Genomic DNA, 121,896 nt, shown 5'->3' on the forward strand with positions numbered 1-121,896 from the left:
TGCAATGTCCTCGACATTTTCTACTCGGTTTCCAAAAACTATAACTCATGCGATTGGGTATTTTATTGGTATCCCAATAACAGTTTCGTTTTTGGAAATAAATTTTCTTCTTTTTATAAAAATAAAGAATAGAGCGTTATCATTGAGAAAGGCCATTGAAACATTTGAAGAAAGTTTTCAAAATAAAACGATAAGCAGGGTGTTTCTCTTACCACCCTTCATTTCTGAGATATAGACCTTTAAAGTTGCTTAATCAGGATTTTTAGATCGTGTTTCATGCCAAGGTAACCGTTCGCCACATTCATTTTCAATAAACAATTACAATTTGTGATAATTTTCTTCAGAATATCTCTTTATGGCGTACGATTTCCATGGCACGTAACACGGTCTAAAAATCCACTTATCGAGTTCTGATTTCGCAACTTCAAAGGACTATAACTCAAAAAGGAGGGGATATATGAGATATTGGTAATTATACACTTTCACGGTCACCTGGTTTTTTGGCTCTAGAAAATCGAAAAATGGATGGATTTTAATGATCTTGATCTCAAAAAAAATTAGTAGAAATAGCTGGAATGAAAATTTCTCATAGTTTTAGTGTTTTAAATCGTAATAAAACGGTTTTGCAAAATAATCCTTTACGAAAAATTATGGTAATTATACACTTTCGCGGTCACCTGGTTTTTTGGTTAGGTTAGGTTAGGTTAGGTTAGGTTAGATTAGGTTGGCTCTAGAAAATCGAAAAATGGATGGATTTTAATGATCTTGGTCTCAAAATGTTCCATTTTACGGCGGATTTATAAAAAAAATTAGTAGAAATAGCTGGAATGAAAATTTCTCATAGTTTTAGTGTTTTAAATCGTAATAAAACGGTTTTGCAAAATAATCCTTTACGAAAAATTATGGTAATTATACACTTTCGCGCTCACCTGGTTTTTTGGTTAAGTTAGGTTAGGTTAGGTTAGGTTGGCTCTAGAAAATCGAAAAATGGATGGATTTTAATGATCTTGGTCTCAAAATGTTCCATTTTACGGCGGATTTATAAAAAAAATTAGTAGAAATAGCTGGAATGGAAATTTCTCATAGTTTTAGTGTTTTAAATCGTAATAAAACGGTTTTGCAAAATAATCCTTTACAAAAAATTATGGTAATTATGCACTTTCGCGCTCACCTGGTTTTTTGGTTAGGTTAGGTTAGGTTAGGTTAGGTTAGGTTAGGTTGGCTCTAGAAAATCGAAAAATGGATGGATTTTAATGATCTTGGTCTCAAAATGTTCCATTTTACGGCGGATTTATAAAAAAAATTAGTAGAAATAGCTGGAATGGAAATTTCTCATAGTTTTACTGTTTTAAATCGTAAAAAAACGGTTTCGCAAAATAATCCTTTACAAAAAATTATGGTAATTATACACTTTCGCGCTCACCTGGTTTTTTGGTTAAGTTAGGTTAGGTTAGGTTAGGTTGGCTCTAGAAAATCGAAAAATGGATGGATTTTAATGATCTTGGTCTCAAAATGTTCCATTTTACGGCGGATTTATAAAAAAAATTAGTAGAAATAGCTGGAATGGAAATTTCTCATAGTTTTAGTGTTTTAAATCGTAATAAAACGGTTTTGCAAAATAATCCTTTACAAAAAATTATGGTAATTATGCACTTTCGCGCTCACCTGGTTTTTTGGTTAGGTTAGGTTAGGTTAGGTTAGGTTAGGTTAGGTTGGCTCTAGAAAATCGAAAAATGGATGGATTTTAATGATCTTGGTCTCAAAATGTTCCATTTTACGGCGGATTTATAAAAAAAATTAGTAGAAATAGCTGGAATGGAAATTTCTCATAGTTTTACTGTTTTAAATCGTAAAAAAACGGTTTCGCAAAATAATCCTTTACAAAAAATTATGGTAATTATACACTTTCGCGCTCACCTGGTTTTTTGGTTAAGTTAGGTTAGGTTAGGTTAGGTTGGCTCTAGAAAATCGAAAAATGGATGGATTTTAATGATCTTGGTCTCAAAATGTTCCATTTTACGGCGGATTTATAAAAAAAATTAGTAGAAATAGCTGGAATGGAAATTTCTCATAGTTTTAGTGTTTTAAATCGTAATAAAACGGTTTTGCAAAATAATCCTTTACAAAAAATTATGGTAATTATGCACTTTCGCGCTCACCTGGTTTTTTGGTTAGGTTAGGTTAGGTTAGGTTAGGTTAGGTTAGGTTGGCTCTAGAAAATCGAAAAATGGATGGATTTTAATGATCTTGGTCTCAAAATGTTCCATTTTACGGCGGATTTATAAAAAAAATTAGTAGAAATAGCTGGAATGGAAATTTCTCATAGTTTTACTGTTTTAAATCGTAAAAAAAACGGTTTCGCAAAATAATCCTTTACAAAAAATTATGGTAATTATACACTTTCGCGCTCACCTGGTTTTTTGGTTAAGTTAGGTTAGGTTAGGTTAGGTTGGCTCTAGAAAATCGAAAAATGGATGGATTTTAATGATCTTGGTCTCAAAATGTTCCATTTTACGGCGGATTTATAAAAAAAAAGTTTTTCTACTATTTAAGGTTTAAAACTATTAAAAACAGCAAATTCAGCCACTACCCCGTGTTTTTCATAAATTCGTCGTAAAATGGAACATTTTGAGACCAAAATTATAAAATTTATCTATTTTTCGATTTTTAATGGTCCAAAAACTATTAACATTGAAGAATATAGTACGAAACTATTCACGAAAATTGATTGTTTTTCATCGATTTCATTTTAAGCTATAAAAACTGAAAAAATCATTCTTTTTGGATTTTTTTTTAAATTGCTTATTAATTTATGTAGAATACAATAAAAAATATAAGAACTCTATCTGATAATGAGATAATTTTTTGTAAAGGATTATTTTGCAAAACCGTTTTTTTTTAACGATTTAAAACAGTAAAATTATGAGAAATTTTCATTCCAGCTATTTCTACTAATTTTTTTTATAAATCCGCCGTAAAATGGAACATTTTGAGACCAAGATCATTAAAATCCACCCATTTTTCGATTTTGTAGAGCCAAAAAACCAGGTGACCGTGAAAGAGAAATTTTCATTCCCATTATTTTCACTCCCGAATTTTGTTCATCAAGTTCCGTAACACCACGTAGATTTGACAGTCTTGAAAGGTTTCGTTTTCTGTGGGTTCCAAATTTTGTTAAATTGGTTCATGTATAAAAAATAGAGTTTCAACTCTTCTATAATTACATTGTTTTACTATTTCTAACCTTTTTTCCATATCGTTTTCTTCATATTGCTTCATTTGTTTGTTCGTGATTGAATCGAGATACAATTCTGAATCGAATTATTTCGAAGCACCTCAAATCCTTCAATTTAACTTAGTATAATTTTCTACTAAATTTAATTGTCAAATATTCAGTCTTTAGTCTTTATTGCAAGAAAATATATTTAAACATCCATCTTTATATGATATATGGACATATAACCTCATTTTTACACATTTTCTCGATTTCCAGACAACGCTGAGGCTCTGGCAACGTTGTTAATGCATATTTAGACGTAAATCAATTCTTATTACATAAAATATACAAACGAAACATATGAAAACGTTTTACTGTAAGATATTTGAATTTATATGTACACAAACAAACATATATTTCAAATATATTAGTATATTAACGGACATTTTAAATTTTATACTTTCCTCTTGTTGCTCTTCCAATAATGACCGTTAAACAAAACCTTATCGTTTTTGATAGCTTTACTTTATTTATACAGGAAAGTTAAAACTCAAGGTGACACTAACTAATGCTCTTACACCTAACACCTTGACACAGGTAAAGCAAGCATCAAGTCCAACAGGTACTTGAAACCGATATAGAATCGGTCGAATTATAGTAGACGGTCTGGCTCTTTTCGACGCCAAGGGGCGTTGTTTTTAAAACCGCATTCGTTATTTATTAACATTATAATAATAAAAAAGTCAGGATATGCATAGAAAGTTGCAACGATGCAAAATGATCAGGTGTCGAAATATATAATTCGAGACCAAAACGCTACTTAACGTAAAGAAGAAACCAGATTCACGTCTTCTTCTTTCTCATATTGAAATCTTGTGTATTCGTCAGTTTTTTTTAGGATATCAAAGTCTAAGACTCTATTCATATTTTGAGCTTTTTTAATTAACGTTTGGTGGTGTATTTATCACCAAAAAAGTACTCCCTTGGCAATTCTATTCATTCTACAGATGACATTTGACATCTAATGATGTCTTCTTACCTTATGTGCGTATTTCTTCTTCTTTTTCACAAATTATATCCTGGAAAGATTGATAGAAGGAAGTTTTTCGTTCTTTTGTTGTTTCTATAAGAAATTTTGAACATTTATACTCATTTTGGTATTATTTCAGGTGATAAACTAACTTGGAGTGATTCGAATAGTCAAACGACATAAGTTGTTATTTAATTTTGTTATCCAGAACAAGTTTACGTCTCACTGGTTCCTTACAAACCACGTAATTTCTAGTTTTTGTTGTACTCAAGTCAGCGATCAAATTTTGGTGTTTAGACCACTTTCATTAGGAAATGAAGGATGTGTTTTGAAAAAGAAAACTATGAAATTTATACTTAAAAAAAGCTAAAAATGAAAAAATAGAAAGGGAAGAAAATATAGAATGAAAAGGAGTTTAACATTAAAGTATATGAAGAGGATAAAGCAGAAATCAATAAGGATCAAATACATAAAGAAATTGACGCTAAAAAAAGGATTAAAATACGATTATAACGACAGGAAGAAGAAAATGAAACTAACAACGATGTAATAAAAACTGACGGCTGTCAAATTTGAATAAAAAATAATGTAAATATCAAGGATAAAAGCTGTGGCGACCTTGATTTAAAAATACTTGATACAGGTAGACATTTCTCCGAACAAATTTCTTCGATAAAACGATGATCCGTCCACATCTGACTTGCAGACACCTGAATCAGCGAAGCTGCTAGCTCCAAGTAATCGATTCCTTCGATACGTGAGAGGGTGTCGGCCACAACGGTGTCTTTATCGATTATGTGGCGTATATCCTTACCGAATTGGCCGATGAAATCGAGGTGGCACGTTTACCGAGGTAGAACCCTTTTTAGTACGGTCATACGCCACAAGTATCAAGTTTTTTTAAACGCGAAGACACATGGTGCAGTCGCCACAAAACTATTCAATGCGTGTAACGAATAACTAACTTTGTAATTTTCACAAATGATCTGATATAAACAGAATAATGTCTGATGAAAAAAGTGAATACAGTCCTGTACGAAACCGATCTACAGACATCTAGAGGACGAACCTCGATGAGGTAAATAAATATTTCGTTTTTCGACTTAGAACTGTTGAACTTTTACTCGTTGTGGAAGTCTGTTTTCAACTCGATGATTCGAATGGATTGTAAAATAAATTGATAGATTCTGTCAATGATTTAATTAGTAAGTTTTTTAACAAACAAAAAAGATAACAATGATCATTAACTTGTTTGAAACTAATTAAGAAGAAATATAAAAAAATTCGATTAAGGCGATTTATAGATATAAAATATCCAAATTATTACGTAGACTTTAAACATTTTCAAACGCGTAAAACTGTCTAATGTTGCAACATGGATTTTTCTGATTTAATTAAAGCCGAGCGCACACGATGATCCACTCGAACAACCAATCCGAGTTTACCTTCAAAATTAATTTTTGAAAAGTTGGAAAAAATGTGCGGTAATGAAACAATAATTTTTTTTCTACGTACGTTATATTATTCACGTTTTTTTTTTCAATCATTTGCATTCATAAAGAATGTAATTTCTGAATCGGTTGAAAAGTTTGACAAAAAGCAATTTTTTCACGTTGAAAAAGTGCCCAAACTTTTATTTCTTGATATTCGTTTCGTGTCTAATTAAAAGAAGTGTAGTATTATTATTAGTGATGGAGAGTAATAGTGAAGTGAAAGTGTAAACTGCACACCAGAAGATGTTGTTGGATCGGCAACTGCAGCGACTATGAATCCTCTTCCTGAGAAATCCAGGGAACAGTATTTAAAGGAATATAATTCTTTTATGGCGTACTAAAAAAGGCATAAAGAGCTTTACAGAAAGAGTGTTACTAGCTTAGTTTCAAACTAAATCCAAAATGTGGAAGTCCTCAACACTTTGGTCGAGTTTTTCAAAACTGAAAGCCTAACCAATCCGAGTTTACCTTCAAAATTAATTTTTGAAAAGTTGGAAAAAATGTGCGGTAATGAAACAATAATTTTTTTTCTACGTACGTTATATTATTCACGTTTTTTTTTTCAATCATTTGCATTCATAAAGAATGTAATTTCTGAATCGGTTGAAAAGTTTGACAAAAAGCAATTTTTTCACGTTGAAAAAGTGCCCCAACTTTTATTTCTTGATATTCGTTTCGTGTCTAATTAAAAGAAGTGTAGTATTATTATTAGTGATGGAGAGTAATAGTGAAGTGAAAGTGTAAACTGCACACCAGAAGATGTTGTTGGATCGGCAACTGCAGCGACTATGAATCCTCTTCCTGAGAAATCCAGGGAACAGTATTTAAAGGAATATAATTCTTTTATGGCGTACTAAAAAAGGCATAAACAGCTTAACAACAAGAGTTTTAGCTGCTTACTTTGAAACTAAATCCAAAATGTGGAAGTCCCCAACACTTTGGTCGAGTTTTTCAAATCTGAAAGGCACCCTAATGGTAAATAACGACGTAGACATCAGTAAATACTCGAAACTCGTTACATATTCGAAAAATAAATCATTTGGCTATAGATCCAAAAAATCTTAAGCATTTGGCCGTGAAGAAATTGGTTTTTGTTGCCAGCTCTAGACCGTTATCTCATGCATAAGGTATAAGAGGGGTTCTGCGGAGGAAGGAATTATATAAAATGAAGTGTAACCATATTAATAATACCGGAAATGTTTTAATAATCACAGTCCCTGATACCAAAACTGATGTTCAACGTCGATTTACTCATATTGGTGAATATCAATACCTTTTCAAAAATTCCCTCGCTTATCGCAAAATGTTTGAATTTGCCCAATTCAAAAAAAAACCACACTAGGCATACATTTCGACGCTCTTCGGCGTCTCTATTAGTGGATTCCGGTGGTGATATAATTCAAGTAAAGAAATACGGTGGGTGGAAATCCAACACAGCTGCGGAGGGTTTCGTAGACGACTCAATAAAAAACAAAATGCAGTAGTAAGAATTTCAACAACTAGTTCAACTTAAAGCAACGTTGTAAATGTTCACGATCCTACCAACAATCCAATAACTACTAATACAACTATAGACGGTGTTATTTTTTTGTCGACGGCCGTAGACAATTTTTGGATGAAACTCGAGAGTAAAGTAACTTTTTTTTCACTCGTCAAACCTTCCTACTCGTGATAAAAGTATTACTTTACTCACTTGTTGCATAAATAATTATTTAAAGATAGATTTATCGAAGAGGTTAGCATCTAGATGTAATACGACTACCGCCAAGATTTCCGCATGAATGGTTCTTTCAATTTTGCCTTAATCTTAGCACAAAGTCGAATTTTTCAACAGAGAGACGGAAAAATTCGGAAAATTTTATGCTATCTTCACACATCTCCATTTTTGAGCTCAGATTTGGCTCTACTTAACTTCAAACACATTCTATCCAATCTTTTCTAGAATGATGTGCCTGCTTAAAATATATGGCCAGTGAAAAATTAAAGAATCACACCACGACTACCACGATTATCGTTAAACAATCTTTGTGACAGTCGCATCGAGCAATCGCAAGATCTATTGAGAAACTGAACTGGTTGACATTGTCCAAGACACTTTGATCCAGAATTATATTGACTGTTCCTCGTAATTTGGCAGTTTAGTTCCAAGTATGAAAAATCCAAAAAGAAACGAACGTTTTATGAAAAGAATCAAGAACTGAAGAGACCATTTACGTGGTTGGCGATAACTTTTCGTGGTCGTTCTTTTGGAAACTCCGTAACCGCCAAAATTTATGAAAAAAGGTGTGTCAGATCTAGTTTAAAGCAGATCATAAAGAAAAAGCGATATTTCTTGTTTTGGCCAGATACTTCCTGCAGGTTTGATTATTCCGTCTAGGAATGTGCCTCAAACGAGGTCAATTAAATGTTTTTGGCGAAATTTGAAATGAAACGTATATTCTGAAGGTCGGGAACAAACTACACATGAAAAATTAGAGAATTTTGAGCAAACACCGGCAAATACCAAATGCTGATTTTCATGGAGTACCTAAAGTCCAAATAATTAAATTAAAACAAACATTTAGTACAAATTTTTTGTCTCCACACTCTTGTTCACATCTTCTCCAGCTAGTTCTCCGGAAATTTTCAGCAAGATTTCTCATTTTGAGAAGAGTTAGCTCAGGTGTTTGTACACCTTTGTCGTCGCAGGAAGGTGTGTGCGATTATTCTGCTTAAGGTAGAAGGCTCTAATTTGAATGGTACTTCGTCTTCTTTAGTATCTCAAGGGAGTTATTACCAATTTGGGATAGTTTAGGTGAATGAGAAGTGGATAATAGAAAGAAACAACGATAAGGGATGTTGTAGTGGAGTTTTCGTAATTTACTGTAGATGTACATTTAGTGCGTACTACTTCTAGCTGCCCAAAAACGATTTTTTGTGTATTTTGTGACGGTTATGTACCATAAATCTCTAAAACTGGTAACTGGTAAGTCAATTAATTGCTTTATTGCAAGATCTGTAAGGACTTTGAATAACGTTTTGAAGAAAATTGCTAATCATACTTTTCTTTTCGATACGGTGTGAGTTAATTCTACGCAGGCCTTTTAGTCCCATAGCTTGGAAGTGCTTCCCTTCCACTCTTTTCTATTTTCTGTTTTCCATCACCTCTGCATACGATTTTTCCTTGGTCTTCCTTTTTTCTTGTTCTTCCTTGTTCTACGTCCATCATTTTTGCTTCAAAATCTAGAGGATTTTCTCATTATTGTTTTATACAGATGTAGATTAGCTTTTTTGAACTTATCATAGCATTAGTAGCTCTGAATTGTTTACGTCCCTTCGTCTTCCTTGCCATCGTCAATTTCCCTACAAAATTCATAACTATGAACCTGTTTTCTTCATTCAGTTGTGTTTAAAAACTTCCTTCTATCTTCGAGGATTCCCTGTCTTTGCTGTCCTCTTCAAATTTCCTTCAGTTCTTTTTCTGATTGAAAGGGTTGAAAGGACCAATATACACATCGTCTGCGTAGGCCGGTAGAGGCGTTGTTGCTCTTTTTTTTTAGTTGAAACCGATTTTACAAAGCTATCTATTCTGATACTATATTGAACAGAGTATGTATGAGGTTTTATCGTAGCGATAATCAAGTTTAGTTACAATGCTAAACCACATACTGCGAAAGTTACGTGGAATAAGATGAAAAAGTTTATATCCAGCCTTTAGTCCAGATTTTGCACCGTCAGAATACTATTTATTCAGATCCATGGCGAAATTGCGTGGGAAAAATTTGTATCTATGTCCAAAAAATGGTTCTCGAAGAGCTTTTTGGAAATAGGGTTGAAACCATAGAATACGATGGGCTATACTTCGAATATATATTAAGGTATTCTTTTTCGTATAATTATTCATAAGACACCCTCTTTAATATGAAAAATTCATTGAATTTCAAATTTACCTTTTGAAAATTCGGATTCACGTGATTTTAACGAAGTATCCGATGTTTTTTCCGCGTCGCTGGTTCGGGTATTTCCATTCAGATGGCGATAGCTACCGAGTACCGAAAGGTAAGGCGTTACCCTTGAGGTGTGTCCCCTAATAAGACTACCTACCCGTCGCGCATAGCAACCAAACCCACTCCAGTAGACTTTCTTGATTTTGTCACGAGAGGCGTGCGCAATTTCAATGTAATTTTATAAAAATAAACAAATAAAAAAAAAGTAGTAAATGGAAAGCGGTTATTTTGTTGTGCAATAGCCTTCGGCATCGAAGCATGGGCGGCGACTATTCAATTAATGAAAGGCGCGATGATTATATATATTTCTCGTGTTGTTTGAGGTTTTTTTTTTGGGAAAAATGGAAACCACGAACGGATTATATAAATATCTATTCGAAGTGATTCGAAAAAGGGTTACCGGCGACGTTTCTTAACTAAGAAACGGCTCGGGTGAAGCATATCAAGCTGTCTGTGGTCTTCTTGCAAAAGCGAGGTCCTTAAGAATACCCCACATGACCGTACTGGCCACTGAACGAAACCTCGTCTACCTATCCAATCTCCAGGACATTAAGGTACCTCCTGCACAAAATGTCTGATATTCGCATGTTTTAGATCGTTGTTCATTTGCCCACGTGAATCTTCCAGTGTTTCCAGATAACTTTGGCCCGTCACGTGATCCTCAACAAAGTACGGATCCGTACCGACTCACTAGACCCCGGGGAATTCACCTTCAATGACGCCGTGGGGATTATGGTCGATGCAGTTCACGCAGTTATGCCGATATGTTCAGAATGAAGGCTGCTTCAACCGACAACAAAATTGAATGCTGGAAATGCGGATCAATTTCCAATTTGTGATCGAAATGATCCTCGTGGGATCATCCCCCAGGTCGTATCGATTCATGGTTCCAGAGTTTCCTTAATATTATTACCTCGATCTTCTATACAAAACTTTCTTCTATCCATTTATGTCTTGATCAATCTCTCCTTTACTTTGTCGCCCATAGCATCTACATTTCAGGAAATTTCGACGAATTTTGACCGACCTCCATTATTAAAAATTACACGGAGCGATTCTATGCATCGTTCTTGACTGAGACCTTTTGTGAAATCATAAAAAATCATCCAACGTATGTCCAAATGATCTATTGTGCTTCGTTTTTGAGTTTCGTAGTGTTTCACACTTCGAGAGAATGTGAATTTCTTCCTCTAGCATCTTCAGGTGTTTGTTGAGGAGACAGTGCCCCGGATAAAACTTCTGCTTCACCAGATATAGCAAACGTCGATGTCCACTTTTTAATTACGTGAAATGATTCAGACTGTTAAGAGCTTGGCTTGCGTATTATAGAGCAGAAATCCAAATTTTCCTTCATTTCCTTGTTTGGAATTTGTTTCATACGGTTTATTATAGTCGTTAATTCTTTCAATAACTTTGTTGTTAAACGTGGGCTTAACTTTTCACAAAAAAAAATTAATATAACAAAAGCTTCTCCGCATCGAAGCACGACACGACTCCATTATCAATTTCATTATTCATTTTGTTAATATTTCAATAGGATCCCAACATTAATTACAAATTACTTAATTACAGTTATCTATATTCATAGTATTTTGTTTTGGTAACGATGATTTAGCGAATGACTTCTAATTTTCACCGCCCCAGGCATGACAGAAATTAATTGTAGGTTTGTTTTTGAGACAGGTGTTTGCTTACCACTTAACTTTACATTTACGAGGGTTGTACCCATTCTTTATGTTTTCGAATCACCCGAAGTCGCAGACGCCAACTCTTGGAGCTTTTGCTACCCAAGTATTCCTGGGGATGATTCGGACATAGCAATCCACCCAAATTTCATCAAAAACTCCCTCGGTCAGTCGCTCTTTTCGGCGATTCTGGACCATTCGCGGAGTTTGGTATCTTCTGTGAAAATAGAGTCAAATCAAGCTCCTTGTGAGCGTCAGACATCATCTAAGGAATCCCACGAACACTACCTTTGCGATAGCTCGACTTTTTAATTAAATTTTAGCGTTAAAAAAGTTTACAGACACTTTTTGAGCATCTCACTGTTGATCTTATGGACAATCGCATTCGAACCCGGCGGTTTCAACTACATTCTTCATCAAGAACTTCCATGCTACACTAAGTAAAAGCCCTGCAGCATTTGCGGACGTGCTGAATAGACTTGCACTCTTCACCATAAACCTTAGTAAGTTACAGATGGATCTCCACGGCCGATAACTTACTTGCATGGAGAAACTAGCCTAGCACCGGCCGTAGAAGTTGTAACTCGTTAAAAACTTTACTTTTGGTACAACTTTAGTACATTTCGCATTCGTTATTAGCAGTATAAAGACAACCAGTGGTTGCTTGGTAATTGCTTTCCATTCTACAAGAAACCCACAGGCTCGACGATCATGAGTTGGGGTCATACAAGAATAAATTGGAGCAAACTTTGATAGTATCATTTAATAGTATCTGTTGCCGAAATACGTGAATTGTTTTTTTTTTGAGCCTCCGATGGTCTTTAAATAGAAGACGGATGATTATAAAATGTTGGAAGTGAGTTGTAACGGTTTCTTTGAGCTCCACGTCATTTTAGAAGCGCCGCCACAGAGAAGTCTTTAGCTAATTTGCTCTTTCTTCTAGATTTCGTTCCTTACGTTCACCAATCGATGCTGGTTGAATGGAGGTTAAGCATGACTAATTAGGCTCTTTTTCCTCTTCTATTTCGTCGTTTTTTTTCATACCAGATCGTCCTGTCGTCTTCTCTTAACATCATCTAGTTATCCTCTCGATACCTACGTTCCTCCACATCGGGTGAGGAAGACTGAGCACGAGGCTACATTCTCCTGCGCCAGTTTAAGGAGCTTGGGGCTAACATAGCGCTGTGTGTCAGTTGTGACAAGTCCTATTTCGCTCTTCACTTCGCAAGTCCTGGAGAACATTTCTGGCGAAGGTTGTCGTTGCATTCCATTTGTCTTCAAAGCTAAGCATTGCGTCAACCAAAGAATAGGGTAGAACCAAGACATTTACCTGGTGTTTGAGGGGAAAGAGATATGTTTGACCCACAGATTTCAAAAACGACAATTTGAAACAAGCATTGGGTATACGTATGATCGAATTGGCAATGTTCTAGAGTCTTCTGGCGTTGTTGTGTTAGATGGAGCTTCAAGACAACTTTGACTTTACAATTTTTTGAGAATCATTGAGCAAAGTTCTAATGTTTTAGCTCTTTTATATGGTATTATTTTATATGTTTGTATAAAACAATTTTAACTTAGAGGCATATGTTTCCCGAATATTATTAACATTCTGATCTGGCGCTTTCATCAAATTAAAAGACCAGAAGATAACAGATAATTATGTGAAGAATTGTGTATATTAATGAATTTTTTTTATTGTTATTACAAACGGGAATTGGTAGATAGATAAAATAGGGATAAATTTCTGTCGAACAGTTGTAGGAATTATATAATGTAACCATCATTTGTCAACAAATCAAAACAAAACTAATCAAAATTATGTTTGCTATACTAATCGTGTCAATATGGGCTTCTAGGTATATTAATTATTCAAATATACGAGGATGGTTTCAAAAATTTCCGATCTACCAAAGTATGCTAGCTCGATATGGTCCATTTTCAAAAAAATCTTCATAACGACTCACTTACGAGATATCAAACCAAAACTAAGAATCCACTATAGCTAAAACCTAATTTGATAAGTAATGACAATGACATGTTCAGTGTAAAGTAGTAGAGTTGCATATTTCAGAGCTGATTCGCGGTCATTTGATTGTAAGGCAACGATCTAGCCACGCAACTCAAGTTAATCAATTGTTCCAAAAAATAAGGCAACTTTTAAATAAACAGAGACAAGCAGATAAACCAACACAGTAAGTTAAATAAAGAGAGAGAAGCAGATAAACTAACACAGTAAGTTAAATAAAGAAAGACAAGCAGATAAACCAACACAGTAAGTTAAATAAAGAAAGAAAAGCAGATAAACTAACGCAGTAAGTTAAATGAAGAAAAACAAGCAGATAAACTAACACAGTAAGTTAAATAAAGAAAGACAAGCATAGAAACTAACACAGTAAGTTAAATAAAGAGAGACAAGCAGATAAACCAACACGGTAAGTTAAATAAAGAGAGACAAGCATAGAAACTAACACAGTAAGTTAAATAAAGAGAGACAAGCAGATAAACCAACACGGTAAGTTAAATAAAGAGAGACAAGCATAGAAACTAACACAGTAAGTTAAATAAAGAGAGAGAAGCAGATAAACTAACACAGTAAGTTAAATAAAGAAAGACAAGCAGATAAACCAACACAGTAAGTTAAATAAAGAAAGACAAGCAGATAAACCAACACGGTAAGTTAAATAAAGGAAGACAAGCATAGAAACTAACACAGTAAGTTAAATAAAGAGAGACAAGCAGATAAACTAACACAGTAAGTTAAATAAAGAAAGACAAGCAGATAAACTAGCACGGTGAGTTAAATAAAGAAAGACAAGCAGATAAACTAGCACGGTAAGTAGTTAAATAAAGAAAGACAAGCAGATAAACTAACACAGTAAGTTAAATAAAGTATGGTGGAAATATTAAATTGTGTCATAATTCAGAGCTGGAATTGCAAACTTCTCGGTTAGTTCATTTCTACGTTGATATCAAATTCTTAAACTACATCGCGTACACTAGTGCGTTGGTCTTCCAAAATGAGTTTTGACACAGCTCTGACGTTCTCATTGGTAATGCAACTTTCTAAAATGAATTTTTTCATGAATTGCTTATATATTGCTTATATATATTGACATTATATTGAAAACTAAGATTTACTCACTTTATATTATATAAATTTTTAACATCTGGGGCTTCTCCAATAAATTGCTATATTTCGTTTGTGAAAAACTTTTCAGGTTTTTTAGGTTTATATCCTTCCTTCAGATTTTCTTTTAAGTAAGGCATGTAACAATAACTCATCAAAATAAACAATTAACTGGTTTTGTGAGAAGCGCTAGCCTCATTTTTGTCCTCCCAATCCATAAATTGAGAGTACACTCACAATTACACTGTCGACGCGCGTTTCGATAACCAAATTTTCGTCTTCAGAGACTGAAGGTAAACTCAGTTAACTTGGTTATCGAAACGCGCGTCAGACAGTGTAATTGTGAGTGTTAGTGTAGTGGTAGTGTAAATAGTGTGTTCAGTATGAATATCGCCATCGCCATCCGGCTATACGGTGTTGCCAAAAGTACTTTGTATTGTAGTATGACGAAATAAAAATATAGTGGGATTACCCCGTATACAACGACATATTATATCATTTATTTACTTAGAAACAATAACCGTCCAAGTGTTCGGCACCTTTGACTCGACGAGCAAACAAAATAAAATTGTACTTTTCCTCTATTATACTTTTTTTAGGGTTGTCGAAACAGAAACACGCGGTGCTGAGTAAACTAAGTTCGCAAAAGGTGTGATCCACATTATCTGAGGCTACCATATAAACTGTATCGTGTTAAGATAGCGGTTTTTTTAATGATTCTTTGATCTATACCGACATATACGGAATTAGACGGGGACGCGACCATTTTATGGAAGATGAGTGATCAATGACTTTGGATAATTTAATGGTTCTTGGTAATGACAGGTATTGCGTTTATTGTTTGCATACTATGATAAAGATTAACTTTGTACCGTAAAGAACGATTTTGTGTCACTAATTATTGTATTATGTTATAATACAGGGTGTGTTCAATATATTGTTAGTTTGTTATTTCTATAAATGGAACATAATAAAACGAAAATAAACATACAACATTATGGAAATAGAAAATGTTATACTTTAAAACTGAACCTATTAGATAGACAACCATTCACACATTTATCATTATAATCAATCAAATTTTTACTTTACAAGTTTATCATCAGTTACTTTCATTGTCCCGCATTATATTTTCGAAACTTTCTTCTTTTTAAGTCCTATCGATACAGTAACTCCCATGGATGGTTACGAGCCCCGACGACGAAATCGTAGACGGTGGTGTATCTCTATGAGAGCTGCTACTCAATTTTTGACATATGTCAACATTGATGTGAATATGTCAAATATGACATTGCCCCAGTTTGACATTGACATACGAGTGCAATTTGACTTGTGTACAAGTGCTGGAAGCATTCATTTTGGTCCAAAAATTTAATCGTTTGCGATGATTTTCGAAAATCAAATCGCTTCGAATTCAATCGTGGTCGAACTTCGCTGCAAGAATTGCAGATAATGCAAGACATATCGTGAGATTGAGGCATACTTGGACATTCAATATTACATGGATATTTGGCTGTCGAAAAGATCTGTTCGAGTTGGATACCGCATAATTTGACAATCGCTGAAAAAAAGCTCCGTGTCGATTTTATATATCATCACTATTCCATTGGAGCAACTTGGAACGGTCAATTCTGAATGGTAAACCGGAATTTGTTTGCTAGGATTGCTAAAAAAAATCAGGAAAACCAATCGCACGTTTTTGAACATTAATTGATGGATCATCCACCGTACAGTCCTCATTTGACACCCAAAGATTTCTTCTTCCAACGTTTTTCTTCACCTGAAGAAGCGGTTGATGCGTTCCAATCACATGCTTTGGAGGTACCTCCAAATGCTTCGGCAATTGGTTCAAAGGCATGCAAAAGATCTCAATGGAGAATATTTCGAAAAACATATCCATGTATAAATGTTTGTTTTGTTATTTGTCTACATCAAAATATAGGTCTTTTATTGGACTTTTATAGCTGTACAATACAAGGTTTGGACAGGCCAAAACCCATTTTAAATCCAACAAATTTCACCCAGTTGTGTATTCTCGACAGTTTTAGTTGCAACTTGCAAGGTGTAGCGTGCAGTCTATTGTAATTTCAAGTATAGACGCGGTTTAAAGGGGGGGTGATCAATATATAAATTTTAGAGATGCGCCAAAGCTTCGGAACAGTTTGAGCGATTCGCCAAAATTGGAGGAAAAAAACCAAACAGTCGCCCAGGGCGTCATAGAGCAGAAAGTGCATTATAGAATAAAATATGGCGTAAAAAGGCACGCAAAGGTGATAGCACACAAAAAAACTGAGTTTTCTTTATTCTAATTTCATCAATTTGTAAATAAGTAAATAGAACGCGCTCAAAAAATCCCTTGGTAGCTGATTCCACAGGCTTGCACTTCTCCGAACAACAAGTCCCGATAAATTATTGTTCTGGGTACTGGTATTCGTCTAGTCCAGCTCCAATTTTGTTTCTTTTATGCTCTAAGCCGTCCAAATTTCTGGAAAACTCCGGATCGTGTTAGTGTTTTGTAAGTTTTCATATGTAAGTTTGTTAATATAGTCAGATTTTGTAAGTGTTGATGGTGAAAGTGAAATTTAACTCAATAAAAACGTCCAGCTACAGAAGGGAAAGTATTCAAAGGGAAAACTGGAATTTTTATTATAATATCGAACAAATCTATTTAATAAATGATTCGTGTAAATAGTATCTTACATTTTTTTTATTTCTTTATATGGTTTTGCTGATTTTCAGTCAGGAAAATTTACCTTTACAAACTTCTGATCACTAAGAAAGGCCACGTATTGCTGGAAAATAATTCTTCTCTGGAGAAGAATTTTCGACAGTAGACAAAGTTCTTGACAAGTTTTTTAGAGCAATAGGTTTTTTTCAATAGAAGAAAGCGATGTAGAAGGCTTTATATATCTGTCTTTTCTCGCATTACTTCCGAGAATCCCCCCTCGATCACCTTTGCGTCTGGGAATCGACCTCCATCGCCTTGATGTATTATACCGTATACCACGTAATCATTGATCTTAATTCAGTTAGATAATGCAGTTTTCCGGAAACTTGGATGACCTTCTGATGAGTGGCGCCGCTTTCCCGTCATCTCCAGTTTCCGGCTCTTCTGACCTGGTATCTATACAAGCTGGATTTTGGAGCCAGCACTTATCTTACTCCTATAGGAGCCAACAGACTTGAACGACGGGACACGTTGGTCTTGGGCCAACGCTGGGACACCCAGCCTTGACAAATCAATAATGGTCCAAACCTGGTTGAAGTCTGAGTAACTTTATCCTATAGTTAGACAGGCTTGGGTTTATCTAGGCAACCAGGCCTGGTCCAGGCTTGCAAACCAAGCAAAGGACATTGTTATCATCCCACCAAGTCTGGGCCGATAACGACTTCCAAGCTGGGTCCATCGTAAATCATATATGGATACTTTAGTTCATGATATTATTACAAAAATTTTGATTATCAAACAATCTAAATCTTAAATGTTTTGTTTTATAATAAATGATGATGGTTCAAAATTGAAAATTTTGAAATGATTATAATTTTATACGAGCAATCTTCTTCTGAATTTATGGAACAAATAAAAACAAAAACTTCGTCTTTAACTGTATATATATAAATTAGATGTATCCAACTTAACCTGAGAGGTATCAATCACCAACCGAAATAACAGGTGTTTCGAATCCCCCAACCACATCCACTCCCTCGTACATGAATAATTCAGTAAGAATGCAAGGTGCTTTTTCGAAATTTCGCCAGTGGTTATCTTTTATACCAACCCAGGAGTCTACTAATTTTCAAACAACAACTACCACTGCTGAATATGCCTTGAAACTATAGGTAGGTAGGTATATAAATATTTCGATGCCTGTAAATTGAACACCTGCTTTACATTTAAGAAATAAATCTATTTGTAAATTAATCTTTGTACGAAGTCGATTTTCAAATTAGTAATCGATGAAATATATATTTTAGACATATCAGAAATAACAACGAGAAGGTGTCCTTGGTATTGGTACAAACTATTCAAAAATTATATATCGAGGATATATTATGGAAAATCATAATATTCGAGGGTCTTTTGAGAACGTAATCGATCTGAATTGTTGCATCATGGTATCATAGTCATCTCCAGTAACAACTTTTGCAATTAAATCTTGATGAATACGAAGAGAATCTTTCGATTCGATAAGAATTGAGTCCCACGCCGGTTCCAACGGACCGCTGATTGACTTAGTTGTAGAGCCACGGAGATCCGTCGCAACCGCCCCATCGCGGAAATCAATATCTCAATGATTATTGCCTGTGAAACGCTTAGTTTTCGGATTAATCTACTTTAGAAGGACTTCTTGGCCCCCCAGAGTATATCATACCAAACGAATTTTGGTCTCAATGTTGGATTTCATCGTTAACATATATCTACGTAACCTAAACATAAAGTGTTTCCACTTTTTTCACTTCATTTTTTGACAAATTTTCTTTCCTCTTCTCTGCCACTTGAAACTTGGATCCGATGGCGATCCAATCAGGTCCAATACTTGTTTTGGAAATGCTGGTCCGTGCTGCAATTTCTTTTGTTTGTAGGCGCCGCTCTCTTAGAACAATTTCTTCAACTTATTTAATTTTTTATGGAGTAGTCATCTTCACAGGCCCTCCAGCACGTGGGTCATCTTCTAATGATTCTTTAATATATGTACCACAGCTTCTGAAGATTCATATTTTTTATGTCGATATTAAGACTTCGGCGGAATCCCATATAGGATTTTAGGATGGGCCCTGTATATGTCCAAACTTGGGCCAAGTATTTACAACTTTGGCTCTAGCTTGGAAGCCGTTATTGGTCCAGACTTGGTGGGATTCTGGAATGATAACAATGTCCCCTGCTTGGTTTGCAAGCTTTGATCAAGCCTGATAAACCTAATCCTGGCTGACGATATATTGGCCGGGGCTAAGTTACCCAGACTTCAACCAGGATGGGGCCATTATTGTTGTGTCAAGATCGGGTTTCCCAACGTTGGCCCAAGCTAAGCCCCGTCGTTAAAGTCTGGGGGCTCCTACATGGGAAGCGCCAGCTCGGAACGGGGATATTTCAGGTAAACGAAAAGGTAGTTCGAGTACATAATATAACTCGTGACGGATTTATCACCTAGAATGTAGTACCTAATCCACTTAGTGAATTTGGAAAATTCAAAAATTAATACCTAGTATTTCTAGATTCTTTAAATTGGATCTTAGCATTAGATAATTTGTAAAACTTTAAGTTAGGTTAGGTTAGATTAATTTAGGTTAGGTTAGTTCAATAATCTGCATAATCTTCCATCACTAGTTGTCTAATCTTCATGACAACGACGATCACGAGTTGGCATGCTGTATAACAGAAGTTAAAATATTATGGCGGGTATTGAAATCGCGCACACTAGGTCTATAAAATGGGCGAGTATGGTGAAGAAGTAGAACAATGAAAAAAGTTTTGATAACTACTTAAACTTACTATATAATTACATCAACAAAACAATATACAGAACGTAAAACTGAACCAAGTGGCGCGTGCCGAAACTCTAGGAGCTGCGTAACTCCTATAAGATCTTGGCGTTCGAAATGAAGACAACCACGATCAAGAGATGGTACAGAAGTTAAAATATTATGGCGGGTATTAAAACCGCGGCACACGCCTCTTCGGCGAAACTACTTATAAATCTTAAATATACTATTTTGAGAATTCTAAATACAGTCCTGGAATTTGTTAATGAACGTTTGAATATTTCATTCAATTCAATCAAAAGTTTTCAAAAAATTCGATTATTATCAGGAGCTTATTTATATAAGTACATCTTGGTTTTGATCTTTCCCACATTATCACGTGACATGGATCCAGATTATTATTCACTTGGACGTATTGCTGTTTAATAAAAGTTATTATGAGTTAATAGCTTCTTATAGACGAGATAGGATCTTAATAGTATTATATTCCAAATCGCCCACTTTTTAAAGTGGCAACGTCGCATTTCACAGCTGCACGTATAAGTCATATTTTATTTTAATCAAAGATTGCTTTGCTAAGAAATTTCGTTTTTGTTTATAACAATTTTGCGGCGTTTCCATTTTTGAGGATATAATTCAAAATGTTGCAGACAGCTGCAAAAGTATTAGTACATGCCAGGAATACTCCTCGGCGGATATTATTTTTTTTTTCGTATTTTACCAAAAAAAGGTTTTATATTTAGGTCAAATTTCTACAGATGATATCAAAAATATATCAACCTCTTGAAAGCCACCGTCTTATTTAAAGCCATAACTAAAGTTTTTAATGAATGAGAGAGTAATAAAATGATGAAACATCCGTAATCCATAGGCGTATCAATAGTTTTTTAAATATTTTTTTACGAAAAAACCGTCATATAAATATAATGACAATAAATTTCTTTAATTTATTAGATCTCCTGCTTTGCAAAGAACTGAACTAATCCACCTCCTTAACAGTTTATTAAGCCCTTATTGAGTCGCATCTCCGATATGCCCTTACCTTCTGGGGAAGAGAGCTGTTAGATATTTACTCGGACTAAACAGCAGACCTCACTGCAGGGACTTAAGCTGCATACTCCACGTTCGAAATTAGTTAAAGGCTCGATATTGTACAATGCAAAAAAATGCACAATCACTCGCCAATTGAAATCTTTTCCCGCACGCCGCAATAATTTGAGGGCATATTTACTGGATTTCGTTATTTTTATGTTTGTTTTTTTTTATTTTTAACAATTTTTTGACAATATAGCATTTCTCTCTCTCTCTCTCACACACCTTTTGATATGTTTGTTTCTTAATTTTAGGTCTCTTCGGGTTTAAAATTAGTTTCTTTTGAAAAAAAATAATAAAAGAACTAATTTCAAATCCAAAAAGATCTAAAATCAAAAACATTCAAAGTCACCTGGTTTTTTGGCTCTAGAAAATCGAAAATGGATGGATTTTAATGATCTTGGTCTCAAAATGTTCCATTTAACGGTGGATTTATAAAAAAAATTAGTAGAAATAGCTGGAATGAAAATTTCTCATAGTTTTCGTAAAAAAAATGGTTTTGCAAAATAATCGTTTACAAAAAATTATGTAATTATACACTTTCGCGGTCACCTGGTTTTTTGGTTAGGTTAGGTTAGGTTAGGTTAGGTTAGATTAGGTTGGCTCTAGAAAATCGAAAAATGGATGGATTTTAATGATCTTGGTCTCAAAATGTTCCATTTTACGGCGGATTTATAAAAAAAATTAGTAGAAATAGCTGGAATGAAAATTTCTCATAGTTTTACTGTTTTAAATCGTAAAAAAACGGTTTTGCAAAATAATCCTTTACAAAAAATTATGGTAATTATACACTTTCGCGGTCACCTGGTTTTTTGGTTAGGTTAGGTTAGGTTAGGTTAGGTTGGCTCTAGAAAATCGAAAAATGCATGGATTTTAATGATTTTGGTCTCAAAATGTTCCATTTTACGGCGGATTTATAAAAAAAAGGTTTTCTACTATTTAAGGTTTAAAACTATTAAAAACCGCAAATTCAGCCACTACCCCCGTGTTTTTCATAAATTCGTCGTAAAATGCAACATTTTGAGACCAAAATTATAAAATTTATCTATTTTTCGATTTTTAATGGTCCAAAAACTATTAACATTGAAGAATATAGTACGAAACTATTCACGAAAATTGATTGTTTTTCATCGATTTCATTTTAAGCTATAAAAACTGAAAAAATCATTCTTTTTGGATTTTTTTTTTTAAATTGTTTATTAATTTATGTAGAATACAATAAAAAATATAAGAACTCTATCTGATAATGAGATAATTTTTTGTAAAGGATTATTTTGCAAAACCGTTTTTTTTTTAACGATTTAAAACAGTAAATTTTCATTCCAGCTATTTCTACTAATTTTTTTTCTAAATCCGCCGTAAAATGGAACATTTTGAAACCAAGATCATTAAAATCCATCCATTTTTCGATTTTCTAGAGCCAAAAAAGCAGGTGACCGTGAAAATGTATAATTACAGTATTTTTCAGAAAGCTGTGAAGGTTTTAATGTCTTAAAGTCTAGGGCCCCGCAAGTATTGAAGTATGCAATCAAACTTTTAAATCGCGAAACTGCTATGCTACTGCTATTTTCCGGGGAAGAGCCCCCCTCTAATTCAGCTCGCACAGGGCGCCGCCACTGTGTATACTTATATTTTTACCTGCTTATAACTACTAAACAAATTAAGATAAAAAAGTTCTATTTTTCCTCAAGGTACGTTAGGAACATTATGTCAAAATTTATATGGAAACAACTATAATATACAGAGTGTTTAAGGTCTCCCATGTGTCACATTATGATTTCGCAATATCATGTTTCATGTATCGAATGTTTTTGGTCGACATTTACGAAATTCAACACGACCACGATTGAAATCGGGAAACCAGTGAAACATGATTGCTGGAGATGGTGCTTCATCACCAAAAAACGAAACGAATTGATCGGTACACGGTTTAATCCACGTGGGAAGTCATCGCGCGAAAATATTGATGAATATTTCAAGTATTTGCAAACAATTCAAATAACACTCGTACGACAACACGTTCTGAATACGTTAACCATTAAAAATGTCAAACTTTAAGATGACAATGTCAGATTTGACATATTTACATCAGTGTTGCCATATCTGCCCTTGTTAATCGGTGGGTTTTGCCTCAATTTATGTTTTTGTTGGGACATAGAGCGCAAGAATGCGAATAAGAGCCCGCGTGCCTGAAATGTGAGATCAATGGGCACAAAATGGACACAATTAAGTGTCCTTATTTCAAAGATATAATATACGGGCGAGTAAAATCCACTGGGATGTCGCTATTTATATAAAGACCGAACAACGCAATTTATTTACTATATACACTTAGCAATTTACCCCGTATAATTTTTAGGTAATAATAAAGGGGGGCAAGAAAAATCATAGAAGGAATTTAGTCGAAACTATGTAGGTCAAAACTTGCACACGATATAGTCTTTGGGATCAAAGGGATGGATAACGGATAAGAAGGAAGGGGTAGCAATAGCAGTACAAAAGTCACGTTTCTAATTATTTTCATACGTTCAATATTCCACTTCCAGCTTGATTTATTGACGTATTAAATAAACCACCTCCGGGTTCAAAATAAGGAGAAACGCTTTTTCGCCTATTAACTAAAATACTGGATCTCCTACAACGCAATACCTCTCTTGAAAAAAATAAAAATATAAAAAGTTATTTTATCTTTTATGGCTACTGTTCATATAAATTATGATAAAAATTTGTCGGCAAAGATGAAAGTTGTATATCTATAAATGTTTCAATATTTTTTATCTATATTATATATTGACTACTATGACAAAAAACCGATAAGGCGGTACTTTGATGTCGATATATATATTTTTTCACCGAGTGGTGTATTTCAAATTGCTTCAGAAAAATAATTGATTCTTATAAATTTTCTTCGGATTTATTAACGGAATTCAACTACGCATTTTCTAGAAGAAATCGTAAAAGTACCTACAGTTTCTTCAGTTTTTCTTCGTATCTTCAATATGAAGTTTTAATTTGAAATTGGCGACATAAAATTTGACGTCGAATGAAATAAAATACTGACAATAATTTAAGAAATTAGCAATAAAAGAACCCAAAAACAGAGAGAGAGAGAGAGATCGAGATTCGTTGGTTCATTGGATTTGGCCCTGACATAGGAGTTACTTCTCTGCAGAGCTGCGGTTGTGGTGATAGATTCGTGATTGTGCTGCTCCAAACCGAAAAAAGAGAAAAACTAACGACCAAACGCGGTTAAAAAAGAATTTTTGTTTGCTTTTTTCTTTATTTTCCCCCCTTTTTTTGAATTTTTTTTGCTTATTTTTAATAGGAAATCTTGTAACTCGGTGTCGGGCAACTATAGCTGCCCTGTGGGGTTACAGGAAAACAGAAAACCCGAAACATCGACGATCAAAATAACCCAGATTAGGTCGCTGCTTTATATGTTGTACTATCCCCCCCTACATCTTCTTTTTAAATTAAAAATCAAGTTACCAATTTCAATTTAATCAAAAGCTTTGTATTCCCACCGAGATATGTTACGAAGCTCTTGCAGATTATTGAAAAAAAAAACGTAACTCTCCTTTGTAGCACGTTTGAAACATCAAATGGAGATCTGCAGATTGGACTAGAAGACATTTGGATTTCCAATTGAGCCTCATAACGCATTTCCTAAGCTATGGGTTCTGTAGCTACTTCTTGCAAATGCAAATCAGACTTTGAATCAGTCAGTAACAATCAATATGACTCGTTCTTTGTACATCTTCTACATTTCCTCTTTGATCTTGAAATTTCTGTCTTTATCTGTGTCCATATCAGTACACTTGGGTTCAGTTCGCAATGATATGGTGGATATTCAACAACAGTCTATCCATGAATTTCATATTTTTTCATTTTCTTTTCACGTAGGGAAGAGCCATTTCTAGTCCATTTTTCAGGGTTCAAATCATTCACAGCCTTCAAAAGAGTTTCCAATCCAAATTTATTTTTGCTACATATGCGAGGAATATGCATTTGAAGATAATAGAAAAGTTATATCAGGATTGGTGACATTGCACTCGTAGGAAAAAAAATCGACTCAATCGACATCCCTGCAATTGCTAGTCACTAGCTTCCACAGTTCAAAAATACCCTTTTTATGATAATTAGGGCTAATTAGGGGTACGTGACCATTATCAAAGATTATAAACATTACCCACCACGAGCAGTTTAGCCAACAAACGTGATAAAGGTGCTCAAGCGGTCACCCTATAGCGACAAGGCCAGAGCTAGCGAGAAGTGGCCAGTATGCTGAGCAAGAAGCAGTCTGTTGTTTCTAGAATTAAAGAAACTGGTAACTTTCATCGGAGAGACGATTCTAGAAGAAAAAAGTGCACATTCGAGTGTTATCAATGATTCATTGTCAGCACGTCACTGAGAAATCGCGCCCCCAATAGTGTTCAAGTCAAACAAGAACTTAGAATAATGCGAGGAATGGCTATGAGTGGCTGGATAGGTAGAAGAGCGCTCAAGGCAGCTAAGGCCAAGGATTTGCCCCAAATTAATCCCAACCCTCCAGGATGGCCGTCTAAGATTTACCAGTTGGGACTTCGTTCTGTTTGGTAGCGATGGAATAGAACGTGGACTTCGATTCGCGCGGCGTTGAAGTAAAGAAGACGTGGCTTTTGGAGGAGGTACCTGGACGACGATAAAAGCCAAAACCGAGTTTTGGTTTTCATCGGAACTGGAGGTGGAGCAGGGGAAATAACGACGAATCGATATATAAAGATACTTTTTGTAATGGAATGGAGCTTCTGTGATTTCGAAAACCCTCTTATTCGACCAGTTTCCAAAAGCATTTTCACTTGGCTCCAGGAGGCGACGTATAAACCAGGTACCAGAAGGTCATCACCTTCATGATATTCATATTCAATGTTCTGGAAAACTCCCGGGATGTATATGTTGGAGACTTTATTAGACGATGTAGACGATGTCTGCCACTAGGTACTTCGAAGTCCTTTTCTGTTATGATATTCGTAACCATCGACCACGAAAATCGGAAAGGCAAGTTGATGATTTCCAATTTTGCAACTACGCTTATTAAAACGCATTATTCGTAATTTTTGAGGACCTCCAGAATCAAATGTACATTGCTGCAACTGGATCCGTCTTATTCTACAAAAATTCCTTAGTTTTGTCCTTTTTTGAGCCTCCTACAGGACGATAAAATAAAATAATACGAAAATAAATATGTAAGGATATATAATTATTAAATATTCTCGCAGTGCTTCCTAAAATGCCACCCCCAAAACTGTAACGATTTCGCCCTTCCATGAGTTTTTGTTGATGCCCACCAATGGCAGAGCGAGAAACTAAAACGAAAGGCGGTAACGAAACAGAGCTACTAGATCGACCAGTGGCATTAAGTAGGTAGCGTGGATATCAGTTGACTGTAGTAAGGTGATACCGACAGATGCTGTTAGATTCAGCCACCGCTATATACAGTGTGTATACAAAATTAAGTGTTACAGTGATTAGTGACTACGTTTGAAATGAACTTGAATCAGTTTCTAGATTGCGATAAACAAGGTATCTACAATATAAAATTTTTTTTATGAAAAACGTATGGAAACATGTCGTACGACGACATATTATATAATCAAATTTTAAATGTTGTTGTAAGTATCTTATTTGGTACTTACTTTTTGGATTATCTATCATAGTATGCAATTTTAGGTTATATATGTGCAAATTGAACGGTTTTTTAAAAATATAATTTTTATAACGAAATTTATAACATGTTCACGTAATTATTAAAGCCTGAAATTTTCAAAAACATCATATTTTGAATATAAAAAATACAGTCTTCCAAAATGTTATTTTATATGAACTCCTAGCCCATTTATAATGAATACAGGGTGTTATATCTATGGAACAATTATAATATCACCTTCTAAGCGTAAAAAAATTAAAGGAAAACATTTTTTTTAATTGGAAATTAAAGGAAAATATGACGTAATAAACTCTCTCAACCTAAACTGCACTGTAGATTGTTATAAATAGTTTAAGCATCATATTTATCCCTTAAATATGAACGTCGTAAGCAAAACCGTTCGGTAAAAACTCATCTTCATAACTTATAATCCTTCAGGAACCAGTAGATGATCCTGATAGAACACCTGCAGTTTTGTGAACAAATTATGTGATATTCATTTACGAAAAGCATTCTAGTGAAATCTGTTATATTTTTGAAATAAATCTCAGCTTTAAAAACTGCATTTTCGTCAAGTACAGGACTATTATTATACTATATTAGAAAAATTTACATCCTGATCTAACCATTTAGAAGTATTTGGTTCCAATAACTTATAGATAGTACCTAAATCCTTAGCGACTCATTCGAAAAAAAGCAGAACAAGTTTTTGGGTTCCTTTTTCATCTGTCTGATTCATCACACGTTACTTTTTGCTTAATTGGTACCATATAGAACCGTTTTTTGATTGCTTGATCACTGGAGACGAATAATTAGTCCTAGATGATGATTCAAAACGCAAAATGAAGTATCTCTTTTTGAAATAATCATCACCAGGATCGTAATTGAGTATTTGCAGTTTGGTGAACAAATTATGAGGCAATCTTTGATAAAAATACATTCTAGTGAAATCTGGTCTACCTTTATATTGAATTATCGATAAAATCCTGATTAAAATTAACTTTTCTTCAAGGATTATATGATACTAAGTTGCAGGACTAATTTTCTCTACCTCATTTAGCTCATTTCGCAAAAGCTTTTCGTAAAAATCCCGTAGATTCCTTTCCAATCAAATATATAGATATAAAGCAATTCCCAGACCTCAATACTTTCGAATTTTTTATACCGAAACCGGAGAAATAAATAAAAAATGAATATGATTCAATTCAAGCGATTTTTTTCGGTACCTTTATCATCCGGGAGCAGTAGTTTCAGCTGAATAGTCTAAATCTTCATCAGGTAAAGCAATCCTGATAGATTTGTTCAAAACAAAGGACTTTTTGTCTTATTTTCTTCACTTTGCTTCAAATTTTTCGATATAGTTGACTGAATCATTAATTTCTTTTGCAGTATCTCCTCGACTTTACGACTTCGGTCAAATTAAATTGGAAGCGGATAATTCATCGCCAATTTTAACCCCACCACATACACCGACGTACTGTAACATGTCGCCGCCGTTAGTAAATCTCCCTTATCCTCAAAGCTGGTATCGTTCTGATTCGATAGAACCGAACTTTCCAACGGTGCATTCATACAACGCAGTTTTCATGAATCATTGGTTCAGAAACGCTGCCATTTACCATACCAGGGATCATTATCAAGATGTGAACATGCCAAATAGGACACCTACTGGACCTAAACCTCTGGGAACTACAACGAGACCGAAAAAACAATTCATTTGCAAATATTGTAATAGACAGTTTACCAAAAGTTATAATTTGTTAATACACGAACGTACTCATACAGACGAAAGGCCGTATTCTTGTGATATATGCGGAAAGGCTTTCAGAAGACAGGACCATTTGAGAGATCACAGGTATGCATGCACCCGCCATCTATTAAACACATTTTATATTAAAAAAACTTTCGATTGTTTCAGATATATTCATAGTAAAGAAAAACCCTTCAAATGCAACGAATGCGGCAAAGGTTTCTGTCAATCTCGAACTTTGGCCGTACATAAAATCCTACATTTAGAAGAATCGCCGCACAAATGCCCCGTATGTTCAAAATCCTTCAATCAACGATCGAATCTTAAAACCCACATGTTGACTCACACGGAACGTCCCGTTGAATGTATGCTGTGTTCACAATTTTTCGTGAATTACACGGAACTCAAAAGTCACGAAATGACGCACTGTCAAAGGAAGTCGACATACGAATTACAGGTACCTAATTTAGTGACCGCAGCTACTACTTGTTTGGATTTAACAACGAAAAAAGTTAGTGACGATCATTCTAAGACTAATGTTAAACTAGGTTTTTCCATAGAGGATATAATGAAACGTTGATTCAGATCTTTAAACATATTTATCAAAATGTTGACCCGTTTTATAAGAAGTTACTCAAGTTTCATATTTTAATAAATTCATTTGAATTATTTCTAGCGCCGCGACTCGAGCTCTCGTTCACCGACGAGTTTATACGATCTAGATTTATTCTCGAATGTTCTGCTTCGAGATTTCTATTGAGCCCTTCGCGCGTATATAATTTCCTAAGATTAAAATTGAGTTTGATTTAATATAAACAGAATATCGTATCTAGAGCTTGTTTACAGTGTTCTTTTTTGATTTTGCCGATTCCAAACTGATTTTGAATACGTGAACAAAATAGTTTAACTAATATTTTTTATTTATATAAAATTTCCGGATTAGTTGCATTAAATGAAGATTTCGGACGTTCATCAAAGTTTAATTCTTAAATGAAAAAAATATTAACAAATAATTTCACCTCTCACTTTCCGGATAATATTTACGTAGATTTTCCTTGGTTTCTTTAATCCTCACGTATAAATAAAGCTGGAAACTCGAAATCCTGATATTATAGTACAAGGTGTCTCAAGAAAAGGACAAGTAACGAGTTTTTTTTTTTAAATAAAATCGTCCAAATAACGTAAACTTTAGATTTGATATAACCCGAGAGGAAAAAATCCATAGGAGTGAAATTGGGACTGCGTGGAGGCCAAATCACGAACTCATAGCGCAGAGACACGTGTGCAGCTGCTCCGTCCCACTGGAACTATGTTATTTGGTTAAAACCATTGAAGTTTCACAATTCAGACACGAAGAAGTCGACTAACATCTGCAAATAATGCTCTGAATTGATTTTAACTGTGCCAAACGGGGTTTCGGATGTTTATGTTGCATGTGACAATGACCTTCTTCCGGAAACTTTGGAAAGCGCTTAGTCATCTAGTTTACGAAATCAAGCCTCTGAATACTGATACTTCATTTCTTGTACCGACTGAATTTTGTAAAAGTGCATCTCCAAAATGTATTTAAAGCAACAATACGCTTCCGAATGGAGTCAGGCTCGTCACGAACAGACAGAGCAAGACTGTCAACGTTTTCGACCGTTCCAGAAGACTTTGGACGCCCGGATTTTGGTTCGTATCCATTTTCCAATTAATTAACCGCCTGAATCATTATTTAAACAACGAAAAATGCATAAATTTCTACGCCGAATTACCTTTTGATTGACATACTTGGGAATAGCTGCGTTCACGCAATAAACAATACTTTTTTTGAGCCACCTTGTATCTGTCAGAGATCAATTGAAGTTTCGGGGTTAAGTACCGTAGTAAATATCATAAAGAAACTGGTTTGAACTTTTAGTAACTTCTTATTATCAAAATATTGTAAAAATAATGTACAAACAACTTGAAGGAAAAAGATTTAAAGCGCATACGATCTAAAAGTGTATTTCAGAAAATCGAAACATTTTTTTCACTTATTTTCATTTCATTTGACTCGACAGCGAGTCAAAATTCATTATTTTTCCGACGTGGTGGAAACAGATAAAATCGTAGGACGACTGTGGTGAAACTGGAATCTTCCTGGGAGCTAAACCCTGCGTTACATTCAACCCCCAAAGGCAAGGAACATCGTCTCAATACCTGGTTGTAGTCCGTTCTTTTCCGCGGTTGTCAAAAATGCCGATAAGAATTTTTATTTTAAGACTGTGTCTTGTGTTTTCAAAGAGGCAGCCTAAGTTGTGACTGCGAGGACCAGCTCTCATACCAGCGCTTTGGTGGTCTTCCAGGCGGTCTACTTGTATTGGGTCTCTCTTCCTTTGCGATTTTCGCCAGTCGATCGTTGTTCATTCTATTGACATGATCTCTCCATGTTCTTCTTCTAGTTCTGGCCCATCTCACTATATCCGGAACGTCACACATTCTTCTGATTTCATTGCTCCTTATTCTGTCTCTTAGTGTTTTCCCTGTGATTGAACGTAATGTCTTCATCTCGGTTGTTCTAAGAATCCGTTTAGTAGTTGCAGTCTCCGCCCTCGTTTCTATGGCGTATGTCATTACGAAACTAAAACGTAATAATTCAATTCCATCAGCGTAGGATCATCAAATAGTCTTCTGCCCTTCACATTCCAGGTTGTTTTTCACTTCGTCAGCCTACAACTAAACACAACTCCCTAGTATTTGTAGGATTTTCAATATTGGTTGTTGCGGTGGGTCTTCATCTCTTGGAATCTTCTACTTGCCGTTTCCTCAGCTTCTTGTCCTCATTCTTGGTAGATCTGATGCACCAAGTGATTGGATTTGAAACTTCTTACGGTTACTTCAAATAATATATCCCCACGCATACAGCATGATGGAGAAAAGAATAACGTTGATGAAATTCCAGTTCTTGCTTGGATCTTTTAGTAATATTCTATCTTTGGATAGAATTCCGTGGTTTGGGATGATTCCAACGGTATTTCTTATTTGTGAATCGTTTTTCCGTTATCTTCTGGCCTCTTCCTTTTACTTTCAAAGAATATAGCTTGTGTCTTCTTTATGGTGCTGCTGTTCAAGTTGTACGCACGTCCTGAAAATCTGACTCTTTGCGCCCAGTTCATTTCAAGTCAAACATCCACATTTTATGAACATAAAAATCACTAAGTTGCTGCCAGCTTGGGAAAACTATATGAGGTTAATCAAAGCATTGGACAATGTTTGTTTTGTCATTTTATTCCACTGCTAACCCAACCTCAAACCTTCACTCAATCTGTAGTTAATTATAGAAATTTTTTAAATTTTGAATTTCTTAGACCTTTTGATAAGTTTAGGTTTCTAAACCTTCTTGATTTTAGGTCTCTTTTGTTTCAAAATTCTGTTTTTTTTTCAAATAATTTTCTTCTTTATTCAAAATATTTTGATAAAGACTTAAAGTAGAGTCGAAAAATAATTTTGAAACTGAAGAGACCTAAAATAAAGATTCAGAAACATAAATTATAGAAATTTTGATAATTTTTCCAAGTAAAATTTTGTATCTAGATATATTTGGTGCTTAAAGCACGTTTCGGTAAAAGTTTGCTTTTTATTTTTTTCCTTTATGAACCCATGTATGTTTGCCAAAGATGTTAAATGTTAAGTGTCTACCTCTTAAGAGACTGAAAAGGAACCAATTCGACAGTTACCTTTAGATCTCACACTAACAGATTTAATATATTAGTTATTTATAAGAAATGTAGAGTTGCCACTACAATAAAAACATAGGTATGTCCTCCCCTTTTATTTAGGAAAACTTTCACATATAAAAATTGCTAGAATTATACTTAGAAATGTCAAATTTTGCGGTATTTCTTCAAGAAGATTCTTATTTTTCAAAATGAAATACAAAAAACAATCAAGGTTTGGCCCTGATATAAGAAAAGTTCCTCTGCAAGAGTTGCGGTGCATTATTGAGCTGGTTACCACCAGTTCACAAGAAAGACTCATAAAACCTGCAATACCAATGAACGTAAGGTTCTTATTTGATAGAAGAAGATGGGAAAATTGTCAAGGTATGCAACGTACTTTTCTTGGAGATATATGGAAGTTTCGATTTGATTTGTGAAGAAAGGAATCATCTATAGAGCGATTTTGAGTCCAACAAGAAATCATTGTCTCTAGATAATCTGCGTGGGAATACTATGAACTACGGGGGAGCTTGCACCATAAAAGTTTTATCATCTAACAAAGAATCTGGAAATGGAAAATCTAGAAAATCGAAGTATATCTTGCCGGTCTTCATGCAGGAAGGAAAAATCTACTTTCACCTAAAAGATTGGTTGGAATTGTCTGCATTGCATTGTCCTCAATCCTAACAATAGTCAAAATAATGAACAAAGAAAACTTCTGTTTGTTAATCTGTCTCAAAGTTTGATTATTTGGGTTGGTAATCTAGGGGATTACATTATCTTCATTCCTGGTACACTAATGGCTATCCAAATTCGACTATAACCTGGCGGAATAAAAACTGTTGTTTTTTATTCAACCAAATAGAGCGCCACTACATTTTATTGACGTTTTCTAATTTTTTTTTCAATGTATAAGAAGAAAATGATGTTTTTAAATAATTTATTTCTTTCTCTTGCTTTGAACCCTAGTAGATTGTTAAATAATAATCGTCCTAGAAGGTCCTATAGATCCCAAACGTCTTCAAAATATCAGCAATTGAAAAATGGATTATACGGAAACATTATTTATACAAACTCGAAATATTTTATAAAACAATATAAACTATTGCGACAGAGCATAAAATATGGTACCTACGAGACCACAAAGACCCAATAAAGAAGCTAAACTCATTCCCGACTAACCAACGAAGAATCTTAATAGAAGCATATGATGATGATGATTATGATGCTGATGATGATGATAGATTTTTGATTGGAGAAAGGAAAACTCACTCAAGCATAACTTCAATTTGAATTATTTTAAGCTGGTACTTTTATAGTTCTAATTTTATTGGAAAAATTTTCTGTGTTGGACCCCTAGAAATCGATTGGCTTTTGAGTAAATGACTTTTGTTGTTGTTGTTGTTGTTGTTGTTGTTGTTGTAGTGCTCGATATAAATTGAAGGGTTGAGGCAGGAACTCCCACACCAATTTCCTATTCTGAGACTCCATTATACATGTGGAAACGTCTTTTTGGGATGTGAATCCGGATTCTCAGAACTGCTGATGATTAATTTAGGCAGAGCGTCTCCCTTTTGAATTTTAGGCGACCCAAATACCTACTGCAGGGTGCATCAAAGTTGGTTAAGGGTTTCTTGATTGTTCGACGTATATTTGTTTTCATTTCTGCCCTTAGCATATTGTTATTCTCCCCCAACATAACCTTAACAACAGATTAATCTTTTGAATTGTAGTTTTTTCTTTGGAGACATCCTGCATACATTTTTTTATTTCAGTGGCTAGCCTACGTCTTCGAAATTTATCAAAAGTTATTTTTAATTATGTACATATTATAAGTTACTATAGTTTTAAGGAAAAAAACATTTTTATTCTCGATGAAAATAAATATTTATTTCCCAAGCTTGTTATCTTTTATTTGCTTTACCATATACGGTTCTCTATCCTTGTAGTAAGAGCAAATATTTAAAAGGATATTTGATTAAAAAACATATGACAAATTACGGTTATATATAGTGAAGTTTTTAATACGAAAACGCCAAGCAATGAGTGATTTTTGACATAACTGAATTCAAAAAAAAACCACTTGGTATTTTTTATACATATCCAGGTATTACTAAATTACTAGAAAAAGTTTTTCATTTTTTACCAGATCAGAAGTAGGTAAAGTCCAAATTCTTTCTTCTGGTAGTATAGGCATGAACGGGCCTCTCAATTTAGTTGTGAAAATATAACGAATAGTAATTTGAAGATAGATTCTAAGAGGTGCAAACTACAAGACCCTCAAAAAAGCAAACCATAGCAAAAACGCGATTGGCGCAATGGGTGAGTGGTAAGTTGTTGAATCAGTACCAGAATCGAGCTCTTCAGACATTGTTTCGACAAGTTTTCTACGTGTACACACAATTGAAAGGCACCGCCAATATGGAAACTAAGAAACTTGAATTTGAGGATCGTTGTTGTTGAGTTTTAGAACGTTTTCTCAATGTTTAAACAGTTCCGTTAGACCAGGACTTAAGCTTGTATATCTGAACTACTCCAGATTGCACTGCTGTCATCTGAGAATAAAGTGAATTTACCTTTAGTTCTCAAGCTATGACATCATTAATGAATGGCAACTGGATCCAAAACTGAACCCTGAGGTACACCACTGCTGGCAATTACATGTCAACAGCCCGAACCGGCTGGTTTGACATGAATTCGTTTGAAATCCTACTTTCACATATCAACTCAACTCGAGCACCAGATTTAGCAACTGTTGTCGTTGAAGATAACTCAGCAAAACATTTTTCTCCCATGGTAATGGTCTCCTCTACCCTCCTGATATCACTGGACACCTGGAGAGAGAAGACTCGGTATTCCGAAAACCTTCCAAATGTTGTTTTTCAATTTATGGAAACCAGTGTTTGCTAATATAGGTAAAAACTTATAATCAGGTTTCATATCCTTCCGATTCTACTCAACTGCTTAAGAGAATTCGCAACGATCTTTTGAGCTATTGCTAGAAGCCTGGATTCCTCTTCGAGACTCAAAAGAGGAAAAATCCAGCCAGGCAAAAGTTTACCAGCAGATTCACCAACTTCACAAATCTGTATCGGGATCAGAAGTTGCAAAGGCTACTAAGTCTATCTGGTCTTAAAAAAGGTGAGAACCCAAAGAAAAAAAATCGTGTTGTCAGCTCAAAATACGTAATTTGTTCCATTGATTGGAAAAATTGGAAGAGTCCGATAGATCTCTACTTTACGTGCGACTCTAACTCAGGTAAAGACTTTGATCCTAATGAAGTTTTTTTCACAGTTTATACTCAGTTTTCTTTCTTCACTCAATTTTGAGAAATATAATACAAATTCCGGGGCATACGAGGTCTGGCTATTAAATAACGAGACCGGGCACCTAGAGGGCACCCTAGACGAGTTGGATATCTAGATATCTTGTCTTGGCATGTCCCAAAATACGTTTTTCTCGTTAAATTAAAAAAAACTCCAAATGACTGCTAAAAATTGCTGTAAGAGGCCTATGGGGATAATTCTCTATCTGGAGCGCGTGTTTTTGAGTGGTGTAAGCGTTTTAATGAGGGCCGAGAGAGTTTGTCAATTTTGGCAAAATTGCGAAAACGAGTTTGTAAAAAACGGCTCGATTTTGCACCAGGACAACGCACCTGTCCATAACGCGTTATCTGTGAAGCAGTATTTGGCCAGTAAGCGTCGTACTCACCAGATTTTGCACCGTGAGACTTTTTTTTGTTATAAGATATAAAATTTGCTTTGAAAGGGACCCGATTCGAGTCTATGGAAGCGGTAAAGTAAAAAACGTTAGAAATCCAAAAGACCCTCACCAAAGAAGACTTCCAGCGCTGCTTGGATCAATGGAAAAAACGTATTGGAAGGTGTGTGGCGAGGGAAGGGGAGTATATTGAAGGGGAGCGTTCGAATGTAGAATAATTTTTATAATAAAACCCTTTTTCGAAACCAATTTTTTTCGGGAAATTGCTGGGAAATTTTTGACTTATTCGAAAAAATGTGTCTCGAAAAGGTGGGCAAGTTTAAGGTAATGACAGAATGACAAATAAATCTAAACAAGGTTGCCGATATTAAGAAATGTACTATTGCTTCTAAGACTTCGGCACGTTATTAATTAATTAATAATTCTAAAACGAAATGTTTCCTTTTTCTTATACAGTGTGCGACCCCATGCAGACTTATTAACACTTCACACGGTTAGAATACTTTTCTTTTTATTACCAAAAAATTTCAACATCATTTAATGGCTAACTGGTTGCCGCTTTTTTATGTTTAAAATCGTAAAAACGGTTATTTACGAGTATCAGAAGGTTTTTAACGTTTCATGTATATATTTCTAACACACGCACACTAGTTGCTCTATTTTTTGTTGGACATTGCCCATAATAAAGGAATAGGCAATAATCATAAACGGATGTTGAATACAATCAATTCAGAAACAACGAAATAGCTTCTAGGAATTTTACGACGTTTTACATTCAAAAGGTATACAGTTAAGTTAAAAAATTTTACTGATATTTAGGGTTTTTCTAAGATTCTACATTTTCAAAAATCGTATCGCTCAAGTTTAGTATAAAAGTAGATAATCAAAGTACGCCCAATTTAAACCCATATAAATGATAGGAAGATCTAATCAAACACTATACACTACACTATAAACTTATAACAATTCACTTGTCACTATCATTTTAATAATTTATTATTACGACTATTTATTTAAAACTAACAACTAACTGCGTTTACACAAATCATTTCTGTACCTAAATAAACTATTACAAAGTTCTAGAACAAAAAGAAACAAATAAATAGACTTTGCTTGAAATTATTTAAAAGAAATACTATAAATAAACCGCCTGATATAAATAAACGTGTGTACAAATAAGCATCGAAAAGCGTCGCGCGAATTCGCCGAAATTTTAAAATTTAATAGTAGCTGAACAGGGTCGGCTAAGGGAACCATTTTGCGAACTTGTTTGTAATAGTTATTTATTATACAAGGGAAAAAGTTGCCAAGGAAACTACTAAAGTAATCGAATAAACGTTAATTTAATTTTGTGATTTGATTTAAAAATTATGGTTTTGAATAAGTAATTTTTAATAGTATATAGTAAAAAAATGTCTGATTTTGAGTTTTCTTCGACTCCACCGGAATTAGTAGAAGTAACCTCACAAAAATTATTACCAAATGAATCGCGGAAAATTTACGAAACCGCGTATTCAAGATGGATAAAATTGAAGATGTTTTTTTGGAATTTTGAAATTGCCAAAGACTTTTTATTTTTACGCGTATACAAACTAGTGATTTTTTAAATGATTCTCCCGATGAATTAACCTGGAATGTCTGGAAACATTGGTGATATTCATACTGAACACTTTGTTCACACCACCACTAGACCAACACCTTTAGAGACTGTTTTATACTAAATTGTCCCGTCAAGGAGGTTTTCCCAGAGCAAATTTTTCTTGTTTTTCATTTTGAGTTTGGGAAAAAGTGGAAAGTGAATTTGAGCGATGTACTAGGAAATGGAAACTGGACATCTTATGTCGGATACAATCGAAAGAAACAACCAGGGACAGGACATCAAATTTAGTGTTTAGTATTCTTAATCACTAAATTATTTAAAAATGGTAACTGTCCATTATTTTCCATTTTATAGATAAACTTGATAGATGGATATTTTGTATTGAAATGAATTCTTTTTCGGATTGACTATATGTACCATACCCTGGGAAAATACTGAAACTCTTGACTGATTTGCATTTCTGATTAAGTTTATTTAAAGGTCAAGGTTGTTGTGTTTGTCCCTTCGTCCAGCAGCTGCCTGTTGTGTCATACATATCACAATGGAAAATGTATCAATCAGGATGTGGATAGAATCCAGTTCACGACTAATTTTATTCAACTTGATAATGCTAGTTCTAATACGTGGTCATTCATTTCGAAGATCGCCTGGTATACGTTGATTCTGGGGGGAAATTGATGACAATAAAGGTTGGAAATCATCCACCGTCGCTGAAGGGTAGCACACAGAACAGAAATAGCTAATAAGGTGTTAAGTTAATAGATGAAGCTAGGACGAAACCTGGTCTTTATAAAAAAAAGCTTTAAGGAATATAGTGACGTCAAATAACACAAAGCAAAGTACGTAATGAAACATATTTTATACTTTTATTCATCCAATGTATCATTACTACATTTTGCTTTATCGAAATATTCATTTGGAACCGTAGCAAGAACTTTGTTTACTGATTCCTTCGAAGTCCTTCTTCAAAATGATGGTTTCCCTAAAGCTTCATGTACCTACTGTTTGGAACTAGCCACAATCTTTTACTGAATGAAATTTGTGACGAAAATATTCTTGGAATTCAGATAAAATTCTATCCTTTATCATATTGGGACTTATTGAAAAAAATATTGTTTAGACGACGCCATCTGTTCGTTCGAAAGTTACGTTTTGGGTGTTCCATGTAGTGAAAGTGACTGTTCCGTACTGCAAAACACTTTCGGGACGCTCTGTTGACAGTTGACAGTTGACAGTTTCACTTCGATGATTTTGCATAACCTTAAATTTTTAATTTTCCGAAATTATCTGTTTTATGCGAAGTTTTGTCTAAATGAATGAAAACATCAGCGATGAAAAATTACTCAAATCGACGCCACCTGATCTCACCGAAGAAAACAATGCGGCCGTTCTTAATTCGTTGCCAGTACGAGCTGTTTATGAAGTGGTGTCACCAGAAAAAGGCGAAAAACCCAACGGAAAACGTAGAGATCGCTTATTTTTCAAAAAAATCTAAAATGGGCTAAATAGACATTATTGTGAAGTTGTAATAACATAGAATGGCCTTTATGATTAAATATTTCTCGGAAGATACCAAATATACGTAATCTCTAGATAAGTCCGTCCCGTCATCAAGTCTAATAGATCATAATTTTTATCTCTTCATATATGACCCTAAGAATTTAAATTATCGCCCAAACCCACCACATGGATTCAGTTCTTCTGAAGTGGCAACTTTTTATCTAAATATGTAAGAAATTTAATATCTCGATGAAAGAGGCCTTTTAATTTTCCGTAAAAGTATTTGAAATGTGTTAAGTGGTTATAGACCTACTCACCAAAATTTATTTCGTAGTTCCATCAAGACGAGAGTATTATAAATGATATACAATGTGGATGTCTAAAAATTGACGAATATTACGACAAAAAACAGAAAAAAAATTTGTAAATGGAAGCGGGAACGTAGTCCTTCTAAAATTAATGTTTTTATAAGGGGTTTTCCAATAAGATATTTTGATATTCAAAGAAAAATGCCATTTTTTAAAATAAATGTTCGGATGTTTATTTTATTATAAAGAGGAAGGTTAATAATGGAACACTACATCAGCCAAATGGCCGCCACGACTGCGCTTACAGGACCATATCCTTTTCATGAAATTTTCCGTAACCAAATTGCAAAGCGACTGCCCTATGTCCTCGATAGCCTCACGAATTCCATCTTTGAGGTCTTGAATCGATGCTGGACTGTTGGCGTAGACCTTATCTTTCACGTGGCCCCAAAGGAAAAAGTCGCAAGGTGTTAAATCGCAAGATCTCGGTGGCCAATTTTGATCACCTCTTCGAGAGAATTTTTTCCCGTAAAAGATCGATGGTTTCGTTGCTTGTGTGGCACGTAGCGCTGTCTTGTTGAAAGTAAACGTTGTCCAAATCAATACCATCCAATTCCGGCCATAAAAAATCATTAATCATCTCGCGATAGCGCAATCCATTCACCGTAACTGTTGCTCCAGCCTCATTTTCGAAAAAGTAAGGTCCAATGACACCGCCAGACCATAAACCGCACCAAACAGTCACTCTTGGGTTTTCCGAGCGCCCCAGATTCGACAATTTTGTTTATTGACGTAACCACCAAGGTGGAAATGGGCCTCATCGGTTAAGATGATTTTTCGATGAAATCCGGATCATTTTCATGCATTTTAAGGACCTAATCAGCAAAGACACGACGTCGTTGATGATCGGCCGGCTTGAGTTCTTGTGTTAACTGAACTTTATAGGCCTTAAGACCCAAGTTTTTATGCAAAGAACAAAGAACGACGAGGAATGGACAAACCTGGGTTTTCTTCAACACTTTGGGCTACAGCAGCAATATTCTCAGTTGTTCTTGAGCGACGTGCACGGGTTTTATTCTTCACATCACTAACTTTTCCCAACAGCTCAAATTTTTCCACCAATTTCTGTATTGCGGTCCGAGAAGGTGTTTCACGTCGACCAAAAAATGTTTTAGTTTTACGAACCGTCTTTGCCAAACTTTCACCATTTTTATACTGAATTTTAAGCGTGTATCGTTCCATTTTCATTAATGGCGTAGTTTCTACTTGTCAAATGTCAAAAAATGACAGCTTCAAAAGTGACATTTACCGAAATAGCGGGCTGTTCAAAATAACACCTCTTATTGGTGTTAATTGTGATTAATGTGATTTAGAAGGAAAATTTAACAAAACAAATATCAACTTAATAGATATTTCTGGTTTTTTGGGAAAAAAATATCACAATTTCTTATAAATTTTTTTGAAAACAAAAATTCTCGAGTACATCGTTTCTGTATTGGAGAATTCATTGAGATCGAGAACTTTCCAAGCAAATTGTGTTATTGTATAGTGAAAATTTGAATTTATTTTGTTATAATGGATGTGCCCCAACGTTTAACAAGACATGTGACGAATGTAGAAGCCGCTAGAATCATCGCGCTCATACGAGATGGCCGCAGTCAAAGGTACGTCGCCGAGGTAATTGGAGTTCAACAAAGCACCATATCCAGAGTTGTTATTCGCTACCAAGAAACAGGGCGGCTAACCAGAAGACCCGGACAAGGCCGCGGAAGGGTAACTTCGGTAGTAGATGATCGTTATTTGAGGTTAACGGCGTTAAGAATTAGGCATACCACAGCTCGAAGGCTGCAAACAGATCTGTTGGCTGCTCGTCCGAATAAGTCTACAATCAGTTCGAACTAGGTTGAGAGAAGCAGGTATATGAGCCAGAGTGCCAGCTAGAGGTCCACGTCTTACTAGATTGAAATATTCAAGATTGGTCCCATATTTTCTTCACGGTTGAATCAAGATTTTGTCTTTATTCCTAGATAGGCGTGTACCAGTATATAGGCGACTTAGTAAACGGCACGATCAGGTTAATTTTTGTCAAACTGAAAGCTTTGGTGGTTTTGACAGTACTCAGAAGAGGACGAGATATCCACCCTGACTTGACCTGATCGTAGCCCGGACCTTAACCCAATAGAGCACATCTGGGACCATCTAGGAAAGCAAATTCAGCAACATCCGGCACCAATAAAAACACTAGATGATCTTCAAAATGTTCTTTTCAACTTCTGGAAAAACATGCCGCAAGGATACGTCCAGAACCTGTTTAGAAGCCTTCCAAGACGAATGGAAGCTGTAATTAGAGCGAGGGGCGGCAACACACGCTATTAGAAATAGCGTTAATTTTTTTGTATAGATGTTCTCTACAATTTTTTTGATATTTTCTATATTTTTTGCCCTCTGTAGATTAAACTGATATAAAATAAATGTTGCAAAAGGCGTATCAATTGGTGTTTTAATTCGTAGTAATAATAAAATTCGAAAAACAGGCAACACATCAAAAGTATTTAAAAAATTATGAGTTTAATGAGTTTTTGAATTTATAACAAATCAAATTAATTTAATTGTACCGTTCAAATTCACTTAAACGATGCTTTCCAATAGATAATTCTATTGAATCTATGCGAGTAATTCAATGAAGCTGCTTCATACTTCCAAATTTTCTAAACTCCACAATCCACTACCAACAACCCATATAATTTTTTAGTGTAGGCCCAGACTTGGGCCAAGTATGTATAACTCTGGACCTAGCTTGGAAGCCATTATTGGCCCAAACTTGGTGGGACTCTGGGATCATAACAATGTCTCTCGCAAGTCTCTACCTGGCTTGGTTGTCTAGGTAAACCCAAGACTGATCTGCATCCCTGGGCCAGGCTGGTTGCTTGTTATTTCTATTTCTTTCTTTCTATTAATGCACTCTACTAAGATATTAGAACTGTTTTTGTTTCATTTAGAGCAAACGCAACACCCATATTGTCCAAATTTTCAGTTAATATGCACTTTTGGAAATGCCTACTATGTCTGCTAGCTCCCGCACTTCCAGTCGACGATTTCCTTCGACATTTCTGGAGTTACCACCTCAATTGGCCGACCACTGCAATGCTGGTCTTAGTAAGTCGTACCTCATCGTTTAAACGCTGCTACCCAATTAATAACGAAGGATCAGTCTCACCCAGAACAGATTCTAGTTCAACTTTTATATTGGTTGGTCTAAGGCGATTTTTTTAATGTTTACAAACTCACTGAAAACGTCCATAACGGGGCGTTTTTAAACTTTGTTATCCAGTGGTATTTTTCAAGCAACTACCGCCAACTTTACGTCAGGTCAAGTATTTTTAGAACCATCTTCGTACAAGAAGCAGAATAGGAGTTTTTTACGCTGGTATTCCATTCAATGGTATTTGATTAGAAAAAAATTGGAAATTATTGTCAAGAAATCAATTTACAAGTTTTGAAGAAACGTTTTTTATAAACTCAATTTTTTATCGATTGTAGTTATGTACCACAATCGCTTGTTTGTAAGATTGTTGTTAATATTTCTTGAGAGCGCGACGACTTTTTTACTTGTTTACAATATTCCGCGATGCTCTACAGAATCAAATGCTTTTTAAATATCAAATGTTCAACAATCTACTATGTAGTGCTGTCCACGAGCTCATGGCCTCTTTAGTAAATGAGTGCGTTCGCAGAAATCTTCATACACGCGTCGATGACAAACTTCTACTAGTTGCAACTTGCTGCTTCGCTGGAGACGAGGATCATTAGGAAAAGTCCCACGTGAGGAAGGTCTTGTGAATCATTTTATCAAAAAAATGTTTAAAAATCGTTCTGAATCTATTAACGAGCGACTTGTACTCGCTCAAGGATCCACTTTATACGTGCATCTGAAGATTTATTTCGTATAAACCAGAAAGAAAATGTTCAAAAATTCACCATTATCATCTGTGGTGCCTTCTACGCAACATAAAAGACAAACCACAAGTTGCTCCTGGTGTCAATGTGCTAAAAAAGAACTTGTTGCATTCCCATCGTTCTCGGGACGAACTAGATATAGCGAAAGAATGCCTTGAACACAATGGAACCAATTCAAATTAAATCGTTTCAATAGCAACTGATGAAGACAATAATATGACAGGAAAAAATGAAAGGAAACACAAATTTCACACTGTACACGAATGTGGCTTTACAAAGATTAATAAACACCCACCATATAGCCCTGATTTGGCACCGTTTAACTGTCGAGGTACGAATATTTTGACTGTAAAGATTATCATAGTTTTTTAGTAGCATGGAAGCTTTATTCAGACGTTCTGAAAAGTGTTTGGAAAAAAAGGGAGAATAAAATGATAGTTTTAAATTGAGAAAAGTACAAAATATCGTCCCTGTAGTTTAATTATTCGAAACTACCCTATATTTTAAATGAAATATGTACTTGGAGTGCATTCCGGCTATACACGGCCTTGTCCCGAATAAGATATTTCCGAAATTTATTATTTTATTACTTTTACTTTTCTACTTTCTTAAAATTTTATGGTAAAGGTCACCACGCGCCATTTTACAATCCGTGAAATTTACAATTTGAAAACTCATAAACAGACTCAGTTGCTTCTTATTCAGTAGACATAAACAAAATTATAAAACGCCGATACACAAAGATAAATTGGCGTCCTTACTTCCCAGAAGTTTTTCTACAGAAACTGTTTGGCATTGATCCAAAGTAGGTACCCACCGGACCGGGGTTGTAAAACGTTATTTATTTATTTATATCGTTTTAACCTACCGTAACAATCTTATTTGCTCATTGTAACGTTCGAAACTGTTACAGTTTTGTCCCAGATAAAATAGGACCCTTCCAAAATCAGTTATCCGTATTTCAAAGACTGTTACGCGTTTTTATAAAGAAACCAGTTAAATGGAAGACGATTCCGAAGCAAAAATTCATTAATCTGATATCAATACGAATAAACAAAATTAAAAAATCTTCATAATACATAATACTGGGAGAAATCCCTATCCCTATCATTGTGATCTGATCATTATCGCGATCAATGTACAATTTAGTTCTATACAAAATTTCTGTAAACTGAGGGTCTTATTCAGAAGAAACTCCTTCAATTATTATAACTACAATTATTATTGTTTACACTAGTAGTAATATGTAAAAAAAACTGCTTTTAGACTAAGCACTTAGATAACTAACTCGAAAGGTTTCGTCTTCTTCAGTCTTCTATCTAAGTTTGTGTTTGTCGAGGAGTTGGATTGTATCGATCTTCACATGTTTCGAGATTGTTCATTCTTTTTCTTCTTTTCATTGAAAGTTGGCGACCACGTGTTGTCCATTCTCTTATCTTACGGAGCCCGGATTTTTCTACTTTGACCTGCATTATGTTCTGTAGCAGTAGGTATTTGTCGTTGCGCAAGATGTATCCTATGTAAGATGTTTTTCCCATCTTAATAATTGTCAACAGCTTCTTTTGCGACCAATGCGTCTTAATACTTCGTCGTTGGTGATTCTATCAGTCCATGGTACCTTCAGGATGCGTCTATAGATTCGCATCTCTAGTTTTTTGATCATTTGAGCTTTCAAGATCCAAGTTTTCACTCCGTGCAGTAGTAATACCTTCATGATGCGTCTATAGAGCTGCATCTCAAGCTTTTTGATCATTTGAGCTTCCACGATCCAAGTTTTCACTCCGTACTGACAGTACTGACAACATATAACATTCAACGAATCCTATTCTGACGTGGAAGCTTAAATTTCTATTTAATAATTGTCAACAGCTTCTTTTACGACCAATGCGTCTTAGTACTTCGTCGTTGGTGATTCTGTCAGTCCATGGTACCTTCAGGATGCGTCTATAGTTCCCCATCTCAAGTTTTTTGATCATTTGAGCTTTCAAAATCCAAGTTTCCACTCCATACTGACAGTACTGACCACACATAACATTCCACGAATCCTATTCTGACGTGGAAGCTTAAATTTCTGTTTAATAATTGTCAACTGCTTCTTTCGCGACCAATGCGTCTTAGTACTTCGTCGTTGGTGATTCTGTCAGTCCATGGTACCTTCAGGATGCGTCTATAGTTCCCCATCTCAAGTTTTTTGATCATTTGAGCTTTCAAGATCCAAGTTTTCACTCTGTACTGATAGTACTGACCACACATAACATTCCACGAATCCTATTCTGACGTGGAAGCTTAAATTTCTGTTTAATAATTGTCAACTGCTTCTTTCGCGACCAATGCGTCTTAGTACTTCGTCGTTGGTGATTCTGTCAGTCCATGGTACCTTCAGGATGCGTCTATAGATTCGCATCTCTAGTTTTTTGATCATTTGAGCTTTCAAAATCCAAGTTTCCACTCCATACTGACAGTACTGACCACACATAACATTCCACGAATCCTATTCTGACGTGGAAGCTTAAATTTCTGTTTAATAATTGTCAACTGCTTCTTTTGCGACCAATGCGTCTTAGTACTTCGTCGTTGGTGATTCTGTCAGTCCATGGTACCTTCAGGATGCGTCTATAGTTCCCCATCTCAAGTTTTTTGATCATTTGAGCTTTCAAGATCCAAGTTTTCACTCCGTACTGATAGTACTGACCACACATAACATTCCACGAATCCTATTCTGACGTGGAAGCTTAAATTTCTGTTTAATAATTGTCAACAGCTTCTTTTGCGACCAATGCGTCTTAGTACTTCGTCGTTGGTGATTCTATCAGTCCATGGTACCTTCAGGATGCGTCTATAGAGCCGCATCTCTAGTTTTTTGATCATTTGAGCTTCCAAGATCCAAGTTTCCACTCCGTACTGACAGTACTGACCACACATAACATTCCACGATTCCTATTCTGACGAGGAAGCTTAAATTTCTGTTTAATAATTGTCAACTGCTTCTTTCGCGACCAATGCGTCTTAGTACTTCGTCGTTGGTGATTCTGTCAGTCCATGGTACCTTCAGGATGCGTCTATAGTTCCCCATCTCAAGTTTTTTGATCATTTGAGCTTTCAAAATCCAAGTTTCCACTCCATACTGACAGTACTGACCACACATAACATTCCACGAATCCTATTCTGACGTGGAAGCTTAAATTTCTGTTTAATAATTGTCAACTGCTTCTTTCGCGACCAATGCGTCTTAGTACTTCGTCGTTGGTGATTCTGTCAGTCCATGGTACCTTCAGGATGCGTCTATAGTTCCCCATCTCAAGTTTTTTGATCATTTGAGCTTTCAAGATCCAAGTTTTCACTCTGTACTGATAGTACTGACCACACATAACATTCCACGAATCCTATTCTGACGTGGAAGCTTAAATTTCTGTTTAATAATTGTCAACTGCTTCTTTCGCGACCAATGCGTCTTAGTACTTCGTCGTTGGTGATTCTGTCAGTCCATGGTACCTTCAGGATGCGTCTATAGATTCGCATCTCTAGTTTTTTGATCATTTGAGCTTTCAAAATCCAAGTTTCCACTCCATACTGACAGTACTGACCACACATAACATTCCACGAATCCTATTCTGACGTGGAAGCTTAAATTTCTGTTTAATAATTGTCAACTGCTTCTTTTGCGACCAATGCGTCTTAGTACTTCGTCGTTGGTGATTCTGTCAGTCCATGGTACCTTCAGGATGCGTCTATAGTTCCCCATCTCAAGTTTTTTGATCATTTGAGCTTTCAAGATCCAAGTTTTCACTCCGTACTGATAGTACTGACCACACATAACATTCCACGAATCCTATTCTGACGTGGAAGCTTAAATTTCTGTTTAATAATTGTCAACAGCTTCTTTTGCGACCAATGCGTCTTAGTACTTCGTCGTTGGTGATTCTATCAGTCCATGGTACCTTCAGGATGCGTCTATAGAGCCGCATCTCTAGTTTTTTGATCATTTGAGCTTCCAAGATCCAAGTTTCCACTCCGTACTGACAGTACTGACCACACATAACATTCCACGATTCCTATTCTGACGAGGAGGTTTAGATTTATGTTTTCAAACATTGAGGAGTACTTGACAAATGTCTTTCGACCCATTTCAATTCTGATATTGATTTATTCTTCGTTCGTTAGTCTTTGAGAATTTAGTGAATACCTGCATAACTGTATCTACCTCCAGGTCCCGACGAAGATCGCGAATTCGAAACTACCAGGGTGCATCAACGATGCTTCTTAGCACTTTATTTTGAAATATTTGTATTATTCGGGTGCTGCTTTCGCTGGTACGTCCCCATAGTTGAATCCCGTAGGTTCATACCGGTTTCAGGATTTGTTCTTATACAAGTAGATCATTCTAAATTGACGGGATGGATTGTCTTCACAGCAACCAATACATTCTCTTGTATATAATAACTAATTTTACCCGTTTAAACTTTAGTTCCGTTTTTTGTTCCAATAATTAATTTTATTAATTGATGTCTGTAAGTTGCTGCCTCTTCGTGGGAGCCGTTTACAGTCAAAATAGCTGTGTCGTCCGCAAACCTAAGTGGAAAGAGTGGTTTTATGATTAAGGGATGTCACTAGTGTTCAGTACAGGCCCAAGAACACTACCTTGTGGTACACCCGCGATGATTTCCTTTAAATCTTGCTTCAATCTGAAGAGTCGTTCTTTTATATAGGTCTGAACTCAAAGTATACATGAATTTTCCTTATTTTCTACCCCTGAATGCATTAAAGTAGAAAAAACCGAGTGGTTCTATTAAAAAAAACAAAGAAATTTGATATTTATGAAGTTAAACTTTGATCACTTTTTATACACACCCTGTATAAAATTAAGAATTTTTCAACATAGATTCAGATACGTCCAACTTTGATAAAAGCAACCGAATAGGAACCATTTTGATATATTTAAGGGTATTCTCGTAAAAAACTAATTTATAAGGGTCAAATTTTTTCCAAAAATAATTCCAAAACTCAAAAAGTATGCATTTTTCGAAACAAGTGTTTAGACAAAAGTATACTAAAATTTTACGTAGATTTAAAAAATGTATTAATATATAGAGTGTTCTATTTAAAATAACAAAGTTACAGTCGACTTAGGACTCGTCGTAGGACACCCTGTATAATGACACTGCTAGATATAATGATAAAATCAAACTCATATTATATGAAGATATGAAAAAAATTGTGTATTTACCAATTTTTTATGGTAAAGGGATTTAATTATTATAGCTTAATAATTAAACGCAACTTAGAATCCTTTTAAATATGTCCAGTTCAATCCCATATTAAATTCAAACAAAACCGATTTGAACGATTAAAATCGTTCATAAACGACTATCAATATCTAATCTGCATACTAAATCAACTTTCAAGCCCGTTATCAAAAAATCTGTACAACAAAATTATACGCCCTTTGACATAACAAATCTAATTTATCGCGAGATACGTTTCAATCTCGACTAGACTGAAACTGTTAAAGTTGAATCGTTAATAAGTATAATCACAGTCTAAACTTCAAAGGGATAAACAACCGAGCAGCACTGGCAGCCATTTGCATGAACAGCGATTGCCATTTATACCTTACCGCAGCATCAAAGTGTGCCCTAGAAACAAAATATAAGCGGTATATAGAGACGGTAACTAGATTTTGGACCGGTGAATGAGTTTTCCGCACTTCCATCACAGGCTACGTTTACACAGACTTCTTTAAAACGGTAACAATTTTTGTATTAATAAAAATGTTATTTAACTGATTTAATAGACTCGATACAAACATGAAAGTTATTTTGATACCATTTTTGATATCTAAAACATTAGTTTTCCACTTAAAATTTCGTTTTTATAAGAATCCAAATTGAAAAAACTTAGCATAATTATAATTTTAAATTAGTTAGAAGAGAAGATAAATTAAGAGATAAAGACAATGTCGTTGGGTTAATTTTTGGGTAGATAAGGGAAGGAAAGATATGGTCTTGATTTAGGGATGGTCCTTCCGCAAGGATATAGTTAATAAAAGCATCAATTTTCTTTTTATCAATCCCTATATTTTCTATTAGTATTAAAATGAATTTTTGCCGCAAAAAATATGTGAAATGATGTTAAATCCGGACTATTTTATGGCCATGGAATAGGAATATTATAACCGAAGAAAAATATACAATGCGTAGTCAAAAAACATCGCATTTCTAATAAAAGCAATACATCAAATGTTTCAAGAATTTGAATAACTGCATTTTCTGTTGGTGATTTTTTTGGAAAACGGTGATTCATAAACAAGAGCTGCTACTTAACTTTTGAGATAGATAAATAAAAACAAACTTCTGCATCAAAAAGCAGCGTCGAGTCAGTTGTGAGCGATATTTAAGCCTTGCCACGAGGACCATGAAAATGTAATGAAACTATGGGCTTCGACATCCAAAAGAGATTTCATTGACTGGCATCGTGTCAAAAAAAGCAAAATTCTCGAAAAATACGGATAGACATTAAGGATTCAAAGAAGTTGCGTCAGAACGTTACATCCATTCCAGGCTGCTTTTCTTTCCAAGACTGAAAAGTCTATGGAAATGAAAGGAAAATATATTGAAAAATAATCACAATTTTTTCTTATTTATGACCTAAGTTAGGATAAGAACGTGCAGTTGTTGTAAAACGATTGATTCTGATATCAAAAATGACGTATTTCGTCAGAATACTAATTATATAGGGTGGATAATTTGTCTAAAATATTGAAATTTTGAAGAACGTCATCGTTTTTGAAATAAAAATTTATTTAAACAAAAACTGATGAAAATAATTGCGTGTAAACATAGTCCTCGCCGGAAGCAAAGTTTCTTGGATAGAGGGATATTTTCCCTTGTTCCGGCTACGCAAAAGCTCGGTTGATAACAACAGGGGTGAATTTGTATACTATAACGACATCTGTTTGTTACTAACTGCAATTTCGGAGTCAAAAGTCCATAAAAATTAATCTACTTATAAATTAAAAGAAAATCGACAAAGGATATTAGAAAATAATATCATAGGGGTGTAAGGAGTTGAGTATATTAAAATAATTACACATTACACTCCGAATTTATAATTTTAAACAGCTATTAATTAAATACTAATGAAAAAATAACGAATATAAATAAAAAAAAATCAAGTATCAAGCATCTTCAGATAGATAACTTTATTAGACGCCACAAGAAATAACGCGAAGGGTCTTCGGATCCGTAAACCTGAATAGACCATGGGAAAAACATGGATTTTCTTTATCCAGACCGTAAACTTTCAAAAATTGGCCTTGTGATTTGTTAATGGTCATGGTCGGAAACTGAAGTCGTTTAAACTCAAACGTCATATCGGTTGGGATCATCGGGATGCTCTGAAAGAGATCCACCTCTCCTTCGAATTTTCCTTTGATGACGGTCGCGTAAATCGCATTTTTTATAAATCAGCCCACCACCAAACGCGTCCAGTTGCACACGAGCTGCTCGATTCAAATCAGTACCTCGCAGATTTTTACATGCAATTTCTTCAGTCCTTTTATTCACTATGTTTCGAATCCTGGTTGCATTACGGTTTTGTCGGGAAAAATTCAATCTTCTTGAAAGAAATACATCTCACAATGTATCCAATCCAATTGAATCGGCTATTGACAGCGACGCCACCTATCGAAAATTAGCGTACCGATCATTCTTGCTCGAAACCATTCAGAAACCTTCTTGAGCTCATATAATAACTTCGCTAAAGATTATCACATGATCAAATGCATAGTTTACGATTTTATAAAAAAACATACAGACTTACTGGCTTCTTCTTTTCCCGTCAGTCTTATGACAACTGACTTTTTGAAGGTTATTATTTCTATGGTTTTTTGTATAAAGATATATATCTGTGATCGTGATTTTCTTTTTGTTTTGTAGAACGTAGAAATGTTTCTATCAACGTCACTTTTACAAGAATTTATACATTTCAAAACCACCACAAATCTCAATCAATTATTTCCCAGACGATGAATACATCGATGTCATGCAAAACGTCGTAAGTCAATTTTTGTCATTGCTCGGAAAATATATTGAAATTAGTCTACTTTGGTGTTTAATTGCCACGTTCCCAACAAGAAAACGCTTATATATATAATTTCCTTCTCGATGTCGTGCTGATTGAAGGATTTGTCTTTTGCCTGAAAATAAGCTTCAGTTTCAGCAATTGCTTCTCCATTTGAGCTGAATTTTTTACCAACGAGTATTTTTTTGAGATCAGCGAATAGCCAGTAGTTACCGAGGGGCCAGATATGGGCTTATGGACTTGACCATGGACTTGTGAATTGTCTTGGTGAAATAGTGGTTTCTTCTTCGACATATGAGGCCATTTTTCCTTAATTTTTGCATTCAAATAATCCAACAACTCTATGTGGTATTCGCTATTGATTATCTCTTCCACTTGAACATAGTCGATGATCAATATTCCATGCGAATCCCAAAATACCGAAGCCCCAACCTTCCTAGCTGACTGCTGTGCCTTTGGACGCTTCGAACCTGGTTCACCGGCTGCAGTCCACTCAGATGATGATCTTTTGGATTTCGGAGTGAAGTGACGGACCGTTTGTGAAATATCGACGTGAAACATCTGATATATTACGTGTAATATGGCCAAGCACTGCTCTGAATCATCAACACGTTGTTGTCTTTGATTGACTGTGAGTAAACGCACCTACTTTGAAAAAAGCTTCCTCGTGGTCAAATTTTTTGACTTTTTTGATATTTTCTGGATAAATTGGACGACTAGAACGTTCACTATGATCGGTATGTTTAAATTTAGCAAACCAAATGGTTCTTTTCGATAGAGCAAAACCGGATAACACTTTTAAAGCCATTGCTGAGCAATCCAAAGATGCCTGATAAGCATTTTCTCTCTAAACCACAAGTTTCCATATTTTTATCTTACTTGCACTCGCAAATTTTGATGACGTTCTTTTAACAGTCAAAATAATTTCCTAAAATTCTAACTCTACCCACAGAGGGCAGCCAGAAGTGTATTTAGTAGGGATAGAAGATTTATTGTGGAAAGTTTCTTAATTTTTGAAATGACCACCTAAAATTGATCGCTGGCTCTTCTTCTACGTTCAAAGAAACCGATATGTTCGAATAGCAGTTCATACTCTCACAATTCCAACCCAAAGTGCAGAAAACTGTCATTTGAAACGCAAATTGTCTGTATCGGAACGAAAAATTCAGGTAATTGGACTGAAAATAACTGAAATTGCTTTCAAAATGACAGAAATTTATTATAAAATGGCGCTACTGAATTTCGTCGTCGCAGTCGTGGTGATTTGAATTGAAACAAAAACCCGCGAACGAATTTACATTGAAAATTTGCTTACCCATCGTTTTTTTTCGAAATGTACCACGTGGGCTCGTGCGATGCTAAATCACGATTCCATAAAAGGATATACAGACAAACATTCTTATAAAAAACCACCACTACGAATTATTGTTTTCGTCAAAATGTCAAACGGTATCCAAAGTCGGTAGTAACAGAATTTAATTTGTCATTTTTTCATTCCCAGGGTTGTGTAGGGTGTCATTTATAACTTTGTCATTGTATGCAATTTTTCGATGTCCTTCAAAGGTACCGATCGTTATACTACCGGCACTAAACTCTCAAAATATGTCGTGTGCCTTTCAAAAACATTTTATTATATTGGATAGTTTGCTACTTGCCACCTGTTAATACTTGTAAGACATATTTATAAGTTTTAAATCATATTATTGAACGAGAATCTAGTGAAAGGGATATACGTTAGTATCTACAAAATGAATTATACTTTCCCTTACTCAAACGAGGCATTAACAAATATTATTTTTGGAAAAACTGTTGTTAGTAGTAGTAGTACAAGCTGTAACCAAAAAAATGTATCAATTTACTTTTTGGTAGCTATAAAGCTTGTACGGAAATAGAGATCACCGATCTAGAGCACAAAACTCATCCATAGAAATGCATGGAATATGTTATGTGTCATTTAAGACAACTTAACCTCAAATTTTGTAAGCGGTAAAATCAAAGATCTATGGTATGATAATAACGAAACGAAAGTTAATAAGTAACGAATTATGTCGCCACTCATAATGGGAACCATTTAAGATCTGTTGAGTTAACTGGCGCAGTCAGATCGGATTTCCAAAATTTCTTACCAACGATTGAATGGAAATCGAACCCAGCATTGCGATTCGTGAATGGAGGACCACTACGACTATTCGCAACGTCTAGCGTCGAAAGTTGAGACAAACATTGCTCAGACTTGCAACGAGTGCACACCCAGGAAAAGTACTGTTCACCCTTTTATTTAAGATAGGGAAATACACAAATTTATAATATTTTGGAAAGCAATTTTGAATTAACCTTGTCATTGTATCAGTGATTTTGATAACTTAATCGATCTTTCTAGACCAGAGTTCGACGGTAACCCTAACGAACCCAACAGGTACTTCTTAATAACAATAACCGCATCAATTTCAGGATTTATATTTTATTAAATCCTCAATTTCTAAACTTTATGGTGTCACTTCTGAGACAACACTTGAAGACACAAAGAAATTTTGCAGATCAAAGAGACGAGAAAATAACGAGCGACCTCAACATTTCTATGAAGCCTGATTCTCTAAACCAAGCTTTACTTACAATATGATTTGAATGAAGATAATATTCAATATTTTCGGAATAAAAATAATAACTTCAACAATAGGAATGGTTCTAATAATAGAAGTACCTTCTACGATCAAAATCATAACGTACAAACTCCCAAAACTCTTTTCCGATTAGCCACGGTCTCCAATAAACCAAAATTTCCCAAGCAAACCCAAACTTTTAATCGAAATATCAACGTTTTGAGACCTAATGAAATACCAAAAAAAAAATTTACCGAATCATCATCATCATCAATCATCTATTCGTCCAGCGATTAGAAGAATAAACGATTGAATTATAACGTTTAGAATTTCAAAGATCCAAATTTTCAAGCAATCTCCTCGAGGTCCAGTGTATGGAGAAAAATTATCTATTCTCCTCTTATTCTAATTGGAGGAACCATACTTAGCAGGAAGCTTCAAAACCAGTGGATGCAACTGATAGAAAAAGATAGAAACTGAAGAGAGTAATTATATCGTCAATATATTTGATGCTGCCTTGTTTTTCCAACTTGACGGACAAATTGTTTGTTAAGCTGAAAGTAACTAGATTTCTCCCTAGAATTCCAACTTTCACGCAATAAAAATGGCAATTAACCAATAATGTTGCAAGTGCAAGATCCGATAATTTCAAGATTTTGCATGAAAAAATCAGATGAACTTTATTTGCGCATCCTTTTGATCAAGAAATATTGCGTCTTGCATTGCATTGCATTGCACGTTGTATTGCATCATGTCAAGCGTCCTTAGGGTCAACCAACATTGTAGACTCTTCTCGGTCATGCGCTTTCAATCCCTTGGACTTAAGTCTATTTAATGAATGAGTAATAAAATGATAAAGCATTCGTAATCAATAGGGGTATCACTTCTTTTAGTAGACAGTTGAAATTTTTTTATAAGTGGATTTAAAAAGTACAATTTTCCATTAGGTGTAGTTATAAAGGTATGAGTATTCAAACTTTGAACGTTACGTTCATAAAAAATAATTTCAATATAAAGAAGATGGACTATCGCAATATTTAGAATGAATGAATCGATTATTTCGTCATTAATATTGTCTAACTTCCTCAAGTTAGGTTAAAGTTTGGTTAAAGATTAGTTAAAGTTAGGTTAAAGTTAGGTTAAATTTAGGTTGAAGTTTGGTTAAAGTTTAGTTAAAGTTAGGTTAAAGTTAGGTTAAATTTAGGTTAAAGTTTGGTTAAAGTTAGGTTAAAGTTAGGTTAAATTTAGGTTAAATTTAGGTTAAATTTAGGTTAAAGTTAGGTTAAAGTTTGGTTAAAGTTAGGTTAAAGTTTGGTTAAAGTTAGGTTAAATTTAGGTTAAAGTTTGGTTAAAGTTAGGTTAAATTTAGGTTAAAGTTTGGTTAAATTTAGGTTAAAGTTTGGTTAAAGTTAGATTAAAGTTAGGTTAAAGTTAGGTTAAAGTTAGGTTAAATTTAGGTTAAAGATAGATTAAATTTAGGTTAAATTTAGGTTAAAGTTAGATTAAAGTTTGGTTAAAGTTAGGTTAAAATTAGGTTAAAGTTAGGTTAAAGTTAGGTCAAAGATAGATTGAAGTTAGGTTAAAGTTAAAGTTAGGTTAAAATTAGGTTAAAGTTAGGTTAAAGTTAGGTTAAAGTTAGGTTAAAATTAGGTTAAAGTTAGGTTAAAGTTAGGTTAAAGTTAGGTTAAAATTAGGTTAAAGTTAGGTTAAATTTAGGTTAAAGTTTGGTTAAAGTTAGGTTAAATTTAGGTTAAAGTTTGGTTAAATTTAGGTTAAAGTTTGGTTAAAGTTAGATTAAAGTTAGGTTAAAGTTAGGTTAAAGTTAGGTTAAATTTAGGTTAAAGATAGATTAAATTTAGGTTAAAGTTAGATTAAAGTTTGGTTAAAGTTAGGTTAAAATTAGGTTAAAGTTAGGTTAAAGTTAGGTCAAAGATAGATTGAAGTTAGGTTAAAGTTAAAGTTAGGTTAAAATTAGGTTAAAGTTAGGTTAAAGTTAGGTTAAAGTTAGGTTAAAATTAGGTTAAAGTTAGGTTAAATTTAGGTTAAAGTTTGGTTAAAGTTAGGTTAAATTTAGGTTAAAGTTTGGTTAAATTTAGGTTAAAGTTTGGTTAAAGTTAGATTAAAGTTAGGTTAAAGTTAGGTTAAAGTTAGGTTAAATTTAGGTTAAAGTTAGGTTAAAGTTAGGTTAAATTTAGGTTAAAGTTAGGTTAAAGTTAGGTTAAAGATAGATTAAATTTAGGTTAAATTTAGGTTAAAGTTAGATTAAAGTTTGGTTAAAGTTAGGTTAAAATTAGGTTATAGTTAGGTTAAAGTTAGGTCAAAGATAGATTGAAGTTAGGTTAAAGTTAGGTTAAAGTTAGGTTAAAATTAGGTTAAAGTTAGGTTAAAGTTAGGTTAAAGTTTGGTTAAAGTTAGGTTAAATTTAGGTTAAAGTTTGGTTAAAGTTAGGTTAAATTTAGGTTAAAGTTTGGTTAAATTTAGGTTAAAGTTTGGTTAAAGTTAGATTAAAGTTAGGTTAAAGTTAGGTTAAAGTTAGGTTAAATTTAGGTTAAAGTTAGGTTAAAGTTAGGTTAAATTTAGGTTAAAGTTAGGTTAAATTTAGGTTAAAGATAGATTAAATTTAGGTTAAATTTAGGTTAAAGTTAGATTAAAGTTTGGTTAAAGTTAGGTTAAAATTAGGTTAAAGTTAGGTTAAAGTTAGGTCAAAGATAGATTGAAGTTAGGTTAAAGTTAGGTTAAAGTTAGGTTAAAATTAGGTTAAAGTTTGGTTAAAGTTAGGTTAAAGTTAGGTTAAAATTAGGTTAAAGTTAGGTTAAATTTAGGTTAAAGTTTGGTTAAAGTTAGGTTAAATTTAGGTTAAAGTTTGGTTAAATTTATTTTAAAGTTTGGTTAAAGTTAGATTAAAGTTAGGTTAAAGTTAGGTTAAATTTAGGTTAGAGTTAGGTTAAAGTTAGGTTAAATTTAGGTTAAAGTTAGGTTAAAGTTAGGTTAAAGATAGATTAAATTTAGGTTAAATTTAGGTTAAAGTTAGATTAAAGTTTGGTTAAAGTTAGGTTAAAATTAGGTTAAAGTTAGGTTAAAGTTAGGTCAAAGATAGATTGAAGTTAGGTTAAAGTTAGGTTAAAATTAGGTTAAAGTTAGGTTAAAGTTAGGTCAAAGATAGATTTCGCTAATGTCCACTCCTGGGAGCTGTAAGACCTTGAAGTTGGTGGAGTGGCTCAGTAACTTTCTCTCTTCTTGTGCCGTCTTGACGGACTGGTCGAGAGGAGGGAAGCTAAGAAACAGCTCAAAAATCCAAAGGATTAAGTGTTGTACGCTGATGCAATGACAATTTGTTGTCCTCCCGGCGTACGACACTCCCGAGGATTGAGGAGGGTGGTTTAGTGGGTGAGAGTCCCACACAAACTCACAGCATTTGCACCCGCCCGCTGTGAGGACGGCATTAACTTCCACCCCAACTCAGGGCCAAAAAAAAGGTTAAAGTTAGGTTAAAGCTAGGTTAGGTTAGGTTAAATTAGGTTAGGTTAAGTTAGTTAGGTTAGGTTAGGTTATAATAATATATTATAATCGCATTGATGAGAAAGTATTATTCTCTTCTTAACTTTTTTATAATTTTTCTTCTTCTATTTACGATAATAAACATTTGAAGCTAAATACAGGGCTTGAAGATCCGTCTTTATACCTGCAAAAGTGCAGTTTTTTATTATTTACCGAGTTGGCATTATTTTGGATAAATAGGTAAAAAAGATTATATACTTAAGTAGTTCCAAATTAAGACTCGGAAATTTCAAATTTTGAACTGATTTAAAAAAGAAAATAGAGAAATAGAAGAGAGAAATTTGCGACAGGCTCGATTTATTTTTTTAGTAGTTTCACCAGGAAAATGTTTTCTTAAAAATATTGTATTGAATCATTCAGTTTTTACAACTTTCGTTTACACGTTGAACTGTACTTTTTAATATTTTTTTTGGAGTTTACTCCTTAAGAATCGATTTGCATATATAAGGGGCCCGGTATGAGAAAAATGTGAGGAGTAAAATCTATCGATGAATGACTTCGTTACGTTTTTGGTGCGCACCCTTTGATGCGCAGCTTTCTAATTTGTCAGTGTCGACATACTTATATTGCTGTCATTGTGAAGTTTTATTATCATTGTGTTCCGCTAAAGTGAACTGAAAGTATTTTCAAATAACTATGGCAGAAAGAGGTGTAGATGATATTGCCGGAACATCTAACAAACACGTGGTGGCAAAGGTACGTTATAATTAATGTATTATATGTATGAGCATGTGCAATTTGTATTTATTAAATATTTTAATAATTATCGATGTAGTTCATATAAATATATATTTGAAAACAACACATAAAATTAGATAATCAACCCAATATCAATTATCGAGATTATTAACTATTGTAAAAAATTTAATGTAAAATATTTCGTCGATTAGTTATAATAAATGTATATGAAATGAATAAATATATATTTATATATATTATTTTCATTAATTAACAAATTTATCCTTTTATAAAGTATCAATCTTTTTTAAGTTAAATAAACTCTTTTTGCGTCTGGTTAGACTATCGAACTTAAGGAGTAAACTCCAGTCGTGCGTCGGAGCTGACACACACAATTTTTTTTTCTAATTAAACAAAAAAAACGGCGACGATCGTATTAAATTGGAAAAATTTTATATGTCCTGAAATATAACACAACACAAAGTGGCCCTTTGTGTTTATTTATTTCTTAAAAATTATTTTTGTGGTACAATAAACGCTTATAAATCTCAGTCGTAAACTATGAAATTTTACTACCAGAAGTTTTCGAAATAAATCTTCGAAAATGGATTTAATGAGTATTGAGTTTTAATATTTTAATTGCCATATATTTTAACGTTGTTATATTAGTTTTGTTGAACTAGTGGAAATACGAGGATGGTCCCAGAAGTACCTGGTCCAACGAAGAAAATACAAAAATTTTTCAAAGTAATCTCGTTTGTACAAAAATCGTCAAGTCAAGTCAAAATATCCATTAACTGCTTCATTGTTGGAAACTCTTTGACCACCAAGACATTTTTTCAAGTCTGGGAACAGGAAATAATCCAAGGGGGCTAAATCTGACGAATATGTAGCAAATCAATCTTGGATGTTTGAGCTGGTGTATTGTCTTGATGAAACAACAATTTCTTATTAACCTAATGCGGCTTTTTTTGCTCGATTTCCTCGCTCAAACGTTGCATAATGCTCGCCGTTGATAGTTTTTCTTTTTCCAAGATAATCAATGGAAATTATCCCACGCGCATCCCAAAAAACCAACGGCTTGCATGCAGATGAAACGGTCTTTGCCTTCTTTCGACAAAACACCTTCACGACGCTGTTTTTGTTCCATTGTGAGCAAACGTGGCACCCATCTTGCGCACAGCTTTATCTTGTCCAAATTTCCAGTGATTACCGCATTTTTTGAAACGCTTATTATGATTCAAATTCTCCCAAACATTTCTTCTTACCCAATTTGATCAACCACCGCAAGTACGGCGATTAAACGCGTCTTCAAACTTGAAACTTTGCTATATAATCTAGATCTCGCCACCACCATCCTCGTAGTTTATTGAATATCCCTTTATAGTTTATTTCAGAAAGGTATAGAGTAATAAAACCTTATTTGGTATGCAAAGGGACCACAGAGTGACCCAATTTTATTTGAACAGAATAAAAATTAGGCATTATGTAAATATTATTAGATACACTTATTTATTTATTGAATATTATACAAAAAATACATTAAATTATAAAAAATCATAATATTCTTCGTCATCTGAGGAACTGTCATCTCTTCTTGACGTTATAATATTATTTTAACACCTACACCTACGACCGACACTGAAATTGAGCCGAAATCGACGTAATTCCCCATTTTATTACTCTATACCTTTCTGAAATAGACTATAAATCTATGCGTTCACTTTCTCAGTGTATTTCTGACATGAATAACATGTTCTGACCAACGTAATGCCTAAATTTTGGTTGTTCAATGATAGTTGATGATTAAAGGTTTTGTAAGGAGCATTTCTGCTTTCGTTTTCTATATCTGTAATCTGTATCTATTCCTAGACGCGTGAGAATCTACTTTTACACCAATATTTAAATCTATTGTAGTTGTTGGTCAAAGCAAATACACTTTAGTCTTTTCATCTTGCTCGCGTCCGATCTCGTCGGCTTTGGCTCGAGACACGCCTGTCAATTTTTTCAAAATCTTCATTTTTTCCTATTCAGATTCCATCAGTTGTTAGTCAAGTCTCATAATTTTCATTTTGATTCATTATTTTTCTATATAATTACGTTGTTCTGTAGTTTCAACTTTTTCAAATCACGATCAAAATTATCACTAATTTTGATTCACACTTTAACAGCGTTTTAGCAGGTAATATACCAATAAATTAGTGGCTATTATCTTCAAGTGGTCGAAAACTGTGATATATTTGTATATTTTTTTATTTACATAAAGACAGAAACACACACTTGCCACATGGCTCCTTTTAAAACCTCTCAGAAAAGGGTCTTCGGGGACCCGACGCATAAAACTGTCAATAAATTATGCAGTACAAGTGCCGTATCTTTATATCACCCTACAGTGTGATATTTTTCGGGGGATGGTTTTAGTTAGATAACAGATATATTATAAAATACTATACATGGTGGCTCTAAATGAATAATTTTAATTTAAAATATTTTTAACAAGTGATACTTTATATATACGAGGTCGGGTCAAAATATAAGCCGTAATTTTGCCTTAAAAAGTTATCCCTCACGCTCTACATACTTTTACCACCCTCTCAGAGTTTAGTCCCAGTTAGTCAGGAATGTTTAATGCTTTATACACATATTTTTGTGAAATTCGTATACGAATTGTTTTAGTTCTCGCAAATTCAGACTTGTAAGTTTTTAAATGAGTCAAACTAAAGGATTATCGCAAATCTTCGTAGTCTAGGCAAAAATACCATGAACTATAATCGTGAATTATGTCACCACTCCCTATTAGAACCATTAGGATCTGCGAATCATATAGTTAAGTGATACAAAGTGTCCCTTTATTACCGTATCGTATAGGAGCTCTTTATGGGAACCAACGTCATAGTTAAGTGAGTCTATGTGTACCTTAAACACTTAAAGCTCCACTAACTGATAAGGATGAGGAGCTGGCCTTTTTAGGAATGTTGCAATGAAAAAATCTCTTTCCAATAGGACTGAAAAACATAAAAATTGTATGCATGAATAGCGGTAGAGAGTGTTATGGAGTGATGAAACAAAGCATGAGGGTTTCGGGAGAATATGCCCAGGTCAAAGGAAGAACGCTCCAACATGACAACGATCCCAACCATTCCTAGAATATTTGAAGGAATTGGAAACGAAGAATGTACTGAAAGTGATAATTTGGTCGTCACAAAGACCCGACCTCAACCCGATTGAGTTGTGAGGAAAATTGGGTGGATAAATCAGTAATCAGTGTCCTATTTCCACTCCATATACCTGGAAAAACGACTGGAACCAATTAGACCACGATTATTTGTCGGAATTGTTACATATAATGCCAAAAATTGTGCGCCAAAATCACCTAGTATAGAAGATCGTGTTGTATTTGACAAACAAAAGTAAAATATCTTAGAAGAAGGTTATTCTTAACCCTGGAGAGATAATAAATCAAATCTACCACTATCTAAGGCCAGACAATAAATTGTTAGAATAATTGTTTCAACATAAAATCTGCGGAAAATTACGCACAAATAAAGAAAGCAGATTATCCAAGTTTTGTCTTTGTCCATAACCATCGACGAGTTACCTAAATTATCGGCGCCGATTGCCGGTAAGGCCCCTTTCACACCAAACGAATCAGAATCAATCTGCATCACTCCGAATCAAGTTGAATCTGATTCGTCATCTCCATCCTTTCACACCAGCTGAATCACTGCGTTATAAAAACTTTTAAAATTAATAACTCCACGTTCATCTCGTATGGTTGTTGATTCAAGACTGAGCGGACGAGGAATCTGACAGGTTGAATCAAGTGCGACCTCGAATCAAATCCGATTGAACCAGATTCAACTTGATTCGGATTGATTCTGATTGATTCGGATTCGTTTGGTGGGAAAGGGCCCTAAGCAGATAACCAGCTTCCTTTATGTGTACAAAGACTCTTCAGGGAAACTAGAACCAGAGCAGATCTGTTGAATGTTGAATTGAATTTTGTTGCACAGAGGACGAAACCTCTAACTGCAAACTCTAATCCAGAAGACGAAGACTTCTGGCAATTAAAACCATACCACATTCTAAACTTTTTAAAAGGAGTGGAAACCTTAAGACGGATTCTAAAAATCCTCAGACGGATTAGAATCGATAATTACACACTGACAAGGATACGCGTGACGTAGAATATACAAGGATATCCTTCTGAAAGAAAGAAGACCGAAATTATTTTCGACATAAAGTAAATGGCATTGTAAACAATCCCAATGTTCCAATCAGTTGTGCAAACACGCCATAATACTGCAACAAGGCGTTTAAGTAAACTGAACCGAATTAAGTGACTGTTATTAGAGGCAACGGAAAGTCGTAAAAGTCTTAATCAAGTTCCTGTAACAGTTAGACCTTGCCAATAAGCAGCTGAAACTATTGCCAATCAACAGAAATTATGTTGTTTACCGAACATGATTCCTCAAAGATATTTTCGACATAAAAGACATAAATATTTCATTATACTTTATTTTAGTAATTAATTTTCACATAAAGCAACAATCATCATTATGCAAATATCCTTATTGACATTCTGTCAGCTCCTACTTTCCTTTTATTTATTATTGATATCTCATAGAAATACTACAACATTGCAGTGGTTTACTAAACAGTTAAAGACAATGCTTAAACTTTAGCTTTAGCTCTAAAAAATCGCTCTTGTATTGGTGAAAAGTACTGTCGATTGCGAAAAGACTTGAAATTAATTAATAAACACTATCTCTTACGTTCTATACACTACACTAACTTATACCACGTATCACTATCACTTGACTAATTTATTTCGATTACTTTCTACTTCAATCTATTCACTATGACCATTTATTATAAACTGAATTAACTGCGCTACATAAACAATAGACTTTCCTTGAAATTATTCAAAAGAAATAATGTAAATAAGCCGCTTGCCATAAAAATTGATATAAAAACAAAGATTAAACGAATTCCGGGTTTTGAGCAAAGGCAGCGCCTTCGCCGAATTCTATGATTCTACTATATCCAAGCAGGACCAGATCCAGACCGAAGATGAGATCGTAACAGTATGAACAAAATTTTAACGAATCAGAAAAGCCAGGAAAGGAAAACTCAACATTAGAAAAGAGCGTCAACTATTTTGAAAAGTATCGAAGGTTCTCCAACAGATCCATTTCATTTTTGGAATGCCCTACATAGATCATCATCGTCCTGTTTCATGTCGTCAATTTCTTGGTCTGATATTGTCACTAAAATGTGAGCAAAGTTTGGTGAGAACGTTTAAAGTTGCTTTCAGTTCCTGGTTGGACATTGACAACGGGGGAAACTGGTATCAGGTGCTAAAAATATCAAAAATCCTAGCAGTATTTGAAAGTGGCGACTTCAATCTCGTTAACAACTATAACCCCAAACTTTCTCCTCCTATTCAAAACATAACTTGATATCCGAATATCAATTTGGGTTTCAGAAACAAAAATCAACCATTCAGGCAATCTTGAACGTTATTGAGGACATTGTTGAGGGTCCTTATGAGGGTAAACGGGTATTGGTAAATGATGGAGTCCCCCAGGGTTCACTGCTCGAACCACTAATGTTTATGCTATATATGAACGATTTAACGGTGTCTCTAAAATGTCAATCAATTTCCTAACGAAAGGGGATGAAAAGGTAGCTAAATATTGGTTCGATTCACAAAATTTGAAATTAAACGAAGCAAACTCCGAAAAAATAACATTTAGCTCTACAAAACGAGGTACCAGATGTTACTATATAAAATTGTTCACATTTCATCACAGCTTTGTGCAATGGGACAATTGCGCTCCTCTATATGTACTAATCGCGTTATGCGCACGATTCACTTTACGTTGATACACAGTCATCTGGCTTAAGGTTAATTGTAAACCTGGATTAATAAAAAACGTGTAATTCGAGCCGATTAAAAGACATGTCCCGTACGAAAAGCGACTAATAACTAACAAACCTTGTTAATATAACATTTAGTAATGTCGAAGTACTCCATATTATATATTTATTAATATTACGATTATATATACACGGATTGGAATCATCTTCAATCATTACATGGCAAATCTAGCAGGATTCAAAGGGTTTTTTCCCTTATTTCCATAGATCCCATATTTCCGTTAGTTATTACGGATACCGGTCGTCCAGAACTTGGCGCGTCGGCAACAGAGCCCGTTTTTCAGAATTTCTGGTACGTCTTCCACACTTTTGAACGATTTGGTAGCGGATAGTTCGGAAATTGTTGTTGAAATTCGTGAACTTGTATCGGTTATTCAATCTAAAAACGCGTCTTCTCGACGAGCACGTGTTATCACGACACAGACGGGAACATGCTTGGTTTTAATATTTTCCGACAGCGTTGTCAGACTTGTGAGCTGTGCCGGACTTTTGCCGATCTTTCCAGAGCGTTTCCTGACTTATGCCGACCTCGGTATAGCATCCAAATTGTAAATTTACATTAAAAAGACAATTGCAGTTTTAGTATTCCTCGCAGGACGTCCTGTGTATTTGTTTATAACATTTATAATGTCATGATTATAAGAAAAACGATTATTTTTCTACGCTAATTATCCTTTAGAAATTTCCGAGTAGATACGCTACTGCTCCAAATCAGGATATAAAATAATTGCATCTGTTTACCTCCTAAGCAGTCAAATAACAAGTAAATCCAATAAAACACCGCATGCACATTAGTAACTTAATAGTAAAATATTGTATCCGAAGCAAAACATTAAGCCTTTTTTATCTAAACCATATGTTACGCAAATCCGGGACACCGTTTCGCTGTTTGTCAATTCCTGAATCTATCACATTTTGCTTTTAACAAATAAGCGTTGTAAAAATTTAAATACATCATTTTTCAATAACAAAACTCAAGATAATATTTATGATACGTGGTCTCGTTAAGTAACGTTAATCCAAATAAAAATCAACCATAGCTGGTACAAAGGTTTTTTTTTATATCGGGATATATTTATTAAATCCAATAATACATCTAAGTGAAGAAACGCCATCTTCTAACTAAACTTTCAGTTACGTGACGGTATTACTTAATTTAGTTTTCCGGTTTCGATATAGAGAGCGCCACCACTATAATGTTACCAATGATATGGAGGGGAGAATAAACATAAACGTACTAATGCCGTAAGCTGTCATTTTGATTTTAGCTTCGGCGGCAAATTTAAAAATACTGTAATTTCTAGATATTATATCCGAATTTGTATTGTGATATTTCGAAATACATGAAAACACTATTAAAATAAGCAACAGAGAAATTAAGTGAATTTGCATACATGTGAATATGTGCATGCAATAATAGAATGTGACTTGTGACATGTGTTCACTAATTGACACTTTTAAACTAAAACTGCGTAATCTGTAACGAAAAGTCCGAAAACACGAACACGTTGCCTCAGAAAATAATCAGCAACACCGAATCAGCTGTAACAACAAACACGACAGCGTTGTTTTTGCATTTTAGTGACAACAACCCCGTTTTGGTAGAAAATCCCAATTTCACCGTAATTTTCGGGAAAGTCTAATCATTTTGATACACCTACGCTACAATTTCATAGCAGACAAGATCAACAGATCAAAATGGAGGCTACACAGCGTTTTACGAAATTTGCACAAAGTATATTTCGTGGAAATTTAGATGCGCACTCGTCTAAGATTATTCTCCCCTCCATGTCTCTAAATGTTACCAACTTTCCTATGATTGAAAGTTGGCAATTATGTATATGGTTAAATCGTATCCAGTTTCACTCAGCACCATAATTATTAAGATCTGATTTTTTATTTGTTAACCAAACAAAAAGTAATAAAATGATAGTAGAAATTGTTTTTTCTTTTAATGTCACTGTGTTGTAACAAAGCTCATTTTTAGTTTCTTTATTATTATTATAACCTAATATTAGGTACACACTGTATATTCACACTTGCTGCCAATTTCACGATCTATTAGAATGTTGCTAATTACTCCTTTAACTAACATAAATGGATAAAATCGAACAAAAAGATAAGAAAATATGTAATTTTGTACTGTTCGAGCTTTTTAAGCTGTAATTTTGAAGTAATTACTAAGCTTAAAAGTGGCAGTAAATATAAACAATCACAGTAAACATAAGAATAATAGCAAAAATAAAAAAAGGCGAAATGCAACCATGAAATAAGCAAAATAACCATATAAAACTTTGGACACTGTTAGATTAATTGATTGTTATTGTTTTCATTATTACCCAAACTAGTAACTTTTTTACTACTTTTAGTGGTGTGATTCAGGTTTCTTAAAATGCTCCTTATTGTTTAAAAATCTTCATGTAAATGGAATGTATCCAAAACTATTTGAATTCGTTTAAAACATTTACCAAAAACTATAATTTTTGAAAAAAATGTTATATAAACTAAGAATAATATGAAAAAGTTAATTAAATTATGTTTGAAAAGTTAACCGTTTACACGATTTTTTAGTAAAAAAGAAGAAATCAACCACTTAATAGGTTATGTTTTTAAATTAGTTATAAACAACGTATCAAAATTAGAGGGATGTAAAAGGAAAATACATGAATTTTATCAGTTTATAAGAAAAAGTTATTAATGATAAGTAGATAAAGAGAAATGATAAACTGACTAAGAAAACTGTATTTAAAAAATAGTTTGTGATAAACTTGCTTTTAAATGATTGACCATATAATAGCGAAATATAGTGAACAGGGGCGAGTTTGAAATTCATTAATATTGAATAATTAGAGGATATTTATAATAAAATGAAGAATTTATGCGAAAAAGGTATATTTTATTGAACTAAGCAGTATCTTATGTTATTAAAAGTTTTTATTGAAGTAATGAATTCGTTAAATTTATAATTATAGAGTAAATGCCTTTTATGTTTAATGTGTCTCAACAAAATGTGTTTAAGAGATATATTTCAATGAATAAATCTTGACAAGCAAACGTACAGAAAGCTGAAAATGATTGGGTAAGTTTAAATTTAATTTTAGTATATAATAAATGAAGCAAACTGGAATGAATCGCTTTTTTCACAAATTTATTTTTCTTCAATCTAATCTTGAGTCGTCAAATATTAATTTTTACATAGTTTCTATGTAATTTCCAAATTAGAAACTATATAATTGAACTCTACTAATATAATTTTGTTTTTAAATGCAATATGTCCAGATATGCACATACTTTGTACATATATTGTATAAAATGTAATAGGGAATATATTTAACAAAAAAAATGCTGTTGTATTTAAGAAAATACTTTATTGAAAAAAATAGTATAAATCACATTCAGTTTAATATAGTTTTCTTATCAAAAATAAAATAAGCTAACATTCTATAATACTTAATTGAAATAAATTACAATAACAATTGTTACTAAATTTTGTACCAACAGTTACATATAATAACTTATAATCTATATCTACAGGGTGTTTTCGCTTTTAATATTTTATTTAAAGAAATTATTACATTAACGATTTTTTTTCACTTTTAATCTGGATGCTATAACCAAAATTCTCAATCAAACTTTTATGTGACACTAATTTTATTTTATCAATCAAAATTGAAAGATGCTAATTTCAAATGTTCTTTAGAGGCAATAAAATCGAAGTATCTCTGAAATTAGAACTACTTAGAAGATATGGATGATTTTTACATGAAATGAAGCACCTTTAGCTGTTATGATCTGAAAAAAACACAATTTAATAACCATATGTGCAGAATTGCTATAGAAGTAGTCAAAAGGTATAAAACATTATGAAAAATGTAGTGAAGGATCCAAAATTATCATAGAGGCTTCATATGTTCCTGATACTAGCAGAGATGCACCAGAAGGTTCTGAATTAGTCAGAACATTTACAAAAATCCTAAACATTGTGTACCAGCAAGAAAAAAATGGAAAGATTTTGTTTTATTCACAGGAATGTTACTGAAAATTCTGGATCATGTATTAAAATATCTGAAATGTTTGAAGAGGGTCCAGTTGATGCTGAATCATGTAGTGAAGGATCCAAAATGATTAGAGAGACTTTAGATGAACCTGATACTTGCAAAGTAGAAAGCTACGGAGTATCCTAAAACATTTAGTGAAAGGTCCAAAATGATCAGAAAGGCTTTGGATGTTCCTGATACTTAACAAAGATGTTTAGAAAGGTCCTGAAGTGATTAAAATCTCAAAGAAGATAGAAAACAATGTGAAAGATTCAAAAATTGGTGAAGGAATAATGGAAAGCAGATATTAGAAAAAATATGGCATTGTGTATGTAATAGTTATATTGGAAATATATGGAAAAAAAATATGGAAATGAAAATATGAAAACATGGTTAAAACAGGAAGTAACTGGATAATCATCAAGAAACAAAGTAAAATCTTCAAAATTTCATCGAGAAACCATGATTCAGGAGGACAATTCTAATAAAGTAAAATAAAGTGTGATAATGTTTCTGTTTCTTATGGAAAAATTCGTTAATTCAGGTAAAATGCAAAATATCTATATCAGTAAAAAATTGACCTACAATATTTTTGACAGAAATAAAAAATAAGATAAGAAATTAGCAATTCAACTACTGAAAACTACAGTTAAACTTTTGAACGTTGGTTATATCAAGCCTTAGATCCCTAAAAATATTTGTACAAGAAAATTTCTACTTTAAGTAATTATTATATCTGTATGAAGCTAAAATAAGCCTTGAAATTATCTTGTAATTGATAGGAATTCGGTTTATTTTGATTATATACAAAATCTCTAAGTACTATTTTTTAAAATATACTTACAAACTAATAAAAATAAGTCACAATGATATGTTAATCTTTCAAAAAATATATAAATCTACACGTTTAACTTAACTCACCCAATATCTGCAATTAATTAAACTAAAAAGAACGTAATTTTAAGATATATATACATGAATATATAGTAATACATATTTTATAACAAATAATGTGGGAACTAACATCGAAAGTTTTTTTTCGAATCAATAAATCAAAAAAAGGAACAAACTTAAAAACTCCAAGAAACCAGTACTTCATATTTGTTTTCTAAATCTGCAGTCACGAAATTGAATTATTTTGATGCGTTGCTCAACAACTATATAATTGATAACCTCAAAGACAACCAAAGAAGATATGAGAACTATTCTCAAAAGATGCAGAGGATCCAAAATCATGTTTTAAAGCATCTGTAACATCCAGAGTAGAGTTTCAGACGCTATTGAAGACCATATGAAAGCTTCAGGGGTTTTGATATGTGCAGAAAAGCAACATAAATATCTAGGGTGAGCAGAAAAGTTGCAGAACAATCTTGAATGATGTAGTGAAGGATCTAACACATTTAGAGAAAACTCAGATGATCATGGATTGTTGCAGAGCTTCAAAACTCTTGCAGATATATTACAGAAAGATTGTGAAATGCGAAAAAAAGCAGTAGATAGTTCTGACGGGTACAACATATGCTGTAGAAAATCCCAGAGGACCAAAGCAGTTTAGGGATAATAAATTAAGCATATTAATGGCACTGATGATTCGAAATACATGCAAATAGGTTACAGAAGGTCTTAAAAAAGATGTTGAAACTTGCAATGAAGTTTTAGATGATCATGAGGGTTTGCAGTAGAATCCTAATTGTATGTACCAGTTGTTATACCTAACTTTAAAACAAGAAGATATATGGTAGGAATTATTTTAAAGCTGTAGTAGATACTGAATTATGAAATAAAAATTCAATAACGTTTAAAAAAACTCCGGGTAAAGTGCAGAAACTATGAAAGGTTCTAAATTATATAGTAAAGCATCTGAAAGTTTCAGATAAATTTTGTCGTAAGCAGGTAAAGGTGAAAAAAAGCTGTAAAAGTAAAAGGGAAGTTTCAGATGGTTCTGGAATGTTTAGACAAGGAATTTTTAATGTTAAATATGGTAGTCAGTGAAGTATTATTTTAGAAATCAGCTTAGGACACTTAAATCCGTGTGAAAATGATATAACAGAAGTGGTGGCATTTGAAATTTGAAATTTTCACCCAAATTACATAATTATAATATATAATAAATTACTGAAAAATAAAACTAATTAACTTAAATCAAAACATTTAAATGTCTTACCAATAAAAAAAAATATAACAATATGAAAAGAAAATCAACAATTTCCATACCGATATTCTATTACACTTTTCCTCCCGGGATGAAGATGCCCAACGTCACTATCTACCCATAATATCCGCTATAGTGAAGCCCGTCATTCTCTGTGGTGGGTTATGAGGCGGTGGATTAGGAGGTGGTGGAGGTGGAGGCGCGGCTTCGCTTTTTTTCATGCTTAAATCACTCGCCACGTTATTCGAATTAGGATTCTGAATAATTTTTGAACAACCGGGTATTCCGGGACCGAATATAACAGACGTTCCAGTATCCGGCGGTTTTAGTACGGCGGGAGATCCCATTAACAAACCGGGAGTTCCTCTCATACTTGGATGGTACGTTCTCAGGTTCATAGGTGGCGTCAATGGTCGCATCGAACTAAAAATTTAAATTTAGTCAATAACATTCTAAATCTTGATTTAAGGAAGCGTTTGAAAAAACTGCACATGATTCTAATATAAGTAGAGATATCCTGAATCGATATACCAAAAGTTACATGTAAATTTAAGACAACCAACAAATGTATTGGGAAATAATTTGTTAGCAGAAGATCCTGTATCACATAATAAAGTTTTTGATGATTCCAAAACATTCAGATAAGCTTTAGATGATCCTGAATTACTACAGAGAATTTACAAGGATTTATTTCGTTTATAGAAAAACTGGTAGAAAATCATGAATCGTTCAATGATCCTGACACAGTCATTGGAGCATCTTATGATCCTTAATTGCTACAAAACTTCATAACATATGCTTAAATGCTACAAAAGATCCTACAATGTATAAAAAGACCACAAAACATCCTGAAATGTATACTAAAAACTTACAGGAGTTTCTGAATTGTGTAAAATGGTCACAGCAGATGCTGAGGCTTGCAGTAGTATTTTAAAGCTTCAACTAACAATCTGAGAAGCTTCAGATTATTCTGGATTGTTTCAGATTTTCCTGGTAGGAGCTACAAAAAGTGCTGAGTGAGCTGAAAAGCTACACAAGAACGTCCAGACTATGTACAAGTAATTATTCGTAGCTCCAAGACAACCAAATTTTAAAAAAGAAACTATTGTTTGTTAGAGCAGCTTCAGCTGATTCTTAATTCCTGCATAGCTTTGGAATACATACAACGAAGCTAACGAAACTTCTGATTTGTACAAAAAATTGCAGAGGATGATCCTGAAGCTTGTGGTAGGGTTTCAGAGACTATTGAACGTCAGATAAAAGCTTCAGGGGTTCTGATATGTGCAGAAAAGCAACATAAATATCTAGGGTGAGCAGAAAAGTTGCAGAACAATCTTGAATGATGTAGTGAAGGATCTAACACATTTAGAGAAATCTCAGATAATCTTGGATTATTGTAGAGCTTCAAAACTCATGTAGAGATTACACAGAATGTTTTGGAATGCAGAAATAAGCAGAAGATGATTCTGAAGCTTGCAACAGAGTTTTTATGCGCTATTGAAGGTCAGATAAAAGCTTCAGGGGTTCTGATATGTGCAGAAAAGCAACATAAATATCTAGGGTGAGCAGAAAAGTTGCAGAACAATCCTGAATGATGTAGTGAAGGATCTGACACATTTAGAGAAACCTCAGATAATATTGGATTATTCTAGAGCTTCAAAACTCATGTAGAGATTACACAGAATGTTTTGGAATGCAGAAATAAGCAGAAGATGATTCTGAAGCTTGCAACAGAGTTTTTATGCGCTATTGAAGGTCAAATAAAAGCTTCAGGGGTTCTGATATGTGCAGAAAAGCAACATAAATATCTAGGGTGAGCAGAAAAGTTGCAGAACAATCTTGAATGATGTAGTGAAGGATCTAACACATTTAGAGAAATCTCAGATAATCTTGGATTATTGTAGAGCTTCAAAACTCATGTAGAGATTACACAGAATGTTTTGAAATGCAGAAATAAGCAGAAGATGATTCTGAAGCTTACAACAGAGTTTTTATGCGCTATTGAAGGTCAGATAAAAGCTTCAGGGGTTCTGATATGTGCAGAAAAGCAACATAAATATCTAGGGTGAGCAGAAAAGTTGCAGAACAATCTTGAATGATGTAGTGAAGGATCTAACACATTTAGAGAAATCTCAGATAATCTTGGATTATTGTAGAGCTTCAAAACTCATGTAGAGATTACACAGAATGTTTTGAAATGCAGAAATAAGCAGAAGATGATTCTGAAGCTTACAACAGAGTTTTTATGCGCTATTGAAGGTCAGATAAAAGCTTCAGGGGTTCTGATATGTGCAGAAAAGCAACATAAATATCTAGGGTGAGCAGAAAAGTTGCAGAACAATCCTGAATGATGTAGTGAAGGATCTGACACATTTAGAGAAACCTCAGATAATATTGGATTATTCTAGAGCTTCAAAACTCATGTAGAGATTACACAGAATGTTTTGGAATGCAGAAATAAGCAGAAGATGATTCTGAAGCTTGCAACAGAGTTTTTATGCGCTTTTGAAGGTCAAATAAAAGCTTCAGGGGTTCTGATATGTGCAGAAAAGCAACATAAATATTTAGGATGAGCAGAAAAGTTGCAGAACAATCTTGAATGATGTAGTGAAGGATCTGACACATTTAGAGAAACCTCAGATAATATTGGATTATTCTAGAGCTTCAAAACTCATGTAGAGATTACACAGAATGTTTTGGAATGCAGAAATAAGCAGAAGATGATTCTGAAGCTTGCAACAGAGTTTTTATGCGCTTTTGAAGGTCAAATAAAAGCTTCAGGGGTTCTGATATGTGCAGAAAAGCAACATAAATATTTAGGATGAGCAGAAAAGTTGCAGAACAATCTTGAATGATGTAGTGAAGGATCTGACACATTTAGAGAAACCTCAGATAATATTGGATTATTCTAGAGCTTCAAAACTCATGTAGAGATTACACAGAATGTTTTGGAATGCAGAAATAAGCAGAAGATGATTCTGAAGCTTGCAACAGAGTTTTTATGCGCTTTTGAAGGTCAAATAAAAGCTTCAGGGGTTCTGATATGTGCAGAAAAGCAACATAAATATTTAGGATGAGCAGAAAAGTTGCAGAACAATCTTGAATGATGTAGTGAAGGATCTGACACATTTAGAGAAACCTCAGATAATATTGGATTATTCTAGAGCTTCAAAACTCATGTAGAGATTACACAGAATGTTTTGGAATGCAGAAATAAGCAGAAGATGATTCTGAAGCTTGCAACAGAGTTTTTATGCGCTTTTGAAGGTCAAATAAAAGCTTCAGGGGTTCTGATATGTGCAGAAAAGCAACACAATTGCAGTTGATGATTCTTAAGCTTGTGGTAAAATTTTAAAGCATCATGGAGCTTACAGTAGAGCTCCAGATGATCCTGTAGCTCCAACTAAAAATCTAGATGATTCTGAATATAACAGAAGCTTGAGTTGAAGTTTAAGGTACATTCTGAGACTTGTAATAAAACTTTATATGATCCTAGAGATTACAGAAATGCTTCGTGAGCATAATACAAGCATAAATGCTACAGGACGTGTAAAAAATGCCCAAAACTTGTTTTGAAGTTTCAAATTACTTTCAAAAGCTTCTGATAGTCCTGAAGTGTACAAAAAGCTTCAGAGAATCCTATAGAACTCAAAAGGAGTTCAGAAGTTCAGATATACTTTTGATGTGAATGAATTTAATGAGAGTAAAAGATCAAAAATTATGTAAAAAGCATTTGAAACATTCAGAGGAGATTCGGATGGTTCTCCTATGTGCCAAAAACTTCCTGGGTATAATCTGGAATGTTTTTTAATTATTTTCTTTTATGCTATTTCATAAATATCGTTTATTTCCAAAAAAAAATCTTTATTACCTGTGAGAGAACGATGAGCTCGGTCTGTCTTGATCGAAATGTCGTTTCCTGGAAATGAGGAAACTCTGTTCCACATGTTCGCTAGTAATGGTGCTCGGTTTCGGTTGTGGAACATGATGAAGGTCTCTTCTTATTTGTAGCTGTGGCATCGGGGTATGTTGAGGTTCTGCTTCAGTTTCTTTGAGAATTTCAGTACAATCTTCTTGACCGGGATCTAAAATAACATATTTACAGCAAAAATTCGACTGACGTCTATTTATCGAAGAAAAGTAGTAGATGAAAACATATTCACGCATTGTGTACAGCAAATTAATAATATTAATGTGAATTTTTACTTATTTCAATGATTATATATAGCATCTTATTGCTAACACTGAGAATGCTTGCCTTGAAGATTGTATGAAAAAGTCTATACGAATTTTATCCTCAGATTGTCCAGCGTTCACCTAAGTTTCATCCGGGTAGTAAATTTTTCATTTTTCATCACGAAATTACCTAATTTTTCCAAGGTTTTCTCGCCTCCACACAATTATTTGTGTTTTTTTCTAATAATAAACTGTTCCTTCCTCGATTTTTGCATTGAAATCCCATTTCTTTTGATAAATTATAAAAGCTTTTAAAATCCGGTTCGAGTCCTTATCTTTGTCAATTTCTCCCGGAACTTTATCTACTTCAGGTACCTCATTTTGAATGAAAATATTTTGTACAATTCTCCTGATGGCGCTTCCGTCGAAATCATCGATTGAATTGTTAATTTTATTTCTTGATGGATACTTTTTTGGGTCGGTCGCTGAATGATTTAGCTCTATGCTCCTGAACGATTCGGTAGACACTTGATTCTACCACGATGTGGCGCTCAATCCTCCCAAGCGGTTTTTCATTTATGGTTCACGTGCTGATCACGCACTAATCATTGTTTTGGTTTACTACTTACTTTTTCCGATAAAAGTTTTTATGGTTTTCCATATGATGAATTGATTCTTCCTTATGAATAAATCTTTAAATGTTCAATATAACCATTTTTTATTAATCTATATGTTCGGAATTTTCTTTAATATCGTTAATTCGAATTAAAAAAAAAAAAGTGAAAGCACGAGATTTTTATTAGAATTAATTATAGTAATTATCAATATTTACGTATTTAACTGTCATCCGAATTAAAATTCAATTACCGCTATATATCTTATATGTGAAAGGTTCACTTCAATAAAACCGTCGACATATTTTTCCCTCGAGAAAAAACCTTCAAATTTAACCTACTGCCATACTTATATTAATAAGAGTTCGCTGGGAAAAATTACTAATAAATCAATAAATGTAAATGATAAAAAGGTACACTACCAGTCAAAAGTTTTTGCCCACCTTATAGATAAGAATAAAGTAAAAAGAAAAGTACCGTCTGTAATTGTCATACATCTAAATTTTTATTCATCGACTAACAACTCAATAGGGTTGATGTCGGGCGACTGTGGCGATCAAATCATTATTTCCCGTACATTCTTCCTTTCCAATTCTTTCAAATACAACTTCCAGGAATGCTTGTGAAGGTTGGCGTGCTGGAAGATAAATCTTTTACCGGTTAGGTGCTGGTAACAACGTCATTCAATTTCCTTTAATATTTTTTATAGCCATCTTCAAAATCTTCAGTTACCCTTCCTCCAAAACATCCCCAAACCATTATCCAACCACCGTCAGGTTTTATAATAGGGATTATACATTTATCTAACATCTTTTAACACTTTCTCTTCCTCAAACTGACTCATCACTTCATAAAACTCTCACGCGTCCAATTTCCAAGTACTTTAGCCCACTGTAACCTCTTTAATTTTAGTTTGACGTCTTACAAGAACCATCCATCTAAAAAAAAACCTTCTTATCTCAATCTTCTTTCCATTGTAGAAGTAGATCCCTAGATTCATTGATTTGAGCTGCCGTCTCTAGGCCCGTAAGTCGTCGATCATGTTTATCTTCAGCGGTTGTGGGTTTTAGGGACCGCCTTGAACGTTTTGTTTCCCCAAAGCTCACTCCTGCATCTACCACCAAGGCATTTCCCTACTGAACGTCATCTACAGGGTAATGGCCAGGATACTGTCTAGAAGGCTGGAGGTGTACGCGGAGCGAGTGATTGAAAACTACCAATGTGATTTCATAGTCGTAGATCATGTTTACTGATCAATATAATACGTTTATCTTCAGCGGTTGTGGGTTTTAGGGACCGCCTTGAACGTTTTGTTTCCCCAAAGCTCACTCCTGCATCTACCACCAAGGCATTTCCCTACTGAACGTCATCTACAGAGTAATGGCCAGGATACTGTCTAGAAGGCTGGAGGTGTACGCGGAGCGAGTGATTGAAGACTACCAATGTGATTTCATAGTCGTAGATCATGTTTACTGATCAATATAATACGTTTATCTTCAGCGGTTGTGGGTTTTAGGGACCGCCTTGAACGTTTTGTTTCCCCAAAGCTCACTCCTGCATCTACCACCAAGGCATTTCCCTACTGAACGTCATCTACAGAGTAATGGCCAGGATACTGTCTAGAAGGCTGGAGGTGTACGCGGAGCGAGTGATTGAAGACTACCAATGTGATTTCATAGTCGTAGATCATGTTTACTGATCAATATAATACGTTTATCTTCAGCGGTTGTGGGTTTTAGGGACCGCCTTGAACGTTTTGTTTCCCCAAAGCTCACTCCTGCATCTACCACCAAGGCATTTCCCTACTGAACGTCATCTACAGGGTAATGGCCAGGATACTGTCTAGAAGGCTGGAGGTGTACGCGGAGCGAGTGATTGAAAACTACCAATGTGATTTCATAGTCGTAGATCATGTTTACTGATCAATATAATACGTTTATCTTCAGCGGTTGTGGGTTTTAGGGACCGCCTTGAACGTTTTGTTTCCCCAAAGCTCACTCCTGCATCTACCACCAAGGCATTTCCCTACTGAACGTCATCTACAGAGTAATGGCCAGGATACTGTCTAGAAGGCTGGAGGTGTACGCGGAGCGAGTGATTGAAAACTACCAATGTGATTTCATAGTCGTAGATCATGTTTACTGATCAATATAATACGTTTATCTTCAGCGGTTGTGGGTTTTAGGGACCGTATTGAACGTTTTGTTTCCCCAAAGCTCATTCCAGCATCTACCACCAAGGCATTTCCCTACTGAACGTCATCTACAGAGTAATGGCCAGGATACTGTCTAGAAGGCTGGAGGTGTACGCGGAGCGAGTGATTGAAAACTACCAATGTGATTTCATAGTCGTAGATCATGTTTACTGATCAATATAATACGTTTATCTTCAGCGGTTGTGGGTTTTAGGGACCGCCTTGAACGTTTTGTTTCCCCAAAGCTCACTCCTGCATCTACCACCAAGGCATTTCCCTACTGAACGTCATCTACAGAGTAATGGCCAGGATACTGTCTAGAAGGCTGGAGGTGTACGCGGAGCGAGTGATTGAAGACTACCAATGTGGTTTCATAAGAGGAAGAGAAACGAACTGGTGGTCATGACCTAATTCAACACCAACTACAAGTTGAAGGTAGCCTTCAGACAATATCAAGCCAACTCAACTTCTGAAGCGCCGGGATGCTCTTTATTGTATTCTGTTTAACCTGAGGCCTTGGAAAGTATATGTAGGAAGCTGTAGACTAATACTCAATCGATTAAGACAAAAGGTGGCCTACGCAGATGATGTTGATCTGCTTAGCAGAAGGAAAATAGAACTTATAGAAGACTTCCTGACCTCCAATGCAGAATCAAATAAGGATTTAAAAGAACTAGGCCTCCGAAACTGGCGGAGAAAAGTATAACATCGAGAAGAATGGAGGACAGTTGTCCGGGAGGGCAATTATGATGATGATGGCGATGAAAGCTCCTGGTGGATGCATATTTTTTTACGTTGTAATCCACAGTAGGTCGATATATTTTTAATAGATATAGAATATGGAGACTAATGCATGTTTTTCAAGCCTAAATTTGCGAGAACGTAAACAATTTATATAAGTACTTCAACAAAAATGATCTTGGTCCAAAAAGTAGAAATCCCAACACGTTCTCGCGTCTCACATGACTAACTAGGACTAAACTACAATCATAAATGCCGAATGACGTAAAACAAATGTCTAGTCGGGAAAAAAAGTGTGGGAACTGGCAACGTTGTATCGAACAATACACATTGAGGTATTTCCAACGAAACGGTTTGTTTCTGTTTAAATACTCAACTAAGTAATTACATAAATTGTTATTTTATTTTCATACTTCTTGGTAATATAAATGAAAATCTATTTCTTAAAACATTGTACACGTTTACGTAATCAATTAATGTAGTTATTGGATATTAAAAAGCGTTTATTATCGATTTTGAGTACACTTTCATATCTCGGTAGAAGGATGACAAGAAAAATATTAATTTTATTATACAGGGTGTCCCGTTATGTAAACAAAAATGAAAACTCACCTATTTCCGGGTCTTCATCTAAATCTTCTTCGTCTGTATCGGGATGGTGTCTTTCGATAGAGGGTCTCATAGTATAAGGACTCGAAGACGAACACGGTTCATGGCATTGGGTTATACCGGGAGCGGGAGAACACGCCCTCTCGTCTCTAGAATCGACAGAGAGACTTCTTGATCGCGGAGGCATCTTTTCTTGGTCATCGCCACCTTCGTTAACGAAGTAATATTTAGTCAAAGGAAATCGGGATTATGTTCAACTTTGAAAATTTGTTTTCGATCGAAATAAAGTGAAATGCGACATTAGGTCCACGTCATACACTTTGAATCAATAAATGATACACAAAATCAATTTATTCTTAAAATCGGTGCATGAATATGAAAATTTTGTTCTTAAAAGTTGTAGAGAATTCGATTCTCTATGGAAACGTTTTTTTTTAAAAAACTCTATGAAATTTGAGCTCTAAGTCTCCAAATTTGAACAGGTGTTTTTAGGGATCCCCGTTTATACACAAAATCAATTTATTCTTAAAATCGGTGCATGAATATGAAAATTTTGTTCTTAAAAGTTGTAGAGAATTCGATTCTCTATGGAAACGTTTTTTTTTAAAAAACTCTATGAAATTTGAGCTCTAAGTCTCCAAATTTGAACAGGTGTTTTTAGGGATCCCCGTTTATACACAAAATCAATTTATTCTTAAAATCGGTGCATAAATATGATAATTTTGTTCTTAAAAGTTGTAGAGAATTCGATTCTCTATGGAAACGTTTTTTTTTAAAAAACTCTATGAAATTTGAGCTCTAAGTCTCCAAATTTGAACAGGTGTTTTTAGGGATCCCCGTTTATACACAAAATCAATTTATTCTTAAAATCGGTGCATAAATATGATAATTTTGTTCTTAAAAGTTGTAGAGAATTCGATTCTCTATAGAAACGTTTTTTTTTCCAAAAAACTCCATGAAATTTGAGCTTTAAATCTCCAAATTTAAACAGGTGTTTTTAGGGATCCCCGTTTATACACAAAATCAATTTATTCTTAAAATCGGTGCATGAATATGAAAATTTTGTTCTTAAAAGTTGTAGAGAATTCGATTCTCTATAGAAACGTTTTTTTTTCCAAAAAACTCCATGAAATTTGAGCTTTAAATCTCCAAATTTAAACAGGTGTTTTTAGGGATCCCCGTTTATACACAAAATTAATTTATTCTTAAAATCGGTGCATGAATATGATAATTTTGTTCTTAAAAGTTGTAGAGAATTCGATTCTCTATGGAAACGTTTTTTTTTTCCATAAAATTCCATGAAATTTGAGCTTTAAATCTCCAAATTTAAACAGGTGTTTTTAGGGATCCCCGTTTATACACAAAATCAATTTATTCTTAAAATCGGTGCATGAATATGATAATTTTGTTCTTAAAAGTTGTAGAGAATTCGATTCTCTATAGAAACGTTTTTTTTTCCAAAAAACTCCATGAAATTTGAGCTTTAAATCTCCAAATTTAAACAGGTGTTTTTAGGGATCCCCGTTTATACACAAAATCAATTTATTCTTAAAATCGGTGCATGAATATGATAATTTTGTTCTTAAAAGTTGTAGAGAATTCGATTCTCATGGAAACGTTTTTTTTCCATAAAATTCCATGAAATTTGAGCTTTAAATCTCCAAATTTGAACAGGTGTTTTTAGGGATCCCCGTTTATACACAAAATCAATTTATTCTTAAAATCGGTGCATGAATATGATAATTTTGTTCTTAAAAGTTGTAGAGAATTCGATTCTCTATAGAAACGTTTTTTTTTCCAAAAAACTCCATGAAATTTGAGCTTTAAATCTCCAAATTTGAACAGGTGTTTTTAGGGATCCCCGTTTATACACAAAATCAATTTATTCTTAAAATCGGTGCATGAATATGATAATTTTGTTCTTAAAAGTTGTAGAGAATTCGATTCTCATGGAAACGTTTTTTTTCCATAAAATTCCATGAAATTTGAGCTTTAAATCTCCAAATTTGAACAGGTGTTTTTAGGGATCCCCGTTTATACACAAAATCAATTTATTCTTAAAATCGGTGCATGAATATGATAATTTTGTTCTTAAAAGTTGTAGAGAATTCGATTCTCTATAGAAACGTTTTTTTTTCCATAAAATTCCATGAAATTTGAGCTTTAAATCTCCAAATTTAAACAGGTGTTTTTAGGGATCCCCGTTTATACACAAAATCAATTTATTCTTAAAATCGGTGCATGAATATGATAATTTTATTCTTAAAAGTTGTAGAGAATTCGATTCTCTATGGAAACGTTTTTTTTTCCATAAAATTCCATGAAATTTGAGCTTTAAATCTCCAAATTTGAACAGGTGTTTTTAGGGATCCCCGTTTATACACAAAATCAATTTATTCTTAAAATCGGTGCATGAATATGATAATTTTGTTCTTAAAAGTTGTAGAGAATTCGATTCTCTATGGAAACGTTTTTTTTTCCATAAAATTCCATGAAATTTGAGCTTTAAATCTCCAAATTTAAACAGGTGTTTTTAGGGATCCCCGTTTATACACAAAATCAATTTATTCTTAAAATCGGTGCATGAATATGATAATTTTGTTCTTAAAAGTTGTAGAGAATTCGATTCTCTATGGAAACGTTTTTTTTTTCCAAAAAACTCCATGAAATTTGAGCTTTAAATCTCCAAATTTGAACAGGTGTTTTTAGGGATCCCCGTTTATACACAAAATCAATTTATTCTTAAAATCGGTGCATGAATATGAAAATTTTGTTCTTAAAAGTTGTAGAGAATTCGATTCTCTATGGAAACGTTTTTTTTCCATAAAATTCCATGAAATTTGAGCTTTAAATCTCCAAATTTAAACAGGTGTTTTTAGGGATCCCCGTTTATACACAAAATCAATTTATTCTTAAAATCGGTGCATGAATATGAAAATTTTGTTCTTAAAAGTTGTAGAGAATTCGATTCTCTATGGAAACGTTTTTTTTCCATAAAATTCCATGAAATTTGAGCTTTAAATCTCCAAATTTAAACAGGTGTTTTTAGGGATCCCCGTTTATACACAAAATCAATTTATTCTTAAAATCGGTGCATGAATATGATAATTTTGTTCTTAAAAGTTGTAGAGAATTCGATTCTCTATGGAAACGTTTTTTTTTCCATAAAATTCCATGAAATTTGAGCTTTAAATCTCCAAATTTAAACAGGTGTTTTTAGGGATCCCCGTTTATACACAAAATCAATTTATTCTTAAAATCGGTGCATGAATATGATAATTTTGTTCTTAAAAGTTGTAGAGAATTCGATTCTCTATGGAAACGTTTTTTTTTTCCAAAAAACTCCATGAAATTTGAGCTTTAAATCTCCAAATTTGAACAGGTGTTTTTAGGGATCCCCGTTTATACACAAAATCAATTTATTCTTAAAATCGGTGCATGAATATGAAAATTTTGTTCTTAAAAGTTGTAGAGAATTCGATTCTCTATGGAAACGTTTTTTTTCCATAAAATTCCATGAAATTTGAGCTTTAAATCTCCAAATTTGAACAGGTGTTTTTAGGGATCCCCGTTTATACACAAAATCAATTTATTCTTAAAATCGGTGCATGAATATGAAAATTTTGTTCTTAAAAGTTGTAGAGAATTCGATTCTCTATAGAAACGTTTTTTTTTCCAAAAAACTCCATGAAATTTGAGCTTTAAATCTCCAAATTTGAACAGGTGTTTTTAGGGATCCCCGTTTATACACAAAATCAATTTATTCTTAAAATCGGTGCATGAATATGAAAATTTTGTTCTTAAAAGTTGTAGAGAATTCGATTCTCTATGGAAACGTTTTTTTTCCATAAAATTCCATGAAATTTGAGCTTTAAATCTCCAAATTTGAACAGGTGTTTTTAGGGATCCCCGTTTATACACAAAATCAATTTATTCTTAAAATCGGTGCATGAATATGAAAATTTTGTTCTTAAAAGTTGTAGAGAATTCGATTCTCTATGGAAACGTTTTTTTTCCATAAAATTCCATGAAATTTGAGCTTTAAATCTCCAAATTTGAACAGGTGTTTTTAGGGATCCCCGTTTATACACAAAATCAATTTATTCTTAAAATCGGTGCATGAATATGAAAATTTTGTTCTTAAAAGTTGTAGAGAATTCGATTCTCTATGGAAACGTTTTTTTTCCATAAAATTCCATGAAATTTGAGCTTTAAATCTCCAAATTTAAACAGGTGTTTTTAGGGATCCCCGTTTATACACAAAATCAATTTATTCTTAAAATCGGTGCATAAATATGATAATTTTGTTCTTAAAAGTTGTAGAGAATTCGATTCTCTATGGAAACGTTTTTTTTTTTTTCATTAAACATGAAATTTGGGCTCTAAGTCTCCAAATTTGAACAGGTGCTTTTGAGGAATCACTTTTATATTTAAAATCCATTTATTCTAAAAACTAGTACATAATAATGAAAATTTTATTTCCAACCCGTTGAACAAAATTAAATTCTCTATGAAATCGTTTTTTGTTTCCAAAAATTTATATCAAAATTGAGCTCCAAATATTTAAATTACGTACGCTACCTCATAGGAGTGTATATTAACACGATTACAATTTTTTTAATCATTATATCTCAGAAACAGTGATTCGTAGGAAAAAAAGTATCGATACATCTTTTCTAGATAATTTTGTGATCTACAATTTTCGTCTGAAGTATTTTTATGATAAAACTTACCGTTTTGCTGATAATCGCGAAAAACTGATTGTTGTTTTGACCTTTGGCCTCAAATAAAATTTTTTTCTACACGGGAATGATGGGAATTTCGGAATTTCATTTTTTATTATGTTTTAAACAATTTTACTGATTTTCAGCTTGGTGCGAATTTATGTAACTTCTAATGTCTAACTTGACCGGACTAACAATACAAACTACAGCTTGTTGGTTAATTGTTAAATTAAAATGGTTGCTTTCTAATTAGAATTCCAAAAAAATTTATATTTGCTCACGATTCCAGTATAATAATTCAATGAAATTCAATTTACAATAAACGGTATACATAATACATTTTAAATCAGTGATTAGTATTTTATTTAGATCGAAAAAAAAACAATTTTGAGGTTATATTTTACAAAAACAAGTCATAAATGGACAAAAAGTGCGATTATTTAGTATCTTACTTGGTATGTATCCGTCTCCAAGTCCATCGGGAGGTACATCTCCAACGGCGTGTGTCAAAGCGTGCCGTCTCAAATCGCAGTTCCTCCTAAAAACTTTTCCGCAGGAATTGCATTCGTAGGGCTTGTGATCCGTATGGGTGAGTAAATGGGTCTTGAGATTCGAACGTTGGTTGAAGGATCTGCTGCAAACCGGACATTTATGTGGAGATTCTTCCATATGGAGAATTTTGTGAACGGCCAGTGTTCGGGATTGACAGAAACCTTTACCGCATTCGCCACATTTGAACGGTTTTTCTTTACTGTGGATATATCTGTAAAAAAACATTGAAACAAATCATTTTATAAATGTTTGGGAGCAGTTCGTCCGTTGGGACGTCTACTCTTGTACTTTATACAGCCGCGGATTAATTTCCCAAAGGTTTGAGTTGCTTTTTAGTTACAGCAGTAAGTTTCCGTTGATACCAAATATTTTTAAACAAGATCGAAAGTCATTTAAGCCAAAATGTCAAAAATAATAAAACAAAAAGGTCTAATCAGAAAATTATATGCAAATTGCTTCCCAGAAAAAAACGCAATCTAAAAGTTAGGCAGTGAACGTGTTAATAGTTTTTCCATCACGTGCAATTGTTGCAGAAGCTCTAAAGGCCGCTTGACATGATGCAATACGACGTGCATTGCGATGCAAGACGCAATTTTTCTTAATCAAAAGCACAGATGAAGTTTATCTGATTTTTTCGTGCAAGATATTGACATTATCGGTTTCGTGCAATTTTTTATTGCATGGAAGTTGCAATCTAGTTACTTTTGGCTTAACAGATCAGCTGCATTTCGTAAAGGCCGCTTGACATGATGCAATACGACGTGCATTGCGATGCAAGACGCAATTTTTCTTAATCAAAAGCGCAGATGAAGTTCATCTGATTTTTTCGTGCAAGATATTGAGATTATCGGTTTTCTGCAATTTTTATTGCATGGAAGTTGCAATCTAGTTACTTTTGGCTTAACAGATCAGCTGAATTTCGTAAAGGCCGCTTGACATGATGCAATACGACGTGCAATGCAATGCAAGACGCAATTTTTCTTAATCAAAAGCGCAGATGAAGTTTATCTGATTTTTTCGTGCAAGATATTGAGATTATCGGTTTTCTGCAATTTTTATTGCATGGAAGTTGCAATCTAGTTACTTTTGGCTTAACAGATCAGCTGCATTTCGTGAAGGCCGCTTGACATGATGCAATACGACGTGCATTGCGATGCAAGACGCAATTTTTCTTAATCAAAAGCGCAGATGAAGTTCATCTGATTTTTTCGTGCAAGATATTGAGATTATCGGTTTCGTGCAATTTTTTATTGCATGGAAGTTGCAATCTAGTTACTTTTGGCTTAACAGATCAGCTGCATTTCGTAAAGGCCGCTTGACATGATGCAATACGACGTGCATTGCGATGCAAGACGCAATTTTTCTTAATCAAAAGCGCAGATGAAGTTTATCTGATTTTTTCGTGCAAGATATTGACATTATCGGTTTCGTGCAATTTTTATTGCATGGAAGTTGCAATCTAGTTACTTTTGGCTTAACAGATCAGCTGAATTTCGTAAAACTTCGTTATTTTCATGGTTGGGAATTTGTAGTATTGAAAAAATGCCTATAATCGACTTATACGTAACGTAAGGGAGGAAAAACGTGTATCTTTAAAAGAGCCATTGTACACGTCAAAATGTGTTTGACTATAAATTTTCTCTTATCTCCATTCCAATTAAACATTTTTCTAGATACATGCTTCAGTTCTAGTACAAAGAAAAACAAAATAAATGTTCAAAAGAAAAAGCCGATGATTTTTGTTTGTTTTCATTATATAAATACCTGGTTTTCTTTTTTTAAATTACAGTTCTGGTATACAAGAATCTATATTGGTAATATTTCATTATTATGGTCGACACTCCAAAGCCGAGTCCCTCGACCCTGATAATCTTCAACAGGTGTGCTGACTGAAAAAGCGCTGTTGCCGGCTGTTGTGAAATATCAGTGACATAGATAATCAATAGTAAATCTTTTAAAAAAAGGTTTTTTCCTAATGGAAATTGGTTTTACTCCAGTAACGACAATTTTACTATACTGAAGATGAAACTGAGATGAAATTTCGAAAGAAAAACATTTCGAAACACTGAGAATTACCTAGACAAGTCTATTAGTAGCATCCGTACCAAATAGCACTGCTTCTCTCCATAGAAATGACTCATAAAATCTAAATTCAATTTTCCCTTGTATAATAAAACCAATTTATAACGTTTATTCTGTTAGTTGATGTTTTTTTTTTAAACAAAATGATGAAAATATTTATTAATAATGATCGCGACAATCGTTGTAGATGGCGCGCCTGTATATTTTGAAGTTCGCGGTTTGATTATGTGTTGGGTGCTGGTGCTGGGTCTCTTACCACCGTTCCGCAACGTATTGTGATTCTTTTTGATGTGGAAGGACATTAAAAACACGGGAAATCTGCGGCGTTTACGTAATCAATTCCTTAGTGATTGCCATGGGGTTGGAAGCTTGTCGCGGCTTGCTAACGCAATACTAGGCAAAGAGGGATGGTTTTTCAACGTGAATATCCACTACAGACGAAACATGGGTACACAATTACCCTCCCGAAAGAAAGTGTCAAAAAAATTGATGAAGAAGGTGCATCAGTCAAAACGAAAACAACCAAGTCCGCGGGTAAGATTTTGTGGACTGTATTCTGGGCCGATGGGCAGTACTGTACGTTTTCACAACTTTCCATAAACTCCACATACTAAACACACGTGAAACACGCTTATCGCTCGAAATGGAGGAGCTTTCCGCGCGTTTCATGTATATAAATTTGACAGGAGTCCTAATATTAGTTTGTCAGTTATAGCATTTTGAATGAAGCAGCTTTTGATTGAAGAAAATAGTCAAAAAGGTCATAGCGGTGCGCAAAACTCCTAACCAAACTTTTAAGGACGATTTTCGATGTGTGCTTTCCTAGTTTAAGAATATCTACATCAGTCGTGTCAAAGATACGGCCCGCGGGTCGTTTCCGGCCGATCCTGGGTCGTATCAATTAGGCCCGCGATCGCAATGTGTCACAGAAAGAAGAATCATGTTTTTTAGAGCTTTTAAACTTCATTCGATTCCTCTAGAGATGTTTTTTAAATACTCGTACTTTCAAGTCTACGGATGTTATTTCAATAGCAGCGCGTGCCTAGACAAGCGAGAAATAGGCGCGAAGTGAGTCAGTTGAGTCGAGTAATCGAAGCGATACGGTTGGAGAAGGATTTTAATTGTACTGCGAAGTAGTGATTGTGCATTTGTTTGTGTCGTGCGCGTGCGATATCCATAATTGTTGTGTCGAGTTCCATAATATACTTAACAGCACAACTACGGATCTTGCCATGGCTGACGAATATTCTGGCGTTGCAACTAAATTAAAACAGATAATATCAGGGAATTTTGTGAGATTTCATTGTATAATTAATCAGGAATCATTGGGATCCAAACATTTAAAACTAGATCATGTCATGAAATTAAAATTTTAAATTTTATAAGAAGCAGAGGACTAAATCACCGACAGTTCAGGCAACGATAAAAATTGCCAGTAATAAATAAAAAAGTCAAAATTTGATTTTAAAAAAGTCAAACATCCAAATAAAACTGCAAAAAAAAACGACAAAAATTGACAGTAGTAAACCAAAAATGCCAAATTTTGAATACCTTAAGTCAAGAATTGATACAAAACTACAAATAAAGCAAAAAATGATCCAAAAAATTGGAACAAAACTACAAAAATTGAAAGTGGGTCACAAGTACATGTCAAATTTTGATAAAATAAGTCAAAACTTGACAAAACCCACAAAAAACTACGAAAGTTGAGAGTAGTCCAAAAAAATGTCAAAAGCTGATAGAAAACTACAAAATAACGATAAAAATTGACGGTGATTCATAAAAAAAATGTCAAAGTGATTCACAGAAAACGTTGAAATTTGGTTCCAAAAAAAATGTTGAAAAATAATACCAAAAACACTAAAAATTGACAGAAGCTCATAAAAATTGAGGAAAGACTGTAAAAAAACGACAAAAATTGACAATGGTTCAAAAAATTGTTAAAAATGGAAACAAAACTAAAAAAATTGGAAGTGAATCACAAGAATATGTGATAACAAAACGACAAAAATTGACAGTGATTCATTAAAAAGTCAAAATCTGATTTTAAAAAAGTCTAAAATCCATATAAAACTACAAAAAAAAGACAAAAATTGACAGTGGTCCAAATCAAACGCCGAAGACTACCAAGCATGGACAGAGGAATATCAAAAACTCATAGAAGACTATCAAAAAGCAACAAAAATTCACAAAAGATCAAAAAATTGAGAGAAAACTGTAAAAGCTGTCAAAATCCTATCTAAAATGACATAAATTGACAAAAGAAAGGAAAAATCACAAAAGATTACTAAAAGCCATGAAAAATGACAGAAGTTCATAAAAATATGTCAAAATCCTAACTAAAATGACATAAATTGACAAAAGAACTCAAAAATCCCAAAAGATTACTAACAGCCATGAAAAATGACAGAAGTGCTTAAAAAATTTGGGCAACTGGCCGAAAACTACCAAGCATTGACAGAAGTTCATAAAAATCTGTCAAAATCCTATCTAAAATGACATAAATTGACAAAAGAATGGAAAAATCACAAAAGATTACTAAAAGCCATGAAAAATGACAGAAGTTCATAAAATTCTGTCAAAATCGTAACTAAAATGACATAAATTGACAAAAGAACTCAAAAATCCCAAAAGATTACTAACAGCCATGAAAAATGACAGAAGTGCTTAAAAAATTTGGGCAACTGGCCGAAAACTACCAAGCATTGACAGAAGTTCATAAAAATCTGTCAAAATCCTATCTAAAATGACATAAATTGACAAAAGAATGGAAAAATCACAAAAGATTACTAAAAGCCATGAAAAATGACAGAAGTTCATAAAATTCTGTCAAAATCGTAACTAAAATGACATAAATTGACAAAAGAACTCAAAAATCTCAAAAGATCACTAACAGCCATGAAAAATGACAGAAGTGCTTAAAAAATTTGGGCAACTGGCCGAAAACTACCAAGCATTGACAGAAGTTCATAAAAATCTGTCAAAATCCTATCTAAAATGACATAAATTGACAAAAGAATGGAAAAATCACAAAAGATTACTAAAAGCCATGAAAAATGACAGAAGTTCATAAAATTCTGTCAAAATCGTAACTAAAATGACATAAATTGACAAAAGAACTCAAAAATCCCAAAAGATTACTAACAGCCATGAAAAATGACAGAAGTGCTTAAAAAATTTGGGCAACTGGCCGAAAACTACCAAGCATTGACAGAAGTTCATAAAAATCTGTCAAAATCCTATCTAAAATGACATAAATTGACAAAAGAATGGAAAAATCACAAAAGATTACTAAAAGCCATGAAAAATGACAGAAGTTCATAAAATTCTGTCAAAATCGTAACTAAAATGACATAAATTGACAAAAGAACTCAAAAATCTCAAAAGATCACTAACAACCATGAAAAATGACAGAAGTGCTTAAAAAATTTGGGCAACTGGCCGAAAACTACCAAGCATTGACAGAAGGTTATAAAAGAATGTCAAAAACTGATAGAAGACTATCAAAATTTGACAGTAGCTTAAGAAAACGTCAAAAACTGATACGATTTTCATTATTATCGACTTTATTTACACACCATGTATAATCCTTCAGTATATTAGAAGTTTATAGAAAGTAATACCGGCAACGTTGCCTAGAACAAACAGTGACGTTGCGAAACTTATTGTGTAACGGGAAGTACATTGAAAAACACGTAAACCGAGTGATGCACGATCTTTAATAATAAATTCTTACAATAATTTAAACGTAGTAAAAAGCTAGTTAAAACTTGAAATAATTGTTTTATTAATAAAAAATTGTTTTACTAAAATTTCCATTTCTATAATTTAAATATGAAACATCGCGAAACACTCGTTAATTTTTCTTATAGAAAATCTTTAAAAAAACCATTGAAATCGAAAAAAATGATTATAGGAGTATATAGAGCAACTTTTTTGATTGTAACGAATTTCTATTTACCCATAACCCTCTTTCTAATATACCTCGTATTATAATTAATTTTTTTTTCTCTGGAAAATATTCAAATGAGATAATTAAAAAATAATTTTTTAAACAAAAAAAATCGAGTTCCGCCAGTGTAGATGCCGGCTGTGTTCCCTTTCTGCCTTCTTCGGTCTTTGGCCAGTTTTCAAGGTTAACCAGCTATGGCTGCGGCTATAATGGAGGTAGTGATGTGGATGCTGTAACAGATAAAGTCGAAGACTGACGTATAACTTTTGAACGTCTACTGTCACCCTTCCGTTACTATTCGAATGTACATTCTTCACTTCGAAATGATGGTCACTTTACAAACATTATTGTCATTCTATTATGGACAATAAGTAGTTTTCTGAAGGTTCATGATGGTTGGTTTTTAATTGTTATTCAAAATCAGTGGCGTATATGAAATTTTAAACTCAAATAACAAAATTGTGGAGAAGTACATTTGCTACAAGAAATGTTTCGAAAACTTTTTTGTAACAATCGTATTTTGCTATTCAGATTTAAAAAACACCCTTTTTTTGTTAAATTAGGGACAAAAATGACAGGCGTTGATGTGTAGTCGTTTTATACAATTGACAGTGGTCAAAACAAAGTCTAAAATCGATGCATAATTACAAAAAACGAGAAAAATTGACAGTGCCTCACAAAAAAATGTAGACCTTTGATTAAAAAGTGAAAAACTGATAAACGACTTGAAAAACGACAAAAATTGACAGTAGTATACCGAAAATACCAAATTTTGATAAACCTAAAGTCAAAAATTGATACGAAACTACAAAAAAACGCAAAAAAAGACAATGGTTCAAAAAATTGGTACAGAACTACAAAAATAACGATAAATTTGACAATGGTGTACGAAAAAATGTCAAAACTTGATACAAAACGACAAAAATTGATAGTGATTCATAAAAAAGTCAAAATCTGATTTTAAAAAAGTCAAAAATCCATATAAAACTACAAAAATTGACAGTAGTTCAAATGAATGTCAGAAATTGATACGAAACTACAAAAAAAGGATGAAAATTGAGAGTGATACATAAAAAAATGTCAAAAAGTGATACAAAACTACAATAATTGGAAAAACGTCGAAATTTAATTGAAAAAATCAAAAATTGATAGAAAATTATAAAAAAAACAACAAAAATTGTCAATAGTATACCGAAAATACCAAAGTTTGATAAACCTAAAGTCAAAAATTGATACAAAACTACAAAAAAACCGCAAATAAAAACAATGATTCAAAAAATTGTCAAAAATTGATACAAAACGAAAAAAATTGACAGTGATTCATAAAAAAGTCAAAATTTGATTAAAAAAAGTTGAAATTCCATTAAAAACGACAAAAATTGACAGTAGTTCAAACGATTGTCAGAAATAGATACAAAACTTCAAAAAAAAAACGATAAAAATTGAAAGTGATTCATAAAAAAGTCAAAATTTGATTAAAAAAAGTTGAAAATCCATTAAAAACGACAAAAATTGACAGTAGTTCAAACGATTGTCAGAAATAGATACAAAACTTCAAAAAAAATCGATAAAAATTGACAGTGATGTACAAAAAAATGTCAAAAGTTGATACAAAACGATAAACATTGACAGCGATTCATAAAAAAGTCAAAATTTGATTAAAAAAAGTTGAAAATCCATTAAAAACGACAAAAATTGACAGTAGTTCAAACGATTGTCAGAAATAGATACAAAACTTCAAAAAAAAAAACGATAAAAATTGACAGTAGTATACCGAAAATACCAAATTTTGATAAACCTAAAGTCAAAAATTGATACGAAACTACAAAAAAGCGGAAAAAAAGACAATGGTTCAAAAAATTAGTACAGAACTACAAAAATAACGATAAATTTGACAATGGTGTACGGAAAAATGTCAAAACTTGATACAAAACGACAAAAATTGATAGTGATTCATAAAAAAGTCAAAATCTGATTTTAAAAAAGTCAAAAATCCATATAAAACTACAAAAATTGACAGTAGTTCAAATGAATGTCAGAAATAGATACAAAACTTCCAAAAAAAAACGACAAAAATTGACAGTAGTTCAAACGATTGTCAGAAATAGATACAAAACTTCAAAAAAAACGATAAAAATTGACAGTGATGTACAAAAAAATGTCAAAAGTTGATATAAAACGATAAAAATTGACAGTGATTCATAAAAAAGTCAAAATTTGATTAAAAAAAGTTGAAAATCCATTACAAACGACAAAAATTGACAGTAGTTCAAACGATTGTCAGAAATAGATACAAAACTTCAAAAAAAAACGATAAAAATTGACAGTGATGTACAAAAAAATGTCAAAAGTTGATATAAAACGATAAAAATTGACAGTGATTCAAACACAACAAATTGTCAGCTTCCAAAACTTGACAGAAGACTGTAAAAAATGACAAAAATTTTCAAGAAATTACTAACAATGATGAAAAATGACAGAAGTGCATAAAAAATGCCAGAAACTGAACGAAGACTACCAAGCATTGACAGAATTTCATACAAGAATGTCAAAAATTGACAGTGGTTTACAAAATCGTAAAAAAGTGACAGAAAAATACAAAAAACAAAAGTAAATGACAGAAGTTCGCAAAAATTGAGAGAAAACTGTAAAAAAATGTCAAAATCCTATCTAAAATGACATAAATTGACAAAAGAATTCGAAAAACGACAATACATGATAAAAGATTACCAACAACGATTATAAATACAGAAATTCATAACAAACTGTCAAAAACTTGGCGAAGACTATCAGGCATTAACAGAAGTTTATAAAAGAATGTGAAAAACTAATAGAAGATTAGATTAGAAGATAAAAATTGACATTAGCTTACAAAAATGTCAAACACAGAAAACTACAAATAGCAATAAATTTACAGCGTACAAAACTTGACAGATGACTGTAAAAAATGACAAAAATTCTCAAGAAATTATTAACAACGATAAAAAATGACAGAAGTGCTTAAAAAATTTGGGTAACTGGCCGAATATTACCAAGCATTTACAGAGGTTCATAAAAATTGAGAGAAAATTGTAAAATCTGTCAAAATTGACAAAAGATCTCAAAAATCCTGAAGAAATTACTAACAATGATAAAAAATGACAAATGTGCATAAAAAATGTAAGAAACTGGCCGAAGTTTATAAAAGAATGTCAAAAACTGACAGAAGACTATCAAAATTTGACAGTAGCTTAAGAAAACGTCAAAAACCATACCAATACCAAAAAATCGACAGTAGATTATAGAGATAACGCAACTACAGTACAAAATATATTTCATAACAAATCAAATAATTGACAATTAATTTCAATATCTCAATAAACAGTAATACACAAATTCATTTATCTTGGGCGTGTTCAGGTTTTCTGTAGTTAAAATATTTTTTAATCGAATACGATACGGGGACGTGACGAATCGATACACTTTTATAGAATGCGAAGGTATTTCAATCTAATTATTTTTATATGTAGACATGCCCGAACCACTTCTTACTCCATCACCAACAGTCTACGACGCGGAGGGTCAGAAATTTTCTACAACGTTGCCTGTTTTCAGACAGAACTTATCTCCATTTAGATCTGAATGTCCCCGCATTATTTACAAATTACCAAATAAACCTTTCATCACTTTTGAATACCCTAATTTTTGTGAAAACTCATTTGATTAAAGTACGAAATCCAAACGTATACATAGCCATACAATCGATAGTTTTACATCTTAAACGTTCTTTATCAAATCCTCTATCATGTTATATAAAGTTTTTATGCGTTCCTATAAATATGGGTCTTTACAGACCTAAAGTAAACTGAAGATGATAATTTGGTTACCAAAAAACCTCGTTAAATAGCGTACTTGTGAGTTACGGTAGCAAAAAAAAGAAAAAAGTCGGTTCCCAACAAATTGCTTTAGTCCCAGCTATCGCCAAGGTCATGGAAAAAGTCGTTAACCATCAAATCTTGATTCTGCCAATACCATCAGCGACCATCAATACAGCTTTCGTATGGACTGAAGCTATAGATAAATATGAGGAATCCAGATCAATCGCACTGGACATACCGAAGGTTTCGACAGTATTTGGCATGCAAATCCTCCAAAAAAATTAAGTTCGTACGTTTTGTCGTCGTCCACATTCTCAAAGACCGATCCATCCAGGTCACTATCGATGGATACCATTCAGAGAGATTTGAGATCAACGTCGGTATTCCCCAGGTCTGAAACACCACTCAATCAACATGAAACTCGACGTCGGAATGTTCTTCGGCAAGTTCATGTGGGAGTACAAAGACTATAAATTACTTTTTGATGTATGTAATTTATACAAAGAGAAAACAGAATTCTCTTGTCAAATTCTTGGAATCGAGGAATAGGCCCCACAATGCTGGGCACTCAAAGATGACGCCTCTCCATGCACCATCTGTGCCTTAGTTTGTCTCATTCCAGCTATCAACATCTCCGCAGAGCTAACAAATCTTCCAACCATTACTCGCCAGTTCTTACAAGGTTTTCTTACATCCAGCACAAGCCTAGATCACACCATTTCGGCCTTCATGGCTTGTATGACAGTTCTGCTTAAGATTACGGTGTTTCTATGGCTTGGAAGTCATGTAGCGGGTTCGAAGTCAGGATTCCACTAGTGTCTATCATTGAGGTGGGCGACCAAATAACCATCGTAGGTTTCATTTGATTGGAAGTTAACTGGCGGCCTTGTTTAAACTAAGCAAACTTGTTAATTTGGAATAATGTTGAACAAACCAAGCCTTGGAGTTAATAGTATAGTTTTACCAAATACAAGAAGAGGGAAGATAACTTCTAATCCATTATATCGAGCTATGGCTATCGACTTTGGAATCGAGGAATAGGCCCTACAATGCTGGGCACTCAAAGATGACGCCTCTCCATGCACCATCTGTGCCTTAGTTTGTCCCATTCCAGCTATCTACATCTCCGCAGAGCTAACAAATCTTCCAACCATTACTCGCCAGTTCTTACAAGGTTTTCTTACATCCAGCACAAGCCTAGATCACACCATTTCGGCCTTCATGGCTTGTATGACAGTTCTGCTTAAGATTACGGTGTTTCTATGGCTTGGAAGTCATGTAGCGGGTTCGAAGTCAGGATTCCACTAGTGTCTATCATTGAGGTGGGCGTCCAAATAACCATCGTAGGTTTCATTTGATTGGAAGTTAACTGGCGGCCTTGTTTAAACTAAGCAAACTTGTTAATTTGGAATAATGTTGAACAAACCAAGCCTTGGAGTTAATAGTATAGTTTTACCAAATACAAGAAGAGGGAAGATAACTTCTAATCCATTATATCGAGCTATGGCTATCGACTTTGGAATCGAGGAATAGGCCCTACAATGCTGGGCACTCAAAGATGACACTTCTCCATGCACCATCTGTGCCTTAGTTTATCCCATTCCAGCTATCTACATCTCCGCAGAGCTAACAAATCTTCCAACCATTACTCGCCAGTTCTTACAAGGTTTTCTTACATCCAGCACAAGCCTAGATCACACCATTTCGGCCTTCATGGCTTGTATGACAGTTCTGCTTAAGATTACGGTGTTTCTATGGCTTGGAAGTCATGTAGCGGGTTCGAAGTCAGGATTCCACTAGTGCATATCATTGAGGTGGGCGTCCAAATAACCATTTGATTGGACGTTAACTGGCGGCCTTGTTTAAACTAAGCAAACCACGGGACAACATCGAATGATCCAATCAAGAGACAGATTCCACAGGACGCAAATTTGTTAATCAAATTTCTTATCGTGGAAATAATTTCAAGAATATAATTAATTAGTTTGCGTTGAGCGTTCAAAAACAAAAACAAAAATTGTCGCATTTTTTTTTGAAGAAATAAATTATAAAAATGTATAATAGGAGCCACATTACATTATAAAAAACAAGAATTATTGGATTTTTTTAATTAAATAGTTGATACGACTCGATCTAGTAAATCTGGCAACCATGGAAATTACGACCGTTGATTTTTAGTTTCTTCTTACGTTTTATCTTTTAACCTCTCTCGGGTCGGTGAAGATTGAAAATAATATACATTCAATCGAGCTCAAGAAACTTGCATGACGACTTTCGTCGATGCTCGAATTATTTTTGCTATGTAAAATGAATTCATTTTGTCTTGATATTATTATATTATCAAAAAATTCCGGTTACGAGTAAACTGAATAAAAGGTACCAATTTCACCAGAAACCAAATTTTTTATTTCCCCTACAAAGAAATCTGCTACCATGAGCTCAAATAGGTCCTTACAAAGTCTTGAAGGTCTTCGTTGGTATCTAAACGTTAATCATCTAACCACGTAATCATTTTTCCAAGTAATTTATAGTTAATAGGTGCTAGATCTGGTCTATAAGGTGGTCAAAACCTTCCTTATTATTCAAACTGATGGAAAAGATTATTTTGCTTGCCAAATATGCACAGATTTATGAGAAACTAACTTTCTATATCTCCTGCAAAGAAATCTGCTACCATGAGCTCAAATAGGTCCTTACAAAGTCTTGAAGGTCTTCGTTGGTATCTAAACGTTAATCATCTAACCACGTATTCATTTTTCCGAGTAATTTATAGTTACTAGGTGCTAGATCTGGTCTATAAGGTGGTCAAAACCTTCCTTATTATTCAAACTGATGGAAAAGATTATTTTGCTTGACAAATATGCACAGATTTATGAGAAACTAACTTTCTATACCCCCCACAAAAAAATCTGCTCCCATGAGCTCAGATAGATCCTTACAAAGTCTTGAAGGTCTTCGTTGGTATCTAAACGTTAATCATCTAACCACGTATTCATTTTTCCGAGTAATTTATAGTTACTAGGTGCTAGATCTGGTCTATAAGGTGGTCAAAACCTTCCTTATTATTAAAACTGATGGAAAAGATTATTTTGCTTGGCAAATATGCACAGATTTATGAGAAACTAATTTTCTATACCTCCTGCAAAGAAATCTACTAACATGAGCTCAGATAGATCCTTACAAAGTCTTGAAGATCTTCGTTGGTATCTAAACGTTAATCATCTAACCACGTATTCATTTTTCGAAGTAATTTATAGTTAATAGGTGCTAGATCTGGTCTATAAGGTGGTCAAAACCTTCCTTATTATTCAAACTGATGGAAAAGATTATTTTGCTTGCCAAATATGCACAAATTTATGAGAAACTAACTTTCTATACCCCCCACAAAAAAATCTGCTCCCATGAGCTCAGATAGGTCCTTACAAAGTCTTGAAGGTCTTCGTTGGTATCTAAACGTTAATCATCTAACCACGTATTCATTTTTCGAAGTAATTTATAGTTAATAGGTGCTAGATCTGGTCTATAAGGTGGTCAAAACCTTCCTTATTATTCAAACTGATGGAAAAGATTATTTTGCTTGCCAAATATGCACAAATTTATGAGAAACTAACTTTCTATACCCCCCACAAAAAAATCTGCTCCCATGAGCTCAGATAGGTCCTTACAAAGTCTTGAAGGTCTTCGTTGGTATCTAAACGTTAATCATCTAACCACGTATTCATTTTTCGAAGTAATTTATAGTTAATAGGTGCTAGATCTGGTCTATAAGGTGGTCAAAACCTTCCTTATTATTCAAACTGATGGAAAAGATTATTTTGCTTGCCAAATATGCACAAATTTATGAGAAACTAACTTTCTATACCCCCCACAAAAAAATCTGCTCCCATGAGCTCAGATAGGTCCTTACAAAGTCTTGAAGGTCTTCGTTGGTATCTAAACGTTAATCATCTAACCACGTATTCATTTTTCGAAGTAATTTATAGTTAATAGGTGCTAGATCTGGTCTATAAGGTGGTCAAAACCTTCCTTATTATTCAAACTGATGGAAAAGATTATTTTGCTTGCCAAATATGCACAAATTTATGAGAAACTAACTTTCTATACCCCCCACAAAAAAATCTGCTCCCATGAGCTCAGATAGGTCCTTACAAAGTCTTGAAGGTCTTCGTTGGTATCTAAACGTTAATCATCTAACAACGTATTCATTTTTCGAAGTAATTTATAGTTAATAGGTGCTAGATCTGGTCTATAAGGTGGTCAAAACCTTCCTTATTATTCAAACTGATGGAAAAGATTATTTTGCTTGCCAAATATGCACAAATTTATGAGAAACTAACTTTCTATACCCCCCACAAAAAAATCTGCTCCCATGAGCTCAGATAGGTCCTTACAAAGTCTTGAAGGTCTTCGTTGGTATCTAAACGTTAATCATCTAACCACGTATTCATTTTTCGAAGTAATTTATAGTTAATAGGTGCTAGATCTGGTCTATAAGGTGGTCAAAACCTTCCTTATTATTCAAACTGATGGAAAAGATTATTTTGCTTGCCAAATATGCACAAATTTATGAGAAACTAACTTTCTATACCCCCCACAAAAAAATCTGCTCCCATGAGCTCAGATAGGTCCTTACAAAGTCTTGAAGGTCTTCGTTGGTATCTAAACGTTAATCATCTAACCACGTATTCATTTTTCGAAGTAATTTATAGTTAATAGGTGCTAGATCTGGTCTATAAGGTGGTCAAAACCTTCCTTATTATTCAAACTGATGGAAAAGATTATTTTGCTTGGCAAATATGCACAGATTTAAGAGAAACTAACTTTCTATACCTCCTCCAAAGAAATCTACTAACATGAGCTCAGATAGATCCTTACAAAGTCTTGAAGGTCTTCGTTGGTATCTAAACGTTAATCATCTAACCACGTAATCATTTTTCCAAGTAATTTATAGTTAATAGGTGCTAGATCTGGCCTATAAGGTGGTCAAAACCTTCCTTATTATTCAAACTGATGGAAAAGATTATTTTGCTTGCCAAATATGCACAGATTTATGAGAAACTAACTTTCTATACCTCCTGCAAAGAAATCTGCTACCATGAGCTCAAATAGGTCCTTACAAAGTCTTGAAGATCTTCGTTGGTATCTAAACGTTAATCATCTAACCACGTATTCATTTTTCCGAGTAATTTATAGTTACTAGGTGCTAGATCTGGTCTATAAGGTGGTCAAAACCTTCCTTATTATTAAAACTGATGGAAAAGATTATTTTGCTTGGCAAATATGCACAGATTTATGAGAAACTAACTTTCTATACCTCCTCCAAAGAAATCTACTAACATGAGCTCAGATAGATCCTTACAAAGTCTTGAAGGTCTTCGTTGGTATCTAAACGTTAATCATCTAACCACGTATTCATTTTTCGAAGTAATTTATAGTTACTAGGTGCTAGATCTGGTCTATAAGGTGGTCAAAACCTTCCTTATTATTAAAACTGATGGAAAAGATTATTTTGCTTGCCAAATATGCACAGATTTATGAGAAACTAACTTTCTATACCTCCTCCAAAGAAATCTACTAACATGAGCTCAGATAGATCCTTACAAAGTCTTGAAGGTCTTCGTTGGTATCTAAACGTTAATCATCTAACCACGTAATCATTTTTCCAAGTAATTTATAGTTAATAGGTGCTAGATCTGGCCTATAAGGTGGTCAAAACCTTCCTTATTATTCAAACTGATGGAAAAGATTATTTTGCTTGCCAAATATGCACAGATTTATGAGAAACTAACTTTCTATACCTCCTGCAAAGAAATCTGCTACCATGAGCTCAAATAGGTCCTTACAAAGTCTTGAAGATCTTCGTTGGTATCTAAACGTTAATCATCTAACCACGTATTCATTTTTCCGAGTAATTTATAGTTACTAGGTGCTAGATCTGGTCTATAAGGTGGTCAAAACCTTCCTTATTATTAAAACTGATGGAAAAGATTATTTTGCTTGGCAAATATGCACAGATTTAAGAGAAACTAACTTTCTATACCTCCTCCAAAGAAATCTACTAACATGAGCTCAGATAGATCCTTACAAAGTCTTGAAGGTCTTCGTTGGTATCTAAACGTTAATCATCTAATCACGTATTCATTTTTCGAAGTAATTTATAGTTAATAGGTGCTAGATCTGGTCTATAAGGTGGTCAAAACCTTCCTTATTATTCAAACTGATGGAAAAGATTATTTTGCTTGGCAAATATGCACAGATTTATGAGAAACTAACTTTCTATACCTCCTCCAAAGAAATCTACTAACATGAGCTCAGATAGATCCTTACAAAGTCTTGAAGGTCTTCGTTGGTATCTAAACGTTAATCATCTAACCACGTATTCATTTTTCGAAGTAATTTATAGTTAATAGGTGCTAGATCTGGTCTATAAGGTGGTCAAAACCTTCCTTATGATTCAAACTGATGGAAAAGATTATTTTGCTTGCCAAATATGCACAGATTTATGAGAAACTAACTTTCTATACCTCCTGCAAAGAAATCTGCTACCATGAGCTCAAATAGGTCCTTACAAAGTCTTGAAGGTCTTCGTTGGTATCTAAACGTTAATCATCTAACCACGTATTCATTTTTCGAAGTAATTTATAGTTAATAGGTGCTAGATCTGGTCTATAAGGTGGTCAAAACCTTCCTTATGATTCAAACTGATGGAAAAGATTATTTTGCTTGCCAAATATGCACAGATTTATGAGAAACTAACTTTCTATACCTCCTGCAAAGAAATCTGCTACCATGAGCTCAAATAGGTCCTTACAAAGTCTTGAAGGTCTTCGTTGGTATCTAAACGTTAATCATCTAACCACGTATTCATTTTTCGAAGTAATTTATAGTTAATAGGTGCTAGATCTGGTCTATAAGGTGGTCAAAACCTTCCTTATGATTCAAACTGATGGAAAAGATTATTTTGCTTGCCAAATATGCACAGATTTATGAGAAACTAACTTTCTATACCTCCTGCAAAGAAATCTGCTACCATGAGCTCAAATAGGTCCTTACAAAGTCTTGAAGGTCTTCGTTGGTATCTAAACGTTAATCATCTAACCACGTAATCATTTTTCCAAGTAATTTATAGTTAATAGGTGCTAGATCTGGTCTATAAGGTGGTCAAAACCTTCCTTATTATTCAAACTGATGGAAAAGATTATTTTGCTTGGCAAATATGCACAGATTTATGAGAAACTAACTTTCTATATCCCCTACAAAGAAATCTGCTACCATGAGCTCAGATAGGTTCTTACAACGTCTTGAAAGTCTCCGTCATAAGACTTATAGAAACATTTTTGGTACAATCCACACTATGGTAAGGGTGTGGGTTTGAAAAGTCCTTACAAACTATTTGTTTTCATTCAAATATTTGCACTTTTAGCGGGGCGAAAACTCATTGACAATGAGACTTTTCGATTTTTGCACTATAGTCCGTTCTTTCAGAACGTTTCCTATACATTTCTCATCTATTTAGAATTTTCTCAAAATCACTACCAGATTTCCACAGGCCGCTTCAACCAAAGCTTCTCTCTTCTCTTTTTTTGCATTTTTGCCTGATCCTGACTTTCTTTCAATCGAAATACATGTCCAAACTTGCCGACAGATATCGTAAATTGTCCATTTCCATTCTTTTAACCCTTAGATAAAAATATGTATCGTCGTTTGTTTCGTATCGTTCTTCAGAAGCTACGTCTCACAGTATACTTCCATACAACACCATAGCCACTGTTTTTCTAGCTGTACCCACATGTTATTTGGCGAAATTTTGATATGGGTATTATAAGCGTTTCTTCTTCAAGAAATAAAATTATTCAAAGCATTAAAATGGTCCTTTTGACCCCTATATTAGTAGAAATTCAATTGCTTCAATTGCCAGAGATCTTCGTCAGAGAATGTGGATAGAAATAACGTCCTCTATCCAACAAAATCTGCACGTCGGTTTATCTCCTAGTCCTAGCATCTTCAGGTGTTTGTTGAAGTGTCCCGATGGAACTCCATTTCGCTCCGGTGTGTCCCGGAACCCATTGTAGAATAATTTTATTTGTCTTGCCTATTTAAACTTTTCTAGACAATCCCAAATGAGTTTGGATTCTATGATATTGGAGCTTAGAGCTCTAATGGCTGCTTGGTGCGCTTCCCAGACAATCAGAATGTTTGGTTCTAGTCCCGTACACTCTTATTCCAGTTCTGTCTGATATTTTAGATCCTTTCGTATACCATTTAATAGACAATTAGGTTATACTATGAAAAAATCTTTACATTCTAATATACGTTGGGTTTTTAAACCCCTTTCGATAAACTAAGCTCGATATCTAGAAACTGCTCCATTATTTCAACACGTAAAAGTAGATCTAAAACCTGTTTTGTACTCTCTCAGTATTAATCTGTTTCTTTTTCTGTCCTATCGGTATTTCGATGTAATGTCTTGCTTCTCGTGCTAAGAGATAATAAATAGAGATGGGATCTGACTGTTATTTTCAATAAAAAGTACATTTACTAGCACGAAAAACACTTTATAATAAGAAAAAAAGTCATTATCACTAAATAACATTTGAAAAACAATTATAACAAATGAAAAATCGAAACCAATTGGTGCTGATATTCATTGGCGGACTAACAGGGGGCTCAAGGCACGGACCTTCGATCTTGGAGAGCCCCAAATGTCTCCGCTTTCCCCTGAGCAAATCCTAGACAAGACTTTAAAAATGTGCTTAGTACCATCGAAGTTTTAAAATAAATGGAAGGACCCACGAGAAGCGCACTTTTGAGCTCATCACCACTCAGTCCTTTTCAGGACGTCTTCAGTTGTAGTGCAATAAAAAGAAACCAAAACTATGCATTCGTGTGGTTTCCCCTTGGGTAAAAACACTACAAAAAAGTTTAGGAGATTACTGAAAGAGAAAACTTTAAAAGGTTTATCGGATACTCGACGAAGTGCTTATTACGAGTCAGTAAAAGTTGTATAAGAAAACGTAGAGACAATTGTGAGTAGTTTGGAACATTTTCAAGGTCCAACAAAAGCAAATCTAGATACAAGATCTTGAGCAAGCCAACTCTTACCGACTGGTTGGAATTTTACCTTTCTAATCTATATACAATTCTGGCTTTCTATACTGGAGGAAGTAAATTTGGTTCAACGATATTTGCAGTTTCCAAAAATGACTTTGGATACAGGAACCGCCCAAATAAAAGCCTTGAATGAGTATTTAGTAGACAATGTTGTAACTTTTCCCAAATTATTGAAACAAAGTTTATGCTAGAAGCTTCAGATGACGCTGTGGCTGTAGCAATTGACAATCTGATACAAATTTATGGTGAATTTGACAAGGAGCAAGTTTTTCAAAACATAAAAAGGTACCGCAGGCATGTGAAAGTAGTATGGACGTTGCTGCCAAATGGAGAGCCTAACAAATCCTTCAATTTATAATAAAACGGGACTCCAGTGAATCGTTATCCCGTATATCGCTTATACTTCAATACTTTTTGACCAATCACATCTCGGTTGCATCAAACGAGAGTTTTCCGAAAGAACGACTGGCTAATTTAGCTGTGCTTTCAATGGAAAGAAAAGTTATTGAGTAGTTGAGACAGATTTTACCGAAATGATCTAAACTGAATGAAAAGCTTGTAAAACTACATTTTTAAAAGCTGGGGGGCCTCATTCATTTGCCGACTCGAGCCTATGACGGGCTCAGTCCGCCACTGCTGCTATTGGCACCCTCCACGGAAATTTCCTTGGTTCTTAGCGTCACGGATATTTTTATAGATTTTAGTCTTAGAAACACGGAAATTTTAAGAAACTAGAGACCCAGATAAAGCTCATTTCTTTAAAAATGTCCGCGTCTGTATGGTTGAAATTAGAGCCACGGATTTTCCCGTGGATGGTGCCAATAAACACTTTCTGTATCTTTTGATCTAAACGCATCCATGCGCTCGTGTTCTTCTAGAGTCCAGGTATATTCTAGGTACATCATATTTGCGTTTCTAAACGAACTTGAAACGTTCAAAAGTTTATGAAACTGGATTTAATACAATGTAGCAGACTACTGAAATTATTATAACGTTTAGTGCCGCCATTATCGTAAATATTTTTGATTTAACATAAACCAGAAGGTTTTAATGGTCTTCTGATGGCCCCCCATGGAGAGGTAGACACATTTATAATCATTTTTAATAAGAATTACGATCGTATTATTTATTTTTCCCTAATTAAACCTTATTAAAAATCACTACTGATTCCGAATATATTAAAAATTTAATTTTAACTTCGTTCGTTACGGTAGCTTTATATTTTTTATTTACATACGAGAGGGGACTCAAAAATTACTGGAATTTTCTCAAAATTCCTTTCAAAATATTTACTCTCAATTACAAATTGATACATTTGTTCCTTCACCTCATCCACTTATTTCTTTATGTAGTTACACATGAAGGTAAACCCTATCAGACTTCGAATGGTGCCTGCGGATATCGATTTTGAACTTCTGTAAGTTGTTGCGTTCGAGGAATACGTACCTTGGTAGTAGTAGATTCCACAAGCTTGCACTTGCACCAAAGAAAGAAGTCGCGATAAATTGACAAGCGAACTTGTAGCCTGTAGTAACCTGTCGAATAAGTCTTGCAAATACTGCTCTAGGTGGGATTATTTTAGACAACTCTGAAGACCATCTAAGGAGGTAGTCAGCGACCTTTCTTCTATACTCTAACATGTCCAAGTTTTTGCTCAACTCTGGATCGCTTATATATGGAATTTCTCTCTTCTGTATTGAATCGAGCTTACTCAGAACTTAGCTAATTCGACTACGTGACTATACCAAGACATATTGCTCCCAATGGTGATAATATTCGTCCAAATCCTGAGCCAGCCTTCTTTGTAAAAACAGCTACCTGGGTTTTTTGGCTGCATTAAACTCAAATTGCTTCCACGCCACTCCAGAATGGTTTTGATGGTGGATTTGAACGACGACATCAATGTACCATCGTCAGCGAAGCTATAGATCTGGTTTGCGGTTTTGTCGAGTAGATCGTTGATGTACACGAGAAAGAGAGTAGATGACAGGATGCAAATATGGGAAACACCAACGTTTATCTCTTTTCTGAGATGTATCCATCGATAGAGACCTGGATAGATCGATCTACTAAACCAGTCGATGAGTGAGGACGACATTCCGTACGATCTTAAATTATCTAGAAGATTTGCATACCAAATATTGTCCATACTTTGGTGACATAGGCTAGTGACACTGCGCAAACGAACTGCACAGTTTATTTGCGCAGTTTATCGAACAATGGTAGTGCGTCCACATATCTACGACATCTGCGTCGATCGTCAGTTTTCGGCAGACACTCTGATGTAAAAAAACGTCATTTGCGATGGAAGACGATGAAGCGCTTGCGCTAGCTTTGCTTGTTTTGTTAAAAAAGAAAAGAAAATCACGTAGTTGAGTCCCCAGGTTATTTATTTTCTTCACTACCGTCTCCCTATTGGCATTAGGATCAATAGGTTTTTATTCCACAAGCAAACTTCATTTTTATAGCACTGGATAAACTCTTCCAATAACTCACGGATTCCGCTACAATCTTCTAGCGACATGTTTTAACGAGCGCCTACACCGAGCCTTGCGAACGAACTGAATGATTGGCCCGACTAGATTTTGAACCTTGACTTGTACCAACCAAAAAATCTGCGCAGTTTTTTTTGTACATACGTTGGATAAACTGCACGAACTGCACAGTTCATTTGCGCAGTGTACTAAACGAAACTAAACAGTCTTCCAAACTGCATCTTAATATGTAATATGGAAATACCATTATTTTAGATGAGTCGTAGGGTAGTAGCAGTTTAATCTACAGTTTGATTTACCAAAACATAGAAAATATCAAAAAAATGACCGGTGCTTAAACTAAAACCAGCCAATGAGTTTCTAATAGCGTGTGTTGCCGCCCCTCGCTCGAATTACAGTTTCCATTCGTCTTGGAAGGCTTCTAAACAGGTCCTGGACGTATCCTTGCGGCATGTTTTCCCAGAAGTTGGAAGGAACATTTTGAAGATCATCATCATTCAAAAAAAAGTTAGCACAACCATTTTTGAATTTGGTTGAATTGTGCTACTATATGAAAGTTGGAAAAATTAATTGGAACACCTTAAAAAATATTTTTTTTCGCGAAATTGGCCAGCCACTTTGTAATTCGACACAAGAATTTGTCAACGCAAAAGTAAAGGTTGTGCCGAGTTGTGCTAGCATCCTAGGCCATGAAACGCGTTTTCGATTCCCTTTTTGATAGACAAGTGTGCGTATTTTCCCCAAGAAATACAAGATCTGCTTCCCGGAACACCAGCACGTCCCAGTAGAAACAATCATCAGAAATTTAAGAATAAGTAACCTTAAAAAAAGTTTGCCTTATAAATGCAAAGCCACTGATTGTATAGGCTGGGTATTTCACGATTATCTTGGGGATTTTAACACGTTTTAGTTATGTAACGTATCTTTCTAGATCCTAAATAAACACATTTAATATAACCTTGTCTTTACCTTTAACAACAAAAGATGTCTCTTAAAAATCCGAGCTAAAACACATATATATCGATACAATTTTTGTAGTTGTAAAGATTTAGTTGACCTGCACGTGCAAACCTGTACTACCGTCAATTCCCATCGGGTTGGATCGCTTACTTCGAAAAAAAAATCACTGCGTACGCTAATGAAATTATTAACTGTTTAAATGATAGAAATTCAAAGGGTTTCGTGTTGTTTGTATAGAAAAATGTTTCACTACTAATAATACTAAGAATAGCATCTAAATGGGATAAAATATAGTTTTTACGATATACATAACAATGTAAAAAGAAGTTGTAAATAATTCGAAAAGGATGAGACTCGTTGTTGTCTTTTTGCGATGACAGGGACATTTTTATGGAGCATTTCAATTCGATTCCAATCAGACACACATTAATCGACGAAATCAAAACTAAGCAGCTAATCTGGTATGGTGTACACTTCCACTACTCCAATACTCGCAATTACACGTTTCGATAACCACATTGTCGCCTTCAGAGACTGAAGAGACCTAGAAGATATTTTGTACAAGACTCTACATCTTCTGCTTTCGAAATAGATAGACTTTGGGGGTTCGTATGTCCCACTTCCCTAAGTAGTACCACTTCAATGGTAACGAAATGTGCAGGACAATAGACACTCTGTTGTTTCCTTCGCTTGCTCAGAGAATATGCAGTTGTCGTCCTCTGTCTTGTCCATCGTTTTAAGATGGTATTTGACGAGGCAGTGACAGTCCGACTACCAGTTTCATGTTGTTTCTAGTCACCACGAGAAGTTCTTAAGACTTCTTGACCAATATGGTTATGAATATTATGGATTGTCTTAGACCTGGAGAATTTCTTCAGTAAAACTCCATCTGATTCTTTAGCTATTCGTTCACTTCGTTGTCACTGTAGTATCTCGTGAGGCCACGGTAGGATTAAGGTCTAAAGTACCCTTTTTTGGCAAGGCTATCTGCTTATGCATTTCCTGATTTACTCTAGTGTTGTTAGCTATTGCTTTTAGAGTTTTTTTTTGAACTCCCACACTAGTTTGAACGTGTGTAGCTTTCAGGACCTTTAACGCCGCTTGTCTATCTGACAGAAGGTAGAAGTGGTTTGAAGATAAGTTTCCCTGAACACATTTGATAATTCCTAGCAATTCTACATGAAAAATGGAGAGTGATGTTCCTAGAAAGGTTCCAGGAAAGTTATATTTAGATCCAGAAATTCCCAACCCAACTCTTTGAGCTAGATTGGAACCGTCTGTGTACCAGAGAGATACATTTCGATTTTTATTGACCCATGAATTACCATTTCGAATGGGGTATATTTGTCCATTATTTGGTCCACTGCTTTCTAATTTTATTAGCTCTGCAAGAGGAAATTTAACGTCTGATGCTACAATGTTAATAGTTTCGTTATAAATATCTTAACTACGTACGCCCATGTACTAAATTCTCCTTCTAAAAACCGATACGAAGAAGGTTTTGTCTCGTTCATACCAACAAAACGTATTCTCTTCATGATACTTCTCGGAATTCCTTGACCAAATATTTACTTTTTAAACAGATACCGGCCAAATTTTGAAAAATAACCAACGATTATGAATATAGTTATGTACGAGACTATCAAGTCGTACAGTTATTAGAAAAAATATTACGGTAAAACGATTCTATTTATTATAATCTTAAATATATTAAATTCACATATCAATTGGAATGAATTTTTTAAAATGTTAAAAGTTTTGGCGCTGATCAGGTGATCAGGTGGCTCATTAACATTACGTTAGAAACTGAAATATTTTTACGAAAATAGCGACCGAAATTTCCGTAAGACTTAAGACGGGTTGTTTTATTTTTGAAAAAAAAACAGTCTCAAAAGCCATATGATGGTTCATTTTTTAAACAGACAGTCTCTACAGACAAATGACGGTTTTATTTTTGAAAAAAAAACAGTCTCAAAAGCCATATGATGGTTCATTTTTTAAACAGACAGTCTCTACGGACAAATGACGGTTTTATTTTAAAAAAAAAAAACAATCTCAAAAGCCATATGATGGTTCATTTTTTAAACAGACAATCTCTACGGACAAATGACGGTTTTATTTTTGAAAAAACCAGTCGCAAAAGACAAATGATAGTTCATTTTTGAAACAGACAGTATTTAGAGACAAATGACCGAGTTATTTTCGAAAAATCCAGTCCCAAAAGACAAATGATGTTTCATTTTGGAAACAGACAGTCTTTAAAGACAAATGACGATTTTATTTTTCAAAAAAACAGTCTCAAAAGCCATATGATGGTTCATATTTGAAATAGACAGTCTATGGACAAATGACGGTTTTATTTTTGAAAAAAACAATCTCAAAAGCCATATGATGGTTCATTTTTGAAACAGACAGTCTCTACGGACAAATGACGGTTTTATTTTTGAAAAAAACAGTCTCAAAAGCCATATGATGGTTCATTTTCAAAACAGACAGTCTCTACAGACAAATGACGGTTTTATTTTTGAAAAAAACAATCTCAAAAGCCATATGATGGTTCATTTTTGAAACAGACAGTCTCTACGGACAAATGACGGTTTTATTTTTGAAAAAAACAATCTCAAAAGCCATATGATGGTTCATTTTTGAAACAGACAGTCTCTACGGACAAATGACGGTTTTATTTTTGAAAAAAACAGTCTCAAAAGCCATATGATGGTTCATTTTTGAAACAGACAATCTCTACGGACAAATGACGGTTTTATTTTTGAAAAAACCAGTCGCAAAAGACAAATGATAGTTCATTTTTGAAACAGACAGTATTTAGAGACAAATGACCGAGTTATTTTCGAAAAATCCAGTCCCAAAAGACAAATGATGTTTCATTTTGGAAACAGACAATCTTTAAAGGCAAATGACGGTTTTATTATTGTTAAAAACAGTCCCAAAAGACAAATGATGTTTCATTTTCAAAACAGACAGTCTCTACAGACAAATGACGGTTTTATTTTTGAAAAAAACAATCTCAAAAGCCATATGATGGTTCATTTTTGAAACAGACAGTCTCTACGGACAAATGACGGTTTTATTTTTGAAAAAAACAGTCTCAAAAGCCATATGATGGTTCATTTTTGAAACAGACAGTCTCTACGGACAAATGACGGTTTTATTTTTGAAAAAAACAGTCTCAAAAGCCATATGATGGTTCATTTTTGAAACAGACAATCTCTACGGACAAATGACGGTTTTATTTTTGAAAAAACCAGTCGCAAAAGACAAATGATAGTTCATTTTTGAAACAGACAGTATTTAGAGACAAATGACCGAGTTATTTTCGAAAAATCCAGTCCCAAAAGACAAATGATGTTTCATTTTGGAAACAGACAATCTTTAAAGGCAAATGACGGTTTTATTATTGTTAAAAACAGTCCCAAAAGACAAATGATGTTTCATTTTCAAAACAGACAGTCTCTACAGACAAATGACGGTTTTATTTTTGAAAAAAACAATCTCAAAAGCCATATGATGGTTCATTTTTGCAACAGACAGTCTCTACGGACAAATGACGGTTTTATTTTGAAAAAAACAGTCGCACAAGACAAATGATGTTTCATTTTTGAAACAGACAGTCTCTAAAGACAAATGACGGTTTTGTTTTTGAAAAAAAAACAGTCCAAAAGACAACTGAAGGTTTATTTGAGAAAAAAGCAGTCTCTTAAGGCAGAAGACGGTTTGATTCGGGTTTGTATCCTTTTTAATAGCTTCTTAAGTTTTAAGTCTTCTTAAGTCTGGAAATACCGGGAGAAAGACGGTAATTGATAGTAATTGAAATGTGAATATAAATAACAAACCTGTGATCTCTCAAATGGTCCTGTCTTCTGAAAGCCTTTCCGCATATATCACAAGAATACGGCCTTTCGTCTGTATGAGTACGTTCGTGTATTAACAAATTATAACTTTTAGTAAACTGTCTATTACAATATTTGCAAATGAATTGTTTTTTCGGCCGCGACGCCCGCCCCGGCGCTCTCAATAACCGCCTATCCAAATGCGCGTGCATCTGAGGAGGTCCCGGAGGAAATAGAGCACTACCTCCCGGAAACGTGAAAGAAGCAGGCCCCGCCGGCGACGTAGGTAAAAACCCCGGATACGAATGAGTTTGTGAACTACCGGACGCTTCTAATAAACCGCTCGGTGGTCTAGCTCTATGCGGAAGCATCAAAGCCGCCGCGTGTGCCGCCGCGACGCAGGCGGCTTCCTCGCGAAATTGCATTTCTTTACGTTTATCCGCCATCATAGCCATCAAATCGAATCCGGTCGAAGTTTTTCGAGTACCGGAAAATCCCGGAGCGGTTCCGCTTTCAGCGGTTTTGCTACCGTCCGAACGTTCGCGAGTTTCACGTATCATTTCCCCACCGAGTAAGGGGTGTATTTCACTGGAGTATATCATTTGGTGCATATTTCGCGACGGTACCACCGGTACGAAAGCCGAACTCTCGCGATGGTGACTCATGGTACTTTGTAATGGTACTTGTTGGTATCCGTGTTGAGTTTCGTAACGGTTACCTGATGATGATCGGTTACCGCTGCCTGATGAAGATAAAGAGAACTCGTGACGAGCCAACGATAGAGGACGATCCTCTACCGGAGGGCTGGTGGTTGTTTCAGGCATCTTTCATCTGAAAGACAAAATAAATTTATCAACATAAAATAAGTTCCAATATTTTATTTTAAACTCAATATTGCGCAAAGTTCATCTACATACGAATTGGATGTTTACATAGGGCAGACATCTCAATATTTAGAAAATAGACTAAGAGGTCATCAATACGATAAAAAAATTAAACGAACCATGAAATAATTCAATTATAGAGCTATAAATGATAAAAAATGACATAAATAAGTTGAAAAATCCAAATAAAGTAATCGATTTAGGCCCATTTTATGTCTAGATCTCTCGTTGTTTTATAATTACGTGAAGTACGTGAAAATTTATTGAATATTCAAAAATAATCACTTTGCAACTTTCACCCTGTATAATTCCTACAAACAAAAAGTTGGAGAAACCACATGTAGTTAGAAAAGTAGGCCCATCTTTTGTCTACGGAATTTTGTTCCACATTTCTCATTGTTTAGTGAGCTTAGCCAAAAAGATTTGGTTACTGAATCATTTGACGATCTCGCTCAAAAAACGCTCGTGTCGATTGGTGGCGAAGAAATGGATCGCGGCGCTTCAAAAGACGTGACAAGCGACGAATTATGGGTGCATCCATCTTTCAAGAAGAGCCAAATTCAACAAAAGTTTTTCGCCCACGAGGCACTCCAAAGCAAATGGTCCTCTGTTTTTTTTGGAATAACTGGACATGTCGTTCCATTAGAGCAACGTAGAAACGGTTAATTCTGAACGGTACACCAGCATTTGTTTGCCAAAATAAGGGAAATCAATCGCAGAAGACGATTCATTCTCTACCAAGACAATGCGAGCTGTCACACATCGGTTCAAACAAAAACGTTTTTGAATAATCAAAACATCGAATTGATGGTTACAGTCCTTGTTTGGAGCCCATTGATTGCGAGTTCAACGTTTTTCTATACCCGAAGAAACAGTTTATGGGTTTAAATCACATGTTTTGGAGGTACCTCAATCGGAATGGAAAAAAGTAGGAATCCTTGCATATCAAAAAAATTCTTTAACTTTAACTTTCACACTGTATAAATCGTACAAATAAGAAGTTGCAAAAACCAAATACAGTCAGCAATATAGGCCCATCTTTTGTCAATAAAATGACATCTTTTATTGTTCAAATGACTCCAGAGCCGTACTTTAAAATAATATTAGAATCGATTTATAATGACATCTTTGTTAGGCCTTCCGTGGAATAAAATGCATGTACTTTTCAATGGAATAGTTGTTCCATACCAATAACTGGGAGTTAATTGGTCCAAATTTTTCTTTAAAAAACAAGTTTATCCTAAAAAAGTGGTGAAAAAGTTATTTACAACCATAAAATCACCCACACAGTAGTTGAATAGGTTCTTAAAATGATTTTTCCAAAAGGAATTTCATAGTTTTCCCACTGCATTTGGCAACAGCGCAAACTTTTGTGGTCCCGATCTTCGGAAGGAAAGTTTGGACGTACTGTATATAATTTTAATCGATTAAATAAAAGATATCGTGTATTTAAGCGATCTACATGACGGGAATTCCAATCCGCTAAAATTCGAAAGAATAAAAAAATCTAATAATAATTCTTATGCGTTCACACGCTTCTGGGTGGAGCACGAATTCTATGTAATACTCGCCGCAATGAATGACGCAGCATAAAAGAATAAAATCAAAATATGCGGTCAGATTACGTATGACAATGTCATCATCTTTCAGTAGATCCAAATATAGTTTGTACTCACACTACCGGTCAAAAGTTTTCGCCCACCCTATAGTTTACGTGATACGCAACACATAAAAAAAAATACAATCGATTTAATAATGAAAGTACGGTCTTTAATTGTCACATATTTAAATTTTTGATTCGTCGTTTATTATTTCGGTGCATTCACTCAACAATTTCGAAGGTGTGAAACTCACTAGCAACACGCCACGCCACTCCACGCCGTGCGACGTCGGTTCACGTGATACATTGTTATATACACATTTCTAACACGCCACGTGAGGACACGTTATGGCGAGTACTAGTAGTTTGTCTAGTGACCTACAGTTTTTAGTAGCAGCTGTGGTTTTTGCTCGGTAAAAGTTAAAAAATATTTTGAGTCCATGAAACTAATAAAAATCGTGAAACATATGGTGCAAGCAGATCCTAATCGGTATCAACATTACTTCCGTATAGTCAAGAGAAGGGCATATTTTGAATGACGTGGCGTGGCGTGGCGTGTGGTGAGCCATAGGAAATAGGAAGAATGGAAGAATTGTATTTGAATAGCCTTTTCCTTAGTAAACAAAAAAGTTATAAGAAAATTCTTCTCTCATATGAATGAAATATATTTGAACGGCCTTTTCCTTAGTAGACAAAAATATTATGAGGAAATTCTTCTTCTAAATGAATTAGCACATAACTATGAGACTTTCTAAGACGTAATGTATATGAATGAAAGTTTCCTTAGTACACAAAAGGGATTTCAGAAATTCTTCTACATTCTACAAGGAATAATATTTGAACTCTTCTTTTTCGTGTACAAATTGTATTTAAATGGCCTTTTCCTTAGTAAATGAAAGAATTTGGACAAAATTCTTCTTTTTCATGAACAAAACTGATTCAAATGTCATTTTTTTTATAGACATAGTGCGTGTGAAAAAAATGAATTCCAACGGCTTTTTTGAGAAGACATAAAAATTGTGAGGAAATTCTTCTTTTACGTAGATATAATGCATTTTAAAGGCCTTTTTCTTAGTAAGCCAAACGATTGTAAGACAATTCTTTTTTTATGCGAAGAAAATGTATTCAAGTGACATTTTTCTTAATAGACATAAAGATTGTGAGGCATTAATGCATTTGAAAGGTCTTTTCCTTAATAAGCTAAACGATTTTATGAATATTCTTCTTTTTTATGAATTAAACGAATACAAACGACCTTTTCCTCAATTGACTTGAAGATTGTTGGGAAATTCTTGTTTCACATGGAAATAATGCGTTTGAAAGGCCTTTTCTTTAATAAGCCAAACGATTTTATGAAAATTCTTCTTTTTCATGAAGTAAACGAATTCAAACGACCTTTTCCTCAATTGGCTTGAAGATTGTTGGGAAATTCTTCTTTTACATGGAAATAATACGCTTGAAAGGCCTTTACTTTAATAAGCCAAACGATTTTATGAAAATTCTTCTTTTTCTTGAAGTAAACGAATTCAAACGACCTTTTCCTCGATCGACTTGAAAATTGTGAAGAAATTCTTCTTTTATATGGAAATAATGCATTTGAAAGGCCTTTTCTTTAGTAAGCCAAACGATTTTATGAAAATTCTTCTTTTTCATGAAGTAAACGAATTCAAACGACCTTTTCCTCAATTGGCTTGAAGATTGTTGGGAAATTCTTCTTTTACATGGAAATAATACGATTGAAAGGCCTTTTCTTTAATAAGCCAAACGATTTTATGAAAATTCTTCTTTTTCATGAAGTAAACGAATTCAAACGACCTTTTCCTCAATTGGCTTGAAGATTGTTGGGAAATTCTTCTTTTACATGGAAATAATACGCTTGAAAGGCCTTTACTTTAATAAGCCAAACGATTTTATGAAAATTCTTCTTTTTCTTGAAGTAAACGAATTCAAACGACCTTTTCCTCAATTGGCTTGAAGATTGTTGGGAAATTCTTCTTTTACATGGAAATAATACGCTTGAAAGGCCTTTTCTTTAATAAGCCAAACGATTTTATGAAAATTCTTCTTTTTCATGAAGTAAACGAATTCAAACGACCTTTTCCTCGATTGACTTGAAAATTGTGAAGAAATTCTTCTTTTACATGGAAATAATGCGTTTGAAAGGCCTTTTCCTTAATAAGCCAAACGATTTTATGAATATTCTTCTTTTTTATGAATTAAATGAATTCAAACGACCTTTTCCTCAATGGACTTGAAGATTGTTGGGAAATTCTTGTTTCACATGGAAATAATGCGTTTGAAAGGCCTTTTCCTTAGTAGACAATAAGTTTGAGGAAATGATTCTTCTAAACTAAGAGTATTCTTTTTTGATATGGATAGAATGTGTTCGAACGGCCATTTTCTTAGTAGGTTAAAAGGTTTTGAGTAATTTCTTCTTCTTAGACGTAATGTATACGAATGAACTTTTCCTACGTATACAAAAGGGGATTCGTCTACATTTCAATGGCCTTTTTCTAGATAGACAAGAAAATTTTAAGATAATTCATCTTCTAAATAGAGAAATAATATTTGAACTCTTCTTTTTCTTGGACAAATTGTGCTTAAATCGCCTTTTCCTTAGTAAATGAAAGTATTTGGTCAAAATTCTTCTTTTTTATGAAGACAACTGTTTCAAATGACCTTTTTTTTAATAGACATAGATATTGTGAGGAAACTCACTCTTCTTTTATATGCAGAAAATAAATTCCAACGGCTTTTTATCATTATTACTTCAGTAAAGTCAAGAGAAGGGCATTTACACGTTTTAACACGTGTCGATTACAACTGACAATTTTGAATCGTCGTGGCGTGGCGTGTGGTAAGCTGCGTTTGTCACATATTCGACAAATTGGTGGCGTGGCGTGGAGTGATGTGTTATTAGTATATTTCGACTTTAATAGTCGTGTATTTGGTTCCATTCGTTTTTGAAGATATTCGAAAGATGTAAAATGGAGGTAGAACACTGCTTCCTCATCTTCATGTTCAATTTGTCCCACAACATCTTAATCGAGTTGAGATCGAGCGAATGTGACGGCCAAATAATTACTTTCAGTAAATTCTTCCTTTCCAATTTTTCTTTTAATATTTTCATAGCCTTCTTTCTTGAAAATTCCTGCAATTTTGCAACAGTCGCACGTTTTTTCCAAAAAGGCCAGCTTCTCTCAATCTTCTTCTCACTTTAGAACATGTAAATTGCAAAAACGAAACCAATTCGTATCCGAATTTCACATAAAGATGTCTTGGTCTGTTATTTTGGGTTTCCAAGACGATTCGACCTTCGCTTGATAATAGGAAAGAAAAAATTGTTGTGATTTGACATTTAATGAATGGATTATAGGGTGGGCAAAACTTTTGACCGTAGTATACGTTGATAACAATCTTCATAAGACTTTTCCCCCTATACGTAATATAAAATTTGTTCTGGAATTGTGTAGTGTCAACATTTATTATTAATTAAACAAATATCGTAACATAATTTTTCCTTTGAAAAATGTGTGAAGAAATAGATATATTATAAGGTCACACTGTATATTATGTACCTATTTTTTATGATAAATCAATTGGTTATCATTATAAACCTGGAAAAAATAATTTTTCTGTCTCATACCTTGTATTATAAAAAAATTTACCGACGATATTGCTACCAATAAAATCTTTATCTTCAAATGGTTTGCCCATACCCAAAATGCCCCGCCGGAATCCGCTATTTATGAATATATTGGAAATACATAACCTCACTTTTCATTGAACACAAATTTCTCTTGAAATCACTTTAAAATTCCCAAAAATTAACTGTCAAATATTAGCATACGTTTCCTTATAATTTTTTTTATCAAAAAGTTAATATTGACACAAGTTTGAATAACACAATTATTTTATTATTATACATTAATGTAGTAGTCCAATGGAGATGCAATAAAAGAATTAACGAACTAAATACTAAATTCAGGATTAGGTAAATTAACTTGTTTATAATTCCAAGGTCGTACCTATAGAAATAATTTTTCAACTTTAAACAGCTTTTGTATCCAATTTGAAGCCATAGAATAGTTTAATAGTTTAAGAAAAAGAAAAAAGAAGAAAGTTTTATGGAAAAAAAGAAGATCCTGGTCCCTAAAATGTATCCGGTTAGGTATCGACGATCGGTTAAACTCGTCGGAGTTCGGCCGAGGAATAACCTAATCAACTAAATTCACAATTAAGTGAAATATTAATTTTTGATGAAATTTATTTAGTAATATAAATTTGAATTATTAATTTCTGTTTTCTACATGAATAATATAACCTACAAAAACAATGTCATTTATTAATGAGATAAACAATTATTGTTATTACGATATTTTTAAAATAAAAAGATGATTGGAACGTTTGCGGTTTTGATACAGAAACAAATCGAAAACCGCAATTGAAATAACTGGGTTTTTGTAGTAATTTATATGTATATCCTTATACATAGCCTTGCCCGTATTATTCATATTTCGAGATAACCGATTCCATTACCAATATGTCTACGGTAACTAGGCGCAGCATGATGCAAATTGTATATTCCGAGAATACAGTTTGCCGGACTAATGAATTTTCCTTTTACAAGCCGAGTGCAAAGTCATGTGAAAATTTAAAAGGCCTTTTACTTTATAGGTAAAAAAGTTTTGAAAAAATGTGTCTTTCAAACGGAAGAATTGTATTTGAACGGCCTTTTCCTTAGTAGGCAAAAAGTTTATGAGGAAATTCTTCTTCTAAATAAATTAGCACATAACTATGAGACTTGGTGAAAATTCTTCTTTTATATGTGTGAAATATATTTTAACGGCCTTTTCCTTAGTAGACAATGAGGTTTGGGGAAATTATTCTTTTAAACTAAGAGACTTCGTGAAACTTCTTTTCTGATATGGATAGAATATGTTCGAACGACCATTTTCTTAGTAGGCTGAAAGGTTTTGAATAATTTCTTCTTCTAAGACGTAATATATACGAATGAACTTTTCCTAAGTATACAAAAGGGGATTCGTCTACATTCCAATGGCCTTTTCCTAGGTAGACAATAAAGTTTTAAGATAATTCATCTTCTAAATGGAGGAATAAAATTTGAACTCTTGTTTTTCGTGGACAAATTGTATTTAAATGGTCTTTTCCTTAGTAAATGAAAGGATTTGGTCAAAATTCTTCTTTTTCATGAACAAAACTGATTCAAATGTCCTTTTTTTAATAGACATAGAGCTTGTGAAGAAAATGAATTCTAACGGCTTTTTTAAGAAGACATAAAGATTGTGAGAAAATTCTTCTTTTACGTAGATATAATGCATTTTAAACACCTTTTTCTTAGTAAGCCAAACGATTGTAAGACAATTCTTCTTTTATGTGAAGAAAATGTATTCAAGCGACCTTTTCCTCAATTGACTTGAAGATTGTTGGGAAATTCTTCTTTTACATGGAAATAATGCGTTTGAAAGGTCTTTTCCTTAATAAGCCAAACGATTTTATGAAAATTCTTCTTTTTCATGAAGTAAACGAATTCAAACGACCTTTTCCTCAATTGGCTTGAAGATTGTTGGGAAATTCTTCTTTCACATGGAAATAATACGCTTGAAAGGCCTTTTCTTTAATAAGCCAAACGATTTTATGAAAATTCTTCTTTTTCGTGAAGTAAACGAATTCAAACGACCTTTTCCTCGATTGACTTGAAAATTGTGAAGAAATTCTTCTTTTATATGGAAATAATGCATTTGAAAGGCCTTTTCTTTAATAAGCCAAACGATTTTATGAAAATTCTTCTTTTTCTTGAAGTAAACGAATTCAAACGACCTTTTCCTCGATCGACTTGAAAATTGTGAAGAAATTCTTCTTTTATATGGAAATAATGCATTTGAAAGGCCTTTTCTTTAATAAGCCAAACGATTTTATGAAAATTCTTCTTTTTCGTGAAGTAAACGAATTCAAACGACCTTTTCCTCAATTGGCTTGAAGATTGTTGGGAAATTCTTCTTTTACATGGAAATAATACGCTTGAAAAGCCTTTTCTTTAATAAGCCAAACGATTTTATGAAAATTCTTCTTTTTCATGAAGTAAACGAATTCAAACGACCTTTTCCTCAATTGGCTTGAAGATTGTTGGGAAATTCTTCTTTTACATGGAAATAATACGCTTGAAAAGCCTTTTCTTTAATAAGCCAAACGATTTTATGAAAATTCTTCTTTTTCATGAAGTAAACGAATTCAAACGACCTTTTCCTCGATCGACTTGAAAATTGTGAAGAAATTCTTCTTTTATATGGAAATAATGCATTTGAAAGGCCTTTTCTTTAATAAGCCAAACGATTTTATGAAAATTCTTCTTTTTCATGAAGTAAACGAATTCAAACGACCTTTTCCTCAATTGGCTTGAAGATTGTTGGGAAATTCTTCTTTCACATGGAAATAATACTCTTGAAAGGCCTTTTCTTTAATAAGCCAAACGAGTTTATGAAAATTCTTCTTTTTTATGAAGTAAACGAATACAAACGACCTTTTCCTCAATTGACTTGAAGATTGTTGGGAAATTCTTCTTTTACATGGAAATAATACGCTTGAAAAGCCTTTTCTTTAATAAGCCAAACGATTTTATGAAGATTCTTCTTTTTCATGAAGTAAACGAATTCAAACGACCTTTTCCTCGATCGACTTGAAAATTGTGAAGAAATTCTTCTTTTACATAGAAATAATGCATTTGAAAGGCCTTTTCTTTAATAAGCCAAACGATTTTATGAAAATTCTTCTTTTTCATGAAGTAAACGAATTCAAACGACCCTTTCCTCAATTGGCTTGAAGATTGTTGGGAAATTCTTCTTTTACATGGAAATAATACGCTTGAAAGGCCTTTTCTTTAATAAGCCAAACGATTTTATGAAAATTCTTCTTTTTCATGAAGTAAACGAATTCAAACGACCTTTTCCTCGATCGACTTGAAAATTGTGAAGAAATTCTTCTTTTACATGGAAATAATACGATTGAAAGGCCTTTTCTTTAATAAGCCAAACGATTTTATGAAAATTCTTCTTTTTCATGAAGTAAACGAATTCAAACGACCTTTTCCTCAATTGGCTTGAAGATTGTTGGGAAATTCTTCTTTTACATGGAAATAATACGCTTAAAAGGCCTTTTCCTTAATAAGCCAAACGATTTAATGAAAATTCTTCTTTTTCATGAAGTAAATGAATTCAAACGACCTTTTCCTCAATAGACATAAAGATTGTGAAAAAATTCTTATTTTACGTAAATATAGAGTATTTAAAAGGCCTTTTTCTTAGTAAGCCAAATGATTGTATGAAAATTCTTCATACATACGAAGAAAATTGATTCAAAAGGCCTTTTCTTAGTAGCCATTAACATTATGAGAAAATTCTTCTTTTACGTAGATGTAATTTATTTAAAAAGCCTTTTTCTTAGTAAGCCAAACAATTCTTTTATATGAATGAAATGTATTCAAACGGTCATTTCCTTAGTAGAACTGAAAATTGTGAGGGAACTCTTCTTCTACACAAATAAAATACTTTCGAACGGCCTTTCTCTCAGTAAGCATGTGAATTAGTAGACAAAAAGATTTTGATTTCGAAAGTATTAAAAGAAAAATCTTCTTGCTCAAGCTACACTTAAAATAAAATAAATGTTAGGTTAGGTTAGGTTGGGAGACATAATAAGGATAAAAGGCCACAATCTGAGCTGGATGGAATAGTAAAGAACTGGTGGGAATGCTTGTAGTCGAGTTAAACACATTACAGTAGTTAAAAATAATCAGTATGAATCTTCTTCTTTAATCTGCTCGATATATCCCACGAATACGATTCAAAGAAAATTGGATTGATTACCAATTCCCCCAACTTCCAATGGTATTTGCTACGTGAGTTCTGACAAACAGTAGAACTAATTAATAAATTTATCTTTTGATATGAATTTATACCCAGCATTGTGTTCAACTTTACGATCATTGTATACAATTAAAATGCTAAATCGATTCTCTGGTAGCCACCTAAATATGCAAATGTAATTTATGCAGAAACATCAAATGACATTGTGATATAATGTCTATACAGCGATACATAAGAATAGTCAATTCGAATAGATAAAACTAATTAAATTACATATAAATTAGTTAAACGGCTTCTACGTTTCGATATTTACAAAATTTTCCACATAAATCCTATTTAAGATGGCGATACTCAAGAAGCTGCGACATCGAATGAACTACAAATCCGGCAACGTCGCGATAAACAGTATTTTACTTATTTTAGTGCAATAAAACATTAAAAACAAAATTTCGTAGCGTGCGAATGTTATTTTCAAAATAAACATCAATAAAACCACACATATGAATAAATGTATGGATGTTTATTTCGATTTTTAATAATTATCTCTTAGGTTAGGTTGGTACTTACCAAAATTAAAAAGTACTAACGATTTCCATCCAGATAAAGCGTAACAAATTTTTCAAATACACTCAAAACCACAAAACACAAAGCTACTGAAACACAGGTGCATAATACAAAATCGAAGGGTGACAATGGCCCTTTGGTAAGTGCAATAAATAGATAAAACCCCAAACGGGGGCACAACAGGTAGAATATATAACTGAACGACGCTATGCCTCACCACAACTACGAGACGAACTAAAAGAGTAAGATGTAGGAGAGAGGAGGCAAGAATCAAGTTGGCGGTCAGGTTATAGCCACCAAAGCCACCTGAGAGTCGGTTGTGCGAGAAACGGGAGAGGGGAGGTGTACACACACACACACACACAGAAGTTGTAGAGTGAACGGCAGCAGTGGCGTATTTCTATTTCTTTCTACAAGAAGACCGCCGCGCGGTTTCCTCTCGAAACTTGTGGTCCTCGAACGTTTGTATTCGCTTTAGCGGTACACGCTGACATTGACAGATACGGTCGGACCGATTTTTTTTCTTTCGTTTTCACTTTGAATAACGTTTCTTGCTATACAGCGTGTCGATGAAATAATCGAATCTATTGGGTTTTGCAATTCGTTTGACCAATATTGTGATTTGGATACAAACATCCATTTATCTGGTTACATGCTATTCATTATTTTAGATCTTATTCTTCGGTTTTAA

General features: G+C 34.0%; 2 protein-coding genes across 2 annotated transcripts; one reads left to right on the forward strand and one right to left on the reverse strand.

Annotated features, from left to right (window-relative positions):
- The first annotated feature begins 26,540 nt into the window (after positions 1 to 26,540).
- Positions 26,541 to 34,011, forward strand: LOC130443971 (protein odd-skipped). Its single transcript, XM_056778902.1, has 3 exons — positions 26,541 to 26,673; positions 28,187 to 28,652; positions 28,716 to 34,011. The coding sequence occupies exons 1-3, from the start codon at positions 26,637 to 26,639 to the stop codon at positions 29,125 to 29,127; spliced, it is 915 nt and encodes a 304-aa protein (XP_056634880.1). The 5' UTR covers positions 26,541 to 26,636; the 3' UTR covers positions 29,128 to 34,011.
- Positions 34,012 to 67,524: 33,513 nt separating this feature from the next.
- Positions 67,525 to 121,448, reverse strand: LOC130443959 (protein bowel-like). The gene is made up of 6 exons (XM_056778884.1): positions 121,209 to 121,448; positions 110,281 to 111,108; positions 83,873 to 84,183; positions 78,700 to 78,903; positions 74,234 to 74,447; positions 67,525 to 70,785 (listed from the first exon to the last, which is right to left on the reverse strand). Exons 2-6 carry the CDS (start codon positions 111,099 to 111,101, stop codon positions 70,473 to 70,475), a joined length of 1,863 nt encoding a protein of 620 aa, XP_056634862.1. The 5' UTR covers positions 111,102 to 111,108; positions 121,209 to 121,448; the 3' UTR covers positions 67,525 to 70,472.
- Positions 121,449 to 121,896: the final 448 nt, after the last annotated feature.

Source organism: Diorhabda sublineata, chromosome 5 (assembly GCF_026230105.1).
Source record: "Diorhabda sublineata isolate icDioSubl1.1 chromosome 5, icDioSubl1.1, whole genome shotgun sequence".
NCBI lineage: Eukaryota > Metazoa > Arthropoda > Insecta > Coleoptera > Chrysomelidae > Diorhabda > Diorhabda sublineata.

Coding starts and splice junctions, on each gene's coding strand:
- LOC130443971 (XM_056778902.1), top strand. CDS start 26,637: ATGAACTTGAATCAGTTTCTAGATTGCGATAAACAAG. Junction 26,674..28,186: donor TCTAGATTGCGATAAACAAG/GTATCTACAATA, acceptor TTTCTTTTGCAG/TATCTCCTCGACTTTACGAC. Junction 28,653..28,715: donor GACCATTTGAGAGATCACAG/GTATGCATGCAC, acceptor CGATTGTTTCAG/ATATATTCATAGTAAAGAAA.
- LOC130443959 (XM_056778884.1), bottom strand. CDS start 111,101: ATGCCTGAAACAACCACCAGCCCTCCGGTAGAGGATCGTCCTCTATCG. Junction 78,904..83,872: donor TGGAGACGGATACATACCAA/GTAAGATACTAA, acceptor TCGTTAACGAAG/GTGGCGATGACCAAGAAAAG. Junction 70,786..74,233: donor AGCTCATCGTTCTCTCACAG/GTAATAAAGATT, acceptor TTAAATTTTTAG/TTCGATGCGACCATTGACGC.